This window comes from Neophocaena asiaeorientalis, unplaced genomic scaffold (assembly GCF_003031525.2).
Source record: "Neophocaena asiaeorientalis asiaeorientalis breed wild unplaced genomic scaffold, Neophocaena_asiaeorientalis_V1.1 scaffold192, whole genome shotgun sequence".
Taxonomy (NCBI): Eukaryota; Metazoa; Chordata; class Mammalia; order Artiodactyla; family Phocoenidae; genus Neophocaena; species Neophocaena asiaeorientalis.
In genome coordinates, this window is record NW_020185326.1 from 5,871,513 (window position 1) to 6,015,691 (window position 144,179).

The 144,179-nt window shown below is 43.1% G+C and overlaps 3 protein-coding genes across 4 annotated transcripts in view; 1 reads left to right on the plus strand and 2 right to left on the minus strand.

The window, feature by feature from the left end:
• EXOSC3 (exosome component 3) overlaps nt 1-2,212 on the plus strand; it is a 5,435-nt gene extending 3,223 nt beyond the window's left edge. Inside the window, exons 3-4 of one of the 2 annotated variants that reach the window (XM_024734441.1) lie at nt 539-690; nt 1,766-2,212. In XM_024734441.1, the coding sequence (XP_024590209.1) occupies nt 539-690; nt 1,766-1,967 (354 nt within the window). In that variant the 3' untranslated portion in view covers nt 1,968-2,212. The remainder of the gene's footprint in view (nt 1-538; nt 691-1,765) is intronic. The other variant, XM_024734442.1, reaches the window with a different exon arrangement.
• Nucleotides 2,213-3,799: 1,587 nt separating this feature from the next.
• On the minus strand, nt 3,800-17,368 carry TRMT10B (tRNA methyltransferase 10B). The gene is made up of 9 exons (XM_024734439.1): nt 17,322-17,368; nt 13,884-14,083; nt 13,194-13,302; nt 12,221-12,345; nt 10,063-10,215; nt 8,841-8,919; nt 8,123-8,190; nt 4,843-4,966; nt 3,800-4,244 (listed from the first exon to the last, which is right to left on the minus strand). The coding sequence occupies exons 2-9, from the start codon at nt 14,064-14,066 to the stop codon at nt 4,138-4,140; spliced, it is 948 nt and encodes a 315-aa protein (XP_024590207.1). The 5' UTR covers nt 14,067-14,083; nt 17,322-17,368; the 3' UTR covers nt 3,800-4,137.
• A 4,573-nt stretch (nt 17,369-21,941) lies between these two features.
• Nucleotides 21,942-68,201, minus strand: FRMPD1 (FERM and PDZ domain containing 1). Its single transcript, XM_024734458.1, has 15 exons — nt 68,101-68,201; nt 53,472-53,629; nt 52,495-52,597; nt 49,000-49,045; nt 45,340-45,447; nt 41,433-41,528; nt 36,765-36,890; nt 35,566-35,685; nt 34,577-34,713; nt 33,430-33,556; nt 33,191-33,286; nt 31,236-31,418; nt 30,277-30,424; nt 27,230-28,036; nt 21,942-24,322 (listed from the first exon to the last, which is right to left on the minus strand). The coding sequence occupies exons 1-15, from the start codon at nt 68,199-68,201 to the stop codon at nt 21,942-21,944; spliced, it is 4,737 nt and encodes a 1,578-aa protein (XP_024590226.1).
• Nucleotides 68,202-144,179: the final 75,978 nt, after the last annotated feature.

Sequence of the window (144,179 nt, forward strand, 5' to 3'; positions counted from 1 at the left end):
GTCTTCGTTGCTGTGCGTGGGCTTTCTCTAGTTGCGGCAAGCGGGGGCTACTCTTCGTTGCGCTTTGTGGGCTTCTCATTGCGGTGGCTTCTCTTGTTGCGGAGCACGGGCTCTAGGCTCGCGGACTTCAATAGTTGTGGCGCAAGGGCTCTAGAGCGCAGGCTCAGTAGTTGTAGCACATGGGCTTAGTTGCTCGGCAGCATGTGGGATCTTCCTGGCCCAGGGCTCGAACCCATGTCCCCTGCATTGGCAGGCGGATTCTTAACCACTGTGCCACCAGGGAAGTCCTATTCTTTGGCTTTGAGATGGCTCCCAGTCTGGGGATTTTTCTGGTGGGGGAAAGGTAGGGGTACATGCATTAATTTTGCCTTCTTTTAAGGCACAACTCCAGAGTGACTGTGAGAATCCTGGAGTGTAGTCAGTCATTTAGCCACAGAACTGCAGGTGGCTGGCATTGCTACCTATGGAAAAGAACCAACAGCAGCACCTATAGCATGGTTTGTTGAGAGGAAATGAACTTTTTAAATTATCATTGTAGGTTGGAGATCTCATCTATGGCCAGTTTGTGGTTGCTAATAAAGATATGGAACCAGAGATGGTCTGTATTGACAGCTGTGGACGAGCCAATGGAATGGGTGTGATTGGACAGGATGGTCTGCTTTTTAAAGTGACTTTGGGCTTAATTAGAAGGTAAGTCCTGATGCCTTCTGGCTTGCCTGTTGTCTTTTATATTATACCTTCTTAGAAAGCTGACTTATCTGTGGGATTTAGGTTCTTCATAACAATGGCTATAGCTCCTCAAAGTTAAAAATCAGTATCCATTTTAGCACAGTTGTAAACTCATGCATTTAGTCCCATCCTCTATATGTGAATACATCAAATTCGGATGTATTTGGCGTTGTAGTTTGTGTTGATGTGGAGTCTGGATTTCTCTGCTGGAAGGTTGGTTGTTCGTTATAGCTGATATACTCAGACCAAATGTGAAAACTGGCCTTCCCCCACTTCTTAGTCACTTGTATACAGGTGCAATTTACTATTTTACAAAATCATCAAATTTCTCTTATAATGGAAGCCAAATGAAGCTAGGCTGACATGATCCTCAAGCTTATACAGACATTCACAGAAAGCTCCTTCTTTTCTGTCCTGGTAGATTTAATAGTTCCCAGAAGCAGATTCTTTGTTTAGACCTTTACCTACCCAAAGCTATGCCCTATTAAAGGGCTTTACTCCTAGAGCCACTGAGGTTCAGAGCTATCTTGCATATCTCTTTGCTACTTATTCTGCAGATCTGCAGAATTAGTTCAAGAGATTAAAGAAGTATGTTATTAACCAAGCAGCACCTTTATGTTTTGAAAGAGTCAACACTCTTCTCCAAGTATTGAATTTAATACCAAGGAATAACTTACATGGTCAGGAAAATAAGGTTAAAGTGTTCTCTTAGCACCATAGACAATAAAAAAGCTACAGTTTGAAAGTCAAGAATTAAGGTGCTCTGACAATGTGGAGGAAGAACTTTATACATTTTTTGTAAAGTTGGTGACATAGGGAGTTTGATTTCTTTGGAGAGGATAGTCCACCGTTGTGACCTGTGGTAAGCTTCTTGGAAGAAAGAGGGCAAACGTTGTCATGTGCCTTGTTCTTGGGATGATGTTGGTGGAGCTCTGAATAACTGTGGAGAACTGCTCAGAAAAGGAGACTTCTAAAGGAAAGTCAGGTCACACCCTGCCACTTTATTAAGTTTCATTTTCTTTCTCTTCCTCACCAGGCTGCTAGCTCCAGACTGTGAAATCCTACAAGAAGTGGGAAAACTCTACCCACTGGAGATAGTATTTGGAATGAATGGAAGAATATGGGTTAAGGCAAAAACCATTCAGCAGACTTTGATTTTGGCTAACATTTTAGAAGCCTGTGAACACATGACAGCAGATCAAAGAAAACAAATCTTCTCCAGATTGGCAGAAAGTTGATCTATGTGGGCTTTTTTATGGGCCAGTTGAGCCAAGAGACTCTGGGTTTCCCTGGGGGGAATGTTTCTCAGGTGAACCTCTCCCCATTAAATCTTCAGAAGACAAGATGTCTTATTAGAGTCCTAAATAAAATATTTTTATTAAAAAGTTACTGGCTGCCACTCATGTTCTTGTGGGTGAGACAAATCATTATAAAGTAATGATGTAGTTTTTTGTTTTTTTACAATAAAGTTTATGAAAAGTTAGTTACTATTATGGTTTATTTGATGTTAACTCCCTTAGTTTTGCTAGAGTGCAGCTTCTATAATAAACTGGAAGTGAGCATTAAAATAACAGTTGTTTTCTGATGATAGTAAAACATGTTCACCAAAGAAAATGTAGACTACGTAGAAAATATAAAGCAAACAAAAACCACCTGTAATCCTATTGTTTAATGGGTGAGTATGTAACAGCTAACAATTATCGTGTGCTTACCAAGTATCAAGTATTGTTCCAAAAGTGTTCTGCATGGAGTAAATCATTTAGTCTTAGTAACTGCAAAGACACTTAACCTCCCAGTTGAAGAAACTGAGGCACAGACTTTAACTTGGCCTACATTCTCAACTATTTGTGAATGTATATTTTTCAAATTAGAACTACAGGATTATACTTTATATACTACTTTGTTATATACTTTGCTTTAAACAACATTTAATATATTTCTTTCATGATTGCTATTAAAAATTCAATAGTTGTATAATATTTCATTTTCATGTTATAGGATATTTTGGACATGTCTAGTTTTTTGTTGTTCTGTAGATAATACAATGATTAGGATCTCTGATTCCAAGTCTAGCCAAATCTTAACTTTGTTAGGATCATTTCCAGGAAGCCAAACAAAAAACTACCTGCCTGGGTTTTGAAAAAATAGTAGAGGTTTGTGATGGAGAGGAAATTTGCATTTTAAGCAAAGCCTTTAAAGGTGAAAATGAAGCCTGACAGATGATCCAGGTCAGTGGTTCTGGGGTCAGAGACCTCCCTGAGAATATATATGATAAGAGTTACAGACCCTGAAGCCTATCTATCTATAGGAGGTCCCTTTTGGATGACAGAGATAATAGAACTCATTCAATATGTTGGTAAAGACCAAGCCGCATTATATATTCCTAAAGATGTTTCCTGAAGACTGGGCCATTTTTAAGTAGTAAACTGATATAATTTATCAAGTGATCATAGCTGTTGAGGGAATAAATTGTGAAGGGGAGGGGACAGAGCACAGAAGTAACCTTTTGGCTCTTTTGAGATATAGAATACATTTTCTGAATTTGCTAGCAGCTTAGTTATCAAGTTTACTAACCCAAACTGGCCAGAGTAACTGAAGCAACTCCACCTGACTAGGACATGAGAAAAGATCACCGAGATTTAGGTTTCCTAACAGGCTTGTGTCAGATGCAATGTATTTTCTGGCTCTTTTCAAGTTAGACTTATCAATACTGTGTTGTTGCTTTTCATTTTGACCTGTTAATCACAAGTATATATGAAGAATCTAGTTTGTACAAGGCTCAGAAGGATACAAAGATACTCCCACAAATTGTTAGGAGACTACTTGTTCAGAAGAGAGAAGCCCTCCATGCTCATACTCAGAATAGGGGAGACAGAGTAGGAGCCATAGATGGAAAAAAGTGCTATGGGGGAGCTTAAAGCAGGGCTAGGTTAGGAAAGGCTGATCCTGGAAAGCCTATGTACAACATATTACTTGAGTTAGGGAAAATCAGCATCATCGAGATGGCTGGAGAAAGTCATACAACTTTATGATGCCCGTGTAGTGAAAATTAGACTCAGTAGAATAATACTTACTTGATTATTTAAGCTATCTCTAAAGAGTAGGTATTTCACAAATAGATGTACAGAAGATGAATTAACACATCCAAAGCCATGTAGTTTTAGGGCTAATTCATTATTATGTAAACTTTTAGTTAGTCAACATATATCTGGGCACTTCCTGTGAGCCAGGCACTATGGGAGATACAAAAGAGCATAAAATATGGTCCCTGTTAGTAACTCCTATCCCAGTGAAGAGCCAAGATGTCAAGTAAAGGCAAATGAGTACCACCACCATCCTCTGATCTGTTCTTTGGTCAAGGCAACTCCAGCAACTTAACCTCCGGCAGCTGCAATCTTAGGCTGTCCATCATTCCACTGAGTTCTGAAGAGTATAGCCTTTTCTGGAAGAAACTCCTTTCTTCAATGCTTCAGGCCAGTTTTGAGTCTCAAAGTAAGTGGACAGGATATCAAACACTGTTAGAAAGGTAAACAGAAAACATAGTGACCATACAGAAGAAAAAGAGAACTAGTAAATGACTAATGAGGAAAAAAGTGTTCTGGAATATTTTATTCAACAAACTTACTCTACCACACACGGTACTAGATCCTGGGGAGACAGAGGCAAAGACACAGGCCCTGCTTACCTACAAGGACCTCAGCCTACACTGAGAGATACAGACCTCTGAATGGACAATGCTGCAACAGAGAGGAACACAGTACAATGGGAACAAAACAGGCCCTGACGTGGCCTGGGATGTGGAGGGGAGCAGCCAAGATGCCTGTAAACTGAATCCTGAAGGACAAGTAGGAATTCACTGTTCAATGATAGATTGAAGGCATGGCATTCTAGGACAAGGGAACAATTTCAACTATCTTTAACATAGTTGGGAACCAGGAAGAAAATGAAAACTGCCTCTGAGAGGCCAGAATACATGTCACAAAGTACATACAGTAAAGTCCAAGCACATCAGTCACAGGGGAGACTGCTTCAAGGGCCGTTTATACTGAAACACAATACAAAGAAGCAGCAGCAGAACTAATACACGTTAAGCATGGGCCATGTGAGCAGTACCTTGATTGATGGCCAGTATCTCTGAATGATAGTTCTTCCCATTCTGGCGTCTGACCATGTATTCCTGGATTGGTAAGCGAGCAGTCTTGACAGAGTGTTCTTGGGCCTTTTGAAATGTCACCTTCTGTAAATCACAAATATTTTTCTTATAAAAATAATACACAAAGATAGTCTCATTGTAATATGCAGAGCAAACTTAAGAATCCTCATGTACCACCACCCCAATTTCCATCTGTAATCATAATTAAATGATAAGTGTAGTAAAATTAAGTAGCCTATGGTAGAATGGAAGAAAATGTAGACAAGGAAAAATGGCTTGTGCAGCAACACCTCACTTATTTGGGATTCATTTATCTGCTGGCTTCCACTCACTACTACTTACAACCAAGAAGGAAATAAGTAAAAATAGGCACATCTGCAGCCACAATCTGCATCCAAAAATCCAAGCCGTCTAACCAATGAGAGGAGAACACTCCTGGCCCTAACTCAGTAAGACCCAATTCTGGACATCTGGAGTTTTCAGTCATAGTCAATTGGTAGCAGCAAATTAGAAATAAGGGAGACAGGATTCGAGTCAGGTATACCACCAGCAACAAGACAGCGTTAAGGTATGACAGCATATAGCCCAATGAAAAGGAAAGGCTCTGAAAACTACAAAAAGAAGGCAGAACTCAAAAAATCCAACAATCTGAGGCCATTTAGTGTCAGAGTACAGTAACTAATGTCCCTTTAAAGATGTCCCTGAGTCATGGACTGAAGTTTAAATTATACTCACTACCTGGTAAGAAGCTCTGGGAACGTCATCTACCTATTTGTAATTTCAGGATTAAAGGTTTAGATTACTGAGAAAATTAGCATACTTAGGTTTGGAAGGGACCTCGGTAGTTAACTATTCCACTCCAACCACCCATCCAATGTTTGTCTATCCTCTATGAACTTTCCCAGATGGCCTCTGGCTTTAAATGGACAACCCTTGTGACAAGAAGTTCATGCATCCTAGGGTAACCCATTTCAATTTTGATAGCAGCAGTTAATAGGAAATCTTCTTGATATTGAGGCAAATTTTCTATTTTCCCTGAGACTTCCAGTCATCTGTCCTAGTTCTGTTCCCCCAGGGCCACACCAGGCATGTAAAATGGCCCTTCCACAAGACAGCCATTCAGACACTTGAAGGCAGGGATCATGCCCTATGAATCCTCTCATCTCCAGACTGACAACCTCAGTTCTGTTGACCTTTCCTTGACTATGATTTAGTTTTGAGTCCCTGCATTATTCAGGTCAACCTCTTCTGAACTTGTTCTAGCTTGTCAATGTCTATTCATTTACTGTCCCATATTGACTGGCCACTGTGAGTATGGTCTAACCAACTGGAACAGCGTGAAGCAGGCCTAGCACCTTCTTTGTTCTGACACTGGACTACCTGCCTCTCAGATTCACATGAAACACAATTCCAAAAGAGGACATCCAAAAATGTTTTAAGTGATGCAATTCAGATGGGATAAAGGTACAGCTACTTAAAGGACTTCTTTGAAGGATAACACTCCTTTGCATATATGAGCTATGATTATGTTTTAAGTCTATTCCTTTATAATCACTCTGAACTGAAGTACAGAATTCGAAGTTAGTAGGAAACTTGGATGCTGCCCTGAAGGAGTTTATAGTCTAGTTTCTGTTCTCTGAACATTTAAAGATAAAATGACTCCCCTTGAAGAAATCTTGTTCTTAGCATATTTCTGTGAAGAAGCCAAACTCTTAAGTTAACAACTAAACAAATCTTTGTGCCAGTTATTTTTCAGTTTAAATGTTGGTGGAAAATAAAAAGAGGACAGTGTGTTAAATTTGCACATCTATAGATCATACACTGCTCACTGGCCCTCTAGAATTGTCTGCTTCAAAAAAGGGGATGTCACTCTGCTGTGGAAGACTGTATTTGGTTGTTACGTCTCTTTAATCTCTTTTAACCTTAAATAGCCCCTATGACTATTTCAGTTTTCATTACATTGACTTTTTTGAAAGTCTGGTCCAGGTGTCTTGTAGAATGTCTCACATGCTGGATCTGTTTATGATTAAATTCAGTTTAAACATTTTCTAATAAGAATACTTCACAGGTAAGATTCCATCACATCAGGAGGCACATGTCACTATTGGTGATTCTAAGTTTGATCATTTGTTAAGATAGGGACCTCCAGATCACTTTATTGTAATGGTACACTTTTGTGGGCTGGTACTTCGAGACCACTTGGAATAGTCAGTTCCCTCACAACCTTTCCTTCAGTCAATTCCCTGAATCAATGATTACATTGAGAGTGACAAAATGATGATTTCTCAATTCTATTATGCATTTCTCATTTATTAACTGGCATTCTTTAGAGCTCTCTCCTCCCCCCACCTCCTGCCCATTTTTTAGATTATCACTATGGAGTCATGGAACTCTTTTTTAGAATAAATGCAATTCAGTTAAGTATCATCTGTGTCAAATATGTGTATGTATCTCATATATACATGAAAAAATACACTCACATATATGAAAAATATATATATATAAAATATACCCATAAACACATACTTGTGTGATCACAGACTATATCAAGAGGGATACACAAGAAAACCATGGTTGCCTCATGCAGCGGATACTGGGTGACAAGGCTGAGAGGCAGACTTACTTTTCACTGTGCTCCTTTTTACACATTTTAACTATTATATCATTATTAACTATGCAATATGCTAATTAAATATTTAAAAATTATCTCAACAAATATTTGTATAATAGAAACATATTTCAAAACTCCAATTATTCCAATAAAATTCCAATTCAACAAAAGAAATCTGAACGTCCTACTGAGGTAGAGATTATGGGATAAGACTTCTGTCAACAGGGAAGATGGCCTAAGAAGGAACAAACTGCTCTTTCACAAAGAACAAACAGCTGGTAAGAATGCTGAGTCAAAGCTTCCTTGGTCAAGATCAGAGTCATCCTTGCAGGACTGAAGAGAGGAGAGAAGAAAGGAGTTCAGTAATGGTTATTTATGTAATTACTAAATACTTCCCATTCCAGTCCCTGACTGGATTCTGTCAGGTCAGTGTTGCTGACATTGCTGATGAGAAGAGAGGGAAGTTGGCAAGTAGGAGGGCCAACCTAGGCAGAATAGGCTCCTACTTCCTATTGCCTCTGAGTTTTTAGGCCTTTTGGCCTAAGATTACGACAGGGCAAGGATTTCTTTCTCTAAAAGAAAGTGCCACTTTTCAAAATGCAGTTGTCAGGCCTAAAATATACACCTACCTTCTGAATGCTTTCATCCACAAGTCCACCAAGGATGTAAACTTTGTTTAGATCAACATCTTCAAGAGCTAATGAAAAAATGAAGGCCACTGAGGTCAATCTGTTTTATAATTTCTAAATCCAAAGACTGTAAAAGGAAAGAATTATTAATGATAAAAGTAGAAATTTAATGAAATAGAAAACAAAAAGATAATAGATTTGCTAATTAGATTTGCTAATTCCCTGAAAAGATCAATTAAATGTCAATTAATTAGACATATCTAATCAAATATGCAGACTCAAATCACCATTAGGATTCAGAAAGGAGGCAAAATGTCAAAGGAAGGTAAAATTGAAGAGAATACTGAGGTCAACTTAATACAATAAAATAGAAAATTATGCGAAACAGATGATTTTCTGGGAAAAAAATATTTATCTAACATCAATCTGAGAAGGATCAATGTTAGGAGGTGACGAGGAAAACTCATGAGGATTACCAGGTAACTCACAAGCTCCAGCTGAGGATGGAGACCCTAAATCTGTGCAGCTGTGTGCACATGGCAGGACAAATATGAAGCATTCAGTGAGGTCTCTGTCCATAAGAGGTGTGCAATTAACGTCCATTCCTTTTTTTTCTTGGATACGCCTTGGGTGGCTTTAATAAACTCTGACCCCAGGAATAATGAAATAAAGGGCTGGATGCAATGTGCTACATGAATGCATGCAGTAAAGTACATACCATGTTCTGAGTCAGGAGTCAGGTACACAAGGGTTTCCAGAGGAAATAAACTAAAGCAGTCTTCTTCTGTTATGTCTAGCTGAAAAATGTAAACAATCCAATGTAGTGTGAACTAGGTTAAGACACAGCCCACGCTGCAGCAACTAGTTACAGGGCATGTAGTTTCTATCAGGCATGGCTCCAGGTACATCAAGAGGATACATGTCTGACAACCTGTTCTCAGAAAGTGCTCAGTTGGGTAGCGGAAGTAGAAAGGTAAAGACATTCGACCCTACAAAGTGAGACAGAAAGTGGTAATGAGGCCCTAAGAGACATACCGGGAGCATGCCCCAGGACTACAGAGAGGGAATGACAACACCAGGGACAATGTTCTAGCAAAGGGAATGCTGGAACTGGGTTTCTGAAGAGGTGAGATTGACACACATACAAAAGGAAGAAGTATTCAAAGTGGAGGACATCACCTAAGAAAAGCATGAAGACAGGAAAGGAAGGGGACTGAACTACGTGGCTCTTAGAGTGGATCTGTTTGGCTCACATACAGGAATCATAAAACACATACAGAAAAGTAAAGCTAGGAATGTGTTACAGGAGGGATCATTAAGGTAAGAGCAACCATGACTAACTGTGCAGCACCACATAGGGCGCTTTTCACACTCGTTGCCTCAGAGGACCTCTCTGGAGAAGGCCACACTACCCAGTCTCAGCTACATAATGCAAACACACAAAGGCACTTTTAGTGGCACTTCTTAGGCACTGATCTGGATTCTTGCCTGTATGTCAATCACTACATTTAAGAGATCCTAGAGAAAGTACTGAAAGTAACTTAGTACTCCATAAAACTCATCTTAAATCCATATTACTTTCATAAGGATTCTCTCTTTCCCCCAAAATTCATGTTCCCTAATTCTGCACTACTAAGAACAAGAAAGGAATCATGGCATGTCCCTAAAACATTGCTGGTACATAGTCTAGCATACAATACACTGGATACAAAATACAGCCCTAGATACTGGTAATATTAGTTTGCCAATGCAGTGGAAGGATGAAAATTTTAAAACATAAGAACTGATGAGAGGTTCTAAATTTTTAAAGATTGTAATAATGAAAACATATAAACATTTTTTTTACATTGAAATGTGAAAAAGTAAAAAAAAATTTACTATTACCCCCTCCAACCTACTTTTCAGATGACAATCCAAATAATATGCAAAATGAGGCTTACCAGATAACTAGAAAATCCATCATTCATCCTCAAACACTCTTCATACAGGGGACTGTCTGTGGTGAATCCAGTGAGGCAGATCCAAAATGGCCTGTCAGCTTTTTTATTTGAGCCATACAACCTTCGGATCTGTCCAGCCAGTCTACTTAATTCCTTCGAAGAAGTAAGGACAATTTGTGGTAGGAACATGCCCACTCTTTCTAAATTCATTATCAACAAATGGTTACTCAGTAAGTTCACTGAATACTACTCTGGGAAAGCTCATGAATTCAATGGCCCTTTTACTCCAGGAGTGAGTACATGCATGTATGCACGTGTGTTACATCCCATGGTATCACACCTTATAGATGAAACTTAAGGTAATGATACTAGCCCAGAAAACCAAGACCTCTCCCTCCTTCTGGATCTGCTGATATATATGTATATATAAATATATACATATATATATATATAAAATTTTTCTTTTAGCTTTTACCTAAAATCTTACCATGTGGGCTTCCCTGGTGGCAGAGTGGTTACGAATCCGCCTGCCAATGCAGAGGACATGGGTTCAAGCCCTGGTCAGGGAAGATCCCACATGCCGTGGAGCAACTAAGCCCGTGCACCACAACTACTGAGCCTGCATTCTAGATCCTGTGAGCCACAACTACTGAGCCTGTGAGCCACAACTACTGAATCCCACGCCTAGAGCCCGTGCTCCGCAACAATAGAAGCCACTGCAATGAGAAGCCGCGCACTGCAATGAAGAGTAGCCCCCGCTCACTGCACCTAGAGAAAGCCCGTGCCGAGCAACGAAGACCCAATGCAGCCAAAAATAAATAAATAAATTTATATATATAAAAAAATCTTACCATGTGATGGTTACTGTTTATCAAAAAGAGATTAGATTACTGTACAGACGTTTTTATACTCCATCAGTTAAACTTGGCACCTCCTCCCTAACTTCAGGAGCTGTCATAGGTTTGGAAGTTTTAACTTTCCATTCTGATTTATTAGAGATATCACCCGTATAGAAAGGTAGTTTCACAATCTGGCCTGATTTGGTTCAGTACAGGTAAAAAAAAAAAGCTTTGGATTTGATTTAATCTGATATCTCAATTAATATAAACATTAGAAAATTCTTAGTTGACCTTTTCAGAGGACTATAGTTAGAGGTTCCATGGAAGAATCCTAGATCCTAATTTCTCTGAAAAACATGCAAACACTAGCATGTGTAACAGGGACGTTGGAAAACACAGATTTCTTTTGTGGTGTAAGGCCTAAAATCAAGGCCCAATATTGTGTGCCACTTTGATATCTGGTGAAAATAAGAGGCCTTGAATGGCCTAACTGCAAGTTCCCCTCCCAATTCTGCTCCCATGGATAAGGTTCACTAGCTAAACAATTTTTTTTTTTTATCAAAGGGATTCCTTTGATAAAGGGTTCCTGCTATCCCTGCGTAGTGGGTTTCAATTCTCTGCCAGCCCATGGAATTATTACAGCAAACCAATCACATCTTCCCGTAGGAATCTAATTTCTTGATACTACAAAACCTACCCCCCACGGCCCCTGGTTGTTCATTCTGTTCCCGAGTGCAATCCCATGTGGCCCTGCATGATGTCCAGTGTCATCCTCCCCTCGGGCTGAGTATATGTGACCAATAAACTGCTATAGATCTTATCTGTCCAGTGTCGAGTGTTGTGTGTTCAGCCATCCCCAGAATCATAGGGTGAAAAATCCCTCCTTCACCGACGGGGTAAATGGGCAGCTTTTAAAAACACACACATTGTAGAAAGACCTCCCACCAGGTAATCTCCCCACAACGTGCAACCAGGCGAATATTCCTCTCCCCGGCAGGAGGCCAAAGATTTCATCTCTGGAGAATTCAACCTGAAAGGCTCCATCTAGACTGGGGATACCATAAGCACAGAGGCAAAGGCAGTGGGCTCAAAACAGAAGATAAAGGAAAAATTTTTAAACTAAACCATATGTCTATTCTCTTCCTGATTCTTTACAACAGCCATCTCAGAACTTAGTAGCCATGTGTAGAAAACTAAACACATTTGCTGGTTTACCAGAGAATCATAGAAGCTGGAGCTGGTCATGTTCTTTGTGAAAGCTGTTCCCACCTGGACCTCCCTCAGGTGAGCAGGAATTCAGAGTTCAGTGGATGTTTTACCTTCTTAGACATGTGGTGGGTCATACTCAAATCGATGCAGAGTCTTGGTCCTGAGTGTTTGGCTTCCAAAAGTCTTTCCTTGGTTAAGGATCTCAGAAAACGTTTGCTGTGCTGGGGGTAGATGCCTAGAGTAGAAATATCAGAAAGGAATAAACATGGAAAAACTAAAAATGTTATTCAGTAAGAAATAAATCTCCCCAGCCAGGTGAGTAATTTTTGCATATGAAGAGAAACTGGAAGCTCATGCAAGGTATTCATTCATTAGGCAGTTTAGGTATAGCAGAACGGTGAAATGAGTGCTCTGGAGCACACTGCTGGATCTAAGAGTTCAGTTTGTTCATTTATTACCTATATGATCTTGGGCATGTTATTTCATTTCTTTGAGCCTCAATCCCTTCACCTAGAAAATGAGGATAATAAAAGTACTTACCCTTATGGTAATCCATGTAAAATCCTTAGCACTGAACCTAGCACACAGTACTGAATAAACATTGGCTGTTGTTGTTATCATACTTTCTACTTCTGAGCTTATAAACACATACACGCACTAGACAGCTTATATTTGAAAGGCAGCCTCAAATGTTGCTCTCTTTGATACTTTGATTCCCAACAAAATAGGCTAATAGGTCCTATCTCCCAGATGTTTGTTTTACTTAAAAACACTATCCCTGGGCTTCCCTGGTGGCGCAGTGGTTGAGAGTCTGCCTGCCGATGCAGGGGACGCGGGTTCGTGCCCCGGTCTGGGAAGATCCCACATGCCATGGAGCGGCTGGGCCCGTGAGCCATGGCCGCTGAGCCTGCGCGTCCGGAGCCTGTGCTCCGCAACGGGAGAGGCCACGGCAGTGAGAGGCCCGCGTACCGCCAAAAAAAAAAAAAAAAAAAAAAACACTATCCCTAACTCTCCTAGGAACAGGCAGATACCAGTTTGCTAAGAAATAAATATAATTACACCAGCAATCTGATTTATTGTTACCTGAATTTTCTACACGATTGGCTTTTCTTCTTTCTTTCTCTTGTCTTCTTTTACTCTTCTTTGCTGCAACTATCTTTTCCCAGTGTCTCTGTTTTCTTTGGACATTTTTCTTATGTTATCCAGAAAACAAAATTGTTTGAGAACTTCATAAGCACCAAAAAGGAAAATGAATATTAGAAACAGTTACTTAATTATTTTTAAAATTTAGATTAAAGTTAGGAGAGAAAAAGGGTATTAGTCTTAAAAACAAAAATGGGAGGGAAGAGATATGGGAACATACGTATATGTATAACTGATTCACTTTGTTATAAAGCAGAAGTTAACACACCATTGTAAAGCAATTATACTCCAATAAAGATGTTTAAAAAAAAAAAAAAAGGACTAGATTGCGTTTAGAGAAAGCAGAACCCCAGAAAAGAGATGTGACATGCCCAAGGTCACAGTAAATTTATTAGGGACAGGGTTGAGATTTCCTGACCCTTCTGAGGTGTGCAAAAATTCCTCTTAACTTTACTTACTTTTTCTGTGACTCAAATGGAACTGAAACCTTAAGCCAGGAAACTCATCCCTGGGAATACACCTAACTCATTCCCAGTCTTTTTTTTTACCAATATCTATCCTTAGAACAGGGGTCTCTGGAACATTCCATCGTCTCAAAGCCCGTGACCATAAACAATCCATTCCACTCACCGAGCGCCACACTGCATTGCTTGTAGGCAGGGTCATCTCTCGATGCTCACATTCCACGTCAATCTGTAGAAGCTGGAAGCTTTCAGAGATGCCATCTTCACCTGTGTCCTCTAGGGTGACTTCTTGCTCCTGCAGCACGTGTGACTCTGTTTTCTGAGCGCTCCCTTCTAACTTCCAGTCCATGTGCTTAGTCCTCTGTCCTTTTCACCCAGATTAGGAAAAGGCACAATTATCTGAGACATTACATTATTTAACTTGCAGAGGTATTTCCCTATATCCAAATGACAAACAGGGTTACTGCATTACTGAAGGAGTAGAAGTGTGTAAAATACTAACACAGACTAACTGAACTGAGAAAAGCATGTGTGTCTTCTAGAGAAATAAGTCAGCACAGAAACCTTTCAGTAGTAAGGAAGCCAAATTCACTACTTAGAAGACAAGCACAACTCCTGACAACCCCAAGAAATCAAAGATTATTCACTGCTGCAGTGACACAGATAATGAGTTCATTTACTGTATTCTTTGAAATGCACCTATGAGTTGAGGGCGAGACAAAGATGGCAAAATCCACCTATCCCATTATGTTTCTGTTTATTTTCAAAACCATTCCTTTAGCAAATATTTACTGAGCACCTACTCTATGCAAAGTCCTGTACTAGAAACATCCTGGGAGGTTTAGAGCTAGCCAAAAATTATGGTGAAGAGCGGCCCAAAACCAACCAAGAATTCTAGGTTGCACATATTCCCTCCCCCAACTCAGTATCACTGCAGCAGAAAGCCACAGTCATAGTGGAAATGGCTAATATCCATCAGAAGTGCCGAGGTAGAAAAATATGAAGAACCATTGTTACAACACACTTAACTAATGTAATAATTTCAAAGTGGTGTTCAAAATCCTTGAGGAAGATATGACTAAGAAGTGTTCTAGTCTACAGCTAAGTGTCACAAAGAATGGTATAACCATTGCTCATGGCTGCTCCTCTGAGCCTAGTGTGCTACCTACGTATCAGGAAAAGTGTATCCTTGAAAAAGTAAATTATGTAATATGATCCATGCACATGGTAAAGACTTAGTTGTAAGAAAAGTAATGATCAATTCTCTGACCCCTTCCACCTCTGGTGGGGGGGGGGGGGCCAACGTTTGTTAACCAGCTGCTTTTAGTTCTGGTAATTTACTCCTTAACCTGAAATCATATGCTTACACCGTTACTTCCTGATTCATCAACTTTCCCTATGAAACACCAAAATTCAAATCACTTTAATTAGCCCCTTTTATTTTTAGCTCTTCTCTTAGTTACCTTGACCTTTAAATTCTTTTGAGGTATAATTTATACACAATAAAATGCCAAGATTTTAAAGGGCAAGTTTGTGTGTTGGGAGGGATGGTGGGGAGAGGTTTGAAGGGGTGGGAAGTGAGGGATGGGAATATACAAGCTCAATGAGTTTTTGACAAGTGCGGGGGGCCTGTATTACCCACACCCCATCAAGATATAGAACATTTCCATCACTCCAGAAAGTTCCCTTCCTTCTGCACTTTCCAAGTCAATCTCCATCCCATTCTCACTGCTTTCCAAATGCAATCATTGCTCTTTTTTCTATAACCATAGATTAGCTGTGCCTTATGTTATTTAAATGGACTCAAACAGTGTGTACTCTTTTGAACTTGGCATTTTGCCCCACAACTTGTTTTTGAGATTCATATATATTGCTTCATGTATCAGTAGTTTGTTCCTTTTTATTGCTGAGCAGTATTCCACACATGAATATACCACAATTTGTATATTCTCCTGTTGATAGACATTTGAGATTTTTCCAGTTTGTGGCTTTTACGAATAAAGCGGCCAAGAAATTCTCATACAAGCGTTTTTGTGGACATATGTTTTCATATCTGTTGGCTAAGTACTAACAGAATTGCTGGGTCATAGGATGGGTGCTATTTAACTCCTAAGAAACTGCCATCAATTTCCCAGAATGATTGTAACATTACACACTGCTGTCAGCAGTCTGTGAGAGTTCCAGATGGTCTGCATCATCCCCAACATTTGCTGTTGTCAGGGTTCTTAATTTTAACCATTTTTGTGTAGTGGAACCTCACTGTTTTAATTTGCATTTGTTTGATTATTAATGATATTGAGCTTTTTTTTCATGCAACTTATTGGTAATTCATAATATATCTCTGTGAGATACCTGTTCAAGCTGATGACATTGAAATTAAAATAGAGTAATAGTTCAGGAATACAAAAATGGGGTTGGGTGGTCATTGAAGATCTGGTCTCAGGCACGGCTGCATCACTGAGAACTTGAACTTTCTCTGAACTGTACCACACCCAAGGACACCATCAGTCATACTCTAACACCGGCCAGCTGCAATATTACGGTCTCAAGGTCTCCCCTTGTAACTATGCAACCATTTCAGACCCCAACTAATCCTTCCTTAATAAGCACCCTTACTTCTTGCCACCTCCAATTATAATTCTTGATAAATAACTCATGTAACTAACTGTAACCTTGCAGTTTTTGCCTTTATAAGCTTGCCCCATTTTGTAGCCTGGAGGAACACAATTCAAGTGCTTCTTGAATCTGTGTCTCCCATGCTATAGTCCTCAATGTGGCTAGAATAAAACTCTCTTCTATTCCTATTATAGATTGTTTACTGATTATTTGTCTGGACACTAACAATGGCCTATATTGATAATTAATGATCATCCATTGTTCTCTGCACTATCTGGTCTACTTGCTGTTGCTGTTCCTTAAACATACCAAGGATGTTCCCACCTTAGCGCCTTTGCACTTGCTGGTCTTTCTACCTCAATCCTCTTCTCCTAGATAATTATATGACTACCTTCCTCACTTCATTCAGATTTTCATTAACCAACATGGCACACTTTTTACTTATTTTTTTTGTCTGAATTTTCCCCTTCCTATAATGTAAGCAAGTGTTCTGTCTGCTTCATTCTCTACATCCTCAGTGCCTGGCAACGAGCTTCGTACATAACAGACGCTCAATAAAGACTTGCTGAATTAATAAATCCTCCACTCCACCATCTCTGCGTTGACAGAGGCCTCAGAACTTTTTTCTAACCCAAGTCCCACCTGATGAGCATATCCCTGGGCGCTAAGTGATGGAGACTTCTCTCATCTCCTCGTTCTAAGTTTTAGCCACCAAAGCCGGCTCCACTCCTCGGTCACCTTCAGCACTAGAACACCCTGACCCCAACCTCGAGTGTACACCGCGTGCAGGCCCAGTCTGGTCCATAAGCTGCGAGTACGACGGGAAGCAGGAAGGAACAGCGCCAAGAAGGTGGGGGACATGAGGCCACACGACTGCTGGGCGGGCGCCTGCTCCCCAGGCGCCTGTCTGCCCTGCCCGCGAACGAGGCGGCATTCCCTGGCCGGACCCCCAGCCCCCACCCCTGCCGGCAACGAGGCCCCGGCGTACCTGAACCCGTCACCTCACGCAGCAGCAGAGAAACCCACCAAGCCCCACCTCCGACTTCACTTCCGGTTCCTGCCCCTCTCCGAGTAGCATTCTGGGAGTTGTCGTTTTCAGCCTAGCGGCTGTGTGTTCCGCGAAGACTTGGGCTTCGGCTGCCGTGCCCACGGTAGTACTAAGGAGCTGCGTCCCGCCAGAAGGTTGCCGCGCCTCACTGAGCCTCCGTTTCCTCGCATGTTAGCTGGGCATACAATCCCAGCCGCTCGCCGACCTCACAGGGCTGCTGCAGGTGACCAGGCGCTTTGATGGCTGTCAAGGGCTGGACACGGCGAAGGTGGGCTGAAACCAGACTCGAACCACCCCCTCATCTCGCAACCTGGGAGCCTAGCCTTGCCCTGGTCTCCCTGGGCTTCCCCACAACCAGAAGAGCCCACGAGCTGACATAGTTCCCCTCACCACTAGCTGGCCATCCAGGGTCATAACAGATATCCCGGCTTGGGCAGATCACGAATTAGTCTAGCCTCTGGCCACGCTCCCTCCTCTTTCTCGACTCACAAATCCACGGGGAAACTTGAGTCTCAGAGACCTGAAGCGACTTGTCCAAGCCTTGGCCTGATAAAAGCTATCAACCACTCTTCCCTTTATTCCTGCAGTCCTAGGGGTCTCATGCTTTTGAGGGACCCTACCATGAATGAGCCTGAAACACCTCCTGCCCAAGAAACCACAGCCTTGTTGGATCCATCCTTGGCCTCACGGTTCCCCTCAGGACTTTTCTTTCCACAGCTTCTCCACCGCCTCCCACCCCATCCCCAGTCCATGCTTTAACCCATCCTTTATAATCTGCTACTGGAGCAACTTGTAAAATACTAAAACTAAACATGCTTTCTTCCTCAAAGGGCTTTTTCGGAAACCCAGCTGTCTTTTCTGCTCAGAAGCTGGCCTTGGCTTTCCACTCAGCAGGACTTGCAGAGTGGCTCAGATGGTCTTCAGTTGCTCCCACCACACCTTCCAGTCCCTGCACCTTGCACTCAGCTGTACCGAATACCTTTCATCCCTCCCTGCCACTGCTCTGGTGTCTCTTCACTTTTCAATGAGCTCATGAAGCTCATTCAAAAGTGGGGCTTTTCCCCACAGAAAGGCCACCTAGCTGGTATCACTGCCCAGCCCCCTCCGGCGTCCATCCATTTGCCGAATGATTATGTGTCTCCCTTACTCCAAACCCCTCAGTGGCTTCCCATTGTAATTGGATGTAAAATCTAACCTCCCCAAGGCCTTGCATGGCCTGGTTCCTGGCTGACCCTCCGACCTCATCTATCACTCTTCCCCCAGCTTGCTGTGTTCCAGTCACACCCATCTTCTTGAAATGCTTTAAACACAACAAAAGGCTTTGCAGTTACTGTTCCCTTTTCTCTCACTTTTTACATGGCTGGCTCCTTCTTACCCTTTAAGCTTCTGCTTAAACCTTCCTTCTTCAGAGAGGCCTTTACTGACCACCCCGCGCCCCCAGGGAAGATTGGCTCATCCCAGCCCCATCTTGGCACTCTTCGTTTTCTTTATTTCAATCTTCACCTATCAGTAATCTTTTTTTTTTTTCCTATGTCTTCCCTGCTGATTATAAGTTCCTCGAGGGGCTTACATCTATCACGTTAGTGATTGTATTCCCGGTACCAATGCAGTAAATATTTGTCAACAGGATAAACAAACAAGTGATTTTTCTCCCTTCTTGAGAAAAACTTACCTTCCTATCTACCAAAATCAAAACCTGACACACAATAGCTACTCAATCAATACTTTTTTTAAAAAAAAAACTACTTTATTTTTATGAATTTATTTATTTATTTTTGGCTGTGTTGGGTCTTCCTTGCTGCGTGTGGGTTTTCTCTAGTTGCAGAGAGCAGGGGCTACTCTTCCTTGCGGTGCGCGGGCTTCTCATCGTGGTGGCTTCCCTTGTTGCGGAGCACGGGCTCTAGGCGCGCGGGCTTCAGTAGTTGTGGCACACAGTCTCAGTAGTTGTGGATCATGGGCTCTAGAGCGCAGGCTCAGTAGTTGTGGTGCACGGGCTTAGTTGCTCCATGGCATGTGGGATCTTCCCAGATCAGGGCTCGAACCCGTGTCCCCTGCATTGGCAGGCGGATTCTTAACCACTGCGCCACCAGGGAAGTCCCCAATCAACACTTCTTGACATACTAGTTCTAATTAATGCTGCCTCCTACAGGAAGCCTTCCCTGATCACCATTCCCCCCAACACCCCCAAATTACTTCTCTCCTCTGAGCTCTTACAGCACCTTATCTGTTCTCTTTGGTAGTCCTGAGCATACCATGCCTTAGGTAGGTCTCTATCTCTACATGTCATCTTACCTCTCGGACCAGGAGCCCTTGCAGATAAGATTCTCACCCAACTATTTACATCCATAATCCTACATCAGGCACCCTGGCATGGGTGTACCATAAATGTTTGTTTAAAGAAATAAATCCGCCAATATGTTGGTGCGTGGAAAAATGAAGGAGTGTAAATATCCAGTCGTTTCTCAGTCATTAAACAATTGATTCTTGTGTTGGGGAGTAGGCAGTCCTGTCCTGCTCTCATGTAGGGAGCTGTGTATCTCAGAGAAAGTGCTAAACATGGCAAACCCCCTGTACTTTAGCTTCTCAACAAGCAATGAGGGGTTGCTTCAGAACTTCTGGGACTTAGTACACCTCATGGAGGCTCAGAGCAAAAATGCTGGCTCCATACAGTAGCAACCCAAGGAAGCTAACGGATTTGAGGGGAGAGGAAGCAAAGGAAGAAGGAAACAAAACATCTGAGTGCCTGTGCCTGAGGCTTCACAGTCTCCATCCTGCCTTCCATGAGAACTTATTTCTCACAATAATGCTGAATGTGTATTATATAACAATCTCTAGTTTGGGGTGTTGTGTTGATAAGAAAATGTATTCGAGTTATCCAAATAAGGCATCTGGCACATTGTAGGCCATCACTAAATGAGACTAGTGTTATTTCCTTTTGTCATTTGGGGGAAATGAGGCTCAGAGAAGCACCTATAACAACACTGCCAGGATTCAAGCTCTGATTGCGTTGAAGTCCTGAGCTCCTTCCCTAAGTTTGTGAACACAGTAAAAGTATTCAAGTCCTGTTTGGCATCATACAATTTTTAGTATTTGGGTGTCCTATTGTTCCTATTTTCCATTGTCATGAAATCACTTTAAATCTGTTTTCAAGAGCCTTATTTAAATTTTATTCAAAGTATTCTGTGAAAAGAAACAGGTCTTTAAGAAAATAAATCTTTTCCTGGCACTAGTACTGGTTAACTGGCTACTAAGTAACTGGTAACAGGGGATGGGTAGTTTCTCTTCTCTTCTCCCCAAATATGGCTTTCCTTCTGATTGGCAAGAGCTTGGTTATGTCACTTAACACCCTCACCTTTGCCCTGCTTTTGCTGGGTGAAGGAGAGAAATTAGGGAACTTTAGAGGAGACAAATTGCAGAGGAAGCACTGAGCCCACAACTGATCAGGAGCCCCAGAAGGACCGCTTGAGTAAACTCTGATAGCCCAAAGTGAGTGTCTAAACCACCTTTTGCCTGGACAGAAAAGCCAGGGGAAAAAGACCTCCCAAGGCTGTCTTCAGGTCAGTTTTCCTGGAGTCTGAAAACAAAATGCAAGGAAGGGTTTCATACTAGGAGAAGAATCCATAAACTTTGGGGATTATTACTAACTTTTTTTGAGTATTTACTAGATTTCTACCCTACAAAGCAGGCACTAGTATCCCCAATATTCAGAAGAGAAAACCAAAGCACTGAGAGGTTAAGTAGCATGTCCGACCAAGGTCCCACCAAGATTAACAGGGATTAAAATGGCTCTACTGGAATTAGTGAGAAAGGTTCTGAATATATTTCTTTTGCTCTAATATTATTCTTAAAAAGGCAAATCTAGTTCAGGGTTTTAATGTTTGCCTTTTTAGATATTTAAAACGGATAGAGGGTGGAGTCAATTTCAGGTAACACACAGAGCACACACCTGGATATGGGGGGCCAGGCAACTAAGGTGCTTACTGCCACCTAGTGGCAACCTATGCTTATCGCAGCGAGGCCGCCAAGAATACCAGGCCTCCGGGCGCAGGTGCTGCAAACCAAAACTTGGGAAGGTGGAATCTATCAAATATCCCAAGTATTCACTCCTATTTGCAGAGGTTATTGCCAAATCAGTGTGATGTGAGAAGTCAAGACAATTTTTCAGTGGCTCCACCTTCCTCCCTCATCCCTGCCTTCTTGGGACAGTTTGTGGCTTCTTGCTTCCACACTCGCAGGGTATGCTCCTCCTAGGGTACACACATTACTGATGGCAATCTGCTTGTCTGTACCCACCCAGAGGGGCTGTGAGCATCCTGGCCAGGGGCAGAGGCTTGTCTTCCTCATCTTTATGAATAAGCCAGTGAATGTTTGCTGAACAAATATGAGCGGATGCTTTTGGCCCAAACTTGTCATCACTCTGTATGATTCAGGCAAAGAGTAAGCAGCGGTTTATTTGAACACTCTAAATAATAAACATTGGAGAGGGGTGGGCAGAGGAATGGTAGGAGCTGCTCAGGGAAGTGTCCAGGGCAGGGCAGGGGGTCTGGCCAACTGGCCCTCTCACAGGGCAGTGGAGAACCAGAACTTCTGGGTCAAACAGAATACAGCAGCTGTGAGGGCCGTACACTGACGGGCCAAGAGTTTCACACTCAGGTCATGGTAGCCTCTCTCGCAGGTGAGCTTAGCGGCCTCCACAAACTGGTGGTAGGTGTACACCACATCCCTCAGGTTCCCCGCTGCCTCTCTGTGTCGGGTGGAGCAGTGGCTGCAGGCTGTGAACTGGAAGCACAGGCCGGCCAGCTGGACCAGGTGCTGGAAGGTGTCGCGCACAGCAACCTGCACCTCCTCGGGGGACTGGTCCGTTCTGATCACGTGCTGACAGCTCAACAGGAGCTTTTGGGAGCCCATGCAGAGGCGGCTCCTGCTTTCAGAAAAGTGCCAGGTGCACTTCTCGGGAGGGTGCGTGTTCCCATTTCCCCAGGAAGCTTCTAAAATGTTCTCTAATTCCAGCAAGCTCTCCGTGAGTTGGATGAAGCCCTCGGGGGTGCTGGCAGGGGCAGCTTTCAGCTGTCTCAGAGCCCTGGCGCAGTACTCCGGCCAGATGTGGCTGTTCCTCGACAGGGGCTCAGTGCTGCAGCTGTGGACCCGGGCAGGCCTCCAGGGCAGGGCCAGCTGGCCTCCTGCAGAGGGTGGTGAGGTGAGGGGGGCTGTGGGGTGTGCTTCCAGGCCCCTGTCTTCCTCCTCCGTCTCTGGCTGCAGGCCACGGAAGCACGTGGCATAGGAGAACTGGCAGCTGCACTGCTCCATCCCAGTTCTAGGGGCCACAGTCTCATTCACGCCTGCAAACCCCGAAGATGTGGCCGTCCTGAGACTGGCAGAAACTTTAGGATAGCTTTCTGGGGCAAAGCACAGGAAAGACTTCTCATTAGGAAGGCACATGCTAGGGCTTTTGTCTTTGCTTTCTGGCAGTGAACAATGATTTGAACCTTCTAAGTGGGGCTCCTCTTGAGAACGCGGTAGTGGCTCTGGCAGAGAAGGCCCTGGATTCAAACAGACCTGCTGAGGAGTGTCCCTAGGGGTGGTATCTTCCCCTATCACATGGTTAGGTGGCTCTGCCTTGACCTCCAGAGGGAAAGCTGATGAAATGGTCTGGTCCCTAAGCAAGAAATCCAGGTCTAAATCCAGCTCTGCCAATAGTTTTTGTTCTTGGGCCTGGCAGGCTTGGCCTGGGGTTTCTCTGCTTTGTCCTTGGGGGTCTCTGGGGGAATGTGGTGGGGTCTGTTCAGTCCTTGTTACAGGAGTCTCCAAGGAGAGGGAGGCTACCATGCTACCAGCTGGAGCACTGACACCAACAGTCTGTTGAACAGCATTCAACATGTCACCCTTGGGGTCACCTGGATCCTTCTCAGATTCATCATGAAATAAGTTGGTGCCATTTTTGTTTGTAACTTCTCTATCATGTTCCAAAGATAGTTGTCCTTGCTGCTCCTCCTTCGTAGGGAAAGAAGCCATCTTCTCTTCTGAATTTATTCCACATTCACCACTTCTAGGCCTGTCTCGAGGAGACAACAGAGACCCTGTGTCCTGGGGGGCAGTTTCTTGCATATGATTTGTAAACAGAGATCCCAGTCCTCTTTCTATCTGGACTCCTCCCAGCTCTAGTGTGCCTCCTTGAGAGATATTATGTGGCCCTGGGCTGCTGGTCAGGCAGATTCTGTCTGGGTTCAAGTCAGCACTGGAGAGGGAGGAGGTGCTGTCCCCAAGCTCCATGGCAAGTTCTCGGGGGGCACTGCCATCCGAGTCTTGAAATGGAGATGAGGTCTGGGGAAGCCCTACCTGAGCCGTATCTGGGCCAGATAAGCCTGGGTTGGGACTGTGAGGAGTGTTTTCTGGGGAACTGGCAACACTGGCAGTCAGAGGGGCAATCCCAGAATTCTCTTTATGGCTGGGGTCAATCCGGAGGCGAATGGCAGAAATAGAAAACACTCGAGAGTCGATGACCGACTTGGTTTCCATGGTCTCTGGCTCCATCTCCATGGCCCGGGAGGCGGGGTTTTTGCTCTTGGTCTCCCTCAGGGGAGCCAGCAGCCCCAGGGCCTTGGTCTCCAGGAGGCCAGGCTCACCCTGCACGTCTTGCAGACAGGACACAGTTGGGGAGGGTGCACTGAGGGCCAGGTAGGGCTCCCGGTCATAGTAGCACACGTCGTCCACGCTCTCCAGGGAGGCTGATGGCATCAGGGGAAATGAGACCTGACAGGTGTAGTTGGTCTTTAGGAAAGACCTTCTTTTCCTCAGGGTCTTGGCATACTTTTTCACCCCTCCCCTTCTGCTTGGCTCTCTTCCCCCTGGCTCCGGATTCAGGCTGTCCTCAGGGCTGCAAGTGCTGGCCTTATTCTGTGAGCTTGTGGCACTGGTTTCTGCAGCAGAAGCAGCTCTGAGCCCTGAGAACCAAGAAAGAAAAAAGAACATGAAAAGCACAACAACAAAAAGACTTGTAGATCTTGGGCTCAGGACTCAGGATTGCCTGGGTTCAAATCCTGGCTGGGCTGTGTAACCGTGGGCATGTTAAATCTTGAGCTCCTCAATTTCCTCTTCTGAAAGATGGGGATGATCACCGTGGTAGACCTTTTTTGGTTCTTGGTTGCCCAAGATCCATTGCCTTATCTTTTGGTCACAGTACCCCAACTTCCTTTTGGGGAATGACATCTCCCCAGTGGTTACAGTCTGCTGGAACTATTAATGAAGGGGCCCTATCCACATCAGCCAAGTGGTCAGATTTATGACCTAGAAAGTCAGTCACAAAATTTCCTAAAATTTCAAACTCAAACACATTGATTAAAAAAAAAAAAACAAAACACAAATAACAGTAGAGCCCGTTCTTTGCAGCCACAGTATCCTGACAGTACAATGAAGAATCCTGCTATCCCACCCCCGATCTGGTTGCTGCCTGCGTCTGAACCAGGTCTTCACCTCTGCTGGCAATTCTCTAAGCTATCTTACATCCTTTCAACACTTTCTCTCTGTGCTTACATTAACCCAAGTCAGTCAGTACCAGTGGTGTCGATCAGCACTGCCATGCTGGTTAGATGACTTAGTACGTATCAAGCTCCTGGCACAAGGCCTGTGCCTAATGGGTGTTCACTAAAGGGAGCCAGTGCTGTCATTGTTATGATTGTCACTACATGGGTGAGGGTCCCAAGCGAGCTTCCTTTTGACAAAAAGTGGCTGTGACTCTCAGTCATGGGCACGAGGGGTCTTGCACATACCAGGATGGATCTTTCTGCAAGGAGATGCACTTTTGTGAAGAAGTCCTGGGAATCAGCCAGAAGGAATTAAGATCACAGGCTAGCACCTGAGAATCAGAGGGCTCTTAGACTCAGACCAGTGTTTTGCACCCTGGCTGAACTTTATTAAAAACTTCATCAAATCCTAGGCTGCTCCTCAGACCTCCTAAATCAGAATCTCTGAAGCTGGGGTCTAGGAATATACCATATTTTAAACAGGTCCCTTGGGTGATTTCGATGTTTTGGAATTCCAGCCACATTTTGGAATTGCCGCTCTAGGCCACCTACAGCCACTGACCAAGGGTGTTTCTGAAGCCTAAAAAGGGAGAGGCTCCCACACTGAGTCAGGGGCCAGACCAGACCCCAGGCTCAGGAGTCCCAGGTCTGGGCTGTCTCCCCAGCTCCTCACTGGCTCTCTGTAAAAGAGGGAGTGTCCAGTGTGGACCTTATATCCCTGACTGGACTCCCATAAAGGAAGGCCTTGACTGATGGTCTGTCTCACGCCCATCTTGCCTCTAGCATAATGGCTGACCCAGAAGGGCAAGGCTGGGGGCATGGATGGCAGTTGGCTGGGTTCTGTGGGAAGCAGGGCACAATCTGGCCATAGGTTTCTAGTCGGTTAACGAAGTCAGGGTAGATGGTGGAGAGTGCATTCATTTATCCATTTAGCAGCAACCGCCAGGCACTATGTGCCAGGACACAGAGATGAGTGTGAAACGCACAGTTCACACTCAAAGGAGTTTTCAGTTTAGTGAAGAGAGAAACATCAATACAAAAATCACACAAATAAATATGCAACTACAGGCAGTGCCAAGTGCCAGGCAGGAAGCACCCAGGGTGTGTGACAGGGATGGGGAGACCTGCCCTAGTCCTGGCAGTCTGGTTAATATTCCCAGAGGAAGTGAATTTGAGGCCTGATAGATCAGGATGAGGAATGTTTCAGGTGGAAAGGCTGGAAGTAGAAAATAACTGGGCACTTTTAAAGAATGGCAAGGAGGTCTGTGTGGCAGGAATGCATGGACAGGGCTCAGGGGGAAGGAGAAAAACAGGCAGAGGCCATGTCACAGAGGGCCTCAAGAAGCCTTGCAGGGGCTGCTAAGAAGCTGGCCTTTCTCCCACGAGCAACGGGAAACCACTAGAGGGCAGGGCACAACAGGAAAGGGCTGGAACAAAGAAAAGGGCTGCAGCTTCCCCAGCTCTTAGTAGGTCACCCCTAATGTCTGTGTGCTATTTTCCAATTTTTTTTTTTCAGAGTTCAGAGTGAGAGAGAGAGAGAGAGAGAGCGTGTGTGTGTGTGTGTGTGTGTGTGTGTGTGTGTGTGTGTGTGTGTGTGAATGTCACACAGCGTGTCAATTTGTGGGTCCAGTCACCATTTCCTGCCACATGATCCTGGGCAAATTCTCTGTCTGGTCTGAGTCTGATTTTCATAACTATCGGCTATTCAGTGGGACAAGGCTTCAGGGAGACAACTAAGCATAGGTGCCTTGGGCACCTGGAACATTATACCTGAATCCCACAAGGATCTCTGGTCAGCTTAGGAAGTCATTCTGTGTGGAAAGACACCCCACACCCTTTGTGGAGGAAGGGATGAGGATCCGGAAAGAAACATGATCCCCCTGCCTTATGTCCGGGTCCCTTCAGGGCCACCAACAGCCTGTCAGTTAGGTTCTTTTTGTTTCAAGGCCTCATTTAAAGCTTTGGGGTCAACAATGGCACAGCTGCTTCCCTCTGCTGGGCTGTCAAACCCTTTTCTTTCTGTGTAAATTCTGTCCATCTTACAACGCCTGGCCCATTTGCTGCCTCTTCTGGGAAGCCTTCCCTGATTGCCACTGTTGAATTAATGCCACCCATCTCTGCCTGCCCACAGTTCTCTGAACCTCCCTTGCAGCCCTTACTTGAAGTCGGGATGCCCATAATGTGATCCACTGAGCCCAGCTGGCCCACCTCAAAAGAGAACAAGGACCGTGCTTTACCTACCTGTTTTCCCATCAAGCTTGGCCCCTGACCCCGGTGGGTGCTGAGGAGCTGCCTGCACAATCCACAGACCTGCGAGGGAGGGCTCACCTGAGGAGGCATCTGGGGGTGTGAGCTTGTCAGCTGCATCATAGTATTCCTCATCCGAACTGCCATCCTCCAAGGCCAGCGGCAGGCACAGGGCCAGCGCTTGCAGCGTGGAGCTGGGCTGGGCCTCAGGCCCTCCCTGCTGGGCCCAGGCTGCCAGGCCCCGACCCTGCCGGGAAGCTGTGCTGTCCGAGCTGTCACTCAGGTGGCTGGCGGGGGAGACATTGGTGCACAGGTTGTAGTAGTCAATCTGGCTGCCCTCGTACATCCTGGGGTCCAGCCTGACCGCGCTCAGTTCCGGTCCCCAGCTGAAGGTCTCAGGAGCGGGACTCTCAGAAAACTCTGTCTTCTGGCACTCAGGGATGGCTCTCCGAGCCAGGTCCAGGAGACAGAGAAAGCCACTGGTTTCGATCCTGCTTCTCTCCTCTTGGCTGTCAGAATCAAGATTCTCTGGGAAGCCTACTGAGCCCAGGTGGAAGAAGCCGGAGCTGCTGGAGGAGCAGGCGTCCAGGTCATCCTCTTCCAGGGCATCCATGGACTCGCTTGAGCCACTGGTCCTGCAGCCTCGGCTCTCAGCGTTGGCCGAGTCCGATGCCTCAGACTCAGCACTGTCTGTTTTGCTGCTGGCCCCGCAGGTGCTTGGGCCTTTCTCGGCCACCTCAGACGTGGAGCTGTCCCCAGGAGGCTGCTCCTCTTCTACAAGTGGTCTGCAGGGGCCCAGCTTCAGCAGGTGTCTGTCAGAGAGGGGCTCCAACATGCAGTCCACTTCAGAGGACTCCTCGGAGTCACTGCATGCCCTGGATTCGTAGCCTGAAACACAGGAGACACCAAGGGTTACGAAACAGCATCTGGGGACAGGCAGATGCTTATGTATCCTCCCGCCCCCTCTCTGCCTGCCCTCCCAGTTTCCAGATGAGAGGATTGAGGTTCAGAAGGGTGACAGGCCCAGGTCATGCTACACTGACTGACACAGGGTCCATGGGACTCCAAATTCCATGTTCTCCCCACAGTGTCAAGTCTCCTTTCCCACATCTATCTGAACAACCACTAAAGGAGACAGGATTACCTCCATATCCAAGGAGATCTATCTGTCCATGGAAACATCTGGGTATTTAGTTGGTTTCCTAAGGCCCTCCTAAAACTCTCAGCTCTGTTGTCCTGACTGGGCATCAAAATTAGATTGGGAATCATATTAAAAAAAACAAAACAGAACAGATCCCTGGACCTAGCCCTGATGAACTGAGTCTGATATCTAGGGAGTGAGGCCCAGGAATCCGTATTTTAGCAACTTTATTGGGGGTTCTGAGGCTGCTAGGCTGGCACCATTCTGAAGCCTGGCCTAGGGACCTACTGGTGCCACAGGGCTTTTAGGAAAGTTAAAAGTCATCCACTGCTGGTACTTGGGAGGGATTCATGGTGAGAGTGTTGGGGGGCATTGAGCCAGGTCTCCAATTTCTCATGCACCATAATCCTCCAGGTGTGATCCTTCTAAACTTCTCTCTGATCACATTACACTCTATTTAAACCCTCTTTTGGTTTCTCTCGTCTACAGGGAAGCACCTAAGCTCTCCTACTAAGGTTGGGGCCTCTCACAGGATGGCCCTGATCCCCTCAGCAGCCTGGTCACCCTCTAACAGGATGGCCCATACCCCTCCTCAGCAACTTTGTCCCCTGTCACAGTGCAGCCCCCACCCCTTCTCAGCAGCCTGGTCACCCACTGCAGCCTTCCCATGCTCCAGCCACTACAGGGAGCTTCTCACACATCACGACCTTACCCTTTGTGTTATGCCTCCATTGTGTCCCCTCTGCTTCAAAGGATCTCTCCTCCCTTCTTTGCCTGGTTAACTCCACCATGTTCTTCATGACCTCTTACAAATACCTCCTGCTCTGGAGGCCTCCTGTGACCACTGCCGCCTGCCCTGCGCCCCCAGCAGGCCTCCACAACAGCACCACTCCATGGGGCGCTGTCTCCCTGACCATATTCAGAAGTATCATCCCTTGTTCATAAATTGTGTGAAAGACAAAGGTAACAAGCACACAAAATCTTCACTTCCTAATTATTTTACTTTAGTCTCATCCAGTATCTATGATTACTTATGCCTATTTTATCCACATGGAGGAAATGCCATGTAATGGTGCGCTACTGAGCACCTCTCCCCACCTTCATGTTCAGTGACAGCACATGGGGGGCTTGAAATTAGTCATGGTGGGAGTGTTTATGCCATGGAAATAGGCAATTGCTTCAAATTAGAATTCTGTTTTGTTTTGTTTTGTTTTATCCCTGCAGAGACAGCTGTTAAACATTTATCAGCAAACCACTGGGAAAATGCTGCATCAATACTGCTGAAGCACCAAGGGAGGAAAGGGGGGGGTGGGATGAATTGGGAGATTGGGATTGACATATATACACTAACTAATATGTATAAAATAGATAACTAATGAGAACCTGCCGTAGAGCACAGGGAACTCCACTTTGCTGCGCGGTAGAAGCTAACACAACATTGTAAAACAGCTATACCCCAATTAAAAAAAAAGTAGTGCTGAAGCAAAGCCTGGTAGAAACTGGGAGTTGGCCTGGGAAAATGTTCATCTCATCTGGCCTCCCCTACTTCATTCCTTACATCATATGATTTTCCCTTCTATCTCCAGGTACCCCCTTCTTCTAAACATGTGAGGTTGAGAATTTTTATTGTAATTCAAGAAAATGCAAAAGAGTGCCCAGGAATGGGAAGAGAAGCTAGGTCAGCTGTATTTTCTGAACAAATAACTGACATCTTGTTTTACCGGCAAAGAAAGATAAAATGCAGTGGATCTTAGAGATGCTTTTAGAAAATACTGCAGGGAATCAGAGACCTTCCAAAGCCTTCTTTGGCTTTAGGGGACTCTCAGGTACAAAGAAAGCTTCTCTATTTAGGATTTTGGAAAGATCAACTGCTTACTTCCACTTGGAGTCTCAGATCCATTCAATGTACCACCTCCTTTTAGGCTGCCCTGACCTACAAGGCAGTGAAGTGGGCCTGTCCTTACTGGGGCAAGCCTCAGCGCCTCACCTTCTTCAGCGGATACCCGGTGCACCTGTTGTTTGTTTCCCGGCCAGAGGAAAACGGAGGTAACTGGGTCGACATATAGCCTGTAGTACCCAGCAATCAGGCAGGCTAGGTCTTTTGCACTGTTGGATTCCAGCAGCAAAGTCAGAACCTTTGAAAGTAAAGAGAGCTCTTATGTTTATAAAGGGCTAAGAGATAGTCTGAAGACTGGCAACAAGGCCATGTGGCGCCAGTGAGAGATTCCGACTAAATCCAGCCACGGTCCACAGGCAGGCCCCCTGGTGTCCCATTTTCTCATCTACAAGACTTGAAATGAGTGTGCACACGTGTGCACACCCACAACCACACATGCATGCACACACACTCACACATGCACAGTGGGATCCTCCCATCCAATCTCCACAATGTCTCCTGTCCCCCTATCCCAACCACCCTACCCTGTTCATTCATACCATGGGACCCCTTCAAGACCTGACCTGGAAAAGGAAAAGAAGCAGGAGCGAGTAGAGAAGGAGGAGAGGGGGATAAGAAGAATGAAGCACCAGCCCTGAGCATGTTGGGATTAAATCAAAGGAAGGCAGGATAACTGTAGGACCTTCCAGAGAGGCTCAGGAAGTACCCCACACCATTTACCCATTTTAACTGCTGCCACCCCAAATCCTGGGCAGCCATTCTGGTCCCATGCATGTAATAAAACCCTCTGGTGCTCCCATCTAAGTTTCTGAACCCATCAGGAAAGTACATGGTCCAGCTCAGTTTATATAAAAGCCTTTTAGGACCCGTCCAGGAAAATGCACCCTGTTCATCACTTTCCCTTTGATGGGACAGAATGGACAATTCCACCTCTTAAGCAAATGTTGGACATTAGACTTTCTTAATATCCAAACTCATATAAACTACCCTTGAATATTTAGCCCCAGATTCCAGACGCTGGACTCAAAAATCTCTTCCCCACGTATTACCTTGATGTTCTGAAGATGCACTTTGACCATGCTCACTTTCTCAGACTCTTCTGTCAGCTCTACACGACTGATGTTTGCAAACTCTGCCAATGTGGACATGATGTTGAGTTTGCTGTTGATAATGTGGCTAATGCCATACTTGGCTCCAACTAGAAGGGCAATGTAGGATTCTCTATCCTGTAACTGCAGAAGGGGGGAAAGGGAATTAGTTTCCATTCACAAGCTAGTGAAAAAATACATTGTACACGTAGGACATGATACCTCTCTTTGCAAACCCCTTGATTCTTATTTCAGGTCCTCACCACCACTCCCCTAGACTACCAAGTTAGATGATAGCCTAACCTGGGCCCCATCTACAGACAAATTAAGTATAACTTTATCTCCCATAATACACTTCACAATAGAGAATCAAACCACAGGACTTTGACCTGTTCCATAAACACAACCATATAGTTTCACACCTATGTACCTATATTCATGCTGTGCCCTCCTCTTGGAATCCCTTGCCTGTCATCACTATCTACTGAAATCCTGACCCTTCTTTAACAGCTTCCATCAAAACCTACTGCCTACAGAAAACATCGGCCTGACCTGCTCCTCAAACCACAACAGTCCTTTTCCTCTGTGTTGTTTTCACACCATATCCTCTGCACTTCTCTGATAGCACTGAGGTAAGACTTCTTACTGTAATTTTTTGTATTTAAGTCATATTCCATGCTAAGGTCCCTGACAACAGAGTCTGCATGTATCTACATTTGTAACCCCCAGTGCCCAGCAAGCACCCTGAGCCAGTTCAACGTGGTTGGTTTCTCCTCCCACTACCAGCTCTTTCCTTAGACAGGAAAGGTAAAGAGGAGCTGGGGATGGGACCTAGACAGTTGGCAGAGGGCAGGTTTAGCCCTTGGGAAAAGTGGGCAGTTTTTCTTGTACTTTCAAGTTTCCTTGCTGTGATCTAGTCTCTTTTCTACCATTTAGTCCTCTACTTGTACAAAGACTCAATCTATTTTTCCCTTTCTCTGACTATCTGATGCTCTTCCTTTCTCTCAAAACACTGATTCTCTTTTTCCATTTACATTGTTAGGTCAGCAGTCTGATTAAATTGACCCATCACTGCTGTAAATGACTGAGAGGCACACCAAATGCACTGAAAGGAGTTTTGCTATTATAAAATATATATATATATATATATAACTGGTAAATTGTCTGGCTTTGTGCTGGAGAGTTCTGGGGCTGACTGAGTGGTGAGGGAGAGTTCCCTTAGGCCACACCCCCCATCACTGACTGCGGCAAAGCACATAGCTCTAGGCCTAGGCTCCAAAAAGCAGGCCAGGGGAGGAATGGGTAACACAGCAGGGGGCTCTTTTGCTTCTCTTTTCCCTTCTCACCCTTCCACCCCTTACTTCTTCCCTTCTTCTGAACAATCGGGGCCCCAGCATGGCAGTCAGTCTAACTTTCTTATCTTTCCTTCGTGATTTCCATTTTTTCCTCTTTACCTTCGTATACCCAAAGCTCCAGGGTAAACTTCTTACAGTACCCTGCCCTCAAAACGCCTTTCCTCTGTACTGAAATCTGGCCAAATCCAACCTTCTTGCCTTTCCTTAACCCCTTCTTTCCCACTCAACCTGAAGCTAGCAGTGGTGGCCTCTGTCATCAAACCCCACAGCAATGGTCCTGTGCCTCTTGTGGCTTTGCTTTGTCTTGTTGGGTGCCTTGCTCCATCATTTTAGGGTGGGAATCACATCTCATTCAGCTCTGCCTCCCCCAGCATCTGTCAGAGGGCTGGCTCTAAGCAATGTCTTGATAGACACTCCCTAATGGCGTAATATTTAGTTTCCCAAACAAATTCTAGTCCATGACCCAATCCTCAGGAATTTTAGGCTAACAGATACATTGATCTTCAGAGAACCTCTTGCAACCTTTATAAGGGTAGGACCCCACAGTTCTTTAATACATACCATTAAAGTAGCATTAAAGATTTTCCCACCGTATGTCTTGAGTTCCCCAAGGATCTGTAGATAATTTAAACGTAGCTGGGCAGCAGAAATAAGTTGCTTAAGTAAGGAAAAAAGAAAATGAAAAAGACTGTTGAAGTCAGAGTTTTCATTTGTCTAAAATGCAGTCAATGTTGAAAATTCTTTCCCTGAGGTTTCACAACAGACAGCTGTGTGATCGACAAGGGCCGTGGCTACATTACCTTCTGTCTGGGTTCCAGCAAATTCTGGTTCCTCTTCATGTGGAAGCTGATGGCTTTCTTGATGTCTTTTCCTTTCATGTTTCGTAGCAAAGTTGGAGATATAAAGTTCTCTATTCCCCAATCCTTCCTGCCACAAGACATTGGAGACAAGGAGGCCCATTTTTACAGTGTACTTGACTCTAATGAAGAGCATAATTATATTTGATTCAGTACTTAGTGTTCTAAGAATACTGCAATTATAAGCTTCTTTTTCAGCAGAAGATATATATGGCTGCTTTTGTGGAGTGTATGTAAATATATACATGAAGAGTGTGTGTGTGTGATTATCTATCTATCTATCCATCCATCCATCCATCGATTCAAACACACACACACTCCACAAAAAACAGCCATTCAGGAATTAAACCCCATGGTCATTCTAGGAGCTCATGACTCATCACACCTGTATAGCACACTCTCATGGGGCAACACATAGCACCTGGGAATCCCTGAGGCCATGCTTCAGAATGATGCCAGCCTAACAGCCTCAAAACCTCCCAACAAACTCATTAAAAATACAGATTCTCAGGTACCACTCCCTATAGATTTGACCTAGTATATCAGGGGTAAGGCCAAGGATTTGTTTTATTTTTTAAAATATAATTCCCCATCCGATTTTGATGCTTAGGCAAGAGGTTAGCAAATCGGGGTGACACCACACAGAGCAAGGTGAAATTTTAAACTGAGAATCAGGAGGTATCAGAACCTCAGGACTTGAAACTACCCTAATAGGAATCTAAGGCAACATGACTGGTTCACACCAAATGAATCTTCAAGGCATTCCTGCCCTCAGAAGAGCTTTATGCTGAAGTTGTCAACTGATTTCCCAAGACATCCTCCCAGGAACTGGGAAATTACAAAGGGATCCTGTGTCATTCCATCTGGAGTTGGTTTCTGCCCCAGAGGGAGCAGCCAGGCTCTGATATCTGGGGAAGCCAGGCTGGGTTGGACAGGGTGGAGAGGGAAATGAATGGGAAGACAACAGACAGATGGGTAGGTGGGTGACTATCAGCTTTCTGTGAATCCGGCCATCCTGGCCCAGGGCCAGCCAAGTTACAAATGCAACACAGCTGCTGCTGGCGGGACACAGAAGTCCCCTGCCACTCACTCTATGTATTTCAAAGAGATCTTCTGTGGCTGGGCACATGCGTAGATCCGCTCCTGGATGTGCAGGGCCGCGAGCCGGAGCGCAGAGCTGCATTTCATTTCCACGGCAAAGCGCTCCTGGAGCACATCGCTGCAGCTCTAGGAGAGATTAGATCAGAGGAACTGGGAAACAAGAACAGATTGTGTTCCTTGTTCTCTCAGGTGAAAGGCAGCTTTGAGACCTGGCTCTGCCAATTCTGGGCTGTGTGACCTTGGTTACTTGACTAAGACTATCTGCGCACTGGTACTTCCCCTTGATAAATGAGGATAGTCACATCTACCTTATATGGCTTCTCTGAGGTTTAAATTAGATAATGCATTTGAAAGCAGGTATAGGGACGCTGTGTTATTCAAATATAAAGTACTGCTGCTGTTGTTGTTATTATTTGCTGCCACCATTTTTATAAGACTTTGGACAATCAATACACCTAGTTATCTCATCTGTAAAATGGTGATGTCTCCCAAATGATTTTTTCATCAGAATAAAAATGACGTAATAAACCTCACCTAAGGAAACAGAACAGGTGGTACACCGGGCTAGGAGATCAAGGAACCCATTTTTGGCTCCACCACCAAATGGGGAACCCAGGCAAATTATGTAACCTTTCCAAGACCCAGTTTCATCATTTCTGAAGTAAGGTTCTGAAGTACTAATGCCCCTTTTAGCAGTAAAAACTGTAACTCTAAAGATCCTAAATGGTATTAGAAAATGTATCATCTACATCGAGGACTAAGCCTTAATTTCATTAATATATTGCAAATCTCCTAACATAGCAACTCAGTAACATAAAAAGGAATGCTGAGGGATAATCAGGCCCACTCTCCCTCAGATAAAGATAATCCCTACCAGGGAGCTGCTTAATTAATTGCCTTGAGCTCATGTTCAAAATAACCCAATGTGCCCCCTTTGAGAACAACCACTGTTATTTTAGGAAGGGCAGACCGGGTCACCTGCAGATAGAGGTATTCAAAGGCTACTGGGTCTTCTTTCAGGAGGTCCAGGGGGTCCTTGGGAACAAAACACACCCTGAAGAGGCAGCGGTAGTCATGTGACTCTTCCCTTTGTACCACCTGGGATGCGTAAGAGAGACACGATTCACCTTCGGCTTTTGTTCTCACAGTTATTCCACAAAACAACTTTTTTAAAAAGACAATGAAAGTCCCCAGAGATTTCAGTTTTAGTGCTTCCCCAGTCAGTGCAGACCTTTGCCGCCGATTTAACTTTCCCATGGGTATAAAATGTAAAAGGCTCAAAAGAGCAAAGTTTCCCATTGATCCCATCAACCCCTTTCCAGAAGAAATCTCTGGGTCTGGTTTCTTATATACTGTTCCAGAGACAGTCTATGTGTATATATGCTCCTATAAATGTACATTCTTTTCTTTTCCACAAATAATAGTATATTATACATTATATATATACATATCTATGTGTGTGTGTGTGTGTATCTCTCTCTCTCTCTCCTGTACCTTACTTCTTTTTCACGTCAATGATCTTAGTGATTTAACTTGATTTCTTTTTCCAATGCTAATGGAACAGAAGTGATTTAAAAACAGGTTTGTAAGCAGCAGTATTAGAAGATGAGTGACCATGGTAGGAATTCATCTGCAGTGAAGAATGCTCAGAGCGGCTTTCATGAGCTCATGCTTTGCTCATGCTGTTTCTCTTCTTAAAAATTATGGAACTGACCTGTGTTTGGCTTTAAAAAGCTAGTATGACAAATCACTGAGTGGCTGAAAGATTGAGTGGTACAGGTGGACTGACTGTGTTAGCCCTGTCCTGCCGTCAAGGACGAGCTCAGAGGGCAAGTCTCACAAAAAGGGCTTAGACACAGCAACAGATGCTTCCCTGACATCTCAAAGGCAGCAGGTTCAGAGGAAGGTCATCAGAATTGGAAGCAAAAGATAGAGCTCTATTGGCTGTGTTACCTTGAGTAAGTCACCTTACTTCTCTAAGCCTCTGTCTCCTTGTCTGCAAAATAGGGGCCTGCCTACCTCATACAAAAACCAGGCTGAGTGAGCTCTGTGCCTTCTGGGCACAAGAAAGCGCATCAAACCTGCAGATGCACTCAGCCCTATACCCAAAGGTCCTGGCTGAGGCGTGCAGCTTGCCCAGTCCAGATCTCCTCACCAGGAGCAGAAGCAGGTGGTACCTGCTGGATGAGCTCCTCCTCGTGCAGCAGATGCAGCCGTGAGATGTTGTACTGCTCCTCCAGGGCCAGCGCAAAGTACTCCATACTTCGGATCGACAGCTTCTCCTTCACCGTGAGGATGATGTCCTGCAGGCACAGAGGCATAAGGGTCACCGAGGAACAGCCCAGCCCTCACGTTCAGGCACAGAGCAGGGAGGACTCCCTTCACTTTCCCTCTGCTCCTCGGTGCAGCTGGGGAGAGAAAGGCCTACACTGACCGGGTCCACTGCCAACGCAGGCAGCCAAATCTTGACGGGCCACATGTGGGACTTCTCATTGCCCCTCAAGGTCCTACACTCACCGCTCCCCTTCCCTCAAGGCTCCAGCACCACCCATACGGCCACCCTCTCTTGCTTTACTCGAAAGGCTGAAGCTGTCCTTTGGGGCCTTATGCCTCTCTTCAAGGTCTCCAGATTCATCCTCTCTCTGGAGTCTGCATCATCAACTGCTTACCAGACAGAATCACACCACCTACTCTCTATGTAACTACGGGAAATCAACCGGATGCTTCTGAACCTGTTTCTTCCTATGAAATGGAGGATAAGGATGCCTATTTAGAGGGGCTGATGGGATGACATGAAATTAATACTGTGCCACCAGAGTTGCCATGCCACATTTTCCTCGTTCACTACAGTGGCCGCTCGTCATCACAAGGGCTTTGCTGCCTCAGGGCATTCACAACGCTGTTCCCTCTGCCAGGCACACTCCTCCCACACTCTTCACAAGGCTGTTTCTTTCTCTTCAGAGAAAACTTCTCTGGTCGCTGTGTCTAAATGGGATTGCCCCTGTTATTCTCTGTCCCAGGTCCTGTTGGTTTCCTTCATCACTACTGGATATGATTTTCTTCAACGACAGCTCTGTTCTCTAGTAATAGATAAGACAGTACAGTAAAGTTAAGTGAATGGGCTCTAGACCTAGACTTCCACTCACTAGCTGTGTGTCCCTGGATAAAGTGCTTACTCTCTCTATGCCTCAATGTTTTCATCTCTAAGATGGTCATAATATTCACACCTCTCTCAGGGGTTGTGTGTGGTAAATTAATTTCCCCATATATGGCATTTAGAATCGCACCTGGCAGATGGCAAGTGTTCAATACATGCTAGCTGCTGATGTTTGTTTTCTTGCTTATTGTCATTTACCCCGCTAGATGCTAACCTTCCCCAGAATGTGAACCTTGCTTGTCTTGTGCTCCATTATATCCCCAAAGATTGGCACTCAGTGATGCTCAATAAACTTTCACTCAGTGAATAAATAATCATCACAGACTCATCATAGACGTCCTGCCAGAATCTCAGATTTAGTAAGTGCCACACCATCAGGTGCTACCTGCTCCTCACGGCTCCCAATTCTGAATCCTCTTCCCACTTGCTCCATCACCCTCCATAACTGACCAGTGACTAAGTCCTGAAAGGTCTATCTGCTTCTGTAACTCAACAAAATTAATTCAATGCCTACTGTGAGCTGGCCATGATAGAGAGCCCCTCACTGGACTCTGTCCCCTCTCTCCATTCTCCATTTGGCTTGAGTTCACACATTTCTCCTGGCTTTGTTGAGTGGTGCCCTAAGGACCCCACCCTACTACCCATCTGACCTCCACCTTGCATCTAGAGCAGGGGTTGGCAAACCATCACCTGTGGGCCAAATCTGGTCCACTGCTTGTTTTTGTAATTAAAGTTACATGGGAACACAGCCATGCCCATTCTCTACAATGGCAGAGTTGAGTAACCATGACAGAAGCCCCATGGCCTGCAAAACCTAGAATATTATCTGCCTCTTTACAGAACAAGTTTGCTGACCCCGATCTAGAGAAACTTGTCTAAGCCTTGTACTTCTCATGTTCTCCCTGGCTCAAGAATATTCAGTGGTCCCCATGGCCCACTAGCCCAAATCCAGACTCCTTAGCTTAATATTCAAGGCTCTCAAGTATCAGGTGCCAGCCCACTTCTCCCACTTTATCTTCTGCTGCTTCTTCCAATGTACCCTGCTCGCAAGCCCCATATACTTGCCAAACTTTCCCATCACTGGATTTTTTTTTTGCGGTACGCGGGCCTCTCACTGTTGTGGCCTCTCGCGTTGCGGAGCACAGGCTCCGGACGCGCAGGCTCAGCGGCCATGGCTCACGGGCCCAGCCGCTCTGCGGCATGTGGGATCTTCCCGGACCGGGGCAGGAACCCGCGTCCCCTGCATTAGCAGGCGGACTCTCAACCACTGCACCACCAGGGAAGCCCATCACTGGATCTTTGTTGGTGTCATTCCACATGCCCGGGAAGCTGTCTTCACCTACCACTCCTGACCCATTCCTGTCCATCTTTCCAAGTCGGCCTCATAGGCCATCACATCCTGGGGGCCTTTCCTTGCCACCCAGCTGGAAGCTCTCTCTTCCTACAGCCCACACCACACCATTTTCACGTCCCGATTTCCTGGTTCTGAGCACACTGTACCCACAACAGTCTCCTTGTGAAATAACCCCAGGTCTCATCTCCTCACCCCAGCCCCACCCCAAGACTCTAGGCTCCCTAAGGGAGTGACCTGGCATAAATTATTTCTGTATCATCAACAGCTTTGCCAGCACACACAAGAGAGTCACTAAATGTTCACTGGGTCAAATGACATGTTATTTTCCTTGATTTAGAGAAAGAGGTTTTCTAATGTAAGAAATTTGCTTCTCTTGATAAGGCAGTGGGGAAGAGAAGTCACTGATGACCTGACAGTGGTTTTTCCCTTTTTTACCCATTTGGGGATTTGTTTACATACCCCCTTCTTTCTCTGTCATAAAGAGCTAAAAGACTGGCTTTTTAAAAATTTGGCTACTACAGGGAAGTAAAATTAACCAGTATTATACCAGCTAACTCCTTGCCCATTTCAGCAACTCCATCTGTCATCTTGGCTTTAATTCCCCTGCGGTGTGTGTAAATCATCTCGAAGTCTTTTTGGCCACCAAAGGGGGACTCACTTTAAATAAAGCATCCCCTCCATTCCAATGCACTTTGCTCAAAGATGACAGAAGTAGACACCTTGTCTAACGCATTTGCACAACTTTCATGCAGAATGGCGGCGTGGCCACCTCCAGTGCAGGGTTCAGAGACAACAGACCAAGTTGGAAGCCAGCTAGGAGCTAGCTGACCTTGACAAGTTTGGAATCTCTTGGGCCAGTGTTCTCATCTGAAAAGTAGGTTAATAATTGCCACTTTACAAGGTTACTGGGGGCATTAAGTGAGATAGTGCATGAGGAAGTACCCAGGGAAGTGCCAGACATGTAGTGAACTCTGAACAAATCCATTCCCCCCTCCCTTCCTCCATTGGGTTTGAGCTTCCCAGGGTCAGACAGGCTTTCTCCAGCTTCTCCTCAGTCACACCAAGATAAGAACGGGATAGAGCATTTGGGGCAGCCCTAGGAACTGCCAAAGGGAGGTGCCAGGGAACACTGGTGTGTGTGCGTGCATTGAGCATGCACTCAAGTGCATGTGCGTGTGCGTGTGTGTGTGTGTGTGTGTGTGTGTGTATCTTGGCTACTGTCCGGTACCTATAGCTGCACTTGCCCACCTGAACCTGCTCTTCCCCCAGTATCAGAAGAGCTGGGCTCAGTGCTGACTCTTACACGATTTTTAATGTTTGAACAACTCCTTTCTTTGCTTCTTCCCTGGTGCCTCCCTCTAACACTATTTGCTTCCTTGTTCAGAAACTATAGTGCCATCCCTTATTGTCTATGGATAAAATCCAAACTCCGTTGCCTGCCATTTGAAGCCGTCCCCAGCCAGCCTGTGCCGTCTCCCACTCCTCCCATGAGAAAATGGCCTGTGTTCCAGTCCTGTGGGATGGTTTGCTGCTTCCTGGGCAATGCCTGTCTTACTGGCTCTCTGCCTTAGTTCATGGGACTTCTTCAGTTTGATGTGCATCCTCTAACCCCTCAAAAACCCTGTCCCCACCTGTGCTTGTTGAAGTCTTAGAAACCCTTCGAAGCTCAGCTCAGGTCCAGCTTCCTTGCAAAGCCTTCTCTGACGTCCTGACAGGACAGAACATGGTCAGATAGAAAGATGGTTCTCTTTCCCTTGCATGCTGGGCACTTCCTTGTCCCTCTCCCTACAGCCCTTACTTCGTCCTGCCCTGGACTACTGCGAGTTCCAAGAATGTCCGTCTTCCCTCAACTAGACTGCAGGCTCCTGGGAGACAGAGACCACTTTCTACCTCCTTCTGTACCACCTGCCTCAGAGTACCTCCTTTGGGGGAACTTGTTAAATGTAAGTCAAACTGACTTCCATCCAGAATAGAATTCACAGGGGCCTGGACCTGCCCGCACACCTTGCCTGGGATTTTAGCGACTCTAGTCTTTTGGGTAGCAGGTGGAGTCCCATACAAGAATCCCAGTGGTTAAGGGTGAAAGCTTATGAGTTGTATTGGGTACTTCATCTCTCTGAGCCCTGATTTCCTCCCCTGCAAGACGGTGATTAAAATACCAGCTTGCTGGGTGTTTGTGCAACTAAATGAGATAACACAGTGCTTGGCTTACTGCAGGTGCTCAGACCATGGTGGTTGTGAGATCACCAAGGTAGCTGCCTGGCAAGATGCCCCCGGGGCCCTGGGAGCCAGCAAATTCTCACTGGGAAAGAGATTCAAGTTTATTCCGAATACCTTCACAGTCGTGTGCGCCTCAAACTTGAAAGCTTTGGTCTGTCCATTCTCCAAGTACACCTTGAGCACGTTGGGCATACACAGCAGAGAATTACCCTGGAAAACACAAGAGTAGCGTTGAAACTGTCCCTCCCTGTCCCTGGGTGTGACAGATCCTCAGCTTCCCTGGCCCTGCCTGGTGAGGAAAGCAGGATTCTCCCCAACCTCCTCACCACGTTGTAGATTGATTCTTGACATTTGGAGATTTCTCCAATGGATGAGGTCTATGCCACACAGATACAGACATGCTTTGTTCCGGGGATAGCCACTAGAACTGGAAGACGGTGAAGAGTGAGCCCTGCCACGAGCATACTGACAGCACTGTGTGAGCCTGTACAATGTCACGCGGCCATCAGCTGACACTTCACTGCTGGTTGCCGCCCTTACGGGATGCAATTTGGCAAGTCAGGTGACAAGCATGCACATCGTCTCAGATGGGCCTTTCTGAGATTCCTGCACTGTGCCTTGCGGGGTTGGGTGAAATGGGGGGGTAGGTTGCTCCCTCAGAGCCCCCTCAACATTTTACTATTTCATTCCCTACAGTAAAGCAACACCAAAGGGCAGAGGGCTGCTCTCCGTCTCTACTCATCCCAACCATCACTCCGGATTTATGAGAACAACTGCCCCCAATTCTAATCTCTGCAAAGAGTTTGGGTACAAAGCCCACCTGGGTTAGAAGCTTACAATCTTTTTTCAAAAACCTGACAGCCTTTTTCAGATGAGAATTTTGTATCCTCTAAATATAAGGCCACTTGTATCATTTAATCAAGACTCACATTCATCACTCTACATAACTTTTTTTTTTAAACCACAGCACTTTTATGGAAGAAAAAGGAATATGGTCGTATCCCAGTGCCATTTCACACTCAGTCAGGGATGAGGGATTTCACATCGCGCATATGGTCATCTCACTACTCTGGTTTAGGGTATTTAGAAATCTTAATCTTTGGAATTCCCAAGTATGACATGCTTTCCTTGATACTTTATTAATAATTTGTGATTTACCAAAAAATACATCCATTACATCATCACATAACTAAGGCTTTTCTCTAAGGCTTCTTCCAATTTTTATCTATACCTGTAAATAGCTTTTAGAGAGCCGCACGAATAGAACATGCACGATTCTATGTGCATTTTTACTCAACACATATACACTTCTTCATGTGCGTTTAATGTTTAAATGTTTATAATTTTAATGGACTTATAAAGAGTCTGTTGAGTTGAAATATTAGAATTTCTTTAACCATTCCTCTGCCCTAGACATTTAACATTTTTTCAAATTTTTTGCAATTTATCTATCAGTAAAACAGATATCTTTAACTACATGGATTTTTGCATTTAAATTATGTTATAGACTTAAATTAATGAGAATGTGGTCCTTGGCCCACTTTTATGGCATTCATTAAATTTTGTTTTCTTCTACTCCCAGAGATTAAATCAATTTACAAAGCCACCAATTAGTACATGAGTGTAGCTACTTTCTTGGCATCAGGGCTTACATTTTTCTTTATTTGTGCTCATTTACTAAGTAGCAGTTCTTAATATTTTCCTTTGCATTTCTTTAACGGTTAGCAAAGTTAAGCATATTTGAAGTGTTGGTTTCCTTAAGTCAGACAGAGAAAGATAATACTGTACGATATCACTTATATGTGGAATCTAAAAAATAAAACAAACTAGTGAATATAACAAAAAAGAAACAGACGCACAGATATAGAGAATAAACTAGAGGTTACCAGTAGGGAGGGGTGGAGGGGCAAGGTAGGGGTAGGGAATCAAGGGGTAGGGAATTAAGAGGTACCAACTACTATGTATAAAATGAATAAGCTACAAAGATATATTGATCAGCACAGGGAATATAGCCAAAATTTTATAATAACTATAAACTGAGTATATAACCTTTAAAGATTGTGAATCACAATGTTGAACTTGAAACTTATATTGTATATCAACTATACCTCAATAATAAAAAAACCCCAAACCCCCAAATGTTGGTTTCCTATTTCAGATTCTTCTAGGGTCTTAGTATGTTTCAAGGGAGAAAGTTTAGCAACTGATTTTATCATCTTTTAAATACTTGAGAGGATGAAAATGTAGGTCACAATGATGAACTCTCCCTGGTTTGGCTGTCTCTGCTTCACGTGGCTGATACAGAGACTCTGTACCCTGAGGTGCAAGTCTCCCCAGGGGATCTGGTTCACATCTGCAGAATCCTTATTCTCTACCTGTTCTGTTAGTTGGTTCTAGCTTCTACTTCTCTTTACTTCTCTTTACTACGTACTACTCTTTTTTTTTTTTTTTGCGGAAGCCGCTCTGCGGCATGTGGGATCCTCCCGGACACGGGGCACAAACCCGTGTCCCCTGCATCAGCAGGCGGACTCTCAACCACTGCGCCACCAGGGAAGCCCTACTATGTACTACTCTTAAAAACACACGTTGAGGACTTGAGGATATGGGGAGGGGGAAGGGTGAGTTTTGAAAGGGCGAGAGAGAGTCATGGACATATACACACTAACAAACGTAGTAAGGTAGATAGCTAGGGGGAAGCAGCCGCAAGGCACAGGGATATTAGCTCGGGGCTTTGGGACGGCCTGGAGGGGTGGGATGGGGAGAGTGGGAGGGAGGGAGACGCAAGAGGGAAGACACATGGGAGCATATGTATATGTATAGCTGATTCACTTTGTTATAAAGCAGAAACTAACACACCATTGTAAAGCAATTATACCCCAATAAAGATGTTAAAAAAAAAAAAAAACAACACACGTTGAATCAAAATTCAATTTGCTGAAGAGGTTTGATCCATTTTCACAAACATGGACACACAGAGACTCAAATATTTCAGACTGACAGGATCTCAGGTCTTTTCTGATTAATACACTAGGCCTCCCACTAGACCTTCCTGAACAAATCCACCTTTTACTCTGAGGTCTAACTGAAGGTGGAGTCTGTTAAGCAGCAGGACAAGAAGAAAATAAGGGCTCTCCAGATGTGAACCAGATCACCTGAATCCGGTGTTACAATGGCCGTGACTCCCCATTCACTGGTCTCTATGCTAAGAAAACCAGATAAGGACAAGCTCTGATTTGAAAGTTTCAAAATCTATTATTGATCACTGAATTCAGAATGGTAATAGTTACAGACCATTGGGTGGAAAATATTTAAATTATGAATATATGAGTCTTTAACAGTCCACATTGAAAACATCAAACTCTAGCCAACATTTTCCCTTTACAAACTTATCTTCTGAACCCTCATATCCAACCACACCAATCCTGGGTATTCCCATATCAAAAAGGACTAGACAGCATATCACAGTGGAAAACAGAAGAACTGAAGTCACACAGACTTGTGCTCCTGTATTTCTAGCTATGTGATCTCAGAGGTTAATTCTCTAAACCTCTCTAAGCCTCTGCTTCCTCTTTTGTTAAAATACCTCCCATGCAGGGTATGGTGATGACTAAGGATTATGTACCCAAAATTCATGCAATAGAGGTTCAATAGATGATGGGCTGTTTAAAAAAACCAAAGCCACCCCCCTCCCCCGGCCACCATCACTACTATCAATATATCACCTCCAGAGGGAATACTAAGTTTGAAGATTTAGAATGAGAAATGTACAATTGGAATCTGTTGAAATTTCAAGGGCAGAAAAATGGAGTCACAGAAATGACAGAGCCACACCCAGTGTGTCTCTCCCTGTCCACCGTTTGCAGGTGCCTCACTAAGGGGGCACAGAGCCTCAAGCAAGCCCTCTGCACTCCCTCTGCATCCCCTCCATGCTGCAGATTCCAGAGTCCTGAGGAGATACATGCCAGGAGGCAGCTCACCCACTTCATGAAGAGTCATTTCAACCTCCTGACCAGTGACGCACCTGGCTGTGTCCGCTGACGAGCACTTCCTCTGCAAAGTGCACCTTCACGGGGTTGGTCTTCAGCCTGGCTCGCTTCTCCTCCGTTAGGAAGGAGGACTTGGGGACTCCCTGAAAAACATTAACACGACACTTTAGAAAAATGTGGGACTTTCATAAAAGCCATGTACATCTTCTCGTTTCTTAAAAACAAAAGCAAAAGCTTGACAGCTGTTGAGAATTCAATTAAAACCCACAGAGAAGGACAACATCCCATTAGAGATCTCTTTTCATAAAATTTAGGGATCTCAACCCAATGTTCTTATGCGTCTGAGGACAGCTCAAGATTCAATACAGTGGCCAAAGGCTGTGGTATGATGAAGACAAAGAGAACTGGCCTGTGAGCAAAGAAACCTGAATTCCAACCCAACTTCAGCTACTCAACAGTTCTGAGAACTACCTCAAACACAAATTGTTATGGAAGAAAACCAGTTGTGTGTGTGTGTGTGTGTGTGTGTGTGTGCACGAGTGTGTATGTGTGTGTGTACACACTCCTTTCTCTGGCCTTCAGTCTTCTCTTCTGCACAGTATGGGAACTGGACCAGGAGGCAGAAACAGCATAATTCTAATGAGCATGGGTTCTGGAGTCTAACTACCTGAAAAAAGCCCAGCTCTACTGATTTCTGCATGTGAGACCATGTGCCTGTGAGGCTATAGTGTCCTCATCTGTAAAAGGGGGATAACCAATATATCTACCTTGCAGGATTTTCTTTTGGCACAAATTAAGTAAGACATTAAATATTAGTATTAATATTATAATAAATAATGTATTATAATTAATAGAAATACAGATCTATACAATTAAACCAAACATATTTTAATCATAAAATTCTATGTCCTAGAGAAGTAGTAATTAGTATTCCAACTTAGGACTTTATAATTCCTAATCAATTTCAAATCATTTGAGGACTCTAAGAATCCACTTGGAGAAAGATGAGCATTCTTGCTGAAGTAAAATATGTATGATCATTTGTCTTATGATCATGTAACTTCTGGTGAGAGGCCCAAGTGGGCTAGACAATATTCAGGGCGTTTCTCAGGGGCACAGGGGCCATCACCTGGGCTAATATCAGCTTTCCCTGCAGGATTTCCAAAGTACAGTATTCATACTCCTCTTTTCTTGGGAACCTCATAGGAATCTTAGGAATGGTACTGGAACATGTTAATTTTCCTCTCCCTATACTTCTTATTTTTTAAAAGGAGGCAGCTATATGCTGCTTCCCTCTCTCCTTACTTAACAAGTGCTATCTTTTGCTATCATTCTTGGAAATAGAGTAGGAAAAGAACTACCTAATTAAGATTAAGATGTTCTCCACTGAGATGATAATCAGCTAAATGCAAAGAATCTCTCAACACCTGCATAATCATTTATAGCGATTAGCTTTCAGTATACTGTTTTTTTATGCATTGGTTTCACACTATTTCATAGGTAAATTCTTCTATTTAGAATAGAAGAATCTCCATTTATCTGTGCATAAAACACTTGGTCTTTCATATTTATGGCAAACATCCTAGTCCTATTCAGGTGGGTTTTTTTTCCTGTTCTACTTCTAAGAAACAAACAAACAAAAAATAACACTTCAAATAAGGAGAGGAGGCAACAATTTCTTTGCTTTTTAGTGTTATGGAGTTTTTGGACCACAGAAGTTTAATTTTTTCCACATAATGAAATAGCTGTTTGTTCCACTGTACCTTCTCCCACTCCCTAAATGCTTAGGAATTCTTTCTGCAACTTACGACCGAATAGACACCCATCCATATTGTTGACATTTTTATGGTTTGTTTTTTATATTTAAGTCTTTAACATCAAATGGTGTGAGATATGTCCCAGTACAATTTCTTGAATAATCATCTTTTCTCCCACTGATTTGGGATGCCAAATTTATCATATACTAAATTCTTATACTGGTATCTATTCTTGGACTTTCTATTTGATTAGATTGATATATCCAACATTTCATCAATATCACACTGTTTTAATTACTGCAGCTTTATTAGTTTTAAAATCTAGTATTTCAAGGCCATCATTATTCCTTTTAAAAAAGATTTTCTTGATAAGTCTCACCTTGATATACTTTGTCAAAATCCAAATAAAAGTCCCACAGGGAGTCTGAATTTTCCTTAAGCATATACATTAACATGAGAAAATCTGACATATTAGTAGTCTTCCCATCAAGGAACATAATATGTAACTCCTTTTATATTAAAGAAAAATTTTACTTCCTTCAGTATTATTCTAGTTTCCTTCATGTAAGGCCCACATATTTCTTTTCCCTAAAGTTCTCCTATTTTTAAATTTTTTCCTGTAAAGAACTAGCCCTTAGATTTATCAACTTTCCAATTTTTTCTGTTTTCCAAAGCATCATTTAGATTTAAATTTTTATCATTTTCTTTAATCTGCTTTATGCTTGCTTTATTAGTCTTTTCTTCCTACTTCTTGCACTGAATATTTACTTAACCTGTTTTCTTGTTAAATAATAAAATCACTTTTAAGGTTATGAATGTTACTCTGAGTATAGCTTCAACTGTATATAAGTTCTAAGAAGTAGAGTTCTAAATTTTAATTATTTTCTACCTAGTCTATAATGGTAATTTTTGCTTTTCCATTTGATTCTGTCTTTACTTAGGAGATTGCATTTTTATTCCAAATGACTGGGTGGTTTTAATTAAGTTTTTTTTTTTTTTTGTGGTACACGGGCCTCTCACTGTTGTGGCCTCTGCTGTTGCAGAGCACAGGCTCCGGACGCGCAGGCTCAGTGGCCATGGCTCACGGGCCCAGCCGCTCTGCGGCATGTGGGATCTTTCCGGACCGGGGCACAAACCCATGTGCCCTGCATCGGCAGGTGGACTCTCAACCACTGCGCCACCAGGGAAGCCCCTTAATTTTTTGATAGCTATCAATTTGTGTTTTATTATATTCTGGAAAAGAGACTTATACAGTTGTTTCTTTGGGGAATTTAGTTTTTTTGGTGGTCTGGTATGTGGTCAGTTGGATTAGATTATTAAATGCATTATTAAAATTCTCTATGCCCCTATTTATTTTCTTGTCTATTTGTGGCCAAGGCTAAGAGGTATGTACTAAATTCTCTCAAAATGAGAATTTTCTGTCAACTTTTCCTCCTTGGTAGTTTTCTCTTACAATCTGATTATATACTTTCCCCTGTATCACATATAAAGGACTCCTAGGCTTATAGTGGTTTAGGATGGCTGGTGCCTTTCTGTGCATCATCTGTGCCACACCTTGCCTTGAGGCCAATAAAACACGTTCACATTCAACACCTTGTTGGGTCCTCAGAACAACCCATTAGATAGACAAGGCTGTTACTGTCCTCATCTCTGTTTTACAAAAGTCAAAACTGAAACTAAATGACTGCTCCACAGTGATATCATCACTCAGACCTGTCTTGAAACTCCTAGTTTGGTACCCTTGTCATCCCACTCTGCATAATCACAGGTCTGTCTCCTTAGCTGGACCATGAGTTCTTGAAGCCTGGACCCACATCTGTGTCCTCCACAACACTGGCACACAGGCTGTTTATTCTACGGGGGATATTCTGCTGGGGGTACAGGGTCTTGGGGCCAAGAAGGGTGAAACTAACACAAAAGACATAAAAAGAGATATACCGATGTGTAGCGAACAACTGTGATTGAAAGAGAATCTTCAGCTTCCCTGAAAAAAAAGAATAAAGGTAAAAAAAGTCATCATTCTGGGTGATACACGTGTGTGTGTGCGTGTGTGTGTGTGTGTTAGGGTCAAAAAGACTGGTAGAATTACAAAGCAGCCTCTCTTGCCTCAGCTTCTTTGGCTCAGCAAAATTGAGGACACTGAGAAAGCAGTGATCTGTGAAGGAACTTAAGCTGTCCCAGATGCCACTGCTACCTTAAGAAAATCTTCAGATACTTCCCTCTACCATCTAGTCCATACCTACAGCCACTAAATTAAGTCACTTATCTTTCCTTCTTTTTTTAAATTTTATTTTATTTTTGGCTGCATTGGGTCTTTGTTGCTGCGTGTGGGCTTTCTCTAGTTTCAGTGAGCGGGGGCTACTCTTCGTTGCGGTGTGCGGGCTTCTCATTGTGGTGGCTTTTCTTGTTGCAGAGCACGGGCTCTAGGCGCACAGGCTTCAGTAGTTGTGGCACATGGGCTCAGTGGTTGTGGCATGTGGGCTCAGTGGCTGTGGCACAGGGGCTTAGTTGCTCCGCGGCATGTGGGATCTTCCTTGACCAGGGATCAAACCCGTGTCCCCTGCATTGGCAGGCAGATTCTTAACCACTGCACCACCAGGGAAGTCCCCACTTATCCTTCATTTAGTCTATATGATGGAAAACTCATCCGGTTGCTATGACCACTAGCTAGGTTTACGTCCAGAAAAAAATTTTAAGAGAAAACAAAGCACTAACACAGATAACTTAGGTTGCTATTTCAGAAAACTGGCTAAACATTCATGAAAAAGAATAAATGAATGTGGATAAACTGATCAGATAAAAGCCAACAAGTTTATGGTGTTTGGGCACACAAGTTTGGCGGGTCCAATCATTTAATCAAATACTAGACATTTTTGTTTTGTTATAATCTCTTAGGTTCCAAAAGTGATCAAATCAACCAGGTAAGTGCCAAACTTCCACTTTGCATTAGAGGACAGAACTGAAAAATCAATTCATATTTTCCTTTATCTCTGCCATTGCTAGAGAAGCAGTTTGCAAAATAATTTCATTTGATTTCTTGCAATATGAACATTTAGGCCAGCTGCTGCCAGTGTGTTACTTCCTCTAATAGATAAACTCAACCTGAGGTTTCTAAGTGCCTGGGGATTGCCTCTTTTCCATTTTATATAAGAACAGGTCTTTTTCAAGAGAATTCACAACAAACCAACGTCCAAGTACTCTCAAAAGGACAGTTTGGCCTCACAGATAGATAATCGGAGGAATTAGAGAGATTTGGTTGGGTTTTTGTTTGCTTGGGTTTTTACTTTTATAAATGGCAATGACACTGGGAACTAAGCTAAAAAAGTAAGCAGTTCCGAGATCTCCACAAAAGGCATGTAGCTCAGAGTGCAGACGCAAGCACACATCAGGTCACATCCCTGCTCACAAGTCTTCAGTGGCTCAGTCTTCCAGGAGGAGAATAACCCCTGAACTCGCTGTGTCAGCACCAAGACCCTCCATCATCCGGGCCTCACTTACCAGAACTTTTCTCTAGGAATCCAGTGCCTTAGACAAACTGAACCGCTCAGTGTCCCTACTCCCCAGCCAGTCACTCCTCCTTGTCACTCTGCATGGATCATCCTTCACCTCCATCTTTGTGGCCCAAATTCTACCCAGCATTAAAGGTAGAACTTGGCCAGCCGAAATACTTCTGTACTCTTCTCTGTTTTGTCAAACCACAACTTCCCCACAAGTTGGAGGAATCTCCAGCGTTTACAGCCCCTTTCCCCTGCTTCTCTTGAGACACTGTCTGCCCTCAATCTTAGCGGGGTATACACGAGCTGTCTCTGTACTACCATCCTGTAAGTGTCTGGGGAGTGGAGCCCCTTTGCCCCCCAGGGTTCCTTGCCCATTAAACAGATCAGGGTTCAATGTTACCTAAACATTCAAATTTTGGTCTACTGTTTTAAATTGTGAATACTTTTGTTTATTAGTCAGAGTTTGATCTAGCCTGGCAGAGATATTAGTAGCAGTGAAAATCTAAAATTCATTTGCTGGAATGGAGAAATTCTTTGAGAAAACCACCCAGTAATTGGGAAAGCAAACTTCATGATTTCCATAACCATATTTCATTATTTAAAATGAAATAATCAGGGCTTCCCTGGTGACGCAGTGGTTGAGAGTCCGCCTGCCGATGCAAGGGACACGGGTTCGTGCCCCGGTCCGGGAAGATCCCACATGCCGCGGAGAGGCTGGGCCCGTGAGCCATGGCCACTGAGCCTGCGTGTCTGGAGCCTGTGCTCCGCAATGGGAGAGGCCACAACAGTGAGAGGCCCGTGTACTGCAAACACACACACACACACACACACACACACACACACACACACAGAAATAATCAAATCCTTTCCTGGCTGCCCCACGCACTCACCTTATTCCCTAGCAATCTTGAAGCAATATTGGGCGTGGTTGAGAGGATTCTATTTTCTACACTATGATGGATTCTCTGTAAATCTTATGTTTCTCCACAGCGAGACTGTGGACTTCCTGAGGGTGGAGACTGCATCCTGCATATTCATTTTCTCTTTCTCTGACTTTGTTATTGTTGCTGGTTATTCAGTGTGTGCTGCACATGATAGGCCCTCAGAAATGAAAAACACCACTCACAAAAAGGCACAGACTAAAGTACAAACTTGAAGTATCTTCAAGCTGGCTTTCCTCTATTTCTCGTTTCCCTTTATTTATATTAAAGTCATTAAAACAGTGTTGGGTGAAAGCTTTAAAAGACAAAGGCTGCACGTGCCTATAGAACATCTGTCAGGCCTCCTCACTCCTGTCACTCACTTCCTCTGTCTTAAAACCAGGGTCGCCAACTGTCAGTGCCAACCACATTCACTCATTCCACTGAGCACCCACTGTGTGCCTGGTCTTAAGGAGATCATGGTCAAAGCAGAAAGTGAGACATTTATAAAAATCACCATGACACCAGGTAGAAGTTGGTAGGTGCCATACCAATGGAACTATGTATATGCCTACCAGGCTGCACCAAGAACATTTAGGAAGAGATGTTAAAAGGGTTAAAGAACAATAAGCAGACTTAGTGTCAATTTAGTCTAATTTTTGGCATATGTTACAACAACCCTATACATCCTAAAGGGGTAGGGCGTATGTATTATTCATAATTACATTCCCCGCAGCGCCTAGCACAGTGTTTTGGGCATTGCAGGGGGTTGATAAATAGAGCACCCTGTGCCTCCCCATCACTTCTGTAGGCAGGTGAAAGAGGGCAGATAGTAACCGAGATGGAATTCTAAAACAAGGCTGTTATTGCTGCTTTAAAGGAGCCTGCACTTTACTTAAATCCCAGGAATATCAGTTATGCCCTTTCTGTCTCCCACCCTTGCTCTGTAATAATCTGTGCAATATATATAATAATATATATAATAATTCTGTGGATGACGGAAGACAATTTAGCACCTCAGCATATCGACCGCTCGTTCACAGGAAAGGTCTTCAGCAGGCTCGTTGTTCATCTGGAGGATCTGATCACCAGGGAAAAGCTTGCCATGAGCGGAGCCTCCTGTTGAAGAGAAAAGAAGTAACTGATGTTCATGCCAGGAGGGTCCAGACCCCATGTGTCACAGCAGCTCACCTGAATGGCAGCCTGGTCCAGTCCCCAGGGCACTGGCTCACCCACACCCCTGGCCAGACTTGGGCTCACATGGATTTCAGTTTTCCTGTTTACAAAGCATGGATAACGTACCTACCATTCATCACCTTCAAGGGATGTTAGGAGACTGTCCAGGGAAAGAAGACTAGCAGAAACTCCCTGAATCAACAGAGCTGGCCAGCCAATCTACTACATTCATTGCTAAAGAACTCTGGTATGTGTGTGTGTGTGTGTGTGTGTGTGTATGTGTGTGTGTGTGTGTGTGCGCGTAAATTCAAATTATTAGATTTTAACTAGTCCCAGATCTCACATCAACACATAGCTGAAGTATGACAAAAAACACTACACATTCCCAGGCTGCTCATCTTCACCCTGATACAGCCTATATTTTACAGACTCAAGTGAAAACAAATCAATAATTTATATTACTGTCTGCCCAGAAACTCTCCCCAGCTCAGAGCATGTAGGGTTCAGAGAGGAGGGCTGGTCCCAATACTGTCACTGCCCCTGAGACTGGCCAGGGGGCCACGGGTGGGCAAATCCCTGCCTGAGGCCAGTGGGCCTGGGGTGCAGATCAGCAAGTGCACTTGGAGCTCCTCCCTCCCAGCACCACAGGAAGGTGCAAAGCCCTAGACAGAATTAGGTCGAAATTAGATGTGCCCTGTCTAGCTTTCTGGGGTAGCATTTTCTACATTATGTTATAGCACAGAGAGATGGGAAGAGAACGAGGGATATTTCTCCCCAAGAAGCCAAAATCCTTTCTTGTTTCCCAGTCGTCCCCTACCTGCTGTGACGGCCACCACTGTGAGGGGAAGGGTCTCAGAAATGTGAAATCCATAGTCCTGGAGGAGATCGTCTTTGTCTATTTTTACTGTGTGTTTCACAGGGATGATGGTCTGGGTTGGGATCCCAGGGGGTCCATCAGCTGCAGCATCTTTAGCCCTGGAAGAGAAGGAGTGTGTAAAAAAGACAGAGAGGGGAGTCTAGTTGGTGGCCACAAACCAGGTCAGCCCTAGGCATTCTGGAGGAGGAAGATGCAGAGCTGAGTGGACACCAACTCTCCTCTTGAGAGAGAGATGACACAAACGCCAGTAGATAAGACAGCGGGACATAGCACCGTGCTCTAAAAGAGAGGTCGTGAAGTGCTGTGGGTACTCAGAGAAGAGGTAGAGCAGTTTTAATTTTGTGGGCTAGAGGAGAAGGAATCAGGGAAGCATTTGCTACCTAGAAGAGGTGGCATCTGAGAGATGTCGAGGGTATATCTACACAGCCCAAATCCTGGCACACAAAAGATATTCAGTAACTGCTGCTGAGTGGATGGATGCATAGATGCATGGATGGGTCGGTGGATGGATTCATGGATGGACGCATGGATGGATGGATGGGTGCGTGGATGGATGGGTGGGTGGATGGATGGACGGACAGGCATTCCAGGCAGGGGGCACTGCTTCAGCAGAGGTACAGAAGAGGAAAAGGAGGACTCACAAGAGGACTTGTGAATAGGAACAAGGAATTGCTCAGTTTAGATGTCTAATGATGACTAATTTTTATAGGTGAGTTGTTTCTTTGGTGATTTTTTTCTTTTTTGCTTTATAATGAACGTTGCTTCCCCTTCAACTTTGCAACTGTGACGATTCCAGTATAAAATCCCAGATATTGCAGATTCCCTCTATATTAATTGTTAAAAACATGTATGTTCTCTATATATCTAAAAGCAGGTAGGTTGAAAGTTATATTTTCTATCTCTCAATACCACAAAGAGAATTTATGAACTATTTTTTTCCTTCTAAGAGTCAGTGGTTCTTTCTGAGGAAGGTCAAATAGTGATGGGATAAGGTATTTATTGTCATTATAAAAAAACAACAGAAATGTGGAGGAGTAACAGCTCCCTCAGGGCTCTGCAGCTAAGGTTTATCATTTATTCTCATCTATTTACCAAACACTGTCAGGAACTCTGCCCAATGCAATAGGACCTCGGTTATCTGAAAATCACCTCTCTGTCATTTATAATAATCTCAAGTTTCAACAAGGACCAGGAAATATTAAAAAACTGCTTCGTGGAACCAAAATGCAGGTGACAAGTCCAAGCCTTATTATGCACATTATCCATCAAGGAGCTCTCTTAGGAGCGAGGAGAGGATTTCTCCTAGGTGAGCATATGGGTAATACTGAGAAGTGTTAGAAGACAGACTTAACAAGAGGGAAGAAACAGAAAACTCTGATAATTTATACTGAATAAAACCCATAGGTATTCCTGATTTTTTTTTAAAAAAGAAAACTTTAAAGCTCTGAAAGGATCTTTCTAAGTAAAATAAATAATATAGTGCACTGAAAGGCAAAAATCAACATCTGTAGTCCTTTGAAAAAGCAACAGGAAGGACACCCTAGACACTACTCCTATTTAATGTGGCAGGAGAAATGCCTGGAATACTTATCAGAGAAGGAAAAATGATAAGAGGAATAATAGCGTACCTTTTTTTTCCCAAACAGTTGATGAGCTACACCTAGAAAATGAATTCACAAAGAGAATTGCTAGTGCTTAAAAAATAGGTTTAGTGGAGTTGCAGGATAAACACATAAAACACAGCCACAAAAAGCATCCAACAATTCATTAAAAACAGAGGAGCTGAATGTGTATTAGGCGCTAGACATTCTTAATAAGCTGATGCAATAAAGGAAGACACAAGTAAAACTGAGGCTGGATTCCTGGTTGGGAAGATTACATATTGAAAAATGAAAGTAAGTACTGAACGAAAATATAAATTTGATGGAATACTGGTTAAAAATCCTTCCAAATTAAAAAAAAAACTTGATAAATTGATGACAGTAATAGTAGCAGTAACAACAACAACGATAATCATTTGTAACATTTATTGAACACTAACTGTGTACCAAGGAGTGATCTAACTTGTTTTCATGGCTCATTTGACCCTTACAACACACTTGTGAGGTGGGTATGATTATTATCCCTATTTTATAGATAAGAAGACTGAATCTTGCTTTGAGAGACTTTAACCTGCTTAAAGTCACATAGCTGGGGAGGGAGTTTCAAACTGGGGCTACTTTCTTCAAAGGCACTGCAGCACAGCTGTATAATGCAAACCACATTTGTAAATGTAACTTTTCTAATAGCCACCTGAAAATGGGGGAAGAAATGAAAAAGAAACAAGTGATTTTTAATATATTTTTATTTAACCCAGTATATCCAAAATACTATCATTTCAACATGTAATCAATAAAAAAAAATTGATGAGCTATTCTGCACCCTTTTTTTCATATTATGTCTTCAAAATTCAGCGTGTATTTTATCCTTACAAAGCATATCAACTTGGACACTATATTTTCAGCAGAAATTCTCAGATTTCATAAAATTTACAGTTAAAAAGTAAATTTTCAGGCCCAAGTTCTTCCGAACATACTTAAAAGTTTTCCAATAACTGAATGATCAGTCTTTACATTTAAATTAATTAAAATCAAATAAAATTAAGTATTTAATCTCTCAGTCATACTAGCCACGTTTTAAGGGCTTAACGGCCATCTCTGGATAATGGCAACCATATTGGACAGCACAGATCTAGAGCCTATGACAATGTATGAAAAATATACAAGACTCCCATATACAAAAAGAAAATTTCTAACTTCAAAATTGTATTAACAGATGTTAGAGCAAATACCTTAAAAGGTACTTTATGTCAATTTGTCAAATCTTATATAGTTATATAAAATATTTATTGTGAGATGTGGGTACCTTTTAATGTAGAGTGGGTCTCCAAAATATGAGAAAACTTGAAGCCTAGAAGCCTTAAAAGAGTTGTGCTTCGGGGCTTCCCTGGTGGCGCAGTGGTTGAGAGTCCGCCTGCCGATGCAGGGGATGCGGGTTCGTGCCCCGGTCCGGGAAGATCCCACATGCCGCGGAGAGGCTGGGCCCGTGAGCCATGGCCACTGAGCCTGAGCGTCCGGAGCCTGTGCTCCGCAACGCGAGAGGCCACAACAGTGAGAGGCCCGCGTACCGCGCAAAAAAAATTGTGCTTCAACCTAGATTATTTGACCTGGGAGCCTGGGCTCTTGAATACTAAATACTGCTGCAAGAATGAGGGTAAACAAGATGTGCAAGCACACGCTCACGTGTGGGTACATTTCGGTGTGCATACACCCACCTTCCTCTCCTCTATAGATCACAATCTTAATCTGCTCCTATCAGACAGAGGCAATGATCAAAACTGCATGGCGTGGTCTTCACCAATGAAACGGAATAGAAACTTTAGAAAATCTTTTAAAATATTAGGTGGCTAGCCAGAAATAACTCAACATGGTGACATAATCACCACACTGCAGTACTAAACGCCATACAAAGTATTACATTTCAAAAAGGTCAAAAGAGAGAATTATAAAAACTAGAAATAAATACGGACAGTTTATGCCAGCTTCTGGAGAGGAGACACATTTTTAAGGATTAGAAAATTAGAGACAGGCATAAGATATAAGATGGATGGTTTGAATGTGAACTTCAATAGCTAATACATAAATACAAATAAATAAAAGATTAGATAACAGAATAGGACACAAGGAGAAATATTAAATGATAAAAGTTTATAACTTCATCTTGTACACAAAAACTAACTCAAAATGAATCACAGACCTAAATACAAGAGCTAAAACTACACAACTCTTAGGAGAAAATATAGGAATAAATCTTTGTGACCTTGGTGTCATATTAGACATGCACAAGCAACAAATGAAAACATAGATAAACTGAACTTCTTCAAAATTAAAAACTCTTCTGCTTCAAAGGACACCACTGTGGGCTTCCCTGGTGGTGCAGCGGTTTAGAATCCGCCTGCCAATGCAGGGGACTCAGGTTCGAGCCCTGGTCTGGGAAGATCCCACATGCCGTGGAGCAACTAAGCCCATGCGCCACAACTACTGACCCTGTGCTCTAGAACCCATGAGCCACAACTACTGAGCCCGCATACCACAACTACTGAAGCCCACACGCCTAGAGCCCATGCTCCACAACAAGAGAAGCCACCGCAATGAAGAGTAGCCCTACCTCGCCACAACTAGAGAAAGCCCACACGCAGCAACAAAGACCCAACGCAGCCAAAAATAAATAAATAAATTATTTTATTTTTAAAAAAAAGGACACCACTGAGAAAGTGAAAAGACAACCCACAAAATGGGAGAAAATATTTGCAAATCATATATCTAATAAGGACCTTGCATCTAGAATACATAAAGAATTCTTATAATACACTTAAACAAAAAAGACAAATAACCCAAATAAAAATTGGGCACATAATTTGAATAGACATTTCTCCAAAGAAAATATACAAACAGCCAATGAGCACAAGAAGAGATCATTAGCCATTATGGTAACATAAATCAAAACCACAGTGACATAACACTTTATACCCACTAGGATGGCTATAATCAAAAAGATAGGTCAAGTGTTGGCTAAGGTGGAGAAAATGAAACCCTCATACAGTCTTGTAGTTCCTCAAAAGACTAAACATTGAGTACCATATGACCCAGCAATTCCACTCCTAGGTATATACCCAAGAAAACTGAAAGCATTATGTCCACACAAAACTTGCACGCAAATGGTCACAGCAACATTATTCATAATAGCTCCAAAGTGGAAACAACCCAAGTGTACATCAACTAATGAAATGACAAAGACAATATTCCATAGTAGACTATTATTCAGCAATAAAAAGGAATGAAATACTGATATATACTGATATATACTATAACATGGATAAACCTTGAACACAAGGTTTAAGTGAAGGAAGTCAGCCACAAAAGACTACAAATTGTATGATTCCATTCATGTGATATGTCCAGAATAGGTAAATCTATAGAGACAGAAAGTAGATTAGTGATTGCCTAGGGCTGCGGAAGGAGGGTTTTGAAAGGAAATGGAGAGTGACTACTAAGTTAACGTATGGAATTTCTTTTGGGGGTGATGAAAATCTTCAAAATCCATTATGGTGATGGCTGTACATCCTTGTGAATACACTAAAAACCAGTGACTTGTACATTTTAAGTAGGTGAACTGCATGGCATGTGAATTATATCTAAATAGAACTGTTGAAAATAAGTAAATCAATTAAAAAAATAAAATCCTAGAGGGAAAAAGCTTACAATAAAAATATATGCAGAATGGGCATAAATACCTGCAGTAAATACCCAGATTTCATGTGCTCAAAGCAAGTGAATTGACAACTTGCACATGAAGAAAGAAAAGCTGGTAAATAACAGAAAATGTACAACCTTAGTCATTGAAGAAGCACAGCTGAAAGGACTACAGAGAACTACTACATGGCTACTAAAGCACCAAATATGAAGAAAAATAATAAAGCCCAACATGTGTGGGCCCTGGTATTTAAGGTTGACTGTATAAATTGGCTATTCAATCTCTCTGGAAAATAATCAGGGAAATTATAATATGAATTTAAAATTTGATCATTTTCTTTGACCTTCTGTTACCATTTTGACTGACATTTCTCAAAGTAATAACTGCCCTCCACCCAAATAAAATATTATTTGCAGTAGACTATGAATTCCTAGAAGATAAGGGTGACTTTTATTCATCTCTGTGTTCCCTGTGCCATAAAGTCCTAGAACAGAGTATGAACTCAAAAGACCCTAGCTCCTGAATATTCAAAAATATTTACCATAACTTTATTTAGAATAGTGGAAAAACTTGAAATCACCCAACAGAGAACAGATAAATCAAGCACAGTAAGGAATTGCCCCAAGACTCTACATCAATGAAGTACCACAAGCCTGTGAATCTTAGACATACGTGGAAACACAGCTTAGAAAACACCCTTCCAGAGCATCTTCTAAACTGTGGTTCAAACCCCCTTCCTAAGGGAGAGATCAAATTATTCTGTCCCCACAGCTCCCCATCACCCACAGGATAAAAGTTAAACTCCTCAACCTTACTCTCATGTTCCTTTGTCTTTAAGTCTCAGGCCCTGGCCAACATTCCCTACCCACTCTCCTTCCCAGGCCATCACTCCAGCCTAATCTTACCTGCTGCACCAGTTTTGCATCTGGGCCTCAGTTCATGAAGCTATCTCACAGGAAAATGTGAGGCCAATCAAAGCCCAGCTCAAATGCTGCCTCTTCCAAAATGCCTTCTCTGATTTCCTAGCTAGACACAAGTTCTCTCAGCTCTGAGCTCTTCTGGCCTAGAGCACCTCAACTTCAGTGATAACTGATTCTATATATCATCACCCCGAATAGACTGTAAATTCTCGGGATGCAGGAACCACTTTTTACCCACCTCTGTATTTCTCACCGTACCGAGTGAAGAACTTTGCCCACAGAAAGCATCTGTGCTTATTAGGTGAATACATGAGCAAAATACTATATATAGAGAGAATGATGCAAAATAGTACCACTAATATGATTAGCAAAGGTGGAAATGTATATTTAACCACTAATAAATAGCAGACAATTTGAATGTGACAGTTTGTCCTTTGTTTGTTTAATTTGAAATATAGCTCAGCCCTATGACAATCGTCCTAATCAAGACCCACCTTTTCCATGTCCCAGAGCTCAGTAAATGGTATCAGGACGAGGCTCAGTTGCTCAAGCCAGACTCCTGGGAGTCATCTTTGACTTTACCCTCCTCTCACCCCTAATATCCTATCCGTCAGCACTACAAAAGATCTCCAAGATGTCCACTTATCTCTATATCTCCATGACCACCATTCTATTTCAGGACCCTGTTACCTGTCCTGAAGAAGATTTCTGTAACAGTCTCCTAGCTGGTCTCCTCACTTTTCATTCTTATCTCACCTGAATGATTCTCCATCCAGCAACCAGACTGATATTATAAATGCAAACCTGCTCATATATCTGCCCTGACTAAATGGCCTAATCCAAAATCCTTAATATGGCTTAATACAGCGCCTGCCCACCGCTGAAGCCTCTACAATGAAGCCATTTGTTCTCTCGATATTTTTGTTCCAGCCAGACTAGTATCCTTGGGGTTCCTCAAATACACAAGGTCTTCCCTCTGCCTAGAATACCCCCAACACCTAACATAACACTCTTTAGAGATTTCCCAAAACACCCAACCATACACTATCTGCCCAGCTCCTACTCGATCTTCTGGTTTTGGCAGAAATATTCCTCTCCCTCTGCTGAACCTGTACACCGAACCTGTACATCCCTTTTTGAAACACACATCATCTTTGAAATGACCAGTGTGAAGTCTCTTGTCCTTTCTAGACAACAGCTCATATGGCAAAACCGTGCCTTTCTTGCCCCATGTGCTGAACTCAATGCTAGGCATAGAACACGGCTTAATAAATGTTTGGAGACCAAAAGAAAACCACCGACCTTACCATATTTAGAACAGAATCCATTTTGATGCTTTTCAAGTGGGTAGGCTTCATTTATCTGACTTTTCCATTTGGAATGGTGTGCTCCTCAACAGTGGTAGACAAATGAAGCCCCGCTGTGCTGGTTAATCCCTGGATGGCATCAGGAACTTTGGCCCAAAGTCTGTTTTTTGACATTTTCCCCAAAGGCCACATTTCAGCTTTTGTTTGGAAAGGGATTGCTTAAGAACAGGACCAAACCGTGGCCTCTCCTCACAAAGAATGTTCAATATTTGACAGAGAACTGAAGGAAATGATCTCTGTAGCAAAATTTCCTCCTCTGCAGAACCTTATAAATATCAAACTAAGTGCCAACAATCCAAAAACCTATGTCTGATGCCTCTGTAATAGTTTCAAATCATAAATCTGAGGTCATTGCTGCGATTTCACTTTGGAACGGCATAAGACCTGGCGACACTAATAGAATTCTTGTCAGATAACTGGATCAAGCCTAAGGTAGAACTAGAAAAAACACGTAAAATTTATCATGAAAATAGCCTCGTGTAGACTAATTCTGTATTTTATGGGTCATAAGTTTATACTGAGCTGATCAATAATGCTGAGAAGAAAAAATAACAGAGATAGATTAGGTTTCAAATATTCTCTGGCTTTTTATCTGCTCTCTAATAGGTTGGAAAATATATTTTGCCTCTATCTTGTAACGACAAAGAATTCACCTTTGAGTTCCAGCAGGATGTGGAGAAACTACTTTGAATCTATGGTTAAACACTGTATTATGTTCAGCTTGAGTGATTTTCAAAGCTAACATTTGGTATAAGCTGGCTTTTTAATCCAAAGTTTATTCAAAGAAAGAAGAAATAGAAGTAGCAGCTTGTACCAGAAAGAAATTTATCATGTAGTCATAATCATAGGGCTATGCTTGTGGCTGTGAAAGTTTCTAGGGGACCACTGAATGTACATAATGTGAGTAGAGTGCAAAGGCCTACAGTTGAGAGGAGGAGAAATTATTCCACTGTTACTTTAAAAAGGAGGTTCAGGAGACAATGGCAACCCTGCAGATGCAGCACAGGAGCCTTCTAACCTGTTCTGTTCGAGCCTTTCTGCTTTTGCCCATGGGTCAAAGAGCAATAAAAAATTGGTACCTGAAATGGTCTTTCTACATCATTAGGAGTATTATAAAGGTCAAAGATACCATCCCTATAATTAGTAAACAGACTATGGTTATAATGAACAAGTACATTTGTAAAGAGTGCAAAACCAATAGCCAGGGCTCTGATACCATGATGCCATGATGCATGTGTGTGTGCGTGTGTGCATATGTATGCCTGTGTGTACATGTGGGTGTGTGCACATGTGCGCAAACATGTGCATGTGTGTTCACTAGTATTAAGATTCAAGATGAATTGAAGGAAAGAAATCTTTTTAAACCCTGAGGGTAAAACCAAGCACCAAGAAGAAGGCATCAAATCCATCAAGCTCTTTATTATTTTTAAGTCTTGCTCTATAAAACTATTTCTGATTAAGCATAAGAGAATTCAGTAAATCTTATGCAAAATTATGTTAATAATACAATAAAATTATTCTAAAGTTCACATGGAAGAATAGGTAGGTAAGAGTAAAAAAATGGAAAATGAAGAATAATAAAAGTCTAGTTTAATAGATAATAAACGTAAAGTTTTAATACAGGTGTGTGAAAACAGGCTGTTAGATCAATGGAACAGAATAGCTAGTCCAGGAAGAGATACAATTTCCCACTTACAGACACAAGAATTTCATATATAATAAAAGTGAAGAAAGGAAAGATCACTCACAGTTAATGGTGATGCAAACATTACTTATTTCGGAAAAAACCAAGTTAAATCTACATCTCACAACCTATACAAAAATAAACTCCAAATTTAAAAATTAAATATAAAATACCTTAAAGTATCAAATTGAAAATTAATTAAATTACTTATTGGGTGAGGATTTTCTAAGCTTAGAAGCAATCAAAGAAATCACCAAGAGAATATCATTTAACTATATAAAAATTGAAAATTGTAGGAGACAAAAAAATGGCATAATTAAGTGGAAAAGTATTCTATAACATGTCATTCTCAGTTTATCACCTCCCTAGTTATACAAAGCTGTTAAGAAGATGACAATTTAGTTCAAAGCAAAATGGTTAAAAATTAGTTTATAATGTAATGTCACTATGTTGCAGCTTTTATTAAGTAGTTTGTATTACACTATTTTTACAGAAATTCGAAACATGTCACAGAGACCACTTGGGGGGGTTAGTTATTTCTAAAAAAGCATTGATACTGTAAATGTTATTTTTATATTGGAATGTGAAATTAAGTGGTAAGAGAGTAGTCATCTTAATAATATCTGAGTAATTCTGTATTTCTACAATTATAGGTATCACTAGGCTTGCAATCTACACAAGCATACACACACATTCAAACTGAGTGCCACTATCTGAATTTGACTAGTGATTGTAACAATAACCACCCACTGAAAATTAATTTAAAATTGAAGAAATCAAAGCAACTTTAAAAGTTGACACTCTTCCCCAGAAAAACGTCCATTTTAAGACATATTATATAGCTCTAACATTACCAAGGTTCATAAAAGTTAACAATTTGTTTAATAATGTTTGGAAATGGTAATTGTTATTTTTGACTAATTTCCTCCTAGACAATTCAATTAGTGTCAGAGATAAAGTTTAACTTTTATGGAAAAAATGGCAATTACAAGTAAGCAAGTACAACTGGCTGAAATGAGTGGAAGCTTTTAAAAGTCTGAAAAAAAAACAGGATTGCTAAAAGATGCATGTAAAACTATATGACTACAGATTAACTTCTATGTTTCCTTTTTTTAAAAATTTATTTTCTTTATTATTTTTCTTTATTTTTGTCTGTGTTGGGTCTTCATTGCTGCGAGCCAGGGCTACTCTTCGTTGCAGTACATGGGCTTTTTATTGCAGTGGCTTCTCTTTTTTTTTTTTTTTTTTTTTAGGTACGCGGGCCTCTCACTGTTGTGGCCTCTCCCATGCAGAGCACAGGCTCTGGACGTGCAGGCTCAGCGGCCATGGCTCACGGGCCCAGCCGCTCTGCTGCACGTGGGATCTTCCCGGACAGGGGCACGAACCCGTGTCCCCTGCATCGGCAGGCGGACTCTCAACCACTGTGCCACCAGGGAAGCCCCTGCAGTGGCTTCTCTTGTTGTGGAACACAGGCTCTAAGCGAGCGGGCTTCAGTAGCTGTGGTACATGGGCTCAGTAGTTGTGGCTCACGGGCTCAGTAGTTGTGGCTCACAGGCTCTAGAGCACAGGCTCAGTAGCTGTGGCACAGAGGCTTAGTTGCTCCACGGCATATGGGATCTTCCCAGACCAGGGCTCAAACCCGTGTCCCCTGCACTGGCAGGTGGATTCTTAACCACTGCGCCACCAGGGAAGTCCCTATGTTGCCTTTTTTCTGGACTATAAAAAACACTTCAGTGTACTTCTTTCATTTCTTGACCTGGCTATCAGGAAACTCAGAGCCAATGTTAGTACTCAAATGCTAAATCCTACATCTAATTGGTTTGCAATCTATTTACAAAATTTCCAGGTTTTATTTAAAAGTTTTTATGTGTTTTAAAACTGTAAGCCATCAAAAATTCCTCTTGGAAGAAGAAAGTATGTAAAATTTAAATATATTTTAAATAAATAATATAGTTCCTTACTATGAAAGCCCTTAATCAATAAAAATTCATTGAGCATCTACTACATACTATGTATGCACTCTTCTAGGGCTGAAGATACTTTGTAAAACAAGACAGTCATGGTCTTTGGTCTCATATGTGGCAGGAGGGTTGGAGTAGAAGAGTCATATAATAAACAGGTGGGGGAGGGTAGACAAAGAACAAGTAAATAAATGGATATGTTATTATAAAGTGTGGTGAGAGGGGTAAGCACTCTTCCAAGGATGCAGGAGGAACAAGATGAAGTTGGAGAGTTAGACCAGGAACAGATCATAAAGGGACTTGCAGGCCATGGCGCAATGGCTGGTGGGCCACTGAATGGTTTGGGGTGGGGTAGAGCCTGGGGTGAGCATGTGGGACACGAGCAGTTTGTATTCCGAAGAGTCCACTATGGCTTCAGGGTGGAGCAGAGAAAGAGTGAGTGACCACGGCAGTGCCCCCCAGGGACAGAGAGGTGGACAGATCGGAGATATGTTTGAAGGTGAACTGACAAGAGTTGCTGATGGGGTGGAAACAGAGTGTGAGGAAGAGAGGAAAATTCAGTTTGACTCCTGATTAAGCAACCGGGTGGCAGGTGGTACCATTTACTCTACTCCAGGGAAACTGCAATTATTTATGCTTTTCAGTTCTTGATCATTTTCGAGTAATCTGAGGACACCAAGAACCCAGTCTGAATCAAGGTTGCAGGATTAGAGATGAGAAACAATTTAAAGAAAGCTACATGTGATTTATCCTAGAAACACAGAAATGATGTCTTCCATGGACACTGCCAGGAAGCTTTCCCTCTTTTTCTGCTCTTTCTCAAGCACTTGGAAAACAAACTTCCTACTAGACTCATGGAAAGATGCTCAACATCATTAGCCATCAGGAAAATACAGATCAAAACCACAATGAAATACAGTACCACTTCACACCCACTAGTATGTCTATAATAAAAAAAACAGATAATAACAAGTGCTGACAAAGATGTGCAGACATTGGAACCCTCACACCCTGCTGATGGAAATGTAAAATGGTGCAGCCACTTTGGAAAACAGTCTGACAGTTTCTCAAAAGGTTAAACATCAAGTTGCTAAATGACCCAGCTATTCCACTCCTAAGTACAAACCCAAGAGAAATGAAAACATACGTTCAAAGAAAAACTTTTACACAAATGTTCATAGCAGCATTATTCATAATAGCCCCAAGTGGAAACAACCCAAGTGTACATTAACTGATGGACATAGAAACTATTCCATAATGGAATATTATTTGGCAATAATGCTACATGCCAAACATGCTATAACATGAGTGAACCCTGAACATTATGCTAAGTGAAGAAGCCAGTCACAAAGACCACATATTGTATGATTCTATTTATGTTAAATGTCCAGAATAGGCAAATCTATAGAGACAGAAAGTAGATGAGTGGTTGCCTAGGGCTGGGGGAGGGGCAAACGGGGAATGACTGTTAACAGTTATGGGGTTTCTTTTTGGGGTATTGAAAGTGTTCTAAAATTAGATTGTGGTGATTGTTGCATAATTTTGTATATACACTAAATAAATCTGTACATTTTAAGTGGGTGAATTTTATGGTATGTGAAACATATCTCAAAATAGATGTGAAAAAAAAAAGCTTCCTAGAGGCCAATGTTGCCTTTTATTTACATTCTGTGAGAGAAGGTAGATATTAGAGAGTTCCAAGGTCAAATATTCAGGCAACATAAAGTTACACAGGTCTTTTTCTGCAGGACTTCTCAGAGCCTTTAATGTGCTAAAATGCACTATGAATCACCAAGAGTGGGTGGATAGGAGTGGGATATAGGCTGCATCACTTCCTAAATATATCTCTGGCCATGGAACATTTTTTTAGTAGGACTAGGTTTTGCAGAATCCACTTTAGAAAACAATGTACCTAGGAGTTTTCCCATTCATTCACCAAGCACTACCTGACTACTTGCAATCTCCTGGAACTCAATCATCTCTGGGCTATGAGATGTGGCCGGTACTTTCCCTGCCCTCCACAGAGCTTGTGGTCTAGAAGAAAGAAAAGGGATGTGCTCAAATTTAAGTTGAACACACCGGAAGAAGCACAATGCTGATGCTACAAACCAAATACTATAGGGCCCCTTGGGAGAGATTAATTCTGACTGTGGGCTGGGGAACACTTCATGGGAGACTCAGCATTTCAGCTAGACCTTGAACTATGAGTGGGTTCTGGACACATGGAGATGGGAGGAAGGGATGTGGCACAGAAACCCAGGTCTAAGGGGTGGAAGGGGAAGTCGGGTGCTTGTAGTAGGGGAATAGCAAGTAGATCATTTCAGCTGGAGTATGATATTGATGAAGCAGAACAGTAAGACAAACAGCTGTAATGGATTGTGGGTCAACCATGGAACGCCTTGAATGTCTAACCAAAAAATGTTTAAATTCATACTGTAGGAGATGAGGACCCATCAAAGGTTTCAGAGCAGGGGGTGGGGATGGTCGTAAACTAGTCACTCTCTGAGCCTCAGGGTTTCACCTGTAAAATAGGGCTAATTCTCCCAGTCTTATCCCATCGTAGTGTGTGAGGACCTGAGCACTTGGCCGAGGGCAGTGCAGCCCTGAGCAAGGTTTATGGCTCAGCAGCACAACAGCTGTTTCCAGTTCCTTTGGAAGAATATGTGTCTCAGAAACACCTGACATGTGATATTTCATCTCCGTGTCAGCTCCAGATGGGAAATCTGAGACTGAAAATGAGCGCTTTGAAACAGAACACATTTTAAGTTCTCTTGTAGCAGTCAAATCAAATCTGTATTTGATTTCATTTCATTTTGTTTAGAATGAAATAGGGACTAGAAGGAAGGAACAGCTGCTGTAAACAAAGACAGGGGAAGAGTATAAACAGCAGATTGCCTGACATCAAGTACTAAGACAAGGGGCGTGTGTGAGACAGCCAGAGGCAGGGACAGTGATCATGTGTGAGTGTGGATTCAAAACAGTGTGTGTTCCAGAGTGTATAGGCACATGTGTGAGAGTATGTGGGTATGAGTGTGTCAGTGTGTTTAAGTCCATCTGTGTGTGAATGTGCGTGTCCCTGTAAATGCATGTATGAGTCTGGTGTGAGTATCTCTGTGTGTCTGTGGGTGCCCTTTGAAGGATGCAGGGGGAGGATTTGGAAAGGGACAGAGAGAAAGGCACTCCAGCGAAATTGCTGACCCATTTACACTTCTTCCATCACAGGGTGTTAAGAACAAAGCAAGCCGGAGACAGTGATCCCCAGACGCTGCCAAGACTGCAAAACTTCCTCCCACGGGGACAACGAACCCTTATAGACAGAAATCTCTGCCAACCCAGGAGCCTTACCGGGCTGAGCTGTCCCGGGAGCGCCGGAGCCATCTTGCCACCATTTGTTCTATTCTGTGTGCTTTCCGGGTCTGAAATAAACTGGTCTCCAGCATTTCCATTTACCTAAAAGGAAGAAGAGTTTTCTTAAGAAGCTAACCAAAATATTTGGAAGAGGATTCTGACAAATCACTATGATGCTTCCTGTATTTGCCAATTTTAAGACATGCTGATCAAATAACTAGGGCTCTCTATCTGAAATTAACATACACAGGTGCTCAGTGTCTACAGAGTGAACAAGTTTAGCAGCCCTCTGCCCTAAGGAGTCCACAGTCTTGTGGTACACAGATAGGTTTTACATCTTAAATGGTTCAACGTAAGGATTAGGGAATAAAATAGATAAGCCTTCTCAAACTGTGACGATGACCCACTGTCAGAGACACACCTTCTGTGTGACACTGCCCCCCGCCACCTCAACTACGTGTGCATCCCTGGACAGCACAGCTCCATTTTGCCTGCATCAGGAACTGCATGGACATGGAAGCATTCTAATCCCATTGTGCCCACTCTTCGGAGTGCTGCTTCTTTTGCTCAATATTTTATATATAATTTTTGAATAGGAAATTCTAATTTTTGAATAGGTAATTTTGAATTTGTATAATTCAAACCCCAGATGGTAAAAAAAAAAAAAAAAAAAGGATACACAGTTACTGTATTGTGCACTTAAAAATTTGTTAAGAGGGTAGATTTCACGTGAAGTGCATTCTTACCATAATAATAAAAATAAGATTTTTGTACAGTGAACGGTCTCCTCTCTATCCTTCCCTTCCCCCAGCCACTCAGTTTCCACACCCATACATAATCACTGCTCTCGTACTTGAGATATCTGTCTTTCCAGAGTTTCTGTATGCCTATACAAGCAAATACAAATATAGATTTTATGTGTCCTCTTCTTAACACAAAGGATAGTACACCATACACATTGTTCTGCACCAGGCTTTCTTCCTCGATATCTTTCCACATTAATACAAAGAATGCCTCTTCATTCTTTTTGACAGCTACTGAGTATTACATTGTATGAATATACTGTAATTTAAAAAGTAGTCTTCCCTTGATAGACATTTGGTTTATTGCCAATCTTTTGCTATTGTAAATAATACCACAGTGAGTTATGCTGTACAAATATCATTTCTGCATATATGCAATTATATATTTGGATAAGTTTCCAGATACTGAATTGTGAGGTCAAAATTTATAAGCATTTGTGCTTTGATAGATATTATCAGGTTACCAAGAAAAATAGTATATATGCTTGAGATTAAATTTTCCTAAAACAATTTATATTTTTCTATTTACTTTTTAAAATACTGGTCTCAACTCACCCAATTAATTTCACAACCCAATAAATATTCACATGAAATAAGATATGACATAGTGAAATAACCATGGATACAGAGAAAATAAAAAAGAATTATAAGAGATTATGTTGCTTAACACTACACAAACACATTTGGAAACCTTAATAATACAGATGGTTTTCAAGGAAAATATAAATGATATAAGATGACCCTAGAAGAGATAGAAAATCTAAAAAGACAATTACCATAGAAGAGAAAATTGTTAAAGAGCACACTCCAAAAAATTCCAGGCAGACAGGTTCAAAGGTGAAGTCTTACAAATCTATAAGACGTAGCTCACCCTGACAATGTTTTTGTTTTATTTTAAATAGAAATTTTAAATTTTGGAATAATTTTAGATGTGTAAAAACGTTGCAAAGATAATACAGTGAGTTCCACTATACCCTTCATTCAGCTTTCCCTAATTTAGCATCTTACATAATCATTGTAACTGTCAAAACTAAGAAATTAACATGGGTACACTAATATTAGCTAAGCTATAAATTTTATGCAGATTTCATCAGTTTTTCCATTTATGCTCCTTTTCTGTTCCAGGATCCAATCCTGGATATCATGCTGCTTCTAGCCAGCTTAGTTTATCTTCCCCAATGCTATGTTAGCTCTTCTAGAGCATAAAGAAGGAAATCTTCCAAATTCTTTTTAATCAGTCAGTCTAACATTGATACCAATTCTGATAAAAACACTACAATAAGGCAAAAATACAATCTCCCTTATAAATATCAAAGTAAATATCCCAAATAAAATATTAGCAACTAGAATCTATCAGTAATCAGCAGAATAATAGTGGGATCTATACTAGGAGTGCACTAACCATTTTCATATAAAAATGAAAACAGGACACCCAAACTCAAATAATAGTGGGATCTATACTAGGAGTGCACTAACCATTTTCATATAAAAATGAAAACAGGACACCCAAACTCATCACTTTAGAAACCCAGAGACGTACACTTTTCATCAAATGCAGCCAAATACAAATTAATGGGTGTAAAACATAGGCTGCAACCAAAAATAAATTCCATTTAGATCAAGGGATGTATCAGTCTAGCCTTTTTCTACAATGGAGACAGCAGACCTGAATACTGTCTTCAGTTCTGTACAGCTCACTTTTTTTTTTTTTTGCGGTACGCAGGCCTCTCACTGTTGTGGCCTCTCCCGTTGCGGAGCACAGGCTCAGAGGTCATGGCTCATGGGCCCAGCCGCTCTGCGGCATGTGGGATCTTCCCGGACCGGGGCACAAAGCCGTGTCCCCTGCATCGGCAGGCGGACTCTCAACCATTGCACCACCAGGGAAGCCCACATTTATATCATTTTAAATTGCTACATAGTATTATTTTCTTTGTCCATATCATAATTTATTCAATAAGTCTATCATTGGATGTTTGTGCTGTTTCCAATTTTTCACTATTATGAAAGCTTTACAATGAATATGCTTATTCATGGTAAATGGCTACTTCCCAGGTATTTTCTTGGGATAATTCCTAGAAATGAAACTACTGGATTTAAGCATATGTTCATTTTTAAGAATTTGGAATGTGTACTGTCAAGTTGCTTCCAAGAAGGTACCAATTTGCACTCCTGCCAGGACAGACCTTTGCAAATATTGAATACTATCATTTTAAAAATATTTGCTAACAGGATGGAAAATAGTGCCTACGTATGATTTAAATGTTTATATTTTGAAAAATACAGAAGACAAAAGTAAATACAATCTACATTCTCATATATATTGGATATTATTTTTAAAATATTTGTTAATGGGATGGAAAGTATCATCTAATTATTAGTTTAAATATATATTTCTTGAGAAATATAGAAAACAAAAGTAAATGTCACATATAATTCCATCACATTAAAAATTATATAAATTGAGTATCTTTCTTCAAACATCCAATCCAGTTCCCAGAGATTATCACTGTTAACAATTTGGTGGGTATTCACTCTCACGTTGCCCTAAATCTATAGAGACCTATATTACGTATATTAAAATATATAGGCCACAAAAATACAATCATGCTATGCTCAGTGGTCTGCATCTTGCATTTTTTAACTGGTGAATATATCACGGACATATTTCCAGATCAGAGCTCATTATATCAATAGCTTTGATTTGAAGTTATTTGATTACTCATATATCTGGACATTTTTTATGCACTATGGCCATTTATGGTTCTTTTTTGTTACTTTTTTATTTCTGTTTTTTCCTTATCTTTCTACTAGAATGTCTGCCTTTTTGTTACTGCAAAAGCTCTTTTATAATAAGGATTACTTAATGTCCTTTTGCCAAGGACACAAAACCACATCATATTTCTGTGAGACTTACTAGGGAGGGTCAAGAATGTAGATTCTAGTGTCCTGACAACACAGAGACTAATCACAAAGGATACAAAAATAAATGTCCAGTAAAGCCTGCAGCATATTGTTTTCAAGTATCAATTGCCTCACTCAGGCCCTTAACAGGAGTGAGTCAGCTAGCAATTATAGGATGTGGAGGTTAACTTTGTTTGCCTTATGTCTGCGCATCACACTTTCAGCACCTTCCTGTAGGGGTCTGGGATGCTAAGGAGACTTCAAACCAAGTCATATAAAGGCTCACTGAAAAATCAGAGAATGTTTATTCAGCAAAGATTTGGAGGTGGCCTATACGATCATGGTTCACAAGTGGCCAAAAGGCCACCAGGTAGAAGAGACATACGCCATATGTTTCTGGGGTGCAGAGCCAAGATTAATGGGGGAATGCCACAGAGAGGGAGACTCCAGCTCAGGCTGCGGCTAGACCTCTCTAGTGTTCCTAGTGATCCAAGAACAGGATGAGTTTTCTCAAGAATTAGCAAGATCCTGGTCACTGAAGGCGGTCAGGCAGAGGCTGGATAACTAACTCTGCATGGATGTAGAAGGGACCTTACAGTGGAGTTCAGGGACCAGATGACTTCTGCAGTTTTTCCATCCATGTGACTTGAGGTCTGTACTAGATCTAAAAAGCAGACAAGATGATATTTGTTGTGCTCTGTCTCAAAACTCAAAGACCCACATCCCCTGGCGTAGCTGGAACTCCTGAAGTCACCACATCTCTGGAAGATACAAAATCTCTGACCACTATGTTGTTTCAATCTCCAAATGACTGCAGTGTTGCCAAGGATCTCAGACTCATCCATAATGACTTTCCGTTCCTTTCAAAGGTCATCAAACTGCAGTGGTTACTTACAGGGGATTATTACAAACACAAATACAGCTTAGCTAATTGATTTCTGTAAACATATATGGCTCTAGTTAAAATAATTAATTTGCATTATATATCTAGACTGTGGGTAGGGACATGCCTTCATCTAGGAATCCCCAAAGACCAAACAAATGACAACAGCCAAGCCATTATAAGTGCTCCCTGACTCAGCAAAGCCTGAGCAGGACAGTTTAAAGTCAAGAAAATGACCTGCTAATGGCTTTAATATTTGCCTCTGGATTGCTGAGCCAATGGAAGAAAATAAGAGCCCAAATAATTCCCAAACATTTGAATCTTCTCTACAATCCCATTGCCAAGAAGTCATCCGGCCTCTAATTATTCTGTCATTCATTGTTAGACCAGCTGCTTTACATAAAGCTAAATTCCACACCTCCATCTCCGCAGCTTCAGTCCTCCACAGTAATGTTGCCCTCCGAGCACTCTTCCTCGCCCCACCACCAGCGCACTCTCCAGAATAAATCATCTCCCTCTTCTATACATCAGTCTTTCTGGACCTGAACATAGCAATCTTGCCTCCTCTGCCCTGGACTAAACATCCTCAGTTCCTTCACCAGGTCTTCATAAGACAGGATCACTTTAGATCACCCTCCTGTGGGCACACACCAATCTGGCAAAATCCCTTAAAGAGTGTGAATCCTCAAACGGAACACACTTCTGGTTGTCTGGAACAAAATACTAAGAAGAAACAAACTCAAAATATTTTGCAAAAGGAGAAGAAGACCAAATACATTAGGGTGATAGCTATCTTACAAAGTAAATAGACAATTAAGGATATAAACCCTTCAAAAGGGAAACACAGGTGATAACAAAGAACTTCAGGAAACCATTAACTGCTAATGAGAAATGAAAAACATCAAGGGAGGCAGCAATGGATAGAAGAGAAAGTGAAGAGTTAAAAATCATTTACACTAAATTGAAATTAAAAAACAGATAGCAATTTAAGTGAAACTGTCAGAGCTACAATCAGATTAGGATATTCAACTTACAAATAATAGGAGCTAGCAGAGAAAAGAGAAAAGGAATGCACAAAATTGTAATCAAAGAAAGCGTTAAAGGTAAATTTCTTGAGCTGGAAAATATGTTTCAAATATAAAGAGCACAAAAAGCAGCTCTCAGATATATGCCTCAAGGAAGGTTCCTTACACATCAGCTCAAGTTCTTAAATGTCAAAGACTAAAGAATCAGCCTTAAAATCAGTTTTACAAGGGGGGAAAAGGGCTTCCCTGGTGGTGCAGTGGTTAAGAATTCCCCTGCCAATGCAGGGGACACGGGTTCAAGCCCTGGTCCGGGAAGATCCGTGGAGCAACTAAGCCCGTGCGCCACAACTACTGAGCCCACGCGCCACAACTACTGAAGCCCGTGCCCCTCTTAGAGCCCGTGCTCCGCAACAAGACAAGCCACTGCAATGAGAAGTCTGCGTGCAGCAGGAAGAGTAGACCCTGCTCACCGCAACTAGAGAAAGCCCGTGTGCAGCAACGAAGACCCAATGCAGCCAAAAATAAATAAAATAATTTTTTAAAAAAAAGTAAAAGAGACGGGCTTCCCTGGTGGCGCAGTGGTTGAGAGTCCGCCTGTCGATGCACGGGACACTGGTTCGTGCCCCGGTCTGGGAAGATCGCACATGCCGGGGAGCGGCTGGGCCCGTGAGCCATGGCCGCTGAGCCTGCGCGTCCGGAGCCTGTGCTCCGCAACTGGAGAGGCCACAACAGTGAGAGGCCCGCGTACTGCAAAAAAAAAAAAAAAAAAAAAAAAAAAGTAAAAGAGGAAAAGAATATGGTAATTTGAAAAAGATTAGGTTCATTTGCTTTGTAGCATATTATTTAGGTACAGATGCAGGCTCCGTTCATTATTTCTCTCTCTGGGGAATGTAAAAGCTTTACAAGAGTCTGTTCTTGAAAGATATCCCTGGGAGTCATTCTGTGATTTTTTTAACCTACTAGTGAAGGTCTTTTGTCAGTTTAGTGGTTTTTTTCTTTCACTATTTTTCCTCTTATTATACTGTCAGAAACTTGAGCATAGAGAACATGTCTTATCCCTTTTAATTCTCTCTCAGGACCTGTAACATAGGCTCAATAAATGTTTGTTGAATGACTGAAGGAACAAAATTAAAATAAAAGCAGAAATAAACTGGAAAATTAGAATAAAGTTTCACTTAATAAAGACAAAATTAATGTTGGCTCTTAAAGATTGAGAAAAACGTAAACCACTCTGATACAAGTTATTATTAACAAAATGAGAAATGAGCAAAGACAAACATTAGGGAAAAAACACGAGAGAGTGTCATACATGTTGTACACAATTTAGATAAGCTAAGTAATATGGGTGGTTTTGGAAGATATATTTGGAATGCATCTTTCTAGAGTCTTCCTGTTAAGTCCTTCAATTTTCCTGAGGGGCAGACTCCTGGGTAACAAGGTCAGCTTCATAGAATGGTGTCTCCCAAGATTTCCATATCAACCCTTTGGTATGTAAGTGCATTCATACCTGTGAAGGGATTTTCCCAGACCAGTTCCTTGGACATAGTGGAAGAAATACTTTCCACATAGGGTGTTAAAAGGAGAAGATTCTAAGACCCATACTGAAAGATGAAAATAGGATTCTCACCAATGAAACACCCTGGTTGCAGCCTCTGGGAATCCAAGATGTTGATCTTTCCTGGATATGCTGAAGATTCCATTTGTTTAAAAATAAATCTAATTCACTAAACATACATTCATTGAAAAAAACACTCACAGGGAGATCAGCTCGGTGCTTTGTGACCACCTAGAGGGGTTTGATGGGGAGGGTGGGAGGGAGACACAAGAGGGAGGAGATATGGGGATATATGTATATGTATAGTGGATTCACTTTGTTATAAAGCAGAAACTAACACACCATTGTAAAACAATTATACTCCAATAAAGACGTCAAAAAAAAAAAGAAAAAACACTCAGTGCAGGTGACCAAGAATGAGCGATGAGTAAGATGCAGCCCCTACCTCAGGAAAGGGTCAACTCCCTTTCTGTTCTCTGCCTGCTGGTAAGAGATGCTTGGCAAGGTGGTCAGTGTTTTGGGCTCATTTATTCTATGGTTTCCACAAATTACTTCTATCTGCAGCTATCCTAAGGCTGATCAGCTCCAGGAAACTGAGGTAGTTCAACACCTTTCCCCCACAAAGCAAAGAACCAGAACTAAAATTAAAACTTTGAGTATATCTACAACTGCAGAAGAAATTCTGAAAGTGAATTTTTCAAAAATCTATTAAAAAATCCACACAGAACTTGAAGGCTGCTGTGTTTATCAGAGAATTATTTCAAACTCTCTCTCAAAATTAATAGACAAGGCTTCCCTGGTGGCACAGTGGTTAAGAATCCGCCTGCCAATGCAAGGGACACGGGTTCGAGCCCTGGCCCAAGAAGATCCCACATGCCGCAGAGCAACTAAGCCCGTGCGCCACAACTACTGAGCCCACGTGCCACAACTACTGAAGCCTGCATGCCTAGAGCCCGTGCTCCGCAGCAAGAGAAGCCACAACAATGAGAAGCCTGCGCACCGCAACAAACAGTAGCCCCCGCTCACTGCAACTTAGAGAAAGCCCGCACACAGCAACGAAGACCCAACACAGCCAAAAAATAAATAAATTTATTTAAAAAAAATTAATAGACAATATTCTTCAACAAAGAAAAATGATAGCATGCTACCAAGTTCTTCTAATAATGCAAAGGTAGCCCTGAATTTAAAATCTTACAAAGCTTACACTAAAAAGTAACATAGAGGCCAATCTAACTCATGAAATACAAAATTCCTAAACAAGATCCTGGCCAGAAGATGTTAATAATTCTTGAAGCTAGGAGATGGGTATTTAAAGTTCATTTTACTAGTCTCTCGACTTTTGTGTACTATAAAAATTCTTCTCAGTAAACTTGTTTTTTACTTTAAAAAATTACCTCCAGCAAAATCCAGCAACAACACATTACAAGGATAATACACCATAATCAAGTTGGATTTATCCTAAGAATGAAAGGTTCAGTTTTAGGAAAACTATTAATATGTTTTAACTTATAAATAGAAAAAATAACAAAATAGGTGAGCATATCATAAGATGCTGCAAAATCATTCGTTCTATGTAATTTAGGCTCCTTGTTTTGATTAAAAAAAACAGAAATACCAGGCAGTTCAGTATTATTTTAGAATGAAATATAAAAGCATTCCACTTAAAAGGGAAAATAAAATTACAGTGTTCATCACAACACTATAGTAGCCAGCAAGTGTGATACAACATGAAAGAGAAATGAGAGATAAATACAGCAAAGGAACTTAAACCACCAGTGCCTACAGGTGGCATGATTGCATATGGGCCTCAATTTCAACATATCGGAGATAGTAAATAACCTGGGCAAAACTGTAAAGTTGTGAAGACTTAGGAGACTTTATAGACAATCACAAGTATTGAAAAGGACTATACGTGTAAAAGGAGTCTGGACTTGTTCTGAATGAAACCTAAAGTAAAAATGTATCTAAGTTCAAGAAGACAAATTCGATTCAATGTAAACATCTTTTCTCTTTAATTTTTCTTAAGGGAAATTTTAAAGCATACACACATCAGACACAATGGAATCATGAATCTCCATGCACCCATGGAGTTAGCTTTAACATTTAACCATTTTGTCCATCTTGTAAAAAACTTTTCATAATCAGAGCTATCAAAATGGCACCGGGCTACCCAGGTGAAGAGAGAGCTTTTCATCACTGAGGTGTGCAAGAAATACAAAAGATATTAGCAGGTCAGGGATCCTATAAGGGACAGTCAAAATTGGCTGGGGACTAGATCAATATGTGCCTTCCAAGCCTGAGAGTCTATGATTTAGGAGGTGAAATGGATCCAAACTGTTTGCTGGCCTGGACCAGATCATAAACAACTTGAAAGCAGGGTTTCTTCTCTTAGTCATTTTTGTATCTCCAGTTCCCAACATAAATAGATATTCAATAAACTTAGTGTTTGTTAAATGAATAAATGACAAATGAATGAACAGAACACAAAATGCAATGGTGGAACTTCTACACACCAGTAATAAACAAACAAACTCTCTCCCTCTATATATCTTCTTATAACATTTAATCTCCAATATACCCAAGGTCTGAGGATATAAACCAACTGATGACACAATGAAAAAACCACAAACGAGAAACCAAAATGTATGGCAAACATCCAGCCTTTTGAATAATGAGAGAAAATAAATGACCAAATTAGCATTTTCTCTTAAACTAACATAAAGAATTGTTAAAATGTCTTGACCTTCCTCCCTTGGCTCCTGTGACATCTGTCTCCTCACTCTCCTCCAGCCTCTCAGACTACACCTACCCAGCTACTCCTCTTCCCTCCATCATCTAATTCTAGGTTCCTGTTCTCAGCTCCCTTCTTATCTAATTAAATGTGACACCTATTCTTTCTAAACCAGAAGTTCCCAAACTTCATGGCACATTAGAATCACCTGGGGAGCTTTTAACAATCCCAGATCACACCCTAGACCAATCAAATCAGAATGTCTGGAGGTGCAAGCCAGACGCTGGTAGTTTTTAAAGACCCCCCCACAACCCCGCCCGGTGATTCCAACGTATAACAAAGTTTGAGGTTCACTGCTCTAAACACTCCCCACGGGCGATGTCATTTACTCCCCCAGTTTCAGCTGCTTTGAGAATCACCTGCCTCTTTAGGATCTCTACCAAGATGTCCCATAAGCACTTGAGCCAGTCATATCTAAAATAGAATTCACCATCTTTCTTTGCTCCGCTCCTCAAATCCTCTCCTCCAAGGTGGAACATTTTGTTGAAGGAGACCACCATTTAATTTTTCTAACTGCCCAAGTCAAAAATCATTCTTGACTCTTTCCCCGTTTCATGCCCCACAGTGAGCCAGTCACCACGTTCTATTGCCTTTGCTACCAATTACCTTAATCCCTCACCAACTCTCTTTTCTTAGTGTTACAGCCATTGTCCAAACTTTGATCCTGTCTGAAATACTACGATAATCTCCTAGCCAGTCTCTATGCTTCTAGACTTACCCTCCATCAATCTATCCTCCATGTGGCTGCCAAAATGATATAATGTAATTCCAATCATGTCACTTTTATTTTTAAAATCCTTTAGTGGTTTCCCTTCATCTTTAGGATAACATCTGAGCTCAAGAATTACAATAATATTAAAAACCCAACTACATTAACGTGCTATCATTTACTATGTGCCAGACACTGGGCTAAGTAATTTATACGTGTTTTCTTATTTAATGCTTATTACAATCCTCACTTACAGAAAGGAAACTGAGGCATGAAGAAGTTAAGTAATTTGGCCAAAAGTACATAGCAAGAAAGTGGCAGAACTGGAATTCCCAATCAGATTAGCTTGCTTGTCTCTGGAGCTAGACTCAACCACTCCCTCCCACTGCCTCCCTCCCAGCCTTGGAGCAGCAGTCAAAGCCTTTTGTGATCTGGCCCCTGCCTACCTGTCTGTCTCATCTCCCTCACACTGCACACACCGTCAGCTCTGAATTATCCACTGTTCCCCAAACAGGCCCTGATTTCTCACACGGTCATGCCTCTGTAGATGCTGTTTCCTCTGCCTAGTCCACACGCCCTGCCTGTCACCCACCAAATTCCTACTTGCACTTCAGTGAGCGGGCACAGTAGTACACTGGTCGAGCACCAACACTTCCCTCTCTGGCTTGTTTTCTCATCTGTAAGAACAATTACAATGATCCCTGCCCAGCTGTGTTCCAGGGTTGGTGAAAGGTTTACATTCCATTATATTGTGACAATTCTTTGAAAACTATAAAGTTCTATGCAAATGTGCCCATGAGAAACCTCTTTTTCTGAGGTAGTGTAAAGCTCAGTTGTATGACCAAATCTGAGACAAAAGTTTGAAGTATAAGAGGTTCATCTCTGCCATAAAAAGGAATGAAGTCCTGATACGCGCTACAGCATGGATAAACCTTGAAAACATTACACAAAGTAGAAGCAGCCAGACACAAAAGGCCACACATTGTATGATTCCATTTATACGAAATGTGCGGAATGGACAAATCCATAGGGACAGAACATTGATTAGTGGTTGCCAGGGCCTGTGGGAAAGGGGAAATGAGGATTGACTGCTAATGGGTAAGGGGTGTATTTTGGGGGTGATAAATGTTCTGGAATTAGACAGTGGTGATGGTTGTATAACCTTGTGAATATATTAAAAACGACTGAACTGTACACTTTAAAAGAGTGAATTTTATGGTATGTGAATTATGACTCAATTTAAAAAAAAAGTTTCTCTCTGGCACCTAGCTTAACCCTTCTGCCCCCTTTCCCTTGGTGGTAAGTAATATCCAACTCCAATAAGGAACCTGTTTTTCCTCATATCCTTCCCCCCATTCTTTCTTAGTAAAACCCAGAACACTGGTTCCCTAAAAGCATTAGAAGCATCTGGAGGGCTGGTTAAAACACAAATTGCTGGGGCCCCAGAGTTTCTAATTCAGTAGGTCTAGAGTAGGGCCCAAGAATTTGCATTTCTAACACCTCTCCAGATAAAAGCTAGGGAATCTTTTTTTTAAATATTTATTTATTTTTGTTTATTTATTTTATTTTTTTGGCTGCGTCCGGTCTTAGTTGTGGCACACAGATCTTCGTTGCGGCACTCAGGTTTCTCTCTAGTTGTGGCGCGCAGGCTCCAGGGCATGTGAGCTCTGTAGTTTGTGGCATGCAGGCTCTCTCATTGAGGTGCGTGAGCTCAGTAGCCCCGCGGCATGTGGGATCTTAGTTCCCTGGCCAGGAATCGAACCCATGTCCCTTGCATTGAAGGCAGATTCTTTACCACTGGACCACCCGGGAAGTTCCAAAGCTAAGGAATCTGAAAATACCACTGAGCTGAAAGTCAGGAGACCTGGATTCTCTTCCTGACTTTGACTCTAATTAAGCCTGGAATTGTACAAGTCTCCAAACCTCTGTTTATCTCTTTTATCTTAAACATTGAATTTCTCTAAGAATCTGACAATTCTAAAATTGTATCATCTCATCAGTTCCCTTCTTATGTCCTCCAGTGCTTCCCATCTCTAATATCCAACCTCTGCCCAGATGTCCAACTCAATTTCTCACCTGACAAGTTTGGAAAAGGAAGGGAACTAACATATGTATAACTGATAGCATGTTATTTACTTCTCACGACTGTCCTGCATGGTGGGAATCCATAACTGCATTTTGAGGACCAGGAAGCTGAGTATTCTAGAGGTTAAAGAACGTCCTTCGGGGCTTCCCTGGTGGCACAGTGGTTAAGAATCCGCCTGCCAATGCAGGGGACACGGGTTCAAGCCCTGGTCCAGGAAGATCCCACATGTCGCACAGCAACTAAGCCCATGTGCCACAACTACTGAGCCTGCGCTCTAGAGGTTGCAAGCCACAACTACTGAAGCCCACGCACCTAGAGCCCGAGCTCCGCAACAAGAGAAGCCACCGCAATGAGAAGCCTGCGCACTGCAGCAAAGAGTAGCCCCCGCTTGCCTCAACTAGAGAAAGCTGCGCGCAGCAACGAAGACCCAATGTAGCCAAAAAATAAATAAATAGTTTATTTCTAAAAAATTATTTTAAAAAAAACTTCCTCCAAGTGGCCAAGGGGACCCAAGGCCCCATCTTCCTCCTATCACGTTATTTCTGTTCCAATGCTTCTCTGTCCCTCAAAAAAGCCCTAGGTGGCCACTCCTGTACATTTGTTCATGATATCCTCACTTTCTGAGACTTATTCAAATCCTATCTAATCTTCAAAACCCAGCTCCAGCTCCACCACATCCAGGGTGGGTTCCTGCCTACCGGTCTACCATGAACCACGTGGTTCCCCAATCGCAGAGCTATTGTGCTGTGTTTTATCCTCCATTCAGCCCCTGACTTCCTTGTCTATGCTCTTGTCTTGTGTTTCCTAACTTCATATGGATTCAGATCTTGCTTTTTGCCCCCTAGTTAGTGAACTCCTTGAGAGCAGGAGAAAGGGCACCCTATTTCTTCACAATCCCTGCAGGGTCCAGCAGAATGCCTTGAGCTCAACCAACATTTGTTAAATTAATAATGCAGGTTATAGATGTCTGAAACGCTATGGTAAGCTTGGAACACTAGAACAATAAGCAGTTTCAATTCTTGAAGTTCTAGGCAAAAAGAAAAAGTTATTTGCAAATATTTTAGGGAAACGCATATTTACGTTTCTGTGTCAACATTTGATGTTGCCTTGGTTCATTACAGTGATCATAGCTCAGTGAGAGAGAATGGGCTGCTTCTCACACCTGCATTAATTTTCTAAAAGGAGGGGACTTCCCTGGTGGGCCAGTGGGTAAGACTCTGCACTCCCAACGCAGGGGGCCCGGGTTCGATCCCTGGTCGGGGAACTAGATCCCACATGCATGCCACAACTAAGGAGTCCACATGCCGCAACAAAGATCCCGCGTGCCACAACTAAGACCCGGGGCAGCCAAAATAAATAAATAAATAAAATTTTCTAAAAGGAATTCGGATTAAGATGATGCTTTATCAGAAAAATGACAGGTCTGAGAAAGTGTGAAAGGCAGGGGGACCGTGTCAGCAACTGCCAGGCTACCACACCTGTAACATGCAGTCTGCATAAAAAGATCCTATAGTACAGCGCCTCCTACTTTACCTTCAGCCTAAACGATAATATTCATCAAATCACAGGTCTGATCATGCTAGATATGGGTTTCTTCCTGACACACATTAAAGTAAATATACAACTATTTAAAGAAAAATGTTTGTTCCTGTATCACCTAAAACCATCCTGGGTTCCATGTGGTACAAAAACAAGCCTTTGGAAAACATGGGTTCAAGGCATCACCATGTCACTCAGATTTCACATCTGCCTAACAGGATTAGACGTCTCTCAGAAAGGGCATAGCCTCTTATCTAGGTCAGTGCAGATGGCCTCGGCATGGCCCTCTGGGAGTGACAGGGTGGCAGCAGGAACAGTCAGCACGATGGGGCCCCAGGCTGTGCCTTTCTCTTGCTAGTGATCTAAGGGCCCCAGGACCCAGGAGACTGGAAACTGGTCACACAAGTCATCTACTTTATCAGATGGACAGTGAGCCCTGGAAAGAACGTGGGAAAAAGCTGTCACCAACAATAATACTATCTGCAAGGCCTTACCTCACCACGGCTATGCTTGAAGGAGCCCTGTAGGCAGCCCCAAAGGTGAATGCAAAATGACATTGCCGAGTTGGCTGTAGCTGCCAAGGCTCTTGGTCCACCCTGGGCAGGAACAGAAGCACTTCAGGGAGACAGAACACCTGCAATCAGCCGCATCAGCAGGACACATGACCCAAGTCAAGTACATTCCCTCTCTGAGTTTCAATTTTCCTACCTGTAAAGTTAAGGGTCAAGCATGGATGTACCTTGAAAACATTGTACTAAGTGAAAGGAGCCAGTCACCGAGGACATACATGTTATATGATCCCATTCATATGAAAGTCCAGAAGAGGCAAATCTAGAGTGACAGAAAGGAATTAGTGCTTGCTTAGGTCAGGGGACTTTGGGAAAGAGGAGTGTAGCAAAATAGACAAAACTGACTACCCTCATGAAGCTTATATTCTAGTGGAGGCTCCCACTAGACAAGAAATGACAAACATAATAAAGGAAATTAATTAAGGATGTTAAAAACTGGTAAGTGCTAGGGAGAAAAAAGAGAATTAGATTATCAGTGTTGTGGAGCTGGAAGTCAGGGGTCAGGCCAAAGTTTGTTCACTTTTTGAGATCCCCTTATGGGTTCTCCCATTCATATCTCCAGAAGGCCACAGAGTTCCTCTCTTTCTTTCCAATTCTCTAAGTCGAATCTCTAGTCAAGCCCTTAGCTGTGACATACACGGACAGACATCATCTTGGCTCCCGTTTCCCTTTACTCCTGAGTCAAGGCTAGCATCCACACATTCATTCAGGAAACACTCACTGATCAGCAGCAATGTGCCAGGTACAGGGGCTGAGGGGGACACTGAGACAAGTGAGCACAGTTCTCACCCTCAGGGAGTTCGTAATTCACTGGGGGAATCAGAGCCATAAACGCCTAATTGTAATCCAGAGCAGAATGGAAGTAGTGATCTGCTGGAGAGACATGAGCAAAGTTTGTGAGTGTTTTGCAACGTCCTCTGCAGTTTTCAAAGCAGTCTCATGGGCATGGAGATCTCATGTGGTGGTCACATCCTCATCCTCTCCTTCTGTGCTTTGACAGTGCTGCTGGGCTCAAGGCTCTTCCCCAGAGACCTCTCATGTCAAGTGCACAGGCCTGGACATGACCTGGGTTCCAATCCCAACTCCCACTAACTTGTGCATCTTTGGACAAGTACCTTAGCCTCCCTGAACCTGTCATCTGTGAAGTGGACTGACTTCACCTACCTCACAGTAAATTAGATAATATAATTATCTAATTATATAGTACAGGGACTTGGGGGAGGAGGGAATAGGGTATGTTTGTTTGATGGGTACAGGATTTCCTTTTGAGGTGATGAAAAAATCCAGGAACTAGATAGTTGTAATGGTAGCACAACATGGTGAATATACTTAATGCCACTGAACTGTGCACCTTAAAATGATTTTTTAAAGGTAAATTTTACGTTCTGTGTATTTTGCCATACACGCACAAAAGAACATGTGACCAACCATTTCAAATACAGTCAAGACAGCCAAAAGATCCATCCTGAAAAGGGGCCTTGGGGATTGGGACCTTCATGATAATACGTTTTCCCTGGGGTTACCTGCTGCTACACAGGTGCACAAAGCATCCAGGTGCTGGACCAGAAGCCCATTAGGGCATTTCCATCTCAGAGGTCATAAGATCCTGAAGCTTTTCGTACCCCCTTTACATTCAACATGAAGTTCTTTCCCTCTCCATAGACTTGTTGGTTATTACAAATGCTCTGAACCTGTGAAGAAAAATTCTCTTGACAACCATTTGGGTATAATTTAACAAAATTGTGGAATGTAGACTCAAAGGCTAGATTTGTTTTTCTTACTATCAAATGAGTCATCAAATGTCATTACATGCCAACTCATTTCAATATCCTCTGGGCATGTTTGGAACCACAGGCACCAAAAACAAAACTCACAGCAAGAAGAGTACTTGGGAAGTTCAGACTGAAGACTCCCAGAGTGGCTCAAATGAAGCAGCTTGCCAGCGTGGTGGACTGAGATGTGACCCTATGTGTCTGGGTCTGGGGAAGGACGGCAGGATTCCAAATCTATCAAGCTAAAAAAAAAACAATAACAACCACAACTATAGCACAAAAAACTAAGAATGGCTTCCAAAGCTGGGCCTAAGACATGCCTGCCGCATGACCTGTTACATCAGGCTCTGTCCTGGCCAGAGAGCTCTTGAGGTCTTCTTTAAAAGTCTTCACCCTTCCCACAGACTTGGCACTGGGGGCTTGTGGGCCCCCATGTCTCTGCATTTCTCAAGTCTAGTCTCTGCAACCACCTCAAGCCAAGGGATTTGGTCCAAAAATCAATGCTTTTCATTCAATTCATATCTAGCACCCTCTTTTCTGCTGGGCCCAGTGCTGGGTGTGGTAGAGGAGGGTGAGGTTAGCCAGACACAGCCCCTGCCCTTGGAGAGTTCATTGTGTTATGGAGAGGATAAGACACCTAGATAAACAACTCACATAACAATGTGAGGCAGAGCCTGGGGCCCATGAGAAAGGGATGTCTACAACGCTCCAGGGAGTCTACAAAAGGGCTCCTACCAACCAGAGTGGCAGTGTGTGTCTTGCTCATTTCTGCATGGGGCTTGGGAACAGCTGATAGCTGTCAGACAGCCAAGAATGCCAGGTGTCGCCTGCCAATCAGGACCCTGTACAAGGGTTCAAGGCAACAGGCCACTCTGGCCGTCTTAATTAAGCCTTGATTAAGCATTCTGCCCATAAACCTCGTCTCCCTCCTGTAGAATTGCCCAGTTTACAGCAAACGATTCAGGGAATCGGGTCAGCTGTTCGGAGACGGCAGCCATTAGGAGCGGTGCCGACAACTGTGAACAGATGCCAACTCGAGCCAGAGATCAGTGAAGACGGCAGGGCCCAGAAACCCAGAAACTCAGCCCTGATTAAGCCTTCTGCCTCTGTCCCGGACCTCAGTATAGAAAAGGGCCCAGTATGAGCCACTCCACTTTATTTTATTTATTTATTTATTTATTTATTTATTTATTTATTTAACATCTTTATTGGAGTATAATTGCTTTACAATGATGTGTTAGTTTCTGCTTTATAACAAAGTGAATCAGTTATACATGTACATATATCCCCATATCTCTTCCCTCTTGCGTCTCCCTCCCTCCCGCTCTCCCTATCCCACCCATCTAGGTGGTCACAAAGCACCATGGGCCACTCCACTTTAAAAGGACAGAGGGACTATCCTGGCTGGGAGTTTTTCCTGAGGGGAGAAGGAAAAGGCCATGCAAACAAGATGCTCAGTGAGACACTATCTCTAAACAAGAAAAACAAAACAGCTGACAACAGAGAGTGGGTAAGTTACAGCACATCCTCTTTCTTGATTCCTTAAGAAATGCTAACCAGAAGCCATATAATATTCCAGGAAAAGCAACTGTTTTAATGTAAGGTGTAAACCATGGGCTACAAAGCCATATCTGTGCTCTGGGTACAGCTGTAAAAGGGATGCTGGGCAGATGCAGGCAGGAGACATAAAACAGCAAGTTTGATCTGATGGATGATGGGTTTGGGCTGTAAATTTATTCCGTTTTTATTTGAATTCCCATTATTATTGTTTGCACACAATGATACCTCTTTTTAGGATCAGAGAGACGATTTCTGAGAAGAGAAGCAAAGCTCTGGGGAGTGGCAACGTGGCAAGCGAATGCAACCAGCCTGAGCGTCAGCAGGGACACACCTCATTCTGCCCCCATGCTGCCCCCATGTGACCTTCAGCAAGCCCCTTCTCCTTCCAGGACCTCCATTTCCACCTCTAGAGCTAGGAGGATTCCAAGGCACCTGCCACCTCTGATTCCATGATTCTCGCTGGCAGAGAGGTCAGAGGTCTAAACTACTCCCATGTGACAGACACTAACCTGCCCACACTGGGGCACCTCTGTGGCATGGACATCATGGGCACCATTAATCCCCCCACTACCCCAGCTTCCCAAGCCCAGAACCCTGGCATCCATCTGAGAGTCTCTGTACCCTCTCTCCAAATCCAGCCACTCTACAACTCCTGTTAATGTGACCTCCTAACTACCTCTCAAGTCTCTGCCTCTTTCCATCCCCACCACCGTCGCGCATGCTCAGGCTAGCATGTTCTCCTATGTGGATCACACGCACGTGGTCTCCCTTCTTCAGTCTTGCTCTCCTTCCAATCCATTTTCCGGACCACAGAGCAATCTCTTTAAGATGTAAATATGCCCTTGTCATTTCCCTGCATAAAACTCTATGTCACCCCATGCCTTTCAGAATTATTTGCTAGGATCCATCATGTGAGCTCTGGAGCCAGCCCTTCTGGGCTCATACTGCAGCTCTGTCACTTACTAGGTCTGTGACTATGGGCAAGTTACCACGTGGTGCCTCAGTTTCCCCACTGGTAAAATGCAGATAACAATAGCACCTCCCTTACAAGACTGTTGTCAGGATTAGTTAATGCATGCAAGCGGCTTAGAACAGTGCCTGGCATATGATAAGGAGTCCATAAATGGTAGCTGCTGTTTTTATAGATTCGTAATTTTTATAGACCTTCAAAGCCCTACCTGTTCAGGTCCCACTCAGCACTCCAGCCTGTTTGCTTTCCTCTGTCTCACTGCTCTCCACCTCCCAGGGAGTCCAGCCCTACCAAACCTCTCCCATTTTTGCTCTTGTGGCTGAACCTTTGCACATGCTATTTCATTGCCAGGTACCCTCTTCCCACTCCTGGCTTGTCAGATTGATTTTTTTTAACGGCTTTATTGAGATGTAATTCACATACCATAAAATTCACCCACTTGAAGTGTACAAGTCAGTAGTTTTGGTATATTCAGGTCACCCCCATTTCCCCCTCAACAATCCCTTCCTAGCCCTAGGCAACCACTGGTCTACCCAAGTTGATTTTTAGGTCTCAGTTTATATCCTACTTGTTAAGTTTTCTCTGACTTCCAACTCTGGGTTGGGTGCTTCCATATATCTATAGTTTTCCTCTCTCAGAACTATGTATATATATATGTCCCCTGCTAGACTATAAGCTCCACGTCAGCAATGACCATGGTTGTCTGAGTCACTGAGACTCTTCAGTGCTTAAGAGATGTTCAGTAAATATTGGTTGAATGACTGAAACCAATGGTGCTGACTAGCCAAAGCCCAAGCCTTATAAAGATAGCCCTACTGAAAAAAATCAACAACAGAGTCTTCTCAATAAGTACAAATACTAGAAGCAACAGCACATTAAAAAATTTATGACATTCAAGTTTCCTACAACTATTCCTACTAGAGCCACCATTGGAATAAGGCAGAACCTTGTAAAATGAGTTTGATTCAGGTGAGTTAACAAAGTAAGGCCATGAATGAGGGGGAAACTTTTTTAGAGGTTGAGTAAGAAGAATCAAGAAAGACCCACATTTTAGGAATTCGGTATTTATACATTTTATGTGACCTGGCATTACTGGGTCATTACTGAGTAATATGAATACAAATACTTTTTGTTAAAAAGAAAATGTTAAGAAAGAAAACAGGCCTTCCCTAGTGGTGCAGTGGTTAAGAATCCGCCTGCCAATGCAGGGGACATGGGTTCAAGCCCTGGTCTGGGAAGATCCCACATGCCGCGGAGCAACCAAGCACGTGCACCGCAACTACTGAGCCTGCGCTCTAGAGCCCACGAGCCACAACTACTGAGCCCGCGTGCCACAACTACTGAAGCCCGCGCACCTAGAGCCCATGCTCCGCAACAAGACAAGCCACCACAATGAGAAGCCCACACACCACAACGAAGAGTAGCCCCCACTCACCACAACTAGAGAAAGCCCGTGCGCAGCAATGAAGACCCAATGCAGCCAATAAATTAATTAATTAATTAATTTTAGAAAGAAAGAAAGAAAACAAAGAAGTAAGAAAGGAGTTCTGGAAGTTCTCTATAGAGCTACTCTGTTAAGCAATTTCTATTTTCTTGCAGATTCCTCATTATAAAATCAGAGCTGTGTTCCCCTGGACAATAATCTATGCCCTGGGAGCTTATTTCAAAATCCAGTGAGTAGGGCTTCCCTGGTGGCGCAGTGGTTGAGAGTCCGCCTGCTGACGCAGGGGACACGGGTTCGTGCCCGGGTCCAGGAAGATCCCACATGTCGCGGAGCGGCTGGGCCCGTGAGCCATGGCCGCTGAACCTGCGCGTCCGGAGCCTGTGCTCTGCAAGGGGAGAGGCCACAACAGTGAGAGGCCCGCGTACTGCAAACACACACACACACACACACACACACACACAAAATCCAGTGGCTATCATAAGAAAAGCAATTACTTCCTAAATAAACATTGAGATGATTTTTCCAATATATCATCATACTGCTTTTAGTTACAGAATAAAAACAAAAGCCTCCCCTACTCCCTCTCACACATTTCAATCTACTTCATACACTGACGGCAGATTAGACTTACTAAAAGCACAGCTCCCGTCATGCCTTGCCCTCATTCAAAACCCTTCAATGGCTCCCCATTGCCTTCAGGATAAAGAACAAACTCCGAAGTGGGTGTTTGAAGATCCTCCTCCTTTTGGCACTGACCTACTTATGTAGCCTCATTTCCTCCTACTCACCTTCACATAACCCCTGATGCAGACAAAAATGCACTGAGAGCCCTTTCCGTGCCTTTATCTTTTTTCTAACTCTGCCTGGAATGTCCTTTACCCACCCCCAAACTCCCCATGTCAAACGCCTATCTCCTTTTAAGACTCTCTCAAACGCTACCTCCTCCATGAAGTCCCCCGTGATGTCCTCCTCCATAACACATGCTCTCTACCACCTCTATGCTTCCAAACCCTTTTACTGGAGATGATTCTCATGTATTTATCAATGGCTGACATATTACAGTTATATCTGAACATAGTCTCTACTTCCTGATAAACTATAAATTCGAATACATTTTCCCCTCACACTTACCACATGCCATGCAAATAGAAGGTACTAAGATATTTGTTGAATGAATGAATAAAATAACAAATTATAGAAAACACAGCACAATATGGTCAGCAGTAGTCTAGTTTATCACTGTCCTTAGAGAGGCAGCAAGTCTTGAAACTTAAGAAATATACCTCAGTGGTTGGGACATTTTGTCTATCTACAAACCTGCTGCTATTGAAATCCCCTATTTACTTTCATTATTTGCCCACAGATATTTCACTCCTGCTAGATGTGTGTGTGTGTGTGTGTGTTTTGTGATGATGAAAGGAAGCAGAATGAAGAAAGGGAATTATTATTAAAAACTGGCAACAGAGAAGCTCCTTCTTCGGTGAAGAAAACTCAAAATCTACAAAAGAGCCAAAGTGTGTCATTGCACTGGCTGTCAAACGTGGTGGGCGGGGGTGAGGTATGATTTAAGTCCTGTCAGGCAGTGGTTCTCTGACTTAGTGCTGAGTATAGGATCACCTGCAGGGCTTGTTAAAAGACAGATGGGTCCCACCCCCACAGTTTCTGTGTCTGTAGGTCTGAGGGGTGGGGCTGAGATTCTGCATTTCTAACAAGCTCCAGGTAATGCTGAAAGGGACCACACTCTAAGGATCACCCACGCAGACTGGAAAATGAATCAAAGGATTTAGGGGAGGAGGATCCTCTGTGGCACATGGCACAGGCATTCCTAAAGTTAGAAAATTCGTCTTTAACTAGATTAAAACACACGGAAAAATTAAGTTGGAGAGTGATTTTTTTTTCCTTCTCACTTGTAATTCAGAAGCTAAATTCTACAGGATAAACTAGAGAGTTTTGGAGAAGGGAGTCAGGAGACCTGGGTTCAAGTCCTGACTCTGTCACTAGTTAGCTGTTTAAGCAAAGACCACTCATTACCTTCTCAGGACATCATTGCACCATGTGAAACACCCCAAAATCTCCAGTGTCAGGTTTTACACCCTATGATTTCACAATTTTGAAAAACTGTTGGCAGTTTAGTTCCAAAAGTGTTTAATGATTATCCCACCTATATATGAAACGATTAAAGACACTGCAATTTCAAAACATAAAACATCAGAAATAATTACCAATTAAATTTGAGAAGAACCTATAACAAAGTACAATTATGAAGACTGAAAGAACTTTTACTTAAATAGGTTTCATGTATAATAATAAGTGCTCAAGAACAAATATGCCATAAAAATAGATTAAAAATATATAGCAAAGATATTACAATAAAAAAAAAAAACACCACTCCCTTTCTGAGAACAGTCTAGAGAAAATAGGACAGGTTACAGAATGAGGAAACATCAACTCACCAGTCGAGCAGAGGTAAAGCAAGTCCTCCAAGGAAAGAAAACGGCCCCTCTTCCCAATGCTGGCACCTCCCTCCCATCCCAGGACACTGCTCCTGGGCCTCCCAGCACACAGCTATTTTTAAAGATAAAAGGCCACATTCCCAAGACTGTGGCCACAAGAATGTGAATATCAAATGACCTTCCCAAAGCTCGTCAATGAGCCGGAGTAAAACCGATCGCTGGGCCATGTGGGCAAAGTTGGATGGTCTCTGTGGCACGGGTCCCACTTATCTGCTGATACTGCGCAGCTGCAGCCATGCCCTCAACGTGAGTCTGGCCTCTCTCCTTTCAGTTCAACAGGCCCAGAAGCCCTCCAGATGCCATCGTCATCCTCAAGACCTTAGCCACTTGAGCTGGCTGAGAGAGGAAACCCTAGAGGTTCTTGAATAGCAAACTGGCCTCTGTGCCAAGGGCGACACAGAAGGTGACGCCCGAGGTCTCATGAGGCGTCTATTGGATGGCTGTAGAGTCTATTCTGTGCCTGGTCTCTCACTGTTTCTGCCCAGCTGTCTTCTGTTCAACTTAATAGCAACAGCATTAAGTCGATAAGTCTCACAGCATCCCAGGGAGGCAGGTCACCCTCAAGCACATTATCCCCCCTTAACAGACGGGGAAATGACGTCACAGGAAGATTAAATAACCTGCCCAGTCTCAACAGCCTGCCACAGGTGGAGCACGAGACGATCCCAGCCCCCGTGCCAGCTCATGAACAGAGATGCTCTGGATGAAGCCCTTTGAAGTTCTAGGGTCCCGGGAAGTGTAGATGATTTGCACAACAGAGGTCAAGAAAGAAATAAGCATAAAGGTAACCTTCTTAAAACCACTCCAATTGTCTCTCTTCCTGTGTCTCCCTAGAAGGCCATGAGAGAAGAATGATTTTTAGTACACAAGTATTAGCTGAAAGATGGTGTGAGTGTGGGTGCAGGAAGAGGACAGAACAGGCCTGTAGGCAGCAAGGGGCCTCAGTGGTTAGGATCAAAGGAGGGGTCAGGCCAAGCAGGGTTCTATCGATGACCTCTGTCCTCTGTACCCCGCAGGGCCCTGCACAAACTGGTGAACTCTGGCCTGAAATTATGCCCATTTTGTTCCTCTATACAAGTACTCGTACATCTAACATGGGCAAGTCACTGAGAGAGACAGAAAGATGAAATGGACCATCTCTGCAGTCAAGAAGCTAGAAATGTCATTAAGGAGTGTACATAAATTGCTAAAATACAAAGTAAAAATTAGTAAGGACCACAACAGAGAGGCTGGTAGAATGCCTGGGTTTGATGGTGGGAGGTAACATCCACCTGTGGATACAGTAGGATGATATCTGGGCAGGCTTAGTGGACAAGGTGACCAGGCTGTGAAGCATAGGAGAGTGAGGCTTACAGGGGTGGCCAGAAGGGCACTGGGGACAGTGGCTGGAGAAGGGCAACGAGAGTGCATAGAAGGGAAATGGCACAGAGCTATCCTGGAGACCAGCTCAGGAAGAGGGATGTGGGGGACAAAGGGTATGCGAGGTAGGGTTGAGGGATTTAGGGTAGTATTGGCAGGTAGAAGCCATCTCACCGAAGGCCTTAAGTGTGGGATTAAGGAGGTTAAATTTCACTGCTAGCCGTAGTGCTCAGCCCTGTACCTTGCTCACAGTAGGCACTCAAATGTTGGTGGAACAAAATGCAGGAAGGCAATTTAATCCATGGAAGACGCAGGATAACTGTGAAAGAAGATGCCAAAAAAAGATGCTTCAACTTTTAAAATCAACTGATATCTAGTCAGGACAACTCCTAAGTTTAACTAAAATATATGCTATATTCTGCCCCAAATGGAGCCCACAGTACCTGCCATCAGCTTCTCACTCAAGAACACTATGAAAATTAATGATGAGGTAATGTTTGTGAAATGCTCCAAGCTCTTTGGAGATGTGTGGCAAAAGGCATCACTAAAATTAATATTTAAAGAGATTCTACCCAGCTCTGATCTCTTTTTCTGCAGACTAATGTTACGTCCACAGGATAAGGTGATGCCAGGTTGGCCTCTAAATAAACCTTCCCAACAGACAGCACCCAACACAGATGCCTCCTCCTGAGTCCCTTACATGTGGCTGATGGCACCCATGATCACAACAAGGCAAAGGTGGTTTCCGACTTGGTTATCTGGGGTTATCCAGGGTTATCCAAGGATAAGGGGGCAAAACATTCAAAAGGTGGTCTTTCTTGGGACCCCGTTTTTTAAGCATGAGAGAGAGTCTAGTGAAGACTTCAAGGGGGATCATTTTAGCAAAACCCACATCTAAGCCAGTTAACATTTTTAGATCTAAAGCAGTGCCCAAGAAAGGAAGAAATAAGAATAGCTCCCTGGGCTCAATTACAAATGGAGTGGAAACAATAATTTCAAAAGTTCAAGGGGAAAAAAAATCAATCTATTTCCTTCCCCCAAAGCTTTCACTTCTATAAATACACTCACATAAATGGACCTAAGACCACTCTTCCTTATGAAAACACTACCTGTCTGGAATTTGCAAAATAAACGATCTGCCCGTCTTGCTTTCAACCCACTGAAGTTCAGACAATGCTCTCCAAGAGCTTCTCTTTTCTTCTTACATAACATTCATTTTCCCCCTCTGATAATTAAAGTGATATGTGTGTCTGGTAGAAAATTTTGAAATTTTTCTTGTTTGGAAAGAAGAAAATAAAAATTGTCCACTATAATCTACAAGTTGCTAATTACCCTTCTGGCCTTTTTGTGTGAAAAGACACATTTCTGACATAATTGGGAACTTACTGTATATACTAGTTTATAGCCTGATTTTCCTCTTAGAAGAATATGCTATAAACATTTGCATGTCTCTATTATTCTACAGCATTATTTTTTATGTCCTGTAGAGAGGAGTGTCATTTGTAAAGCTAATCCTCTACTGCTGGACATTTGGTTTATCTTGTCAGTGTCTGTATTACAAATAATGTTGAGATAAATATCTTTGCATAATACATCTTCAGTTAGTCTCTTAGGATAAATTCCCAGGAGTGGCACTGCTGGGTGAAAGCCTGCTCAGGTTTGTAAGGCTTCAGATGCAGTCAGATTGCCCTCCAGAAAGGCTCACTCCCCAGCAGTAGGAGAGCTACTTCCTGCAGTTGCTCACTGATCCCTCATTTAGTAGATTTATGAAGGGGGTGTTGCTGCTTTTATTTGCAGTCCCTTGACAGGCAAATTTTTCTCCAAATGTTTGTGTCTACAGTATTTTTGCAGAGTTTTTTTTTTTTTTAACTGTGTGCTTCTATTCATCAGAAAGCCAACGTTCTATTCCCTCTTCCAAAGAGTACTTTTTCCGCCACTCCACCTCCAAGGGCAGCCCCAGGGTCTCCCTGCTCAGCACCTGCCACCCACATTTTCAGCTTGGTGCCCTTCACTCCTTTCTCAACAAACATTTTACAGTTCCAGCATTAAGTCAGACTAAGAACCCAATAATCAGTCATTTATTCACTTATCCATCTATTCACCTGCTGTCTCTTGGGGGTCTGTAATGCTCTAGGCACCGAAGTATAAACGGAACACTATGAGAAACCAGGAGAGGGAAAGTCAATGAGGCCCGGAAAGCATTAGTATACTTGAATTGAAAGGTAACTCATAGTTTTGCTGGTAGGAGAGGGGAAAGAGCAGCCTAGGCAAAAGGAACGGCATGAGCAAAGGTCCTGAGGCATGCTAAAGCATCATGTGTTGAAGGAATATTTTCACTATTAAGGCATGAGAATGAGGGGCTAAGGATGAGACTGAAAAGTTAGCTCCTTATGTATAGCTGATTCACTTTGCTATAAAGCAGAAACTAACACACCATTGTAAAGCAATTATACTCCAATAAAGATGTTAAAAAAAAAAAAAGAAAAGTTAGCTCCTGCTGAATTCACCTGCTGAACTGCTATCTTCCCTGCATCTCAACTCTGCTTGTACTCCCTGGCCCATCTCCAATGCAGACAGACTCCTCCAAAAGCCTTCTTGAGAAGCATCCCCACCATCCATTTCTCCACACCTATCTGCTTAGGACAGGAATCCTGGCCCTCACACCAATCTCCTCAGCAACCACCAACGAATAGATGGCTCTGATAAGTATAAGACTTATCAGTCCAGCCAGAAAGAAACCTCTGGAGAGTAATATATTCTCTTGTACCCGTAGCTTTTCAACATGGGGCTTAACTTATAACTGGCAATCAATATAAGCCTATAGAATCTAACCAAATTAAATTGGGCAGAATAAATACAAGAGAAGGGATGAGAGTGCCCATGTATGCATCTAACTATCATCCAGACAGCCGGGAAATGGAAATTGTCTTTGAAAATTAGCTTCTGAACACAATCATGGCAAAAGATGGATTAATTCTCTTCAGGCCTGTAATTCTGCATCTACCTAGACATTTCGCAGGCACACAAACAGTACTTGTTAAACTATGCTGCATATCTTAGAAGCTTCTGTGCATAAAGGTCAATATATTCTGGAGATTTGGATTTTTTTTCTTTGCAGGGAGATAGGAGGAGAAGAGAGAAAAGAAGGCCCCTACTATATGCCATCTCTGCTAGGATTTTCCATACTGATAATTCCCATTCAAAGTGAAAATCCTAATGCCACCTGGGAGGAACTAGTCTCCATCATTCATGCAGGCAACATTTCTAGATAAGTCTTCCCTGAGGGCAAAGAGCCCATACATCCAGTGGCTGGTCTCTCCCTGTTCTGGTTCATATCCCCCCAGCTCTGAATTCACCTATAGCATTCACCACACTGCTTTGCTTGTTTGTCCCCACGCTGGGCCATGACCTCTACAAGGCTGATGACTTTTTTTCCAGCCCTGTGCACCCTGAGGCCTAGAACATCACCCTCCACTCAGTGGATGATCAATCTCTGTTGTGGAATTAAATATCATGCCAGGACTGGAAAGGACCGTAGAAATAACTCAGTACACATATAGGAAGCAGAGGCCCAGACAGGGGACAAATACACCGAGAGCTGGTGGTAATTGGCAGGTGGAAGAGAGAAAGAAATCAAAGATATTAGCAATGCTTGAGAAATTGGGAGCCTGAGGGGTTTGATGGAACTTGGGAAGGATGACAACATGGGGGAAAACTAAGTGTGGTTTTGGACAGCCTCTAACACACAGAACGAGTTTTCTCTCTCTTCTCGGTGACAGCCCTTCAGATAATATAAAAAGGAAATTAACATGTATTGAATAGTTACCTCTTGCAGGTGGAAAACAGCAATCCTGTCCTCCCCGTGTAAGGTTAACACTCACAGATAATCAATTACATAAACAAGTAAATAATGTGCCTCAGGTCACACAGCTAGTAAACCCAGGTCTGACAGAGTCAAAAGCCCAAGTGCTTTCTCCTGCACCCCACTGCCTCTCTGACCCTAGTCCTGAGGCTACAGGGTACCAAAGAAGAGCCAGCTGGACAGAGAGAGGTCACAGGTGGCCTTGGCCATGTCCCAGGGTGACAGGCAGCAGCTCCAGAGGCTGAATGTTAGGTCCGCAGCCTCCCCACCCTCTGAAAGGGCAGAGAGTGGGCACCACCCCTCGCTAGCACTTGGCTGACAGGCTAGACCCAATGCAGAAACAGGTATAAGATGGAGAAACACAGAGGCCCACATTTGCCCTTGACTCAGCTAGGAGATCGCTGATGACTGTAAAAGCAATGAGGGCAGCTGGGAGCCAGATGCAAGTAAGGCAGTCGTCATAATCACAGTCCTTCATTTCATTAGTCAATACTGTATGCCGAGCCTCTGCCCAGGACCCAGCCTCTTCTCAGTTCTGGATTGAACCAGGCCTAGTCCCTGCTTGGGAGAAGCTCACGGTCAAGTGGGGCAGGTTACATGGAAACACCCCATGACCACACAGCCTGGGGAGTGTTATCGTGGAAGGATGACAGGGTGGGGGAAGGGAGCTCTCCCAGCCTGGAAGAAATTTCCCAGACAAAGCAGGACATTTTGATGTGGGGATATTTCCAAGCAGCTACATTAAACAAGCCTTGTCAAAATGGGAAATCTTTGTTCTTTAAACCCAGTAAGCAAAATGAGAAGCAGAAATCTCTGAACTGATCCCCCTCCCCTGCCCTTAGGGCTCCGAGCAGTGCAGTGGAATATCTGCTTTACTAGATATTAAGGTCCCTTTCAAACCTGAGGTTCGTCCAGGTCAGGTCTGGTGGGGTGACCAGGAAGGGGGCAATCTGGGGCCCTGGTGGGGACACAACTGAGGGCAACTTTGGGCGGACTGCTCTATCCGCCTGTCCCCTTAGGGCTCAGTTCAAATGCCAATCCCTCCCGGAAGCCTTCCCGGATCTCACCTGAGGCGTGGCCAGCCCTCTGCTGGACTCCCATTAGTCTCTGTAACATGCAGCACCCTGCGTCACACTGACTTGCTGCAGGCCAGGCAGGGACCATCGGATTCATCTGTCTCTTCCCTCCTCCCCACCCACTCCTGTCCCCATCCCTGTGCAGGTCTTTCTTAGCAAAGCATATTGAACTGAGTGGAGGAGCGGTCTAGGAGGATGCTCTGGGCAGTTGTGAGCTGGTAATCCTGGAGCAGCCCTGACAGCCATGAGCAGAGTCTGGAGCTGCTTGGTGCCAGATCCTCTCAGGTCACTCTCTTCGCTCTGCTTCCTCTCAGCTCCACCACCTGCTTCACCAGACCCAACACGCCCATTTGCCCTAGGCCTCTCTGGCACTCTGGAATGTCAAGTGCAAACAAAGTGGTACACACACTTTTTGGAGAAAAGCATATTTGATTGTGCATTGCATTTGGAGAGCTCATTAGCCAGCAGCAGATGGAAGACCCCACTTAAAGGACCATGAACTTCAGCTAGCTGAGGGGCAAGAAGATCACACTACAATGCACTTTCAGGGCTACAAAGCAGCATTTCCTCATCTCTTACAGAAAGAGATATGTACTTGGGCACTGAGAATATAAATAATTTCCCTCAAGTTCAATGAACCAATCTTGGACTAAATTAGAGGGGAAATGCAAGGACATTAAGTCTTCCTCTGTATGTCCCTTCTCTACCCAGAGCACATTCACTGTGGGATCTCCCATAAGTCTAAGAACTGGTAATGAATATTTTAATAGGCACAGCTTCTCCTTCCCATTGATAAAAACTCCACTGACCAGCCAGAGCACGCTGGTGAAGATGAGGGTGTGGACCAGAAACACCTGCGTTTTCCTGGGCAGCCTAATCCCTGAGCCCCTCCCACATCCGTGGGGCAGGGATGATTAGAGCAGCCTCAGCACCCTCAGAGTGGCAACCACGATGCTTTAGGAAGGAAGAGAAGTGAGACATGCAGAATGAAGACCCAAGGCTGCCCCTGGAGAGCTGGGTCCAAATACGATTGAAAGAAAAGACAGTCACATAAGTAGAAAAAGGAGAGCCAAAGGCTGAATGGTGGCCCACTAAAAAAATATGTCCACACCCTAATCCCAGGAACTGAAAATGTTACCTGATTTGGAAAAAGGGTCTTTGCAGATATAATTAAGGATCTTATCCTGGATTATTCAGGTGGGCCTTGAATCTAATGATGAGTGTCCTTATAAAAGTGAGGCAGGGCTTCCCTGGTGGCACAGTGGTTGGGAGTCCGCCTGCCGATGCGGGGGGACACGGGTTCGCGCCCCAGTCTGGGAGGATCCCGCGTGCCGCGGAATGGCTGGGCCTATGGGCCATGGCCGCTGGGCCTGCGCGTCCGTAGCCTGTGCTCCGCGACGGGAGAGGCCACAGCAGTTAGAGGCCCGCATACCGCAAAAAAAAAAAAAAAGAGGGAGGCAAAGGGATATTTGACAGAAGGAGACAATGTGACTAAGGAAGCAGAGACTGGAGTGATGCAGCCACAAGTCAAGAAATGCCAGCAGCTACCAGGAGCTGGAAGAGGCAAAGAAAGAATTCTTCCTTAGAGCCTCCAGAGGGAGTGTGGCCCTGCTGACACCTTGATTTCAGACTTCTGGTCTCCAGAACTGCGAGAGAATAGATGTCTGCTGCTTTAAGACAAGGTTGGGACGATTTGTTCCAGCAGCCACAGGAAACGAACATAGAGCACCTTCCAAGCAATGGGGTTGATGAGGGATCTGAGTCCCAGAGAGGGGGCCGACTCACCCAGAGCCACTCTGCGTCAGACACTGGTCCGGGACACTCCTCCATGGCCCACCAAATCTCTGTGACACTGACATGCACACAGGTCCCCAGTTGCCCAGTGTAGAGTCCAGAAGAGGAAGCTGAGAGCAAATCCTAGGGGGGACCCCCAGGGGGCCTAACTGGTCTGCAGGCTGTGCTGATATAAGGACAGACTCTGAAGTCAGGCTCCTCAGACCCCACCTGCACAGCTGTGTCCCATTCTTAGCTCTTTTTCAGGGGACTGGATCAATTGGGGGCATTCTGACTCAAGAAGTGAAGACTCAGGGACCTAATCCCCGTGTCTGAATGTCCAAATGGCTAAAAAGCCTGTCATGGGGAAGAAGAAATGGATTTTTGTGTGGGGCTTCAAAGGGCAGAATCAAGGCCGATGGGACAGCCGTTGCCTGGAGGAAGAGCTTGATTCAGCATAATGAAGAACTTTCTAATAGTCAGAGCCAACTAACAAGGGACTAGGAATGCCTGGGGGATGGGCAGGTCCGAGCACAGAGGCTGGGTGTGCTAGGAAGATTCCTGCACCAGACAAAGGCTGCACTTGATCTTCCCCAGAGTTGGCAACTTTGTATGAAGGTCTATGCCTTTTGGCTAAAATATCCTGTGTGAATTTAGCTTTTCAGCATATAGACAGGGAATGCTCTCACTGAAACTTATGACACAGCTTTTGTGAAGAACTAAGTACTGCAACTACCCAGGAATGAGCTCCAAAAAGAAATAATTCTTCCTGTTTCTGTATTCAAAATGTCCCTCATTCCCGGGGAGGAAAGGAAGAGGAAAAGCATATACCTCCATACGGACATCACCTCTAAGCTGGCCAGGAGCCAACAGCACACCAGTACCAAAGGAGCCCTGGACAGCCTGGGCTTGATGTCCTTCTCCAGGGAAAACCAGAGAGAACACACACTCCAGCTACCAATTGAATTGCTTTCATAAGAACAAATCAATGGCACCCTCATCTTTATTTTGACAATTGCTTTTCCTTTTGCATCCTTCTGAATTCTACATGTGGAACAAAGTAAACAACAAAGCAGTAACTCAGAAGCTTAACCACATGACGCTTACACGTTAGCCTTGGAGAGGTTATTTGCAGGGATGGCAATTGGTATTGTTGCCACTGGTTGCAACAAGTTCTAACCTACACCCTACATTCTGATTACTCAGAGAACAGGAAGTGCAGCATTTTGCATCTGCCTGCACATCTGTCTTCTCTTAAAATCTCAGAGAACTAAGCACTGTTGCAGCTGAATGAATTCCTCTGAAGCTCTTTCCATTCAGGATTTTGAAAGTTTGCCATGTTACCCTTTTACTGAAATGGTTGAGCTTCTCTGATCATTCGTCAAGAAAGGTCAAAAGAACACACTTTCATACTTTTAGATAAACCACCGTACCCATTTCTAGCTTGTAATTAGAGTTTTCTTCTTTTTTTCCATAAGAACAAGTGTTAAGCGCACACATCATTTAGCAGCCAGCTTGTGAAATGATCGGAAGCCAGAACCATTTCTAACCACTGGCAAAAAGGTCTCCAAACATCAGGTGGGTCCCTGAAATTACTGTTTCACTTTAGTGAACACAAATGGCTACTACCCTTACTTCAATCGGCCAGGCACTAAATCAAACTTCCTATTGTCCTTCAAGCAGGTAGTTATTATTTTTTTAATCCTCCCATTTGCAGAGCTGCATAATGTAATCTGCGTTACCCTGCTTCCATGAATGTGTGGTAAGTCTGGTGTATATCTCTGACTATGGTAGAAGTACAGCTATAACAGCTGTGCATAAATCAGAATTTTATATACCGATTGGTAGTAAGTATACAGGCATGTTTGGTATTTGAAAAGCTTTCCATACCAAATCTTTTTGGTATAGGGCAGAATCCTTCTACAATATGAACAATTATTGCCAAGTCTGTCTAGCTTGAAGGACACGTTTGGGAGAGATTTTAGAAGTAAAAATGACAGGACTTGAGTGATTAGATTTCAAGGAGGAGGGATCAAGGGAGCGGGTGGGTCACAAATGACTATGCTCCCCTGCTGTGACGTTCCCAGCATGGAGCGGGAGGGGTATGCTGGCCATTGGGTACCCCACAGCGAGCGGGCAAGGCTAGCTTTGGTGGCACCATGGGCTCAGCCTCACTCAAGCTTCCCTTTGGCACATCAATGAGCATCTCCACGGGCACTGCTCTTCAGGGTTGCAGTGAGAGAGAGGGGATGAGGGGAAAGGAGAAGAGGGGAGGGAGGAACAGAGAGTCAAGGAGGAGGGGGCAGGAAAGGGAAGGCAAGAGAGGGTTTGTTTTTTTTTTTTGAGGTGAACTGTCAACAACTTTAATAGACTTGGATGGTGTCCACCAAAGCAGACTGACTTGGGGATTCCCGAGGGCTCCAGCTTCTGTAGTTCAGTGTGGCCAAAGTTCTCTTGGACCAGCTCCTGCCTTGCCTGCAGAACTGGGTCTACAGTGAAATGTCCCCAAAGCAGCAGCAGCTCACCATACCACTCAGGGCCTGATCCTGCAGGTGGGAGTGCTGTGGCTGGGTAGTCCTCTTTTCAAAACTCCTAAAACATAGTTTTGTACTGAAGAGGCAGAGTACCTGCTCCAGAGTCTCCTCAATAACTGTGGGGATGACACCCACAATTACAGGGCTGTACAGACAGCCCACCTGGGCCTAGAACACACCAAGCCCTTTCAGGCCTCCAGGCCTTTGCATTGCTGTTCCCTCTGCCTGGAACAGACCTCCCCCAGCCCCCGGCTCATTCCCCTTAATTTAACTTTCATTTGGTGCTTGCTACATACCTGGCTCTATTCTAAGTACTTTACATATAGCAACACATTTAATCCTCATAGCAACCCTATCAGGTAGGGTTATTATCCCCAGTTTACAGATGAAGAAACTGAAGCCCAGAAGATTAAATAACCTGACCGTGAAATATATTTAGTTGTCGGAGGGGCCAGGATTCAAATCCAGGTGGTGTGGCCCCAGGGTCTGCATGCTCATACGCAGAGTTACCCAGCCTCTTCCAGTGCTGGGCTACCCTCCCTCAGTTCTCAGCATGACTGGTTCCCTCTCTCTACTTCTCCATGGTTCAGATAGGCCTTCCCCGCCCACCCTCAAGTGGAGCACCCCCCCCTTACCTTCTCTCATATTATGCTGCTTATTTCCTTCCCAGTCCTTTGCACCACCTGTAATTATTTATGTATTTACTTGTTTATTACGTTTCCCCAACTAGAATCTACACTCCAGGAATGCAGGGATCTTGCCTTTTGTTCCAGTGTATTCCTGGGGTACCTGGAATAATTCTCTGGCACAGAGTAGGTGTTTTATGAATAACTGTTGAATGAACAAATGAAGGACAGTACTGTGGATGCTACATGGTGCTACCCAGGGACGTAAGGTATTGCAATGTTGTTCTTTACCCCCCTGTCCTATTCTCCTTCCTTGGCTACTATAAATGCCCCTGCCTACACTAAGGCAGACAGGAGCGGCACCCAGTTTCCCAGTATACATGGATAAGGCTGATCTATTTATAACTGCGTCTAACTGTCAAATCCCCCGGACTGGGGTCCTTGAGCACTAATGATAAGCTTGTGGAGGCAGGGATTCCATCTTCCAATTAACCCCTCTGTGGCCTCCCACCACTTAACAGTATTTACAGGGCATTGGCTGCCGTTGATGTCAGTGTTTGGTCTGAGCACGCACCATATGACTAAAAGCCCTTGCCCCTTGAATCAGGAGGCATCTTGAATACAAATCACACTGTCACAGGAACTCCATCCTGGTGGTGAGGTTCAACACATATTGCTAAAACAAAAGTACTGTTTATATACTCCAACATTTAGGGAGCTTGCCTGTGAACTTGCTAATAAGAGGAACTAACTTATCAAACACCCATTGTATGCAAACACTCTGTTAGACACTTTTACACCCTGTGATCTCATTTAACCCTGTGAGTTTGGAATTATTATTCTTCCCACTTTACAAATGAGAAAAGTGAGGCTCAGAGGTCCAACATCCCCAAACCAGTGTGGATTCCAGCCCAGGGTCAGAGCCTCCTGAACCTCTTTCCACTGTCCTCTGAAGTGCTCTGCCTTGTCTTGTGCTTCCACCAGACTCGCTCTTCTCCATCTGGGTCCTGTGCTTTCCTGCCTCCGTACCTTTGCTCATTCTAGTTCCGTGACCTAAGGTGGCCTTTCTGCTTTTCACCACCTGTTGAATCCTCTTCTTCCTTCCACCTTCCATGGTGCAGACTTCCCCAGTCTCCCTAGTTAGAATTCACCCCCGTCAGTGTTCCCAGAGGTCCCAGGGTTTAGCTCCCAGAATGCCCTGTGGTATAATCTTCTTTATTCCTCACTAAAATCTGAGCTCCTTGAGGGTAGAGCCTGTCAGTATTTTTCCTGTTTGTTTCCTCCTGAATAAGTTGAGAAAATTCTTGCTGAACCATTGAAGAATGAAGAGGGGAAAGACTGGTGGCATTTGAATGCATCTGAGAGATCAAAGGCTCTGGACAAATTAGCTTCAACTATATAGTTCAGGAAAGGCAAACTTATGTGCCACAACTCTGCCATTTTCCTGCTCCAGTCACAAAACACTCTCACTAGTCCTCTGATTTCATAAAGCTTGAAACTTAAAACCAGGAAGTCTAGGAAGGAAATAAAATAATAAAATAACTTCCATAAGAATCATTTCATAGTAATGGATTTCACCCACACACTGGGCAGAAACTAACTGCAGCACAAGGGGGATAAGAGATTGGACAAAAGCACAAAGTTCACCTTCTAGGATGTCACAGTTAACTACCTTGTGTTTGTTCTGCTGTCGCTGCACCAGAATTCACCTGTCCTAGAAAATATGCACTTGCTGAACTGTTGGCCTCTCCAATCACTGCTATGTTGAACACCCACCAAAGGATGCCTGACCTGTAAGTTATTTTGATTCGTCTTGATTAGAAAACATCTCAGCCGTGGCTTTAGACTAGATATGAGGAGATGCTGGCCTCTGGGTCAGGACCTCTAGATCAGTGCATTACTTTTTCCCTCAAACAAGTATTTTGAGGTTTTTACTAAAATAACTGACTCACAAACAGAAATGCTTCCTGATCTATAAGCCACTTTGAAAACAAATCATTATGCCGTTGAATATTTTATGATGGGCCAAAGCACTGAAGGAGGCAAGGAGAGCATTCGCCAATCCTTACCATGTCTATTTCGGGACTCCCAAAGCAAACTGCAAATACCTCCTTTATTTTCTTAACGCCCATTTGCAAGTGCTGGGTGGATTCTTGGTGAAATATTGCCTCTGCGCAAACTGACCCCAAATTCAGAGACCCGGACATTTCACTTCTGCACGTTTACCGCGGATGTATCTCAATGATGATCTAGTGCACAATGCCTCCCCGCCCGCCCCATTTTATAGGTGGCAACAACCGGGAGGGGTACTTGCCCAAGGTTACCTAGTCAGTGGAGAGCAGAGGAGCCACCAGGAGCCAGGGCCCCAACTCCAAGCCCTGGGAGCATCCTTTACTTCCAGAAGCTGACTCAAAACCCCTCCTGAAGCTCAGCCAAAGCTGCTGCAGATAAACGACGTGACCCCCGATACTGACTTCTGTAGGTCCCAACATTCCTCTCCACCCCCAAGGAGCTGTGGAGCTGAGACACTCAGGGGTGCCCCTCGACTCACAAAGTGGCAACACAGGCAGGGCGGTTCAGGTGATCGTCCCTGGCGAACCCCTCCCGGTCCAGGTGTAGCCGTCGATATCCGGCAGGGCAGGCTGGTCCGAGGTCACTCAGAAAGTTGGCTCTGGCCGTGGCCGCACCTGAACCCTGGTCTCCCACCTGCCGGTTTGCCGCTCTTTGCACTATACCATGCAGATCTCGAAATCTTAAGCAATACATTGATGCTGTGTAAAGATTTAACCTTTGCAGGCCCTGAGCGAGACCGCGGACGCGCCCCCCACCGGGAGTGGGGGCACGAGGACTGGAGGCGGGCGCGGGTCACCGGGGGCCGGAGGTGCAAGCGGAGCGCACGGCGGAGGGCGGCACGGAGTAAGCCGCGGGGCAGGCAGTCTGCAGTTCCCGGAGGCGCAGGCCCGGGGCGTAGGGACCGGCAGTCCCCCCAAAACTTTGCGGCGCCGGGACCTCGCCCTTACCTGCAAGGAGGCGCCAGCCGCGCGGACGCGGACCTGGCGGGCTTGACGCTCTCGGCTAGGGGCGGCCCCGCCCGGCGGCGGGCACGGACGCGGGCAAGGCTCAGCCAGCGTCTCGGCTCGGGTTCGGCTCGGGCTCCGCCTCCCGCGCCGCGGCTGCAGCCGGAGTGGGGGCGCACGGCCAGATGCCTCCGCCGGCCTTCCCCAGCTCCCGCGTGGGCACGCAGCGTCCGCCGGTTACCCACCGGGAGACTGAGGCCGGGAGAGGAAGGGGCTCCTCAAGGCCACCCGGACCGGTGGCGGTGACGCCAGAACAGGAACTCAGAAGAGTCCCAAGGAACGACCCCCCTTTCTCACACCTCCCTTCCACTGGCTCTTGCACTCCAAGGCGTTTTGAAGAGCTCCAGCTACACGGGACTCTGCGAGATAAAGATGATCCCGACTGCCCCCCACCACACACACCCCACAACACACACACAGCCCCTTGGGCTGAGGGGAGGTGGAAGGGGTGGGCCCACATATGGCACTATGGTCCACCTACCTTGCCTCTGCAAACTCCTGCTCTGGGGCACTGGTTCCTCCGATCTCTCTAGCCACTCCTTCCTAGTCTTCTTGAGGGCTTCTCAAACCCTAAAGCCCTAAAATGTTGGGGTGCCCTAAGGACTCTGCACTCAGCCCTCTTCTGACTCCCTGGGCTACCCACCCACTCCTCTGGCTCCTGTGCTATCGCCTCTCTATCCATCCCCCCCCCCCACCTTCATGCTTCTGTCCAAGAATTCTTTCTTATCGAAATAGCTACTCAACACCTACTAGGTCTCTGTACTGTGTTAGACGCTAGAGATACAGCCTCGAATAAAACACAGTTCCTACCTTCACAGAATGTACTGTCTAGCAGACTGCTAATACAGTGCCGTTCCTGTAACCATAGTGTGATCCTAGGGGGCCAAGGGGGGCATGGCAGGTGGTGCCCACACCGGCTGAGGGAAGACTGCCTCCTGGAGAAGATGCCCTCCAAACAGAAACCTGGGGGCAATGGGGTTGCCAGTGAAAGGGACCAGTGTGGAGAGAGCCTTCTAGGCACAGACCACAGCAACAAAGACCCCCAAGGTGAGAGAGAGCCCAGTGGGGAGGCTCAGGAGCCCAGAGCCGAAGCAGCAGAGTCAGCAGGGACCACGGGAGGAGTTTTTGAGTAGGGAAGGGGTGCCATCAATGTTAGAGCATTTTGGTGGTGGAATGGAGCACAAATATAAGTTCACAAGTGTGTCGTCATTTCCCGCCTCAACCCAAAAAACCCCCAAAAAACAAAGCAGCAGCATTGCAGCAGTTGGAGCTGGAGCCCAACTGGCCTGGATGAAGAAAGGCCCTCCAGCACCCACCTCCTCTCATCCTTCATTCTCAAATCCAGGCCTCTATCCAAAAAGGGTCTCCTGAGAGGCTCCATTTTTAAAAGGCCTCCTAGGTACCTCCACCCAAAACTCCCTTTTCTCTCAGTGCCCCAGCCCCTCTGCACCCAGATCTATGGGCTGAGATAGCCCTTCACTCCTTGGGGTCTGCTTCCGTCACCTGTCTCCTCTCTAGTTAGAGTGTACAGAGTTCTGCCCCCACAATAAGCACCATTAGGGAAAGTGAACAAAAATGGAAAATTCTGAAGCCATGAGGAAATAAAGTAAGCTTCTAAAAAATTAAATGTTGTACCTCTCCATATTGTTGCTTATAAAACTGCGTGTGAATCTACAATTATCTCTAAATAAAGTTTAAGTTTTAAAATTATGTGTTGTAGATAAAGATTAATAATCAAATTACTCTCCCAAATGCATATTAAAGACCGAAGAGTTCACTTGTCAAAAAGGAAAATAAAAACTCAACCCTCTTGTCCAGTGAGTACAAATTTCGCCCATGGAATTTTGTCCTGTCCTTCACAATGTCCTAGCTACCCATGCCAGAGGTGTCTGCATCTTCAGGTGCTTTATGTATATTTGTGTCGACAATTTCACCTTTGGCCCCTGAGTTCCCACTCAGCCATTCTGATCCCTCAGCCCCCTTCAGCCTTCCTTGTCTGCCTGCTGCTTAAATACCAAGGTTGCTCGTGTCCCCCCTTGGCCTCTTTTCTCTCTTCACCCTAACTGAGCAATTCTATCAACTGCAATTCTGTTCTTCAGCTCAGACCTTCTGTGCTCCAAACCCAGAGACACAACTGGCTGCTGCAACTCCTGAATGCCCCTCAGGTGCCACAGTCTCAACAGAGACAAAATCAAATTCCCATCTTCCTTAAACTACCTCTTCTTCATTGCTTCCATATTTCAAATGGTAGTGGGACTTAAACCAGAAACCAAGGGAACATTCTAGACTCTTCCCTCTTCCTGGCCCTCATATCCTACTGGTCACTAAATACAGTCAACTCTGTGTCCATAACATCTCTTATACTCATCCCCTCCTCTTTATCCTGCTGTCCTTGCCTTAGTTGGAGCCTCACCATTTCTCGTGAAGCTGTAGTAAAAGCCTCCAGTCTTGCCTATAGGCAATTCATCTGCCACATGCTGCCTGTAATCTTTTTAATCCATAAATCTGACAAGTCACTCTCCTGCTGAAGGTAACTCCATTGTTCCTTCTTAGCCTGGCAATAAAGCTCTAACTCCTTAGCATGGCATGAAGCCCCTCAGCTATCCAACGCATTACTGCTGCAGCCCCATCTCCACCTCACCCCATACCTGCACACCGAAAACCTCATGTTCCTAGGGCAATTGTACTTTACAATAGTAAAAATAGCTATAACTTATTAACTTATGCTACAGGTCACTTTTTTAAGTGCTTTACATACAATATCTCATGTAATAAAAGGCATAAAACACTGTGCTAAAACAAACAGTCTCAAGCCAAACTGCCTGGGTTCAAATCCTAACACAGCCACTTGTTAACCTATGTAATCTTGGGGAAGTTCCATAAGCTCTCAGTTCTAGGTATCTTCCTCTGCAGAGGGAACATAATAAGACAACTTGCAACCTAGGCATGTTCTATAAAGAGTTATTAGAGATGAAACAGCATTCATTACCTGCTAGCCAGCACTATTAGTCATGCTTATAATCAGTATATGCAGTGAAGATTACTATGCTCCTTTTACAGAGAAGGAAACTGAGGCTCCAAGAAGTAATGTCACTTACCTACGAAACCACGGCTTTAAAGTAGCTGCACTGGGATTCATCTGGGATTCTAAATCCCATACTGCCAAATACTTTGCATAAGCTACTGCCTCGCTCTGGGAGCCTTCCCCATTTCCCCACGTTTACCACAGCCTGCCAGACAAACTCTTCTTCCTCCTTTAAATCCTGGTCAAAAATATCTTCCCCTCTCTGAGGTCTCCCCAGCCCCTCCTTTGTGCCTGGGCTGTGCTTGGTATATTCTTTTTTTATATAAAAGAAAAACGTTTATATATTTCAAAAGTTTAGATAAAATCAGCAGAACCAAAGGTTGTGCTTGGTATATTCTTCACACCACACCTCACCACAATGGTTTATTAACGTCTGTCTTTTTTGAGACCTCCTTGTAAAAGACATTATCTTCTTTATTTTCATCTTCCTAGAACCCCATAGATATTTGTTAAATGAATGAATAAAATCTACATTCGATTCTCAAAAGAGTTTTACCCTAACAGCTGTCATTTCAATATAGATCACTTTTAATCTCTGTTTTTGTCATTCTGAAGTCATTTTTGGTGAGAGGATAGCATCTAATGATCCAATATTCATATAGAGCAAGACACAGCAAGACTGAAATTTCTCATATTGCTATTTGGTCGTGTCTTGTCCCTCTCAGATGTCTGTCCTTTTTTTAGTGACACTGTGTAATAACCCATGATGAGAAGCTGTGTTGCATCCTAATGAGACTTCCTGACTAAAACATCTGAGGTTTGAATTTATTTCCCATAAGTACCATTTCAGCTAAAAGTTTGCTTTCCCTATGGCATGAATGTGTTATTATTTGTCATCTGCTAAGTGCCCATACCTTCCCTTTATCTGTATTAATCTCCTTTGCATTCAACTACTTTGGAGAGCTGACTTATTAGTAAGCTTTTCTATACAATTTTCTTCTTAGAATGCCTAACTCTTCCTGACTTCATATCTACTGTTCCCAAAATAGAATAGTTTACTGCTTCAAATTTCAGCTTTACTGTCTTCAGTGATTTAGGACAAGTTTCTGCTCTTCCTCAGAATGATCAAATTCCATACAATTAAAACAAACAAACAAACAAACAAGAAAACCCCAAACCTGCCCTGTCATTTTGTATGGAGTAGTGTTTTAAAATTAGATGTTAGAAGCACTTCTTTTGTATACCAGAATACAAGTAAATTAGCAATTTTAATGCCTTTGTATCAAATTAACTGAAAGCAGTGCAGGTGGAAAAAATAATGCTGGTCCGGGAAACAGAAAAAAAAGGGAGGGGGTTCCAGTGCTGTTCTCCAAATCCCCTCACTCTTCAGGCTGCAAAAGAAAGGAAAGGATTGGGACAGGATGACCTTCAAGGCCTCTTTCAGATATAAAATGACATGGTTCCTTAATGAGCCTCCAAGTGGTCATTCATTCAACATTGTTGAGTGCCCTCCAACGAACTTATGCCTTTTGAAGTATAGTGATTTAAACATCAATCCAGACTGGATAGATAATGGAATGTTTTGGTTAAGGCAGTATTATTATACTACATAAACTGATGACATGTTTTTAATATTCAAGCTCTAGTTAATAGTGAACTATAATGAAGACAGTTTCATTGAGACTTTGGTGAGCCAAGATTCATGGACTGTTGGAGTACTGCAACAAGACCACTAGGAACATCCATGCCAGCATTCGTGGTCAGCTGCTTGTAGAAAAGCAGTGCCCTAGAACCTAGTTCTGTCCTTAACCTTGCCACGTGGCTCTGGGCTGCAGTTTACTCTTTTGTAAAAGGAGGGAATGATACCTTGTAACTACCTTAAGGAAGTAAAATATTAAGTCAGAAAGAGAGGTTCTGCTGTTGTCTGAAAAAGAGACTGGGTGCTTATCATGAGGATTATATTACCTCTTGAGGACAAGTAAATTAACAACAAGTATATTACCTCTTGTTGCCCTACAGGGAGAAACAATGGCATAACATGTTCTTACTCCCAAGATTCTAGGACACAGAGGCAGACATTCACTGCTCACATCTTAAAAATGAATTGTCCAGTTCACTGTAAAATACTAAGAATAGGGAGTTAGGCTAGAAAGTCCATTGTCTGTGTGTTAGTGAAGAGAGATCAGTCTCCCAGTACTTTCCAAATCTTACACGATCACCTGTCACAGTCATTCTCTCAAAGATGACCTATTTTTCCTTTTGGGGGAGGGTGAAGGGTGGAGGTGTGGAAGACACATCTTCCTTCTGGATTGCTTCCTTAGCTCTCATATAAGCCTTGCCTGCTTAATTTCTTTTCCTGTTCCTAATTACATTCTCTGCTCCTTGATAAAACTGGTATTCTAATCTACTGCTAATGCAATAGACTTAATGACTTGGTTGGAAACAGAGGAAAAGGATGGGATATTTGCATAGGGTTGGGAATGGTTATCACAATTAAAAAATATATATTCGAGATCTTTATGTCTCCTCACAGATGTTTTTATCTCATTCCTTACCTGATAAATCTTTCAGTGTTCTGAGGGACCGCTTTGAAACTATATGAGTGGCTTTAGCATCTTTTACTCTTTCCTTTTTATCTCTTTTTAAAATTCTCTTTTCTTCCACTAGTTCAGCCTTTGAAAGATCAGCTCCTAAGAAGAAAGCATGCCCTTGAGGTTGTGGCCAGTGTCTGGCATGGCCCTACTCTGGTCTTGCCAACTATGTCTGCTCCAATTCCCAGAGGCTTGATCCTGCTCTGAATCTGCTGGATGACTGCAACTTCACACCACCGCTCTGCTCCCCATGGCCCCAGAAGCGGATGCTACCATCTCTCCATCACCATTTTATTCATCTCCTTTACCTTTTCATTGCACTTTACCGTTTGGAAAGCACTAGACAGAGCAATCGTCTCATTTTATTCTCTCAATAGCTCCTTGAGTTATGGAAGACAAACATTATGACCCTCGTTTTACAGACAAAGAAACTAAGACAAGCTCAGAGAAGTCAAATGATTTGCATGAGGTCATAGAGCTGGTGGTAAATGGGATCCAAGTTCAGGTTTATCTGGGTAATACAGCTCTATCCTATGGGGAAAAATGATGACTGCAACAGAATTTTGATATGGAAAAATTTCCTAAATGATCTTAGGATGACTATCTAAGGGGATTCTCTAAAGATGGGGGCTTGCACCTAGAGCTGACACTGTTTCTCTCACTCAGCTCTCTGTAGAAGTGACTCAAACTGTGAGACATACAGTGAATAGAGAGGGTAGGATGCTAGGGCCTACAGCTGGCGCCTAAAGGAAACCTCACACATCTTGGGGAGACTGAGCCAGTGCAGGACTGGTGAAGGATGGTGTCTCTGCCACACTGTTTAAAATTGCAGGGAGGACCAAGGCCCAGGAACCTGGGAAGTACCTGCTTCACTAGTGAGCCTGCCACAAAGGCTTTCAATTCTGAAGCTACCTGAGGGGCCCAGCTGGCCCCAACTGAATGGCACCCCTTAGCAGGTGAGGAGGAACTGTCCCTGCCCACTTCCTGCACATATCCCTGAGTGAAGGCCCCGATTCCACTGGGGCTCACCTCCCTAGAAGGGAATGCCACAGGTGGGCCAAACTACCCCTCCCAGGGCCACTACTAGCTTGTACAGCATCTTAATGTAGATTAGAAAAAGGCATCCCCTTCAGCTGCTCTTGCGCAAATGAGGAAGTAATGTTTCCTTCTTTCAGGCAGATGTAGCTCCACACCAGGGTAAACAGCTCAGCAAGTAGATTTTAGCTCTTAATATTCTCTCAACCAGGTACCCTTGTGTGGCAAACAACTTACACATTGACACACAGCAGCCCAACCCTTTCCCATTCACACCGGGAGTGTCTGAAGATCCTAGAAGCCTCTCCCACCGTCACCTCAGCCTGAGGGACCCAGCTGACCAGCTTTGTTCACCATTAGGTCACTGGAGAAAAGGCACCTTTCTTTCCTTTCACAATTGCTCAGCTGTTGCTATCCAAGAGGCCACAAGAGCCTGACTTGCCCAGGTGCTGGTATGAGTAGCTAAAGCAGATCAGAGATCAGTTAAGGGGCTCAGTTGCTTAAAGGAGAAAGACCAAGCTAGATAACTAAAAGAGAGGACTCATATTCAGACAGATTTAAAATAAGAAAAAGTAAGCTTTGAAAATAAGAGTTTTAAGGAGATTCAAGTAGAGATTGGGGGAAAAGTGATAACAATGAGGGAAAATGGATTTTGGAAGTAAAAAAAGAAATTTCTAAATTTAAACATTTCAATTGTGGAAGGAAAGAATAGAATGAACACCACCAAAAATTGATTTAATGGTCTGAAAGATGAAAAAGGAGAACAATCCCACAGTACCAATCCAAAAATACAAAGAAACGGAAATTATGAGGGAAAATTTTTTTAAAAAAACCATGGATGAAGTATCTAGGAGATATGCAAATAATAGGAGTACCAAATGGAGGAAAAATAAGAAGAGAGCAATGCAACAACCAAAGAAATAATAGGAGAATTTTATAGACTTTCAGAAAATTGAATTTTCAGATAGAAAAGACTCATTAAATGCTACAGAGTAGTAATTTAAAAATATACACCTAGGAATTCCAGTTCTGGACAAGATGCAGGACATACATTTCTCCCTATTCCTCCTGAATCCCTAGACATAACATATAAAACAAAGGTAAGAAAACTCTGAATGATGGAGAAAGCAGCCCAGTTTGGGACCTCAGGACTCAATGAACAACATGACCATGAATTCCCTAGATTTTCTTTTTGCCTCCTATACATCCCAGACTGGGCACTAGAGAAGCCCACAGCTAAGAAATGCCAATAGGTACAGATAAAAACAGCCTCAAGAAAAGTCTGATCTCCATTGTCAAAGGAATGGGAAAGAGCAGCCTAATAAGACAGAAGCCTTTGTGATAAAACCAACCCTGTTCCAGACAAACACCCCAGACAAAAATGACACAAAACACTCCTACTCTCCTACCCCTGGTCAGTAGAGGCTAAATGGGGAACTTAGACTTTCACTGCTGCCCATGAGGTAATGAGGCAGTGTTCCCTTTCCCCACCAGTACAGTGTCAATTGAGGCTTGCTAAAGTAGAAGATGCAAATAAGATCCAGAATCCATAACATGATACCTAAAATGTCCAGGATACAGCTTTTAAAAATCACTCATCATACCAAGAACCAGAAAAATCGCACCTTGAATGAGAAAGAGACAATCAACAGATGGCAAAATGGAGAAACTACAAATTTTGGAATTATCTGACAATGCTTTTAAAGCAGCCATAATAAAAATGCTTAAACAAGCACTTATTGATTCTCCTGAAACAAATGAAACTATAGAAACTATCAGCAAAGAAATAGAAGTTATAAAAAATAACCAAAATAGATATTTCATAACTGGAAAAAGCAATAAAAGGAGTGAAAAACTCATTGGACAGGCTCAGTAGTAGAGTGGAGATAACAGAGGATAAAAGTCAGTGAACTTAGGACAGATTAATAGAATTTAACCAGTCTGAACAACAGAGTGAAAACAGACTGGGGGAAAAAATTGAAGAACAAAGTTAAGCTAAAATTCATATCATCAGAGTCCCAGAAGGAGAGGAGAGAGAGCGAGAAGGGGAGAGAGGGACTGAAAAAGTAGTTGAAGAAACAATCTCTGAGGATCCCCCAAATTTGGCAAAAGGCATAAGCCTAGATTGAAGAAGCTGCACCAACTCCAGAAGGGAGAAGCTCAGAGAAAACTAAAGAAATCCACAGACTTAAGTCCTAACATTTCAATAATTATAGCCATCGTAATTATACTTCTAAAAGCTAAAGACAAAACAGAGTCTTGATAGCAGAGAGAAATGACACATGACTTAGAAGGGAGCACCAATTCAAATGACAACAGAATTCTCATGTGAAATCATGGAGGTCAGAAGGAAGTGGTGCGATGTTTTCCAAGTGCTGAATGAAAACTGATGTCAACTCAGAATTCTATATTCAGTAAAAATATCCTTCAGGAATGAGGGTGAAAAACTAATATAATTTGTGACCAATAGACCTACCCTAAAAGGATGACTACAGGAAATTCTTCACACAGAAAGGAAATGATAAAAGAAGGAAACTTGGAATATCAACAGTGAAGAAAGAATAACAGAAAAGGTAAAAATATTGGGTAATATAATAGATTATTACTTTCCTCTTAAGTTGTTTTTTTTTTTTTTTTTTTTTTTTGCAGTACATGGGCCTCTCACTGTTGTGGCCTCTCCCGTTGCGGAGCACAGGCTCCGGACGTGCAGGCCCAGGGGCAACGGCTCATGGGCCCAGCCGCTCCACAGCATGTGGGATCTTCCCGGACCGGGGCACGAACCCGTGTCCCCTGCATCGGCAGGCGGACTCTCAACCACTGCGCCACCAGGGAAGCCCTCCTCTTAAGATTTTAGATTTACGTTTGGTGGGAGCAAAAATTATAATATTGTCATAAGTTCTTGGTGTATATAGAGGTCATATTTAAGACAATTATATTTAAAAGGCGTGAGAGTAAATAAAGGGACCTAAATGCATGTTTTACTTGAAGTGGTAAAATGTCAGCACCAGTAGACTGTGACAGATTGTGTATGTATAGTTTAATACTTGACCAACAACTAAAAAACTATACAAAGAGATATACTCAAAAACACCACTGATAAATCAAAATGGAATTCTTAAACATGCCCAAGTAATCCACAGGGAGGCAGAAAAAAGAAAAGAGAAATGGAAAGTGGGGAACAAACAGAAAATAAGTAATAAAATGTCAGACTTAAGTCTTAACATTTCAATAATTACATTAGAAGTAAGTAGTCTAAATACACCATTTAAAAGACAAAGATTGACAGAATGGATTTTGCCATGTCCTGGTAAATTTTCTGAACTCCAAGAATAAAGTATAAATGTCATAAGCTTCTAGACAATGTAAATAGCTTACTTGTGACAGAAAGAGAGCTCTCCAAAATTATTTTGTTGACCCTACTGTCCTTGTTAAGATTTATTGAGACCTAATATTTGTTGGTCACAAGCAGTTTATGTTATCTCATGTTAACATAATTCTATGAGGTATATATTATTAGTAACTTTATTTTATAGATGAGAAAACTAAGGCTAACTTTCCCAAGGTCACTTAATTAGTATGTGTGGCAGAGTTTAGATTCTAACCCAAGGAGTCTATTGAAAGAAACTAAAGAATAAGTACAAGTTAGTTCCCTGGGGAGAAGAGAGAAGATAGACCTCATAGGCAGAGAGAACAGCCTATGGGAAGGTTCTGAGGATGGGAAGGAAAACCTATTATATGCAAGGTGTTTTAAATATAATATTAGGGCTTCCCTAGTGGCGCAGTGGTTGAGAATCTGCCTGCCAATGCAGGGGACACGGGTTCGAGCCCTGGTCTGGGAAGATCCCACATGCCGCAGAGCAGCTGGGCCAGTGAGCCACAACTACTGAGCCTGCGCGTCTGGAGCCTGTGCTCTGCAACAAGAGAGGCCGCGATAGTGAGAGGCCCGTGCACCGCGATGAAGAGTGACCCCCGCTTGCCACAACTAGAGAAAGCCCTCACACAGAAATAAAGACCCAACACAGCCATAAATAAATAAATAAATAAATTTAAATATAATATTAATAATCACAAAACTCCAATAAGCAGATATTAGGGTGTCTGTTATGCAGATGAAGAGACTCAGCAAGGTTAAGTAACTTGCTCAAAATCCAGCTAGTAGGCAATGAAGCCAAAATTTAAATCTGGGGCAGCCACCATCCCCTATTCCGTCAACAAACTGGAAAGGCTCTTGGAACATACCTCCCATGGTGATTGGCTTTGTCACCCCAATAGTTACCCTGTAGTAACCCAGCAATTAAAACCTTAAAGAGAAAAGAGTCTGTCCTACCTTTCTGGGTGATTTTTTTCAAAGCTGCTCTGGGTCTGAGTATCTTCATCTGTAAGAGAGAGAATCAGGCTACATCAGTGTTTGTCCAACTTCGGCGGAGGGGAGACAGTGGAATCCTTCATTCAGTGCAAATCCTATTAAACGGAGCCCAATGTGGAAGACAGGTAAAGGCAGAGCAAACCTGATTGAAGGGGCAGTGCTAGCCTGGACACTCTTCAGTTAAAACACTCCTACAAACCTAACTTCTGGAAATGGTGCATGGAGAGGCTCCAGGCACAGGGGAAAGTCTTGGAGGCATTCTCTTCCATCTTTAGTGTAGGCTAGGGAGAGAGATGGATGACCTAGATTTTCCTAAAAACAAGGCTTTATTCATGTTTTGTTACTATGTACTGTGTACTGCAACATTTGTGTTTCAGTCTGTTTTGAATCACAGGGATGTTCTGGGAAGGATGTGTGATAGAGGCTTGAATTCCCAATTCTGTCCCTTGCTAGCTTTGTGACCTTGGACAACTAATGTAACCTTTCAGTTTTCTCATCATAAGGAGGAGATAATACTGACCTTGAAGAGTGTTGTGAAGACTAAATTAAATAATAAGGAAGGACAAAGTATGTAGCATATGATTAGGGGTGTTGTAGACATTCAATAAAATGCAGCTATTATGCACATTGAAACTCCCAGATCCTGATACTTTAAGTCTGCTGTGGAGCGTGGGTCTGTGTCTTTTCTTTTTTCCTTTTAAGTGAAAAAATTTTGATATGAAAAGAGATATACTTTTTGCAAAGGAATACTGGAGGTAACAAACCTAAGGTGGTGAATTATGAAAAACTGTACTTGTTAATGACACTGAAGATATGTGTATTTTCATAAGCTGGACCCCGAGTAATGACTGTTACACATGCTAATTAGCTTGAAACCAAACAGCAAGAACATTCACAAAATAATCCATTATTAAAAAATACATTTTTTAAGTAAAAGATGACTTTATGAGCCTAGAATTGACAGACAAGGATAACCTGACTTTACAGGCTTTGTCTTATGCATCATCATGTAGTTGGGGACATGGCCTGACCTCCCAGAGCCTAGGAGATCTAGGAGTGTGTTTTACTAGAGTCTAAAGTCATGGCAGGTTTCCTATAATGGACCATGAATTCCTGCTATTTCCCATGGAGCTTAATGGGAGAACATTTCAGAGCATATGGTACTTTGTCAACTGATACTAATGTGTCCATTAGTGCGGCTCCAGAGGGAATTTCAGTTTATGCCCAGAGAATGAACACTTGGGGAACAGAAATATCTACTTATAGCCCCTGCCTTCCCCACAACTCTGTCCTCTGTTCAGCCTCCCCCTCTTCTTTCAGTCCTACCAGAAAAAGATGTATAATAGGGGTGTGCTACTAGTGGTATCTGCAGTATCCACACTTGAACCATAATCCCTTAAGGCACACCATCTTGATGTCCTTCAGAGCCCTTAAGCGGACAAATTCTCATTTGACCCTCACAGTACTCCTCTGAGCTATGTATTGTTATCCCATTTCACAAACAAGGAAAACAGAAGCTCACAACAGTTAAACTATTTGCCTGGAGGTCAGAGGTAAGTGGCAGAGCTAAAGCTTAGACCACTGTAATAGCCCAACCCCATGCTGGATGTGCAGAGGTATCAACTTGGCCTGACTGGATCCTACGAATCGCTCACCTGAATCATATATGGCCCAAATTAAGTATATGCAAATTTATTCATGTATTCAAATAACATTGACTGGGAGCTTTTGGGTAAGGCACTGTGCTAGATAAGGGGGAGTATTGTCCTGGCAAGTGCAAGGGCTTTGGAATCATTCAGCACAAGGACATCCTTGTCCTAGTAGGTGCTCATTAAGTGCTAGTTATTATTAGTGAGAGACATTTTGGAGCATAGAGAGATGCATCAGATGTGGTCCTGACCTTCAAGAGGCTCTAAAGTTTAAATAAATTCTATGACCATCTGAAAAAATTTAAAAACTGAACCCCTTATTTGCTATATCTTACCCTTTACTCCTAAATAAAAGCCAAATGAATCAAATATTTAATTGGTGAAACCATAAAAGTACTAGATGAAAATATGGGAAAGGCTGCAAGCATTAAACAGAAGATGAATAGATATTATTACATAAAAACAAAAAATCCCACATGGAGGGGAACACACTATAAACATATTCAAAAAATAAATGAAAAACTAGGGGGACTTCCCTGGTGGTCCTGTGGTTAAGAATCCATCTTGCAATGCAGGGGACACCGGTTGAATCCCTGGTTAGGGAACTAAGATCCCACATGCTGCGGGGCAACTAAGCCCACACACCACAACTGGAGAGAAGCCTGCCTACCGCAACAAAGAGCCCTTGCGCCACTGTGAAAGATCCTGCATGCTGCAACTAAGACCCAACACTGCCAAAAATAAAAGAAAAACATTTAAAAAAGAAAAATTAGGAAAAATATTTGCAATACATGTGCCAAACAAGAGGATAATATCCTTATTATATATCAAGTTTCTAAAAATCAATAATAAAATACCAACAACCCAGTAGAAAAATAGGCAAAAGATAGGAATAGATAATTTATGGTAAAGCAATTATAAATGGCTCTAACATCGATAGAAATTCTCAATCTCACTTGTGAGAGAAATTCAAATAAAGATAACACTGAGATGTCGTGTGTTACCTATTATAATATCAAAGATCAAAAATGTTCATAATACACTGTGTTGTTGAAATGTGAAGAAACAAACTCTTATACTTTATTGGTGGAAGTATAAATTGTTACAATCTCTGTGAAGAGCAATCTGGCAATATCTATGAAAATTTTTAAAATGTGCATTTTAAACAACCTAAATGTCCATCGTTAAAGGACAGGTGAGTTATGGTACATCCATTTAATGGAATGTTGTGTAACCATAAAAAAAAAAAAAAGAAAAAAAGAAAGCTCTTTCGTACTACTGATTGAGAACGGTTTTCATGATATATTGTTAATTTTTCAAAATGCAAAGCACAGAATCATGAATATAACGTGGTACCATATGTATATGAAAAAGGAAGGAAATGGTTAAGAATAGATATGAAACTGATAACACTGGTTGAGTCAGGGAATAGAACTAGAAGGCTGAGGACAGAAATGAAAGTTAAACTTTTCACATATACCCTTTGAATCTTATGAATTTTGAACTGTGTAAAGGTGTTAAATATTTTAAAGTTTTGTTTGTTTTCCTTTTTTTTTGTTTTTGTTTTTTTTGGTTGCACCGGTTCTTAGTTGCAGCAGGCGGGCTCCTTAGTTGTGGCTCGCCTGCTCCTTAGTTGTGGCATGTGAACTCTTAGTTGCGGCATGCATGTGGGATCTAGTTCCCTGACCAGGGATCAAACCCAGGCCCCCTGCACTGGGAGCTCAGAGTCTTAACCACTGCACCACCAGGGAAGTCCCAATATTTTAAAGTTTTAACGCTGAAAAAACTCCTTTAACTCAGGAATTCAATTCTAGGAACTAATTCTATAGATGTATTTACACGTGTTCCATATGTACAAAGATATTCACTGAAGTATATTATATAATGGCCAAAGATTGGAGACATCCTAAATGTTCGTTAATAGAGGAGGGCTTAATAAATTATAGTACAGTCACACAGAGTTGCATGCATTCATTAAAAAGAATTAAAAAAAACTTGGTAGCACTATGTGGGCTGATAGAGAATAATCTTAAACAGTTTTGAATGAAAAAAGACTATGTCGAATATGTCGAATAGTCTGTATTATCTGCTTATGGTATGCTTGCATACACATAGACTATTTATGGAAGAATATACAAGAAATTGCTAATCTTGGTTGACAGGGAGGGGGACTGAGTGGCTGAAGGACAGATATGGGAAGACAATTTTCTTTTCACTGTATATCCCTTCGTAGCTTATGAATATTTTACCATATGGCAAATAAGACTCAATCATCAAAAAATGTTTAAGCACATTATGCTCAAAAATAGGGGAGTGTCTGGGGGACTTCCCTGGTGGCACAGTGGTTAAGCATCTGCCTGCCAATGCAGGGGACACAGGTTCGAGCCCTGGTCTGGGAAGATCCCACATGCCGCAGAGCAACTAAGCCCATGCGCCACAACTACTGAGCCTGCGCTCTACAGCCTGCGTGCTACAACTACTGAAGCCCACGCACCACAACGAAGAGCAGCCCCCACTTGCTGCAACTAGAGAAAGCCCACGTGCAGCAGCGAAGACCCAATACAGCCAAAAATAAATAAATAAATTAAATTAAATTAAAAATAAAAAAAAAATAGGGGAGTGTCTGTATTGAGTTGAATCTTGCCTCCCTGTGGGTTCTGCTTGTTGATTCAGATTCTATCATTAGAGACATATGTAAACCAACTTTAACCCCTCTCCTACTAGACTCTCTTGAGATAGCTGGACACTCTGAGTCTTCACTTCCCCGGCCAAGCACCCTCAGAGTCCCAAACTGTTTGTTCTACGAGAGGTCCTTCCTCATCCTACTCTCCATCTCTGGACTCTCTCAAGTCCTAGGGTTTCTTGGAAAGAGCATTACCCAAAACCAAGCACGGCTCTTCATGCAATGTAGTGGGCTGCTAATTTTGTAGGTAACAAAATGGAAATTTCATTTTTTAAAAAATGCATTTGCATTTATTTGATTGTAAGTGAAGCTTAAATATGTTTTCATGCATTTATCAATATTTAATCAATAGTTATTAGTTTAAGTTTGTGGTCTTGGGTCCTATTTGAATATTGCTCAGATTTCAGGAGAGTTGGATCAAGTACCTGCTCAATATTATTGCTGTTAGAACTTAAGTTAATCAGGCAACATTTTGATTATTGTGTTTTTATATAAGCACTTCACCCAGCACTTGCTTCTCCATGGAGCAGCAGCATGAAACAAACGAAAGGTGTCTAAACAGCTGCTCATATGTTTAAAAATACAGACTTCCATTGCCCTCCATTATCTTATGAGACTAATTGAGCCTAAAAGGATCCTGGTATGGAATATCAGCATTACAGAAAATGAATCCCCATGTTCAGAATAATTGTTTTATAATACATGGTTCTCGGACTTCCCTGGTGGTGCAGTGGTTGAGAGTCCGCCTGCTGATGCAGGGGACACGGGTTTGTGCCCTGGTCCGGGAGGATCCCGCGTGCCGCGGAGCAGCTGGGCCCGTGAGCCATGGACGCTGAGCCTGCGCGTCCGGAGCCTGTGCTCTGCAGCGGGAGAGGCCACAGCAGGCAAGGAAGGATTTTCTATTTCATTGTGTGCGTGTGAGACCAAGCTAGGAGGCAAGAGGCACATGCCTGGCCCTGGGCTGGGAGTTGGAATGCCTAGAATTCCTCCATCAATCTCTGACTCTAGTCTCACTTGCCCTGGATCTTGAAACAGGTCCTGGGTATCTTGAGAACATCTCCCTCAGCCAAGGTGATGAGTTTCTTTTCCATGGGAAACAACTGTTTTGAGAAGGGAAAAGAATGGGTTATTTGGTCTATATGACTGGTTAGAGCAGCTGGTGTACTAGAACAACTATGGATGTAACTATGCATCATTTTCTCATCCAGAGAGCACCCAGATGATCCCTGGGGTTTCTTCTAAGCTCTGATACTCTGTGAGTCAGTTATGGGAAGGTTATCTTTGTGTCCTGTGCATGGGCTGAGTCCCAATCTGGGATAAGAGATTTCACAGACTGTAAGTCTCTGGAGGAACTAGTCTGTGGATGTTTGCATATAGCTTCTCACCATTACCAGAAAAACAGATGAAAGCTTCTGTTCGTCTCATGGTGTGCCACCCTCACAGTGTACGGTGAGCACTTTTAGATTGCTCACAAACTGCCCTGCAGCTTTAAAATCTGGACCCAAATTAGCAAAGGAAGCCTGTTCAGCAAAACCAGAAAAGTATGGGGGTTCTCCATCCATGGGCCTTCAGCCTCTGCAGAGGCTGCTGCAACATTAGCACCCTCCATTCATGAGGATGTGGTCCTAGGAGGTATGTAAAGTGACAGTACTGTATCAAACCCTGCAGAGGCTGTTTCAATCTTCAGTGAACTTCTGCAGATGTCCTCTGTTATGGAAAAGCATTATTTCAGTCAGAGGGGAAAAGTCAGAAATATGAGGGAAGATGATGGCTGTTTTCAACTCTTTGGAGTCCCATATGGTACAAAACAAAATTATGTTTGTTCTACGAGCCTCACAGGGCAGAGCCATAACCAATGGGATGAGGCTGGGAAGTGGGGCTGGAATCAATGGATGGAAGACTTCAGGAGTTAAGTCAGCCTTCTGTGTTCCCCAGAGCATGTTCCTTGATGGGGCACATAGAGAAGGCCACATCTTGCTTCCTGGGCCTCAAGCTCAGGCACTAATAGCAATGCTCTGAGAATGGGGGCTGTGCTAGGGTTCCTCCTCTCATAGACCGGCAAATTTTCAACCAACGAGAGCAAAATGGGGCCCCATCAACTGTAGTGTTGGTAGACACAATAGAGTATTATCCCTAGAGGGGGAGCAAGTTGATTGGCATCCACCTCTACTCAAACCTGAGTCCCCAGGAATCCCTGACTCTATTTCCTTCTCTTACAAGGAAAACTGATGATGTGCAAGGTCCCCCTGAGCCCTACAGTTCTCAGTCTACAATTCTGTGTACTTGTAGCTACACCATCCATCCCCATCCACAGACAAATTACTGTATTACCCTAATACTGCTGCATTCCTGAAACGCTTGAACAATACTACTCTAATAATCTGTGTCCAAATTATTAAAAGAATCTCTTGCCTCAAATTTTTTGATGACAAAAACCAAATCATTATGGGAGATGGGGAGAGAAGGTGTAGAACATTGTTCTTTCCTAAAGCCAGCTGGAGAGCTTTGCTCAATTGTTTACTTTTCTATTAGATTTCAACACTGAATTTTCTTCACAACATAAAGATGTGTTTTAGAAAGGGTCAGAAAGGAAATTTCATTAAGGAAAAAAGTTTGCTAGTTTGTCTTTAAATGATTAAGAAGGCAGAGAGATAAAAGTTTTTTGGACTAGAAACTCTTAAACTTCCTTAGATGTTGCCTAGTCCAACTGCCTGCTTTTTCAGATGAGGTCTAAAGAGGGAATGTAAGGTAAAAACTGCTCATTGCCTACCCAGTATCCATTCTGTACTTTCTCCTTAGTAGCAGAGTCCTGGGTATTGTGCCTAACCAAAACCTTACGTTTCCTAGCCTGTACCTCAGATATAGGTCCGCATTAGGATTTAAGAAGAAGTTGTGGGAAGAGAGTCCTAGGAAAGATCTTTAATGGCATGCTCCCTTTTGCCCTTCCCCCTTTCTCCTTCCCATTGCTCGGGATGTGGATATGATAGCTGGCACTCTAACAGCCATTGGGACCATGAGGTGACCTTGAAGTTGGAAACCTATGCTAAAGACTGTGGAACAACAAGATAAAAGAAGTCTGGTTATATATTATAATCTCTAGGGTAGTCACTAAAATGAAAGAATGTATAATTAAGAAATTCAAAGAGGGAAAAAAATGGATCAATAAAAAATAGTTGATTGATCCAAAATAAGGCAAAGAAGAATAGGAAAAAGAATATAACAGGTGGGGCCAGTGGCATAAGAATAGTAAAAAGGTGGCAATAAACTCAAATAAATCACAAGCCTAAATGGCTGGAGCTATCATACCTACACACAGACGTAAGATGGGATAATCGAGCCTCAATAAGCATAATAAAAGCACTGGGTTGAAACTCACTCAATGTGTTTAAATCCATGAATTCATAATGATATATTTTAAAAACCTATTTGGTCACCTTTGGATGATGTTAGAGTAAACAAAGAGGAAGAATCAAGTACTTATCCTGCCTTTCCTATATGAACTGTACCAGTTATATGCTGGTGAAGTTTTAACAACTAGCTCTCCAGGGATGAAAAGCCCTGATTTGCATCATTTGCCAATTTCCATGGTGTAAAGGCTACCATGGCCAATTTCGAGCTAGCAATGTGACATAGGTGAGCACGGGGTTGGGAAGAGATGTGTACAATCAGGTCTCATGAGCTGGCTGACTCTATCTCTGAGTAACAAAATTCTAGTCAGTGAAGGAAAACATCCTTTATCAAAAATATTCCAACCTATAAGTGAAAAAGAAATGATGGAGTTAGAACATCACCATTTTGCAGCTTCCAGTGAATTAGTGGATCTTGGCATTTGGCTCCCACAGCTGCTAACATCACACTGGGAGACACAACCGAACATTACATGCCTCCTGATGAAAGAATCCTACACTGCTTAGGGTCTTGCCAGTGGGAACAAACCCAAGTCTGTAGAGCCTCTGGATCCAGCTGCCAGTTTTGCAAGAAATGCAAAGAACATTGTATACGGGAATACGTTGAACTGCACCATGAGTATGCAATAGGCAAATCTAAGCTGTGGGAAACTCGATGGGTCAAATGGTCTAGGTTCTTTAACAGATAAATTGTTAGAAAAAGAAAGGAATGGAAGGGAGGCTGGTAGATTAAAAGAGATTTAAATGGCATAACCAACTTCTTTTAATGGGCAAGATTAAAATATAGTGTCTAGGGATGCAGAGTTGGGTGACAAAACTATAGGAAGTGCAAGGACATGGTCATTCTAAAATCAGGAGATTGATTATTTATGGAGGAATGGCATTCAAACTGCAGCAGGGCTCAGGGAGGGCCTCTGGGTTGGCTTGCAGAGTTCTATTTCTTAGCCTAGGTCATAAGAACTCATTGAACTACATATTTGTATGTAGTTTTCTGTAGCTATGTATGATTTTACAATAAAGAGGTTAAAACAGAAGCCAGACAAAAATAGCACATACTAATAATTTCATTTAATGAAGTTCAAAACCAGACAAAACTAATTCATGTATGTTAGAGGTCAAGACAGTTGCTACCCTTGGGCAGGGCTAGTGTCTGGCAAGAGGCATAAGAGGGGTAATGTTCTGCTTTTATATCTGGTTGCTGGACACATGGGTGAGATCATTTTGTGAAAATACAAGAGAAAATTAATCCATTGTGTGTTAATGCCACTGTTATTTTGGAATGTCTGTTATACACAGCTGAACCTAATCGAAAATCCCAGGATGAGTTAATTGCAGGGTATACTCACTCCACCACTATCATTATGATGCACCTGCTCTGCAGGTCCTAAATGACTAAACACAGCCCCATTTGCTAGGGTTTGCATCAGTCTCCTCTCCAGAAAGCAGAGCACCAGGTCTCCCACTGCCTCTGAGAATCACTCAGTAATTCCACGAGTATTACCGAGCCCGAACTCCTAGAATTACAGAGATGAGTGACAGAGTCCTCGTCCTCATGGACTCAGGAGTTAGTATAAAGAAATGCAAAATCCGTGACATTATTATTTTAAACTGTGTTGTTCAAAGACCCTGATATTAAGATACACTTTAGAAATTCCTTAGAGTTTAGTACTAGGAAAACAATTTGTCTCTTTTGAAAAACTGACATACTTCCCTTTATCAGTTAATGAAAGCTATCTAACTCACCATGCATTTCTTTCTGCCTGGGCTGCCAAGAAAGTTAGAGTTACATTTAGTGCTAAATGACAGCAGCTTTTCCTGCCCAGTAGCAACAACTCCCACAGCTTCACAGACCATCCTGTCTACTTCCAATCTCTGTTTTCTACTCAAAGCTCTCTCCTAAATTTCTGTCCACTCAAATTTCTTCGTAAAACAGATAAAACTTTACAATCTCATTAACAACCAAACGTTTTGCCTCATCTCTTACCACTCACACAAGCACCCTCTTTGCTTGTCATTTCATGATTTTCTCATCATTTCTCAAATGCACCCTGCACTTGAGGCTCTAAGCACTTTCCTTTAAAAAAATTTTTTAAACAGCTTTATTGTGCTATAATTTACATACCATAAAATTCACATTGTCAATGTACCCAAGTGCTTCTGAACATGCTGTTCTTTCTTCCTTTTCCATTTAGTCATCTCCCATTCTTCTTGAAGACCAGGGCAGTGTCACCTCCTCTGTGAAGTCACACCCAGCAAACCCAGACAGACTAAATTTCTCCCTTCTGTAGAAGTTTATATTTGCCTCTGTTATGTCATTTAGCCTATGACATTATTATTGTTTGTGGACATTGATGTTGTGTCCACTAGTATGTGAGCTCCTTGAGGGCAGGCTGTGTGTCAAGGCCTTTTTCACCCACTACACTGTCTTCCAGAACAATAGTCATTCCCCAGAAGTGGTCAAGTTGCCCAGAGGAAGCTGCTCACCCAGCACTGAATATCCTAGGGGCCACCATAGCCATGGGAGCTTTACCAAGAACCAATTGGATACCTTCTGCTTGAGTGTGCAGAATGCCTGAACTATGGTGCACACTGCACATGAATTCTAATTCCAGACACAGGGGTTATAAGAGAGTTTTAGACTTCAGAAAAGGATAGGGGTGAAAGCCTGACATAGAATGACTTCTAAGGAACATCAACAGTGCCAACAATATACTATATTTCATCGGCTCTAAGGCACCATCAATCGTAAGACACATCCCAATCTCAGAGGTAAAAAGATGTGCTTTTTAGAGTCTGAGAAGAATGGTAAGTTACTTACTGCAAACCTCAGGGAAAAGCAAGGAGAAAGGCAGGGCAGGATGGAGAACTTTAAATACCCTAAACTTTGAAAAGGTTATACAGAGGCCACCATGTCCCCATCACTACCTTGAGAATTTCAAAATTAAAAAAAAAAGCCCTAAGCGCCAAACTAAATATAGAGAGGTCTTAACAGTGTTCTGATTTTTTTCCTATGAGAACTATGTACTTAATGTTTTTTGGAAAACATGAGATATCGGGCTTCCCTGGTGGCGCAGTGGTTGAGAGTCCGCCTGCCGATGCAGGGGACACGGGTTCGTGCCCCGGTCCGGGAGGACCCCACATGCCGCGGAGCGGCTGGGCCCGTGAGCCACGGCCGCTGAGCCTGCGCGTCTGGAGCCTGTGCTCCACAACGGGAGAGGCCACAGCAGTGAGAGGCCCGCGTACCGCAAAAAAAAACCCCAAAAAAACCAAAAAGAAACCCATGAGATATCAAATTTTTCTAAACAAAAATAACATTGGTGGGTGCTTTGCTAGTGCCCTGGGCATGCACTTAGTGTGCCTACGATGGGCCATCTGGCACTGGAGGGAGGGAATGACGGGGCTGTGACTCATATACAGCAGCCTCACGACACTCCACAACCAAGCAGCTGCGCATCGGCCTAGAGCACCGACACCTGCCTCAATTGCCTGCATCTGCTTTGCGTGTGCTTCAATTACTTCATTTACAGAAACACAGAATAGCTAGTCCCGTGGGTCTCAAACTTGAGCATGCATCAGAATCACCTGGTGGTCTTTTTAAAAGACATAGCTGGGCCCCACCCCAGAGTTTCTGATGAAGCAGGAATTCACATTTCTAGCAAGTTCTCAGATGATGCCAAGGTTGCTGGTTCAGGGACCACACATTTAGAACTACTGACATGGTCTAAACTACTCATCTTACGTAGAATAAACTGGAGCATTACGAAGGGAAGAGGCTTGCCGAAGATCACACATTAAACCATGGTAAAGCCAGGCCTGGACCTCACCCCCTTCTCCTTATTATGCAAACGCCATGTGACTGCCCCTCATGTAGCTACATTAGTTGCCAACCCAGAGAATTAACGGGTCTGATAAGCACTTTGTATCTACAAAATTTGTTTTATATTTAAAGTTTTAATATAATTGCTAAAAATCAAATGAGACTCCTGTGTCATTAGGTTTATTAGTGAAACAAACACATTCAGTCTAAGCTATTATTTCTGTTTGCTTTTAAAACTTCATTTCTTCTTCCTTGCCCTTCTTTTTCTCTGTCCTCCTTCTCTCTGTATACGTTCTTCAGAGCACTTTGCAGTAAGATTTCCCCCAAGACTAATATGTTTACAAGTTCTCTTTTGTCTAGATTCCAAGTGTCTCCTTCACATTTTCCAGTAAAACTCCATCCTGCCGCAGCCCCATCCATTATCGCGGAAGTGGAAGGAAGACAACCAGGTCTGGAAGTAATGGTGCACAGAGCCTTGCAACATAAAGCACTACAAAAACCGTTCTGTGAAACTCAAATTCACAGCAACAGATAAAAAGACATATAATTGAAGGCATGTTAGTCTGAAAGTTATTTTCTTCGTTTAACAGAGATTTTTCTTAAGTGACTACTATGAGCAGAGGAGCAAGCCTCATTAGTAATTAGGATCTACCCGTATTGGGTTGTCCTTTTTGTCTGAGCTTATGCTACTTTTGACTGCACCATATGTCATGGTCCTATTCCTGAGCACCTAATAATATACATCCTGTTCGTTGTTTAGGCTCTCAATAAATGTTTATTTAATTGAGTTGAGCTTAGGCCTGGTTGGACTCTGCTGATAACTCTTAGGAACCTTCTATTCTTCCCATTATTTTGAAGCCAGAATAGGCTATATATTTTCCCAACCAAAATCTGGCAACCTTGTGATAATGCCTGAGTACTTATCCTCCTCCACCCAGCATTCCAAAACTGGAGAGATTAGAAGTCACCCACTTTGGGGGAAGGCATGATGAAATAAAATGAGTTGTTTAAAATGGAAATGATATAGCTGATTCCTAACACAACATTGTGAAGCAATTATACTCCAATAAAGGTGTAAAATAAATGAATAAATAAATAAATTTTTAAAAATGGAAATGATGACTGGAGATGGAAGGAGAGGACTCTGAATCCTAAAACTCTTGTGGACAGTGATGTGGGAAGATGCCACCGATATAAAAGTAAGAAATAAAATTTTGTCAGGAGAATTATTATTTCAGAAATTGAAGAAGGCAGAAAACAGAAAAGAAAAACTTTAAAGTTTCTCACGGATTTAATGCAGCTCTTTAGACAGGAGAAAGATCAGGGAAATCCTGAAACTCAGGGAATTGAGATGAAGGGATTGGGCTGGAATTCAGAGGACCTTGAGACTGCAGCTTCAAACTGGGGTTGAAAGCATGGAGAGTGAAAGAACTATGCTTTTTTGGGACCATCGGAGCTGAAATAAACAACTCTGGGCAAAGGTAAGAAAAACTGGATTAGCAAAGATGGCCTGGAAGATGGAAGAACTGACAATAACAAGCCCAATTCTGTCTGAATCTCTGTTATGCTAAAGGGAATGAAGACAAACTTACAGTCACCTCTCTGCATATGATTTTACCCTCAAGATCTTCACACTCTTGGGCAAAGCAATCTCTACACCCTCAACCCATGCTTCTCAAACTTTAAAGTGCACACAAAACCCCTAGGGGCCTTGCTAAAACACAAATTTCAGGGCCTCGTCTCCCAGGGATTCTGATACAGTAGGTCTGTGGCAGGCCCGGAATCTGCATTTTTAACAAGCTCCAAGGTGATGCTGATGGTGCTGATGGATGGACCGCATTTTAAGCAGCACTGCTCAGACAGCCAACTTAGTGGGGTGGAGCATTCTGGGCTTGGAGGGCCAAAGCTGTGGGCACAAGAAGTTGTCCTCTCTTTGCGGGCCTCTCACTGTTGTGGCCTCTCCCGTTGAGGAGCACAGGCTCTGGACACGCAGGCCCAGCGGCCATGGCTCACGGGCCCAGCCGCTCCGCGGCACGTGGGATCTTCCCAGACCGGGGCACGAACCTGCGTCCCCTGCATTGGCAGGCGGACTCTCAACCACTGCGCCACCAGGGAAGCCCAGAAGGTGTCCTCTTTGAGGGAGACAGCCCAGAGATGGCTGCAGGGTGAAAACCACATCATCCTAGTTATCTCCCACACACACCCCATCTTCATGCTCCACACCTGCAGTTCCTTTAGCTACTTACACGTTTTCTCCAGGTCCTTTGGCTCTGGAAGCAATGATATCAATAGGCCCTGGGGCAGGTCTGTGGCCAGGAGACCCCGTAAGCATTTAGGAGCTGCCCAGGGTTCAGGAGGGGTTTATTCGTGCTGATGCCGGAGACCAGCGATGGGAAGCACTCCCAAGAGTGCAGGAGTCTCCCGACGCTTGCCAGGCCAGCAGTCACAGGCCTTCCCTTAAATGACTTCTTGGCAGGCAGTTGCCTGCCTGCATTTCATCTAACAGACTTCAGCAAAATCAGAGCTCTGAATGCAAAATCGTAAGTACTGGAGATGGAACCAGCCTAATATCTCATCTAGGGTCTATCCCTGAGGGCCAGACTAAGAAAAGCAATTACAGTACAAGAACTGAGTCTTTTCACACATGGGATTTAGACATTTCATACTGTTTTGAAGGGCTTTTCATCTTTCAGACTGTACCTCCTCCAAATCACAGTGTGTGCAGCGGTTTTAGGCTGTGAAAGGAAACTAGTAAATTCAGGGAAGGATTCCTATGTCCAGACCTGGGATCCTTGGTCAAAGCTACTAACAATATTCACTCTGAGAACATATGAAGGAACTTTCCCTTGGTGGAGTGAAGTTAAATATTTTTTAATCATTTTAATTCTGAATGGCCTTTTTTTTTTTTTTTTTCCTGAGCTGCCTGGCATGTGGGATCTTAGTTCTCTGACCAGGGATCGAATCCTTACCCCCTGCGTCCTAACCACTGGACCACCAGAGAACTCCCCTTAGTTTTTTTTGACAGGTTATTAGAGGAATAGAATATGTTGAAGAAGGTAAAAAGTCCCACAGTAACAAGGTTGATTGAAAGAGATTGTGCATGAATCACGGGAGAAAAGGGATGTGTTCAGAATTCAAGTTAATTCAATGCTGTAAGTGTCAATGGAGCAGCCCCCTGGGCCAGACACTGTGCTATGGAGTGGAGAGCACCAAAACTGAAAAGGAACGATCCCAGATGATAAGAACAATCCTTCACATCTTTCAAGTGATTTATGTCAAAAATTAATTTAAAAAACACTTTTACAACCTTTATCTCACTTTATTTTCATAGTTACCTTACAGAGTAGGCGAGGCAGGAATTATCATCGTTCTACAGATAAACTGAGATTCAACAGTTAAATTATATGCCCAGGCCCTCATCTTTCATTATTTAGATTTTATTACCAGCTTTTCTTATCCAGTGTGTAGTAACGATCATATTGAAATCAGGTTTCATAGTGAAACCCCTCTGTTTGAAATCTCTAGGATTTAAGAAGCTCCAGGACACTAAATATCACCTAACATACAATACAGTTCAGCACTGTATGTTATTCTCCACTTGTCCCCCCTACTATCCCCTGTCATTATTTCTGCCCATGTTTCCCCCTGCTCTGTGCCCTGAGAGGTCCACACCTGTAACTGCATTACCTAGGCACCTTTTCAGTTGAGTTTGGCCAATGAAAGGAGCCAGCAGACTAAAGCGCAGCAATGGGGAGAGGTAAGGGTATTTCTTTCCTCCTCCCTTGTTTCTCCTTCCTCCATGGCTGCAGCTCTCATTGGAAACTGGGAATACTATTTCCTCCCCTTGCCCTTACGGGTGTTAAATCTTCCTACTCTTGCTAATCTCTGGGTGCCTCACCACCTCTTGTTGGTTCCCTTAATCCCACCCACCCCTCTGCAAGTAGTGCCTTCATTAAAAATCCCACCTCAGTTAGATACTGTTTCCCCCTGGGACCCTGAATCATACATACCTCTCTCCCACATAGCCCTAACCTGTACAGATAACTCTAATGCCCAGAGGAACACAGCGAGCCTAAAACAACCACAGTCACAAACTCATGGATTTTTCCCTTTTAATAATGTTTGTTTGTTTCTCCAGTGCTTATTTGCCACAATCCTACCTTGGGTCCTTCTTTTTTCCTGGCCTGAACTTTTGCTATGGTCTCTAAAGCCTCCCACCTCCAATCAATTCTAACTAGAGCCTGCTAATGGATTAAATTTCCTGATGCACAATTCTGATCATATCATCCCTACCGTGCTTCCCAAGTGCCTATGGCATAAAGTTCAAACCTGGCACTTAGCATGTTGAACCTCTCAGTATTGTAATGGGTGTCTATCTGATCCCACACCCTATTCTAAGCAGCTTTCCCAGCAGAGGCTGTCTGGTTCATGGTGGTCCCCTAATGAAAAGCATGGGATACAGCACAGAGTAGGTCTCAGCAAGTATGTGTTGGATGAATGAACGCATGAATGGATTCAATTTAACATCCGCTCAGCACCTGTGTGGTTAACCTTTAAAATATTTGAATAATCAGCTGAACAAGCTGGTTAATTTATGCTAAATGTCCTATATAAGATGCTGTATACAAACACATCTGCACATTTGCCGATCTCTTAATATGGATATATACATTTTATCATATGCCATTTTAAAAAGGATCTCTCTTTGGAGAAAGTGGTACCACACACATAGGCATCTTTAAAAAAAAAAAAATCCTAAAGGTTCTAAAGCTGAACAAGGTCCTAGAAGAGGTTTCTGAAGGGCAATTGAATGCGTGCAGCTTTGAAATATCCTACTTCTTTCTCATTTCCTATCAGTCAGCCCCATCCTCTCCTTGCATCCAATTTTGTTTAATGAGGCTACTGCAATGTATTTATTTTGGGGTGATTGAATTTAGAAAGACATTCATCTAACACTCAATTGCTACCACAAGCTGAATGGCTGAATCATAACAGGGGTGATGGCATTAATCCGAGGACAGCTGTTTCTTATCATTTCTAACAAAAAAAAGCTCAGGCCAGGCAGGAGGTTTTGCTTCAGTTGCAAGGTAAGACTGATAGGATTTGAAGCAGAAATGCCTCTGGACAGGTGGAAGTAGACAAGGAGAAAGAAAAAATGCCTCGTGAGGGACTAAATCTTTGGTTTTCAGAACTCTGTCTGTCATGATGTATGAGAGTTGCTTCTGTCCCTTTGGGATGCTCAAGAAATTCCAGTCAAAAGGAGATAATTTGGTAAGGACAGCAAAAGCATCTCAGTGGGTAACTAATCTTTTAAGAAGAGCTTACAAGTCTGTTGTGAGTAGCTGCAGCTATTAAAGAATAATGATAATGCTGGCTCACTTTTGCATGGTACGTTATAGTTCACACCACGATTTCACATTCATCATCTCAGGCAAGTTAAGCTGGTATGTATCTCAGGCAGTATGGTACGTACTTGGGCAGCCGCCCATGTGTGCTGAGACCAGGTTCCCAGGATGCTGAGGAGCCCCTTCCCAAAGAAATCTTGGTCAACATTTGCCTTCTGCAAATGCCCCAAATTGTGCCACCATGAAGGCATCACTTCTTTGAACTCAGGCGTTTCTACTACTAAAGCAAAAATGTCCCTGGAAATAAGCATGTAGCCAACTGTTGACTCTTCTACACCTGAGCGTGAATGAATTCTCTGCACCTTCTCAGCAGAACAGCTGGCTAAGGTTTTGAGCAGGAAATGAATGTAGTAAGAGAGTAAAAGGAGGTGAGGGACAGACATTGGTGACCCACTTCACTTGCTACAGCTTTTGAGGTAACAGGAAACAGGTAGGGTGGTGTTAATTTCAATACAGGACCTTAGTATAGCTAAGAGCTACAGTAATCTCCACCTACAACCATACACCTTCCAAAGGTGATAAAATATTACAAGAATTCAATTTTTAAAAACCCCTAAGTTTGAATCATAGTGCATCCTAATATAAATTTATCCATTCATTTTTTTCATCTGTTCATTTATTCATTCTGTAGCTGGTATGTTGAATAACCAGAATTCATGGAATCTAACAAAAACACTATTTTAAATCTTCCACCGCCCTTTAAACTTATCAGGGGTGGAATGGGGACAGAGCTTCCTCTGTCACTACATATAAACTTAAGCATGCCCCTAGACTTTGGTGGCCACTCCTAAGTAGACACAAGTCCTAGTTCACTTTAAGTCACAGTTATAAACAGCTTCAATTCAGTAAATTAAAATATCCACATCCATGTAATAGTAATAGAAACTTCTAACTTCATTCACGGGGCTTTCAAGTGGGAAACCAGGATCTAAATCTTCTCCTCCCTTCCTGTTACACTCCCATCTTGCCAAATGAGATTTCTGACTCCTCCTGGAGAAAGAGAGGCAGAGAGGGAAGGTGGGCATAAAGGGCTTGCTTGATTGGGACCCTGGTGAGATGGTGGTGTCATACTCTCTAGGCCTGGCAGTTGTCTCAAACTGACTTTCTCTTATGTGATATTATTGTGAGTTCCTCAGAGACCTTTTCTCCTCCCCCAGCCCTGGTGGTCTCTCACTTGAGAGGGTCCCTTAACCTGAGCAAAAACATTCTTCTCAGGCAGGAGTTTCTTCCCCCAGCCCTAGAAAATGCTGCCGCCCTCATCCAGCTTCTCTGCTGGGGCCTCTTCAAACTCCCTACTAAACGGATCTAAGGGGCATCCCACACTGGCTCTCCCCTGCGGGGCCCATATCTGCTCCTTGGAGCATTCTTTGCCTGAACCAATTCTGGGAGTGTTGGCCAATCCGGAAGCAGCAGCAATCTCCTTTGCTCTGCTGCCAAAGCATCAGCCAACCCTGCTCTTTTCCTGTAAATTTATAGGGAGGGAGTTCGACCCGGTCCCCGGGGCCCATAACTGCAGGAAACACAGCTCAAGTTCTGAGTGGTCTTGTTGCAGCGAGGTGAGGGGGGCACCCACTTCCCTTAACCCCTGGGGCCACAAGTGGCACTTATACTCACTGCTCCCTCCAAAGAAATCCTCTTCAAAAGCTTTCAAGAGTGGCATCTTTGGACCCTTGATGGCAGTGACAGTGCAAGAGTCATGAAACCACTTTTCTGCTAAATTTTTTTGTTGGTTCTTCTGGATGGTCTGCCCCACAACTTTGGATATCTGATAGCTATTATGTCTTGCTTCTCTGTGGGAACTTTCAGTCTAATACTCTGTTACAATTCATTCACGTATCCAGCCAGCAATTGTTGAAGGTCTACCCCAGTGTAGACTCTGCTGTTCCCTACGTCTTTCCCTCTTCATTTATTCTCTTCTTCACCTTCCTGCTATCAAGTGTTATGATGTTATATCGATTATTCTCTTTCTCCCTGTCTCCCTCCCCACAAATTTCCAGCTATCACTGTACATACACGTGAGAAAATGTTTTCACTTTCTGTACCAAAATGGTTAACAAGCAAACTGAGAAAAATTAAAATGAAAAACTGCAATAATGAAAATACTGCATGTCAGATTATCTTACAAGCATAATAATGTTTTTAACGCAAAGCCTAGAATGTTGTCTATTTGGATTGGAGTTCTCCAAAGTTCAAGTTGCAAAGTTCTTGCAAAGCTCTTGTAAACACCCACTCTTTAAAATGTTATAGAAAGAAGGTGCTTTATCATGTGTTCCTAGTAGGGGCTGGAGTAGTGGGAAACAAGATGAGGACAAACCGGAGTCAGGAAGGAATTTAATTATTGCTAAAGACACAACGTAACTGTGCCATACTTTCTGTAGCATATAAATACAGGCACAGGAATGGGATAAAATAAAAACCGGGGGTGAAAGGAATACCAAGGGTTCTAAAACGACCCCACCAGACAACTAGAACATCTAACAGGATTTCTGAAATATAGAACAGCTGTCTACTTCATTAAGCCCTTGAATCCTCACCCCAAATAGCTTTTTAAAATAATCATGATGATCAATAGCTAACATTTACATTGGGCTTTCTCTATTGCGGGTGCTGGACTAAGGTATTTATGGTACGTGTTATTTAATTCTCCCAACAGTCCCAAAAGAAGATAGTATTTATTCCCATTTTATAGATGAGGAAAATAAATAAGCTTCAGTGATTAAGGTACTTTTTTTTTTAATAACAGTGAACATTCTTTTCTTTTTTATTTTTCAAAATTATTTTTGTTTTATTTTTTTTTGGCCGCGTGGCATGTGGGATCTTAGTTCCCCGACTCGAACCCACGCCCCCTGCATTGAAGTGCGGAGTCTTAACCAATGGACTGCCAGGGAATTCCAAAGCACTTGTCTTAAGCTGTGTGCCTTGTAAGTGGTGAAACTGATAGTCATGCCCGGCTCCCAGCAATGCCAGAGCCACTGCTCCTTCCACTATGCTGTGGCCCCCTGACTGGAGGCAGATAAAAGTGAATGTTCCACTCCTAATTTTGCCTATTTGTGTAAAAGCGAAGGGAAAGGAATTTCAGCATCAACTGGAAGCGGTTGATTTTTTTTTTTTAAGAGCTACCTTAAATTTAATGGCCATTTGACTGGTCTTTGTGTTAGTGAAAGCTCCAGCAATCACAACGACCCTCTGTTACAGAGCAGGCATGGACTGCAGCTGCCAACAGCCTCCTAATTATCTTCTATTGAGGAGAGTACCACAGTGCCAATGCCAGGATGTGGGGAGAAGAGGGGGACAAAAGGATCTTGGAATACAGGTTGGTTTTTTTTTTTCTTATTTACTCAGTGCCAATTAGCACCTACAAAAAGCAGTATGTGAGAAGTGAGCACCTTCATTATAGTATCAAGCTAATCCACCAAGACAATTTGGCAGGGTCCCCATATATGACTGTATCCCTTTGGATTCAATTTCTTTGTAGCCTTCATCTCTCCCCATCTCTACATGAATAAACCCTCCCTTCCCTCTCTCCCACCCTCTTTTTCCTCCCCCTACAAATATTTATTGAGCACCTACTATGTGCCAAGCTCTGGGCTTGATACAAAAATATAACAGGGATTAAGCCTTGGTCCCTGCCCTCAAGGATCTTCTAGTCTAGGAAATATATCAGACATATAAGCAAACAATTACAATACTGGGTTGTGAATACCACCATGGGGGCTGGGGGTGGGAGGTGCAGGAAGGATACAAGTCACAGAGGAGGAGAGATCAGGGAAGGTTTACATGAAAAAATGAAAACTTTCCCAGTCTTTCCTGCTTGGAATATATTCATCCCCACTCCAACGCGAATTTTATTCCACTTTGGAGCTCTGTCATAGAACCTTGTGGCATTTTGGCTTACGTTAGTCACTTTGGGCTGGGTTTATCTCCCCCATTCCATTCAGTATAATTCACTCTGCATGAGGATCATGGTAGCTATGCTGTGGGAGAGGAAAATGACAAAGTCAATCCCAGGACCGGTTCCTCGGGAGACTGGCTGGAGGAAAACTCAGACGTGAGAGAAGGATAAACCAAGTGCAATGCAGGATAACACGGGATTGATGACATCGCAATAGAGGAAGCCAACATCATGGGATGCTTTAGGGAAGAAGTGGCACTGGAGACAAGTTTTGAAAGGTGGGCAAGATCTCTCTATTCAGAGATGGGAAGGGAAGCCATGCTGTGCCTTGTAACAGATTCAGGGAAACAGGAAGATGAGGAGAAAACAAAGACAGTGTGTTTCAGGAAACTGTAGTAGACCAATAAGGCTGGCATGGAGGAGAGCAGTAAGTCAGAGGAAGACCTGGAAGGGTTAATCTGGGCCAGTCTGTAGGGTCTTTAATATCGGTAAGATATTTGTACTTAATGTGTAGGCAGCGGGAAGCCATTTTGAGTGAAATGTTATACGACAAAAGTTTGTTTGTATGGATTGTGGCTGAGGAAACACAGGAGATGGGGAGACCAGTTAAGAGATGATTACAATAGCGCATGTGAGAGGAACTGTAGGTGCCGATAAGAAGTGGGAGTAGAGATGGAGAACTGACACCCTGAGTGTCACACATTTGTGTCCCCATAATGTCCAGCACTGTTTCCTGCCCTAATTGTTCCACAAATATTTCTGAAATTGAACTGTATTAAAGATTCCATTTGAAAGTATGCAGTTATATCTTGCAGGTGGTTGTCCTTTTTGTTTTAATCCTGTCACCTAAGTTATTCAGTTTCAAGTCATAGAAGGTTCCGGCCCAAGGCTGTCATTATCTGGCATGTTCTGGCACCTCAGGGAAGTGGCACCTCGTTCACAGTCCTTAATTAGCTTACGCACCATTTTAATTGGTCTGTAGCTGTCTGTGTGGACAGACCTAGTTTCCTTTCTGGACTCAACTGGGGCTGCCCCACCCTTTCCTGCCAGCTCAGGCATCTGGAATGTCACTGGCTGAGAAGACTCCGGAGTCTGCTGAGCTACAAAGCATGCAAGGAATGGGCTCTCTGGGGAGCACTAATGACCTGTGGGCTGCTGGCACCACATCAGGGCAGATCTCCAGTAAACTCACCAGTCCCTTTAGACAGGCATTTCTAGGAAAGGAGGGAGGAGGGTACAGCAGAGGCAAACTGTAGGGACTATCCATGATATGACCCTAGGATTCTAGATGAAGTCTGATATTTACATCAGTAGGGATCTGTTAAAATGGTTAAGCTGATCCCTTAAAATAGTTCAGATGACCCATCTAGAAAGTAACCCACCCCAACAGATGGCTTAGAATTATGGAATTAATGAGGCTGCAGTGTCTTCCACATCCAAAGAAGGGGTCAGACTGGATTGAGGTCAAGATCTCAACTTAATCAAAAGATATTAACGGCTAATTTTATTGAGCATTTACTATGTGCCAGATACTTTTCTAAGCACTATAGTTATATTAACATATTTGATTCTCACAACAATCCTATAAAGTGAGTACTATCATTTTCTTTAGGTAAGTACTATTATTTTCCTCATTTTACAAGTGAGGAAAAAAGGCACAGAGAGGGTATGACTTGTCCCAGGTGACACAGCTGGCAGGTGGTAGAACCTGAATTTGAGTGCAGACTGTCTGGCTCTAGCATGTAATGAATGCAACACTTTTCCTGCCTTTCTTTTGTCTCTCGTTCTCACACTCTGACCAGCAGGATTGGAGGACAGAAAAGACCTGAATTATAACAGCTCATCTGAGACATGAATGTATTGAGGGTCAGCATGGCACAATGGGAAAAGCTTGAGTTTTACATCAAACCAAACTGCCTTAGAATCCATTTCCAACATATATTAGTGAGTGACCTTGGTCAAGTTACTTAACCTCTAAGGGTTATAGTTTCTTGGGTGGAGGTTGGAGGCAATACAATCTTCAAGCTTGTTAGGAGCAAAATAATATCCCTAGCCCCGACCTGGCAAAGGGTGGTACTCATTAATGGTCATTATCACAAAGGGAGGTGTTCTCTGTAAAGTCTGGGGCAAGGAAGCAAAGAGTGAGAATGTATCCTCCTATATCCAGCAGTGCTTAGAGGAAAGAGTGTTTTGATTCCAGAAAGACTAAGAGAGGCCATTCACCCCATCTTCCCTGTGGCTTGGTGGCAACATCCTCAGGGATACCAGTCCCCTCTTTCCCAACTCTGGGCTCACCCATGGGCCTTCCAGTCTGTGATCTGGTCTTTGTTCCTATTCTCCTGCCAGCTCTGCCCACAGGGGTCTGTCTAATCCCAGTATTCTGCCTCCTTGAGGTAGGGACAGAATTGGGCATTTCTACTGCTAATCAAGCCCTGGTTCTGACACTAGAATTCTCCATCATGGCTTTCATGCTAAACCTCAACACTTGACTTCTCTGCGCGACCTTCAAGTGGATAAATTAAACATTAGTGTGATATGATTTTTCTTTTCAATGTATTTGGAATTTAAAAGAAAACTCTTCTATTACATGGTGAAGGAGTGGAATATACTAGAAAGTGGCCTGGGATCTGAGCTCTGTTTCTGCCTCTTGTTAACCTCTTGTTCACCTCTTGAGGTAAAGAATTTCATCTTAGAATGATAACAGACATGAACGTGTGTTTTGATTGCAAAAAAGCACATGAATGGAATGGAAAGGTTATTATCACTGAGGCTTTATCTAGTTTGTGACAATCTGACAATGTTAAATATAAGATTGTTCTAAGCCATTGGAGGCTTGGTGTGCCCTAGAATCTCGAGACTGGAAAGTGTTGTCAGTACTAGGGGCAACAGTGAATGATCCTGAAAGAATCAGAAATGAGATTGTCCCCTTAAGATTTAAACTGGGACATCAACACATTGATTACAGCAGAGATTTGCTAAGTCATCCTAAAGAAACAGAATGGTTCTCAGACCAGGAAAACTTGATGAAATCCGATTGGAAGTGTTAATATAGTTAAAGAAGGCAAGTATCAGTCAGAAGGGAGGTTGACCAGCCATGAAAATGCAAGGAAAGGAGGTCAGACAAGCAAACCTTATCACTGTCCATCTAATACCATCCAGGGAAGAGGGGTTCTGGTTTAAAAGGTGACCTAGGTAATTATGGTGACAAATACCTGCCTATTATAGAGGACTAGGTTAGATGTCTCTAAACATTCTTTTCATGAGTTCCCCTTGTCCTAAACTCCAAGTTTATCAAGGAACTGATTATAGTGTGGCTTCTCATGTAGACCCACCTATAGGAAATGACTACCTAGCCATTGGACTTGGGCATCCTTGGGCAATATATTTCTTGTGAATTAACAAACTGACACCTAATTATAATATGACTTCTTATGTGGTCTGCTTACAGGGCTCTAGTCATAGGACTTGAGCATTTGATACCTTTAGCAATGCTAGTTTTCCTTGTGAATTACTAAATAAGCATCCTGGTTATATACAGTAGCCTTGTGAGATTAGGTTAACCTTTGAGTGTGGATAAACAGATTTTCGAGCCTGACAGACAAAGGGCCAGAACCTGGACCCTATGAGATCCCTGGTAATTACACCCCACTGTGAGGACCTTTAGGGAGACAGCCAGTTGGGCTTCTCCTGGAGTCATCCAGTCCTTGTCACTGTCCACACTCTATCTTTTGGAACACTGTGAAAGGAACTGACCCCCATGCAATGCAGGGATCCCCTCTATGGCAAAGCTTGCCAACAGATGAAGAAGTCCAAACACTTTATCCTGCCTGTCTCAGTGGGATCCCAGACTGCTTTCCCCATGTTATGTCCCATCATTCCTCTACATTCACTCTGAATTCCAAACTTGGTATCTTTGTTCATGCTGTTCATCTCTGGCTAGAATAACCTTTTCACCCTCCACCCCTTAGTTCCACATGCCAAATCCCATCTTTGATTTGGTACTCAGGTCAGGTGCCCTCTCTTACATAACCACTTCCACGATTGCTATTCCATCTCTGAAGTCCCATAGCTCATTTCCTGTTCACTTGCATTTCTACCTTATGTTAGAATCCTGCTGTAAGTGAGATCTCCAAGAATTCCAGAAATAAAAGTCATCTCTCTGCTCAGGGAATTTTTCCCTTATAGGGAAAAATCTTCCTGGGAAATCAGATTTATTCTGTCTTTCATTTATTTATCCAGTCGTTTAACAAATATTTACTGAGTACCTCTGTGTGCCAGGCAATGGGTTACAGGGATGAATAAGACTGACACGTCTTCTATCCTTATTCAGCTTCTAGTCTAGTGGGGAAGAGACATGCTAAGAAACAATAAATTACAGCTGTGATAAGTGCCGTGTAGGAGAAGTACATAGTACTGTGAGAGTACAGGTGAGGCTTTTCCAGGAAAGTTACATTTAAGTTAAAACCTGAAGATAAGTAGGAGTCAGGCAGGAGAAGAGGAAGAGGTTCTTGAAAAGAGTATGAGTTAAATGATCTCAATAGCCAGTGTCACTGAGCTATGAAAGCCTGATGTCCTCAGTCCCTGGTCCATTACCTTGTATTCAGATCATGCTAGGAACAAATTCACAAATATTCTTCCTTTGACTCCCTGTCTTCTAGCTCCATGCAGACCACCCGCTTTACACTAACAGTCATCACAGTTGCCAAAGCATGTTATGATTTGTTATACTTAAGCTTTCCTACTTATACTTATATCCCCATTAGCCAATTGATCTTGTTTCATGTTAACTTTTCCTAATTTCAGTCTCAAAGGCTAACATTAACTTCATGCTTTAGGAGTTCTTATTGGCAATCTCATATACCACCTGTAAGACACGTAAGTCTTTGCTTTGTTCAGTACTGTAGAGCACTCAGTGCTATGATACCTCAATATACAGTCAGCCCTCAGTATCTAAGGGTTCTGCAGCCACAGATATGGAGGGCAGACTATACTATTTTATACAGACTGTACTGTCCTATCTTATACCAGGAACTCGAGCATTCTCAGATTAGGTATCTGTTGGGGTGGGGTGTGGGGCAGAGGTCCTGGAACTAATCTCCCATGAATACTGAGGGATGACTATATATTCATTGGATGGATGGATAGATGAATGGATTTTATCTTCCCTCTTACATCTGTGCTAAAAGCACAGTACTTATCTAGTTCACATTTGGGTTCCTCCAGCACTTAGCATAATGCCCCACATAGGGTAGGTAATCAATCAATAAATTATTTGAAAATAAAGAGTCATCTGGCCTTTCCTTGAACTTTTCCATGGCCAGGAAGAACTCCCTGCTTTTCCAGGCATTGGTTCCATAGTTGAACTGCTCCAGCCGTTGAAGTTCTTCCCACTCTTGAGCTAATGTCTGCCTCCCCATTTGTCCTAGTTATGCCCTCTGGGCCCATGAAGAACGAATCAGCAACTTCTGCCCCACGGCAGCCCTTCTAGTGCTGGAGACAGAGACCAGGTTCCCTGCAATCACAAACAGGACGCCTTTCCAGTGTGAAATCGAGTGCTTTACGATTCTTTGGAGTACTCCTAACATACATCAAAGGAGGACACAACCCTTACAGGTTTGTGGGGTGCTCTGAACCCACACAGAGGCCACTGTGCGAGCAGGTTCTCTCTCCAGGTCAGGAACCCAGACCAGAACTGACCGTGAAAACAATAATTAATGTTTACTTCACAATTAATTGTAGTTTACTGGTTAATTCACACAACACCCCTGGGATATAGGTCAGGTTTCTAGTCTATAAATGGTCAAGGGAATGATGCAGAAGACAACTGAGTGCTGGGGTTTCAGGGACCCAAGAGCCCATATCCAGGCTGACCCACCTGCAATCACTGCTGATCTCTCTCCTTGGCAAGAGAATCACTTTGGGTCCAATCTCATTTCACAGCTTGCTGATCTGTGAAATGCTACAAATTCTAGGATGAGGGGTAAGGTGAGAAGAGCATACAGAGACAAACATCATTACTCTATGTACTGAAACATGTAAAAAATGTTTCCAAATATAATACCTTACACATAACAGGCCCCAAACTGTGCATATAGGTTTGCTATTATTTAAAATAAGAGAACTGTTAGCTAGAGGCTCAAACATCTATTTGTTACACATAGATTTTATTGTAGCCTGATTTACTGTGAATCCTCTTAGAACTGATACACTTGGGTCACAAAGAGTCTGCTAAAATAATTAAATATATTTAATTTCATTGTATTGTGAATGCACAAGACATTTTCAATGATTCCTTTTATTAAATAAAGAATCCTTTCCGGGACTTCCCTGGTGGCACAGAGGTTAAGACTCCACTCTCCCAATGCAGGGGGCCCGGGTTCAATCCCTGGTCAAGGAACTAGATCCCACATGCATGCCGCAACTAAGAGTTCACATGCCACAACTAAGGAGTCTGATAGCCACAACTAAGGAGCCCCTGAGTTGCAACTAAGGAGCACACATGCCAAAACTAAGAAGCCCATGAGCCGCAACTAAGGAGCCTGCCTGCCGCAACTAAGACCCAGCATAACCAAATTAATTAATTATTTTTTAAAAATAAAATAAAGGGTACAACTCAATGGTTTTTTTTTTTAAAAATAAAGAATCCTTTCCAAATCATTTTATAATTTGAATAAATGCCTTCTTTAAATTGGATTTTCAAGTATGACGTTTCCTCCAAGCAGTGATTCTTAAGCTTTTGGGAGATTTTGACTCCTTTGAGAATCTGATGACCACTACAT

What these genes read in the sequence shown, in the direction of transcription:
- TRMT10B (XM_024734439.1), bottom strand. Translation starts at nt 14,066, where the DNA reads ATGGACTGGAAGTTAGAAGGGAGCGCTCAGAAAACAGAGTCACACGTG. An exon ending in GCAATGCAGTGTGGCGCTCG is followed by an intron (nt 13,303 to 13,883) that starts GTGAGTGGAATG and finishes GGATAACATAAG; the next exon opens with AAAAATGTCCAAAGAAAACA. An exon ending in ATGGATTTTCTAGTTATCTG is followed by an intron (nt 8,920 to 10,062) that starts GTAAGCCTCATT and finishes TACATTTTTCAG; the next exon opens with CTAGACATAACAGAAGAAGA.
- FRMPD1 (XM_024734458.1), bottom strand. Translation starts at nt 68,201, where the DNA reads ATGGAAATGCTGGAGACCAGTTTATTTCAGACCCGGAAAGCACACAGA. An exon ending in CGAGCGGTCGATATGCTGAG is followed by an intron (nt 49,046 to 52,494) that starts GTGCTAAATTGT and finishes CTTTTTTTTCAG; the next exon opens with GGAAGCTGAAGATTCTCTTT. An exon ending in CAGTTGTTCGCTACACATCG is followed by an intron (nt 45,448 to 48,999) that starts GTATATCTCTTT and finishes AATGTTTTTCAG; the next exon opens with GGAGTCCCCAAGTCCTCCTT.